Below are 107,566 nucleotides of genomic sequence, written 5' to 3'. Positions count from 1 at the left end.
AGCACTCCCCTCTGGATTGAAGCTGAAGCTCTGAACCTCATACGGAGGCTGGAAATATTGTGGATGTGCACAGATGATGGCAGACATTCGTCTTCCAAAACAAGGTGCTTAGCAGCAATGTCCTAACCTTGAATAGCAGCGACTGAGCAAGCGTCATGCATTCCAGACCCTGGGCTTTGTCCCCTTAGTTAATGGCGAGACCAGGCTGGTCTTGAACACACGAACCCCCGACTCAACCTGTGCCACCCCACCTGGCCAAATGCATCAAGTGACTGCGTTTACTCATGAGATTTATCCCGAGGGCCCTGCTCTGGAAATAGCCAGATGGTTAGACAGCAGAGACAGAGCCAAGGGTCTGCTTGTCTCCCATTTTTTATTCCAAGATTAATCCTTATTTTCCATGTGAGTGTGGCACCTGCGGGCGGCGAGTTCCTTTCTGATTCTCGCCGTCGTCCTCTGTCCTCCGTTGAGGTCACTTTACAAACCAGAAGGAGAAGTAGATGTGGTGGGGGTGCCCCGAGCTCAGCCTGGACAGAGACTGACACAAAGTCCATTTGCGGCCTGCATGTACTAACAGCCCGATTTCCACTCTAAATCTCCATCCGGCAGACAAAAGGCACAGCGCTGGCTGCCCCTGCCGGAGGCCCTAGACAAAGCCAGGGTGTCCGTCGCCCTGGCTGTGCTCAGCCTGTGGCCCTCTGGACCCCAGAGCAGGGAGGAAGACATTTGCCCAGCGTGTCCCCTGGCCCTCACGGGACTTTGCACAGCCCCTCCATCCTCCAAAGCCAAACCTCAGGCAGATGTGGGCTCACGTCATAACACGGACTGAGGCATGAGGGTCATCAGTTCAAGGTCAGCCTGACACAAAATGTCTGCGGAGAACATAAAGGTACAGTGGCCTGCTGGGATATACAGCCACCAAGAAGACAAAGACCCCGACAGTGCCATAGTGGGGACCACGCTGGTTCCAGGAAGGCCGGGCCTGGCACAGCACGGGGTGATGGTCTATGGGGGTGGCAGTCACTTTTGACATAATGGAAAGCTCAAGAACGGGAAGGAAAGCCTGTCTGTTTCTGTGGGGATGCTAAAACAAGGAAATGACATTGTACCCGGGCGGTGGTGGCGCACGCCTTTAATCCCAGCACTCGGGAGGCAGAGACAGGCGGATCTCTGTGAGTTCGAGGCCAGCCTGGTCTACAAAGGGAGTTCCAGGACTACAGAGAAACCCTGTCTCAAAAAATCAAAAAGAGATTCCAAGAAAGGTCCTCCTCTGCCTGACCCTGAGGACCAGCTGCATGGAGGCTCTCTTTAAACTTACCATTTTGTCTTCGGGGAAATTTCATATAATTAGCCCAAGTAGATGATAAAGGTATAGGAATGTTCTGGAAGGAGTGTTTGCTTTGCATCAGACCTGAGGACAGGAATGTGGGAGGCATAGGGGGCGTGGTCAGGGTGGAGCCCCACCTAGAATCCCCAGTGGCGGGCTGGGGGCATGGTCAGGGGATGCCTTGAGTCTGGTGTCAGCCTCTCTCACCCCTCCTCTCTGTGTGGGCCTGGAGACCTTGCGGCCATATTGACCACCACTTTATTCCGTGGCCAACAGCACAGGAATGATTAGTTTTCTGTAAGATTTGTTTCAAACAATTAGTCCCCACATATCAGCCCCTGCAGTGAGGGAGGCGGCAGATAAATCCTGTCCGGCCTCACTTAGTCTTTTAAAGGCAATTAACTCCTCATTATTAGCTTTTAATTAGGGTGATTATGTCCTCATCAATACACGTTATTACAGTTGTTAGCAGACAGCTGTTGAGGCAGACCACACATCAGATGTCCCCGCTGTCCCACGTGGGGTCTAGTTACCTCCTTCACCGAAAGCCACAGCAGCCTGGCCCCCCATTACGACTCTGCTGATGAACAGGCCCCGAGGGAATCCGCCTCCCCTCCCTGTGGTGCGGTGATGCGGGTTCTGGGTGCGAGGTCACGGGTGAAGCCAACTGTGGACGTTTCCTTTACAAAAGCTTCACTTCGCAGCTGTGGGGGTGCACGCCTGTCACCCCAGGACACGGCAGGCTGAGGCAGGAGGATCAGGAATTCCAGCCAGCAAGACTGTATCACAAAGGAGTGAGGGCCCTAAGCCCAGGTGGTCACACGGACAAACCCTGCTGATTTCAGGTCTCTTCACATCAGCCATCACAAGGAAAGAAATACGACATCCCAAAATACTCCCAGAACTTCGACATGGCTGTTGTCATCACTCAGTCAATGATCAGAAAGGTGTGGTTCCCGGCAGAGGTAGACTATCCCACAGTTAGACAAGAGGAACAGACCGGAAACACGCTGGGTGGAGTCCCAGCCCTTCAAAGGGACAAAGGCCTTGAATGACCAGCCTGAAGCGCCAGGAAAACCTGTTCTACTGATGTGTTCTTGTGGTCGGGGTATGGGCACATATCGGTTAGGACACCGCTGAAAAATTTAAGACAAGGAGAAGGTACTAAATGTGAGACAAGGGTAATTAGGGGCCATAAAAATGTCCAACTTTAACGGAAGAGTTCACAACCCTTACCCTGCAGGAAGAATGACTGCAGGAATCGGCAACCGAACGGTGGGCACAAATCATTTCCAAGACTGACTCGCGTGGAGACTCACCTCAACTTCTGACTCGCATGGAGACGTCACCTCAGCTTCAGACTCGCGTGGAGACGTCACCTCAGCTTCAGACTCACCTCAGCTTCAGACTCGCGTGGAGACGTCACCTCAGCTTCAGACTCGCGTGGAGACGTCACCTCAGCTTCTGACTCGCGTGGAGACGTCACCTCAGCTTCTGACTCGCGTGGAGACGTCACCTCAGCTTCAGACTCGCGTGGAGACGTCACCTTAGTTTCTGAGCTTCAGAGCAAGGGGTGTGAGTGAGGGTCATAGCCTCTTGATTTCTATACAGGATTCCATATCTGAGGGAGTGATTCGCTGCTGAAATCCCTACCCACAATCCCCCAGTGAGGGACTGGGGGCGTGGTCAGGGTAGAAGGATGGCTAATAGGATTAAACCCCTAATGACAAAGGATGTTGTCTAGGTTCCTGGGCCTGGCTTCCCTACTGCAAATATCGACCAGCATAGTAAGTTAGCCCTTTTCGGGGTGGTTGGAACAGCAGGCCAGGACGGGCACTCTGCAGGGCAGGATGCTGGGTTTCTGGCTGCTTGGGAAAAGGATTACTGATATCAGTCACTTGGGGCATTTCCTGTCAGACAGATATTTGCAAAGTCTGTGATCATCCACCCGCAGCTCCACAGCCCTGGGCACACAAGGCCCCGGGCACACGCGGCCCTCACAGCCTTCACCTTCACTGTGCGTGTTTCTTCAGAATGCCGTCCAGGTGCTGTGAGTGTGGGCTCTGAGCACAGCTATCACGGGGTCGAATCCCAGCTCTACCTTTCTCCTGTCTGCAACCTTAGGCAGCTTAACAGCCATGTCTCTGTCCACGAATCTTCTTAAAGTGCAATGGGCTTTTCAAGCTGAGGGTCCGAGCCCCAGGGAAGGGCGCAGCCTGAGCCCTCGCTGCTCCACCACGGACACCAGTTGCCTCGTCAGGACCTGTTCTGCCACTGTGACCAGACGCCATGGCTCAGGCAAACTGGCAGAGTTTACTGCGGATCATGGTTACAAGGGTGAATCCATGACCATCATGTGGGAATACGACAGTGGGCAGGCGTGGTTCTGGAGCAGCAGCTGAGACCTTACTTATCTACAACAGGAGGCAGAGAGAACGAGACAGAGAGAGACGGTGCCTAGCATGGGGCTTTGAACCCTCATCCAGCAAGGCCACGCCTCTGATTCCTTCCCGAACAGTTTCAAACATGGTAAGCTTTAAAAATATATGAACCGGGGCCTGGAGAGATGGCTCAGCAGTTAAGAGCACTGACTGTTTCTCCAGAGGACCTGGTTCCATTCCCAGCACCCACATGGCAGCTCATAACTGTCTGTAACTCCAAGATCTGACACCGCACACAGACACACACGCAGGGAAAACACCAGTGTACATAAAATAAAAATAAATTATTTATTTATTTACTTATTTGTTTATTTATTTTGGTTTTTCGAGACAGGGTTTCTCTGTGGTTTTGGAGCCTGTCCTGGAACTAGCTCTTGTAGACCAGGCTGGTCTCGAACTCACAGAGATCCGCCTGCCTCTGCCTCCCGAGTGCTGGGATTAAAGACGTGCGCCACCACCGCCCGGCTAAAAAATAAATTATTTAAATATATGAATATGGGCCAATAGGGGCCATTCTTCTAAACCATCCTTAGCTGTGGTTAAGGACAGGAGCAGTGGAGGGAGCGTCCTGGAGGGAGAGCCTGGAAAGAGTCTGGTCTAGCCTTTACTAGCCCCTGGGAAAGTGAAGGCATCTGGGTTAGAGGGACACAGGTACAGAGGCGCTAATAAGAGTGTTCAGAACACAGCAAGCGTGGGCGCCACTGAGCTGAGCTCCAAGTGGCTGCACAGACTTTGGACACTGCAGAGAACTATTCTTCCCACGGGATTCCTCCCCAGCCTCAGGAATAGAGGCCCAGGAGTCTGTGGACTCTGAAGCCGTCATTGCCCGTCCATACCCACGCTCGTGTCCGTGGACTCTGAAGCCGTCACTGCCCATTCATACCCACACACGCTGGTGTCCGTGGACTCTGAAGCCGTCACTGCCCATTCATACCCACACACGCTGGTGTCCGTGGACTCTGAAGCCGTCACTGCCCGTCCATACCCACACACGTGCATGTCCGTGGACACTGCATCTGCCACGCGCCTGTGTCCTGTTACCTCCTCGATACCGCCCAAGTGGTCTCCCACACGATGAACAGAGAGACTCCATTCCACACCCACAGGGACCCCTTCCAGCACCCCAGGTGGTGTCCTGACCTGGCTCAGTCCATATCCCACGTGTGCATTTCCAAAGACACTCATCTGTGATAAAACTTGATGTTTTCTGGAGCAAGATCCTACAGTCTTATCAATAAAAACCTGGAGTCAGATGTGGGGTAAAAGCTGCAGGGTCAGAGGAACGAGCAGCAGCCACCACACTGCTCACCTCTCTGAGATTCTTCCTCTGCCCTTCCTCAACACTCCACTTTCCTGTGTCCTGACAGCCAGACCTCCCTCTGTGCTTAGCTAGTGGCTAGCTCCACCCTCTGATCTCCAGGCAAGGTTTATTTGTCAGAACACAAACAAAATATCACACAAGATTTTTTCTTTATGGGACTGGAGAGGTGGCTCAGAGGTTAAGAGCACTGGCTGCCCTTCCCGAGGTCCTGAGTTCAAGTTCCAGCAACCACAGGGTGGCTCAAGCCATCTGTAATAAGATCTGGCCTGCAGGCATACATGGAGACAGAATGTTGTCTACATAATAATAAATAAATAACAATTAAACGAATGAATAAACAAATAAATTGAAAAAAATAGTTTTTTTTATAAGCTCGGTGCTATGAGAGGAGGCGTAAGGTAAGATACAGAGACTCAGATGCACAGAATTCTGGGACAGGGGTTCTTCTATTGCTGTGATGGGGCACCACGAGCAAAAGCAACTTGGGGAAGAAAGGGTTCCTTTGGCTTACGCTTCCACATGTAGGCCATCGCTGTGCGAAGTCAGGACTGGAACTCACACAGGGCAGGAACCTGGAGGCAGAAGCTGGTGCAGAGGCCGTGGAAGGTGCTGCTCACTGGCTTGCTCCCCATGGCTTGCTCAGCCTGCTTTCTTACAGAACTCAGGACCTCCAGCCTGGGGATGGCACCTCCACAGTGGGCTGGGCCCTCCCCATCAATCACCAATTAAGAAAACGCCCTCAGGGTTACCTACACCAGCTCTCAAGGAGGCCTTGTCTCAGTTGAGGCCCCCTCCTCTCAGGTGACGCTAGCTTGTGTCCACTCTCTGATGAGGACCCTGTGCCACCAGGCCCAGCAATAACAGCTTCTAAAGCCTGTTTTGAGGGCTCCTTACTCTCTCCAACACTCCCCTTTCTGAGGCAGGACTCCGCAAGCCTTCCCTTTCATTCCACGTCCCATCAGTAAACTTCCAACGTTTATTTATTTATTGTACATTGTGTTTCTCACTGCTGCTAAGCTACAACCATAACCAAATAGTTCTTTTAAGATTTCAGTTTTCAGCCAGGCGGTGGTGGCACACGCCTTTAATCCTAGCACTCTGGAGGCAGAGACAGAGGCAGGCGGATCTCTGTGAGTTCGAGGCCAGCTTGGTCTATAGAGAGAGTTCCAGGACAGTCACTAAAGCTACAGAGAAACCCTGTCTCGAATAAACAATAAATAAATATTTTAGTTTTCAAAATACTGCCGAGTGGCCAAGCCTCATAAGCAATGGCATGACTCCTGGACACCTTAGTTTTTGTTTTCTGTTTCTCAAAGGCTTTTATAAAGAGCAGGACTGAGATACAAGTGGATCTTGAGAGTTCGAGGCCAGCCTGGTCTAAAGTGAGTACCAGTACAGCCAAGGCTACACAGAGAGAAACCCCGTCTTGAAAAGTCAAATAAATAAATAAGATGTAAATAAATAGCGACTCGGTGGCTGGAGCGGCTCGTCCAGGCTGACAACTGCCGGCCCAGAATCGGAAGGCGGCTGACAACGGGGCCTCATGTCAGGCGGCTTCGGTCGGGGCTTGGGCCTCCATTCTGCCCACGGATTTCCTGCTGGAGCCGGATTGAAAAGCCACCCACGGAGGTTGCCTAGCACAAACCAGGCTTCAGGCCACCAGTCAGGTGTCTGGGCCGCAGAGAGTCAGTCACCATAAAATCTGCCAGCATTTTGCTCATTGGTTGTAAAATGGGGCCGTAAGGAAAAGTGAAACATTATCAGCTTTCAGATGGTTGGTTCCTGGCTTCTAAGTGGCAGGCGTTATAACACTCTGCTAACCCGTACAGTTTTGAAATAATCACCCTGGAAGCCTGAGACTGGCTGTGACTGGACAATTCACACAACCAACCCACAGGCGACCTCGTGAGCGCGTGGCCTCCCTCAGGGCTGCTGACAGCTGCCGCATCCAGACGCGCACACAGGAGACAGGAGAGCGAGTGACTGCTGCCCCTGAGGAGAAGACAGAGACCTCCTAGACCTCCCCAGCCACGGAGGCTTCATTTCCCAGAGCTGTGCCGTGTGACCTGGGAAGTAATTGGGATTTCCTGTCTTGTGCATAGGTGACCAGAGGCCCCAGCGAGGACTTCTGCTAATCATGACTCTCTGTCCACCCCTGTAGGAGCCACAGGGCAGCTTGTGAAGACCAGAGTGGAGACAGCTGGGGATGCCACTGCTGCATAAGTACAAAGCCCACCCGCTTTCCTCTCCAGGAAACAGAGTGGGAACCACAGGGGACATGCCCCGGGGCCTCAGGAGCCAGCCCACCTGGAAAGGCAGCCAGGCGTGGTGCTGAGCGTGGTGACTCCAGTTCTGGAGACGCAGGGTCCGCTGGGCTCGCAGGCAGGACAGCCTGGCAGAAGGGATCAGCTCTGGGCTCAGAGAAACTCAAGTCCAATGGTGACCCATGACCTCCACACACAGACACAGCACATACGCCAGCATTCAGAGGCTTCCAGGCCCTGAGACCAGCCTGGCGGCTGCTGTGACACCTCAGCCTCCTGCCTCAGGGCCTGCGACTCACAGGACACTGTTCACTGCTGGATGGAGGGCAGGGCACCACCACACCTTTTATCCCGTTCCAGCACTCGGGAGGCTGAGGCTGGTCTACAGAGCGAGTTCCAGGACAGCCAGGGCTACACAGAGAAACCCTGTTTCAAAAAAACAAAACAAAACAAAAATGGCAAAAAAAATTCTCTATGTGTGAGCTGTGTGCTGGACTTCTGTCTCCAGCACTGTTTATACACCGGGTGTGAGTCCCCAAAGGCCACAACCCGACAGTGGAGAGTCACTTCAGCCAGAGAGGCTTTCGACTACCCCAACAGCAGGAGGTTGCCTTCTACTAACCCCAACCATCACTGTACCCTCCCCATCTCCTAGAGTGACAGCTCCATCCTGACCACGCCCCCAGCTCCTCGCTGGGATAGTCTAGTTGGGCTCCACCCCTGACCACACCCCATCCAAGTATCTGTCTGGTTCTGTTCTTCCAGAACCTGGGAGAAAGTGTTTGCAGACAGTGCTGCAGGACTGAGGAGCTGGTTTATCTGATGGAATCTCAGACCTAAGACTGGAGAGAGAAACAAAGTTGCAAGAAGATGGGTCCTGCCTCATTCCAAGTCAAGGAGCCTTAATTGAGACAATGCCTCCATAAGACCTGGCTGTAGGCAAGTCTGTAGGGCATTTTCTTAATTAGTGATTGATGGGGAGGGCACAGTCCATTATGGGTGGGGCCATCCCTGGGGTGCTGGCCCTGGATTCTACAAAAGTAGGCTGAGTCAGGCAGTGGTGGTGCACACCTTTAATCCTAGCACTTGGGAGGCAGAGGCAGGCGGATCTCAGTGAGTTCCAGACCAGCCTGCGTTATAGAGTGAGTTTCAGGACTGCCAGAGGCACACAGAGAAACCCTGTCTCCGAAACCCTGTCTCAAATTATATATATATATATATATATATATATATATATATTTTTTTTTTTTTTGGTTTTTCGAGACAGGGTTTCTCTGTGGTTTTGGAGCCTGTCCTGGAACTAGCTCTTGTAGACCAGGCTGGTCTCGAACTCACAGAGATCCGCGTGCCTCTGCCTCCCAAGTGCTGGGATTAAAGGCGTGCGCCACCACCGCCCGGCTCAAATTATATATATATTAAAGAAAGTGAGCAAGCAGGCTGAGCAAGCCATCGGGAGTAAGTCAGGTGGCGGCAGCGGCAGCAGCACCTTCCACAGCCTCTGCATAAGCTCCTGACTCAAGGTTCCTGTCCTGAGTTTCTGGATGATGAACGGAAGTGTAAGCTGAATTAACCCTTTTCCTTGCCCAGTTGCTTTGGTGATGGCATTTGATCACAGCACTAGAAATCCTAAAACACTGAGGTCGGAGCTAGAGCATCAAGCCACAAGTCAAGGGATTCAGGATTCCTGCAGGCTGGGGCCACGGCGTGTTGGGCTGGGCACAGCCCTGTGGGTCCTAGTCCGCCTGCAGCCCCAGAAAACGATTAAGAGAAGCAACAGGACAACCCAAGCCGCGGAAGCTTGGATTCCATTTCTTGAGGCTGAGGCTGGATTGTGTGGGGACAGAATGGACATGAGGTCTCCGTTCTGCTCAGCCGTGCAGGCAGCAGCCATTCCGTGTGTTATCTAGCAAGGAAGGGCCAGAGGGCTACAGACCCCAGAGATCACGTTCATTCCCACTGCAAGTGCAGGGCCCTGAGTTAGGGGCCCCTTGCCCCCCCCCCCCCCCCGCTTTGGTGATGCCCCTGGGTTTGTGACTCAGCTCTTCAAACAGGTTCTCCATAGGCCTGGGTGGCCGGACGGCCAGCTTTGGGACAGGGTGGGATGGGGAGGTCTGAGGACAGAGAAGGGGACATGACTTTTCAGGTTGTCTAGGAAGCTGTGAGCTGTAACCACTACAGATGGGAGCCAGGGACGGAGCACTCATCTGTGGAACACACACAGGCAGGATGAGGATGGAGGCCGTGCAGTCTCTCCACTCTGACCTCCTGGAATTAGGTGCAGCTGCAGGAACCTGAGAGCCTATGAGTATGAGTGACAGGAACAGAGGGGATGGGGCGGGGACAAGCGGGGCCTGGTAGGCTTCTACTGAAGAAACCAGGAACTGACTTGGTGCTTCTGGGTCCCTCTGGCTGCCAGGGTAGGGGCTGCGTAGCAGGTGGCCCAGGTCCAAGCAAGGTTCAGCTTTACAGGTCAGGCAATCACTCAGCAATCTGAGGTTAGGGCCAATGGCTGCCAAATGCAAATAAGTATCACGGTGGCCCATGTGCAAATAAAACTTTATTGACAAAAAACAGGTCTAGGGCTAGATTTGGCCCAAGGCTGCAGGTCTCACATCTGAGCTCAGTAGGATCTGCCAGTCGGGGTCAGAGCTAGTTAGATGTCCCCTCTTGGCACAACACCCTACCCCCACAGGATCCTGGCCATGTCCCCATCAGGGCTGCCTTCCCTTTCCTCCAGAGCTTTTGCCTGTTCCAAGGTCTAGTCTATGTTTCAGAGGAATGGAAAACCAGGGTCATCTGCTCCACCTGGCTGCCTGCTGCTGAGATCCCTTGTGGGCTTCTCTGCGGCTCCCACGCTCCTCCTCCCTTGGGTCAAACCCAAGTCTCCCTTGCAACCTACCAGCAGGCCCTGCCCCCACTCCTCCCTCTGCTCCAGCAGGCCAGGATCTGCTAGGCCGCAGCACCATTGCTCCTCTGTGGCCCTTGCTAGCACAGGAAGCAGATGGAAGCTGCTGACAAATGAGGGAGTGGAGAGCCCTGATACCCGGATGGTGTCCCACCTCCCGGCAGCCCCTACATCCAGACCAGAACATGCTATGCCCATCGTCCTGTCAAGGAAACTTTTGTCCTGAGCCCATCTGGCCCTGGCCAGAAATGAGAACATAGCCACGGCCAGGCAGGAATAGGAAGCGCTTGAGGGCTTTTAATGGATCCTGAGCCAGAGGCTGGGGACTGAGGCAAAATTATGGCATCCTTCATCTGGGGTGGGGAGAAAAGTAAGGGAGGAGCGAGGTTTTGTTTCTGTTTTTGTTTTGCACACTGTAAAACCCAGGCCTCTCTGCAGAGCCCGTGAGACACAGCCTGAGGGCCCCTGAGGTCCAGCCCATTCCTCTAGGCCCAAGGCTGGGCCCTTTTAATTCTCTTTACAATATAAATAGAATTTCAAAATACATGTGGACACGGTGGTCACTGGGCACCCAGCAGGTCCCCAGGGCCTGTCTGTGCAGTCCTTTATCACTTACAGACGAGCTGTCCATGCTGGGCACTGCGCTAGGGTGGCAGTGGCCACTAGTGAAGAGCAGGCCCAAGTAGTGGGTGTCCCTGTCACTCAACCCATGCTGCAAGGGAAGGCGGCACCTGCTCCCTGCCTTCAGCCACACAGGGGCTGTCAGGGGGAGGCTCATGGGACCTCAGGCCACAGCTGTGGGACTCAGCCACCTTGCAGCCTGGCTCACCCATGGGGCAGCTGCCATGCCAGGCCTCGGAGGCAGACTCTGCATGGGGCGGGGGACAGGACAGGGAAGGGACGTCGCCTGCAGGGCCCGCCTCCCCAGCAGGAAGCAGAAGACAGTACCAGCAGCCACCACACAGGCCACCACACAGGCCAGCGTGCGCTGGCTGCCGTCCGAGTGCCTCTCCTGCTGCTGAAGAGAGAAAATGACCCCCACAAGCGGCGAGCAAGGGTGAATCTCCTCGGGTCTCGGTTCCGAGGAAAAGAGTAGGTCGCTGTCCATGTTTAAAGCCACGAATCTAGAAAACAGGTTGGGGCTGTGCCCCAGTGTCCTCGGCTGGCGTCTGTCACAGGAGGCTCTGAGATGCCCCGTAGCACCTTTAGGAGAAAAGCACAGCCAGGATGGGTCCCATGGAATCGCTGCAGTCCAGGGACACTGGCCCCTCTCCCTGAGTCCGGCCATGTTGGATCCTGCTGGTCCCGTTGCCCAGGTAGGTCCCGCAGTGGAAACGGGAGTGGGCAGCATCTAGAAGGGGGCCCCAGGTCGGCCCTGCGCTTGCAGCAGGCTCTCCACGAAGGCCAGGTATTCCGGGCTGTGCCCTGGGTCCTGGGTGGTGGTGGTTACCATAGCAGCCACCCGTGGGCGCTTGGCAGCCTTCACATCCTCTGCAGAGAAGCCGGGCTCCTGTGGAGTGCCGGTGCTCAGGGACTGCAGACGCCAGGGACACAGAGGGAGTTAGTCTCAGAGGGGCTGTGCTCGTGTAATGACAGAAGGCTGTGCTGCATTCTTTCATGTTGCATTTAATTCTGTGAATCTGTTTGTTTGCCTGCCTAAAACACCCAATTGGTCTACTAAAGAGCTGAAAGGCAGGAGAGAATAAATAGAAGAAATCTAGATGGAGAGAAGAGTGAGAAAGGAGATGGAGAGGAGGCCACCCGGCCAGCCACGGGAAAGAAGGAAAGGTAAAAGCCCAGAGGTAGGGGGCTGGAGAGATGGCTCAGCGGTTAAGAGCATTGCCTGCTCTTCCAAAGGTCCTGAGTTCAATTCCCAGCAACCACATGGTGGCTCACAACCATGCCCTCTTCTGGCCTTCAGGCATATATGGAGGCAGAATATTGTATACATAATAAATAAATAAATAAATATTAAAAAAAAAAAAAAAAGCCCAGAGGTAAAGCATAGTTAAAGAGAAAGGGGATAATTTAAGCTAGTAAAGCTGGCTAGAAACAAGTCAAGCTAAGGCCGGGCATTCATAAGTAAGAATAAGTCTCTGTATAAATTGGGAGCTGGGTGGCAAGTCTTCAAAGTGTAAAAAAACAAAAAACCTCAACTACAGAGAAGGATCAGGCTGTCGCCCTGGCAAAGCCCTCAGAACCGTGAACCGTACCTGTCACTGCACCCTGATTCACACCCAAAGGGTGGTCCCCCACCTGTCCCTGGCTGAGCAGAGTGGCAAGCCCTGCATGACTGTGGTCAATGCCAGAGCATCATTTATGGCCAAGGAGGAGGGGACAGCCTGTCTGGGACATGCATCTTCCATGCCCCAGAGGGAGGTGCCCAGGACACTTACCAGCCGGGACCGTACCCTCTTGGGCAGCTCCTCTTCCAGGGTGAAGATGTCCCCACGTTTCACCGTTAGCTGAGACCCGTCCTCAAACTCCACCTGCAGCAACAAGGGTGTCGGCATGAGGACGGCCACAGGATGCTGCCCTACCCACCAAGAGCCCAGAGGTGTCAGGGGCTCAGGCAGCCTGGGTCAGCCCAGGGCTGCCAAGGTCCCGAGGAGGCGCTGAGTGACAGATGACTGACCGGGTAGGATGCGCCTGGGCAGCAGCACTGGCCCTGGGCAGGAGGCTAAGGGGCTCACAGGGTCTTTGGGACCTGCTTCTCTCGACTCAGAATGGCAGCTGAGGCCCACCGCTCCAAATAGGCCCTGTCCTCCAGAAGTGATGCCCAGGGGCTGGGTCGGGCTGCTAGATGGGAGGCAGACGCCATGGGGGCTCTGACATCTGGCCACCTTCTCTGGGGACAGCAATGAGGAACACAAGCAATCAGGGGCCTAGGTCCCAGCCTGGCCTCCTGGCTAGGTAAAGTCATTTGGAGGAAACCAAGGCTCCTCTGGTGCCTTACAGGGGACACTAGAAGTGCCCTCGGGCAGGAATCCTGCCAAGGCAGCAGCTGGACAGTCCCGTGCACTGGGAGTCGGGTTCCCCCGCAGGAGGGGAGTTGTGGAAGGTGCCTACTGCTACCCGCCTGTGATACTCCAAAGAGGCAGGCTGTACCCCAGCCCCAACATTCTGAACAGCTGCAGCCCTCAGCCCAGGCTGCCCTGCGCCGGCTCACACAGCTTCTGGAAATATCCTGAAAGGAGTGTGACGGGCATGTGAATACACTTGTCCCTAGCTACTGGGCTTCAGGGTGGGGTAACCCGGCTGTCCTACCATTTTATGCCAGCACCTTGTTTATCCACACATGTGCTGTGTGTGTCCCCATGCTGCCTGGTCTCCAGGCAAAGGGATAGCTGTGCTGGACTGTCCCCTCCCCCTCCCCCACCCAGGTGGGGGCACAGCCATGCTGCAGTTCTGTTGTTTGGCTCTGTGCACCGTGCTGTTTTGAGACAAGGCGTTGTTGTGCAGCTGCAGGCTGGTAGCTCCACCTCAAGCTGTTTGGTGGGCGGCACCGCACTCCCGCCCCCACCCCGGTGCAGTGCAGTGAGTCCCGAGTCCCCAGCCCTGGCCTCTCTGTGAGCACTGATAAAGTGTAGGCGGGCAGAGGCTGGGTGTCTGTTAGAGGGCTGCTGTGGAGGCTACTCACCTGGTAGATGAGGCTGGTGGCCGCGGAGATGAACCTGGCTCTATACAGGTTGCCATCTGTCCACCGCAGCTCCACCAGCTCACCCTCCGGGGGCGGTCCTAGCCGCAAACAGTCTCTGCTCTGCAGGAAGAGTATGGTGAGCCACCGTAGCCCAGCATGCTCACCCTGTCCCTCCCCTCCATGCCCCGCCCCTCACCGTGATGCTTTCTGGGTACAGGTTGTCACTGTAGGAGCCATCATCAAAGTTGACCTCGTAGAAGGTCTGTGCGGTGGTGCCAATGACACGGCAGCGATAATATAGCCCGTTGCGGTTCTTGGTGATGACGACCTGGCCCAGGGACACAGCGCGCAGGAGCTGGCCCTGGGGACAGGGGCGATGGCGCATGTGGGTGGGATTTTGCTCAAGTGGACAAGGCCGGGTGGTCAGGGCTAGTACACATGGGCGGGGGTCCCCTGGTGCAGCACTCACCCCGAGGCCGCCTGCTCTGTGCTTGAGGCAGGTGATGGACACCACGTAGGGCCAGTCATCCGGCTCCATGAGGACACCAGCAGCATGTGCACAGGTCACATGGAAGGACGTGGAGCAGTGCTCATAGGAGCACTGGATGCAGGCACCAGACACCCTCTTCATGCGCTTGCGGCAGTACACACATTTCTGTATAGGATGGGGTGCAGGGTTACCAGCAAGGCCAGAGAGGTACCTTCCAGAACAGGCAGGGGCAATCATCTGAACCCAAACTGCCACTTCTCAGGCCTCCTCCCTGACCACGACCCCACCCTCCCTGTAGCACAGAGCTGGGGGATTGTGTCTCCTGGTGCAGTGCCATAGGGTTTAAATTGTCAGGACCATGGATGGAGAGGCCACGTGCACAGACAGGGTCTCGGGATTTGCAGTCAGCACGCTATCCACCTGAGCCATAAAGCTCTCACTAAAGGCCATCCACTGGGCCTGCTCAGGGGTCCTGTATCCTTGGGCTGGAACATGGTCCCTGAACTTGTGACTCTGTCACCAGTCACTGGAGAGCCCAGGCTCTGGCTGTGAGGCAGCCTAGTCCCTCCAGGGCTCCACAGTGGCCTTCCACTCAGTGTGTCCTGGCAGCAGGGGGAAAGACCCAGGCAAAACAAATACAGGCACTGTCCATGCCCCTACCTGAGGGCCTGGCTTCCAGCTTGACCACAGCCAGCTGCCCTCCCCTAGTGTGGTGCTAAGTGCCTGAGATGAGGCTATCCCAAGGTCTGATCTGAGCCATCTTCATTCCCTCACCTCCCGACTAGGCCATCTTCCAGATGTAGGCTGCCCTCTGCCCCATGCCTTGCACACAGGGTAGGCAGCCACTAGGCATAGATCTCAGGAAGCCATCTACATCCAGGCCTGCTCAGCCCATATGCAGGAGCTGGAGAGGGGGTGCAGGGGAGGAGTTGCAGAAAGACAGGCCCAGGGACGTGGATGCTCTCCAGATGCCATGGCAGTCTAAACTCAGAAAGGTCAGGAGTCTGTCTAGAGGCCACAGCACCCGGGCAAACTCGGACCTCCCCCATAATCCTGCTACAGAGGGAGTGTGTTTGTGTGTGTTAATTCATGAACCAGAAGAGGCCATGCTCACACGAGCCTCAGCATGTACCATGGAGTGCCTTCAATCCAGCAGACACTAGGGATCAAACTGGAAATGGGTCGAGGATGGGGCCAACAGTTCTCAAAGTGACTGCCCAGGGAACCCACTGGACTGGAGGGGGGTTACGTGCGATGCGCCAGGACACAGGGACTGTCCCTGCACTGTGTCCTGCATCCTGACCACGGAGAAGACGGAGAAGGGATGTGGAAAGGGGCTGCATGCCCAGGGCAGGGATGGAGGACACAGGAAAGGCGACTCATGTGCTGTGGCATGCATGCAGACAGGACTATCCTGCATCACATGCTCCAGGATGCAGAGCCCAACAGGTGGGTGAGCCTGGCCACACAGTCATAAAGAGGAAGAAGGCTGGAGAGATGGCTCAGGGGGAAAGCATTTGTCCAGCTCTGAGGACACGGGTTTGCATCATCAGAACACATGTAAAGCCAGATGTGGAATGTGTAAACCCAGTGTTGCTCTGGCGTGATGGGAGTCAGCTGGCTGGACAGGCAGCTGGACACGCACATGGAAGGCCCCGTCTCAAGCAGGATGGAGGGCAAGGACTGACACCTGGAGCTGTCCTCTGGCTCGACACATGCCTGCACATGTGTGCACACACACAGGACACACTACTGTGTCTGTAACACAGTGGAGGAAGATGAAGCTTGGACGTCACTCTATGGAAGCTAGGAGTCACAGCATAGGACAAGGCTCCTCTTCCCCAAGTCACAGAAGGCAAGCACCGTGGAGGGCAGGTTGGGCAGGGGGAAGGCTGGAGCTGCCAGGGCCTGCTGGGACAGCTCTCACGTAGTACCAGCACACTGCGCTCGGGCACTAATAGCAGCTGGAAGTATCTGTAGAGAGACCGGGGCTGCCTGGCTGATCCTGCGGGTGGGTTCTCACCTCTGTGCCCTGCGCAGGGCTATGGGTTTGGAGACATGAGCATCCTAGGCCAGGCTGGGGCTATCCTCCCAGGGTCTCTTAGTTCACCCCAGGACTAAAGCTGGCGGCCATAGCCTTGAGGACCTACCAGTTTCCATCGCTGCTCAGGGATGGCACTGACATCCACGGGGTTGCGTTCAATCACATTCAGGAACCGTACCTCGGGGACTGCAATGGCGCAGATCACGTGAATCCACCTGAGAGGTCAGGGCAGGGTCACAAGTGCACTGCTGGCGGTTCCAGGCTATCCCCAAGGGGCCAGCCAGGCCAGGTTGTGGAGGGGTGGGGAGGGGAGGTTTATGAGCATTCAGGACACTGCTCCCTTCATGTTGGATACCCTGTCTCTCTCTCTCCAACCTCCAGGGAAGCTGAGCAGGGAGGCAAGAGAGTGACAATCACACAGGGCAAGGCAGAGCACACACCTGTGCTCCGTGGTCGTCTGCAGTGCTCCTCCCCGGAGGTTGCACAAACAGCATTCCTGAGGGACAGATTAACATGGTAAGGTGCAGCCACCTCCATTCGAGGAACATCCTAGGGATAGCTAGAGTCAAGCCCCAGCCTCAGCATAGCTAAGATCAGGACCACTGGCCCATGGAGGCCTAGGCCCTCCCAGGCTTTAGGCGCCACCCAGTACAGGTAAGTTACCGCAGTCCAGGCATGGGCCGCACACCGGGAGCATGTCCAGCCCTCCTTGGCCAGCTCAGGCCGGACACCATAGCAACCTGGAAAACAGTGGAGTGCTGGGACCAGACAGAATCTGTCACCTGAACACGTGCAGCCCCCCTCACACCTGCAGCCCTCCACACCCGCAGCTCTCCCCACCCGTAGCCCTCCACACCCGCAGCTCTCTACACCTGCAGCCCTCCACACCCGCAGCTCTCCCCACCCGTAGCCCTCCACACCCGCAGCTCTCTACACCTGCAGCCCTCCACACCTGCAACTCTCCCCTCACACCTGCAGCCCTCCACACCTGCAACTCTCCCCTCACACCTGCAGCCCTCCACACCCGCAGCTCTCCCCACCTGCAGCTCTCTACACCTGCAGCCCTCCACACCTGCAACTCTCCCCGCACACCTGCAGCCCTCCACACCCGCAGCTCTCCCCACCTGCAGCTCTCCACACCTGCAGCTCTCCCCACCCGTAGCCCTCCACACCTGCAGCCCTCTACACCTGCAGCCCTCCACACCTGCAACTCTTCCCGCACATCTGCAGCCCTCCACACCTGCAGCTCTCCCCACCTGTAGCCCTCCACACTTACAGCCCTCCCCCCAAATCTACAGCTCTCTACACCTGCAGCCCCCCACACCTGCTGCCCCTCCCATACACTGTACAGTGTAGCCTCTTGAGCCAGAACCCTGGACAGTGCCCCTCAAACTCAAAATGCACTGTGTCCAAAAAGTACTCCATGCCCCCAGAGTCCCTCACACCAAGATGGCTGTGGAACACTCACTGGCGTGGACCTGCAGGCAGCAGTGGGCACAAGAAATGAGTGGGCTGGTACCATCCTCGCCGACGTAGGAGTTAGCAGGCAGCGGCTCCGTGTTCTCCCCACTCGAAGTGAAGCACATCTCAGGGATCAGTGGCCGTGTCCGCTGGCCACTTTTGGAGGGTGGCTGGACAGCACTGTCCCCTGGAGCAGCTGGGACCTCTCGCTCTGTCTGTACTGACTGCAGAGGCATGGACATCAGGAGGTGACAGAGGCCCCATACCCAGCGCAGGGCCAAGCAGGCAGCTCACCTGGCTGTAGGGGTAGAAGAGGGTACAGATGGTGCAGTAGGGCAGCTCACCTGGCTGTAGGGGTAGAAAAGGGTACAGATGGCGCAGTAGGGCTCGTTGAGGGCAGCTGCCGCATTGAACTTCCTCTCAGCTTGGAAGCTGGCTGCCTTGTTCTTCCACTGCAGCGAAAGCAGGGACTTCAAGGCCTCGGGGTCACTGACATCATCCTCTCCTGAGAATGGGAAGGCTTCTGTGACGGATGGAGGGACTTGGGTTGGAGGACAAGGCCCCAGCAGAGCATCACTCCACGGGTCCTCTATCTGAGCAGCCCTGGCTGGTACTCGGCAGTCTGCATTTCTTTTCTTTTTTTTTAAACTTATTTTATTTTTATTATTTTATGTTCATTGGTGTGAGGGTCAGATGCCCTGGAACTGGAGTTACAGACAGTTGTGAGCTGCCATGTGGGTGCTGGGAATTGAACTCAGGTCCTCTGGAAGAGCAGCCAGTGCTCTTATCCGCTGAGCCATCTCTCCAGCCCCTAGTCTGCATTTCTTGCAGGGAGAGGGGGCTGATTTCCCTCCATGGTCTCCCCAGGGCCTAACCTAAGTCCTGGACACCAAACATGCCACCCTCAGACACATCCTCTTTTTTTTTCTTTTTTTTGGTTTTTCGAGACAAGGTTTCTCTGTGGTTTTTGGAGCCTGTCCTGGAACTAGCTCTTGTAGACCAGGCTGGTCTCGAACTCACAGAGATCCGCCTGCCTCTGCCTCCCGAGTGCTGGGGTTAAAGGCGTGCGCCACCACCGCCCTGCCATCCTCTTGTGTGTAAAGCTGGGCACAGTGCTTGCCTACCTGCCCAGGAGCCTCAGCCACAGCCTGCTAAAACCCATCTACGTGGCAGCATGGCCATGACAGGCAGGAGGACGGAGGAGGGGACTATGCTAGATTCAGGCCCTGCCACCTGCTAAGAGACACAGGGCATGGAGCTGGGGGAGATTTGCCTGCCCAGAACTCCCAAGAGAGCCTTCTGGGAAGAGTTCAATAGGGAGCCAAGAGCCTGGGGCCTGGTTTCCACTGTTCCCCAGATTCTTGTCACTCCTGTAGGGAGGTCTTGAGGTCCTGGGTACTTACAGAACCATGCTGTTAGCACAGTAACCATGCTGTTAGCACAGTAACCATGCTGTTAGCACAGTAACCATGCTGTTAGCACAGTAAGGCCTTGGGTGGAGGAGCTGCCAGTGGCTCTCAGACTCTGCCAACAGTTTTAAGGAGGAACTGAAACCCACCAGGGCCCGCACACACTACTACTGCCCTGCTAGCCAGCAGAGACCCATGTACCCAAGGCCCAACTATCACTGGAGAGCACCCTCTGGGGTACCACCTGCACTCACCAGCACCCCCCCCCCCCATAGCCACACTCTAAGCGTTTGCACCGTGTCTGGGGACGCTCTAGATACCTAGTTCTGCAAGCACTGATGAAGCTCCTGTGCAGAATTGAGGGTGCAGCCCTGGGACAGAGGAGCTGCTGCCAGAGCCTAACATCATGGCCCCAAACCACGACCTACGCACCGTACCCTCTGCCATCACACCCTCTGCACAGGTGCTAGCACCACGCCTCAGCCACCTGTCTCAGACCCTGGCCCCTCAATCTTCCCACTGAGACCCTGAATGCTGCGACCCATTGCTGGGATGGGGAGTTGAACTATGGGCCCTGGTTGGAGAGGGCTGTGATCTAGGCCCTCCCTGGTCACATGACATTTGAGGCACTAGGTCCTGGCAAGTGACTGGTTGAAAGGTGGGGTCAAGTGGAGGTCCTGTAGGCCACAAAGAACTGGGATGGTTAGAGGTGTGTAAGTGTGAGCAGCTGGGTCCCTGCAGAGGTGAAGGGGCAGGAAATTCTGTGGTCTCTCACAGCATGGTGACGAGGGTGCCACATTGTAGGAGGACCTGACCCCAAGGGACTGGATGGGTGGGCACTGGCACCTGTGCAGAGGGGCTGGCTGGGCCCCATGCAGGTGGGAGGAAAGTGGCATGGTGGCGGGGTCTTGCTCACCTTCATCACTTGAAGCCTCCTGTTTAACCACAGACAATGGGGACCGTGTAGGTGGACGACCCAACGGGTGACGCCGGCTTTTTTTGATTTCTACCTTCAGCTTAGAGAAGGAGGACGGTGCCTGAAACACACAGCACCATGGAATGCGGGACCCTGTCACCCACAGCATGCACACATGCACTCACAACCACACCTGTCACCCACAGCACTGACTCCAGCTGCCACCCACAGCTTTGTGGGCAGAGCCACAAAAGCACCTGGTGACCATTAATCACCCACCTGTGCATCGCCAGCTTGGGCCTGGCTTTCGTCTTCGGGTCCCAGCTCCATGGGTGCCAACTGCGGGTGGGCAGTGCGCTCCCTGTCCCCATCAGTGGTGTTGGTGTGCGGAAGCACATACAGCATTGGGATGATGGGCCGCGGCCGCACCTCTGCCTCCTCACCTGGTGCCCCAGGAGGCACCACATTGAGGGGTGCTGGTGGAGGGCCCCCCTCTGCGGCCATGGGGCCCATGGCCGGCACCGGAGACTTGGGTGGGGGCTGTGATCTCAGGACCTCCTCAGTGGGTAATAGGGCTGGTGGGGCGGGCTGCAACAGGGGTGACAGGGGGTTGGGGGTCTTCTTCTTGCTCCGGGCCTTGGTTGGTCGGGGTTTGCCTCTGCCATCCTCTGGGGAAGAGAACACATCATTCAGAACCAAAGGAATCAGATGGAAGCAGGAGACCATGCTCTGTGGTGAGAGCACAGTTGGTTGCAGACTCAGGATCCCCAAAGCTTGGGTAAGTTCAACCTCCAAAAGTGACCAATACTGGGCCACTGCACTTAAAGAGATTCCTGAGCCGGTGCTGAACTGCAACCCGCCACCCCAGCACTCAAGGCACCCTTGTCTAAAGAAAAGACAAAGAAAGAAAGAAAGAAAGAAAGAAAGAAAGAAAGAAAGAAAGAAAGAAAGAAAGAAAGAAAGAAAGAGGGAGGAAAGGAGGGGAAGCCTGGGTTTTCAGGAAGTGTCTGTGAGCATAACTGTCCCAAGTGGTGGGCTCCTGCCAGCCCAGTGCAGGTGTGGGGAGGAGTAGGTGTGGTGCAGACAACACAAGGGCCCAGCAGCAGATGGGCCTGGGGACCCCCATCTGGCGGCCTCTGGGGTGAGTGTTGGAGACAGTTCCTGACAGGGACATGAAGAAGGGTGGCTAATGGGACTGGTCTTGGTGGGACTTCAGGTTGGTGCCATGATGGCTGTACAGCACATCACTTATCCAGGGACAAGTGACGAGGACAGAGTGATCAGGGGCTGGTCACTTGTACCAAGTTCTCCAGGGGACCCCACCTGACGTGTGCCTAGCTCCCAGGGTTAAGATGTCACTTAAGGGATCCACAGGATTGTGTCCTGCTGTGAGCGGCCTGGGTGCCACTCGTGTTTTAAGAGCCCTAGACTGAGTGGCTCGTGGGTAACAGCTATACCCCAGGCTTGGAAGCTGACACCTGTGCTGTCCAGGCAGGCTGCTGATGGGAGAGGATGCACACTGGAGCATCATACACACTTGTGTATCATGCCCTCACACCCTCCAAGGGCAAGGCTCACTAGCCTGTATGGCAGCGTGCACTCTCCTGGGTGTCTAGTGCGTTAGATAGCACCGCCAGCCCCTAAGACACTCAGTTCTCCAAGATGCAATGGGACATGGGTAGGAACAGGTGGGGTGTTGCCCAGCCCCCAGTCAACAGACCCCATTAACTTCCATACTGGAGTTGCTGTGGTCACCAGGGACCAGGATGAACCCCTACAGGATGTGTTCTTGGACCCAAGGAAGGATGCCAAGTGTGGCCCCAGGAGTCTGTTCCTATGACCACGGTAGCTGCTGTGGAGTGACCATGGTGAACCTGGCACCTTCACAGCCCTTGGTGCTGGACCACAGGGTCCTGCCCTAGTTTTCTTATGACCAACAATGGCTGTGGATCCTTGGCATCTCCAGGCTCTGTATGGCCATGGGATAGCCCGGAGCCCTTAGCAGGAGAAGGCCAACAAGGGCACCTCAAAGCCCACTGCCTCACCAGACTCACGACGGCCACACCAGTGGGAACACACCTGCCTTGGGGATCAAGAAGAGAAGGACTGTCACAGTCCGGTCCCTCTGGAGTGGTGCAGAGGTCTTCAGGGGTGGCTGGGAGCTATGGCCTGGTGTCCCAACATGCCTAGGTTTGTCAGCCTGGCTGGTTGAAAGTCACAGGCCACAGGAGGCCAAAGGGTATGGTAGGCCACACATCTACAGGTGTGGGCTCTGTTCTAGCTCCTGAGCCTGACACACCTGGACAGCCACAACCTTGCTGAGGAGCTGGGGATCCCAACCCCTCACCTGCCGATGCCCCTCAGACAGGCTATGATTTGGTACCCCACTCAGTGCCCAGCACCCTGTCCTGAAAGCAAGGCCATGTTGAACACCATCCACGCGTTCCACAGTAAAAAGTCGCCTATCACAGGACTCTCTTTCCACTTTATGAGGACTTAAGGTCAAGGAGAATCCTTAAATCAGAGGTGCGAAAGCTTTCAAAGACAGCCACACCCTGCCCTGGTGCCTGGGGCCATGTACCTCCCACAGCAGAATGGAATCCTTAGAAAGGATTAAGCCAAGGACTCTGAGGCCACCACAGGATCCTCAGAGGAAGCAGGATGAGAAGTAGAAACTGGGGAATGCCACATTGTTAGGTGGGTCAGGAGACCCTCCTCACATCACACTCAGGAAGGGGGAGCACCTGACACCAGATCCACAGGGAACAGATGTCAGTAACTGGTCACATGGCTCCGGGGCTCACATGCCAGTGTGGAGGTGGAAGCAGGGAGCTCAGGCTAGTCCTGCAGCTTCTCTGTGTAATTGTGGCTGCTGGCATCATTCCAGCCGTCACCTCCTGCTGATCCACATGCAACCATAGCAATCACACACAATCCAGAAGGGCCCTCACACCTGTAGCCTCCTGCAGTTTCCTGTTTCTACAATAGCTGGCTGTTGTCCTTACTCTCAGTGCGGAGGAGAGTGCAGGGCCTTATGCATGCCAGCGAGTACCTCACTACCTTGCTCCAGCTGTGCTCAGATGTCTAGCTGGAAGCCCCCCTGGATACGTGGCCATCAGTTTCTTCTTGTCAGCCTTAATTTGCTGTGTAACTACTTCTGGCTGGTTCTTATTGGCTGGTGTGAGCTGCTGCCCACCAGTGCCTCACTCATCCACAGTGCCTGCAGGGCCTAAGTCCACAGCCCATGGATCACTCTGTCTGTGGTCACAACACATTGTGGTCACCCTGCTTTCCCTCACTGGGCCTTTCTGGGCTGGAAGACCCTGTCATGGTGTGCTGTGGATGGGTCTCTGTAACTCTCTGCTGTGGGACAATGGTCTTGTACCCTTAAAGGTTTGTCAGTAGTACTGGGTTTGTTTTTTTTTTTTTTTTTTTTTTTTTGGTTTTTCGAGACAGGGTTTCTCTGTGGTTTTGGAGCCTGTCCTGGAACTAGCTCTTGTAGACCAGGCTGGTCTTGAACTCACAGAGATCCGCCTGCCTCTGCCTCCCAAGTGCTGGGATTAAAGGCGTGCGCCACCACCGCCCGGCTATGTACTGGTTTAATAAAATGCTGATTGGTCAGTTGCCAGGCAGGAAGCATAAGTAGGGTGACCAGGAAAGAATTCTGGGAAAAGGAAAGGCTCAGTCTACAGTTGTTACCCAGACACAGAGGAAGCAAAATGAGAATGCCTCACTGATAAAAGGTACCAAGCCATGTGGCTAACACATGTCAATAAGAAGCTCGAGCTAATTGGCCAACCAGTTTATGATTAATGTATACCTCTGTGTGTTTCTTTGGGACTGAAGGGCTGTGGGACCTGGTGGGACAGAAATCTCTGTCAATGACTCTCTGGAGCAGTCAGTAGGAATCTGCAACACTGTGTTGATGCATTCCAGTCCCTGCCTCACACTCCAAAAAGGCCACAGAGGGAAGCCCTTCCCTACGTTGGTGGAAGCCAGTGGTAGGGATGAGGCAGAGTATGCAGGGCAGGAGAGCTGGGACACTCAGTGCCAGATTGCACCTCAAGGTTCCCGTGTGCACAGGTGGCCAGCAGGAACAAAATGCCAAAGAAGGGCTGCAAGGACCCAAACCCAGGCTGCAGGAATAGGCATCCAGCACTGACCTTCCAGGCCCTCGGCCTCGGGGCCCTGTGAGGGAAACAGCTCCTCTTCCTCATCCTCGTCCTCAGGAGCGGCCTCCTCCCGAGAACAGCCCCCAGGCTCATCCAGACCAAGAGACTTGGAGTCTTCAGGCTTGGACTTCTTGGGCTGGCTCCGTCTCCGGTGCGACCTGGAGGAGGGCACTGGTCAGGCAGCAGGGGAAATGGAGACTGTGGTAGTCCAGGGTGGGCAGGAAGGAGGGCCAGGGAGGAGCAGGGCTGGGGTGAAGCAGGCGATGGCAGCACGGGATGGGCAGGACGCTGTGGGCTGGAGGGAGATCACTTACGCTGGCCCTGGCCTCCTGGTCGGCTCCCGCCTCCTCTCCTCCTCAGCCTTTCTCCAGGGTCTGCTCTCCTTCACACTAATTTGTCTAGAATGTAAATTTCAGGGTTTTCCTCTGGCTCGGGGCCTTCTCTACAGCCCTGCACACAGGGCTCTTAGGACCCATGCCCAGCCTGAGCACAGTAGCGTACCACTTTCATGTTGACAGCAAGGACGGCCCCTGGTGCCACAAACTGGCCTCGCTGAATGAAGAGCTACGGTGAGCATGTGGAGCAGGGGCAGAGGCAGGACCCCCCCCCCCCAACACCTGAAGCTGCTTAGACTCACAAGGGAGAATGATTTCCTGCAGATCTGTGCTCTGGGGTCCCCAGGCCAGAAGCCCTCACCCACCACAGCCTCAGTGGCCCAGAGCTAGCAATGTCCAGCTCTAGGTGGTGGCTTCTGTGACTCTACCATGGCCTGCCCTCCTTTCCCTCACTCCTGTGGCTGAAATACCCCCTGAACAGGGCAGGACCCCTCAATGAATGTGTGAGCCCCACAAAGATGACCAGCAGGCAAGCAGGTGGCATTCCAAGGAGGGACAGACAAGGTGTGCATGGGCAGTGGCTGCAGGACAGGCTGGGGACAGGCAGGAGCGGGGGGTGGGGGCAGGAAGCACTGACAGGGAGAGGAGAGAGGCTGGAGAAACGAGGCCTTGGATCCAGGGACACACACCCTTCTGCTCTGGGTGGGCAGCCCCAGCAATGGGTTGATTTGGAAACACCGAGTCAGGAAGGAAGCGTGGTGGCTCAGACTGTAACTGCTGTCCCCGGGGTCTAGGGCTGCTCCTGGTAGCACCCAGTTCAGATAGCACTCACGGCCTGCCACCAACTCACTGGGCCACAGCTTCAGGAGTGGCCCTGGTTCAATCACTGTCCTGACCCCACTGGAGGCTACCCTTGCACAGTTGACTGGGACACCCCAGGCTTCACACCACACTCTTTACAACTGAGCACAGCAGCCTGCTTAGTTCCCATAGCCACGGTACTCAAGGTTCCAGGAAATGGGACCTCAGTCCACCTGTGCCACACACAGGGACTCAGATGTGTGCTGCACCCCTCCAGAGCAGGGAGGGCACTGTATACCAAAGAATAGCCATGCTGTATTAGGAAAACAAGCTGGGACCCAGCCCTGTGCCAGCTGTCACATCCCTCACTGACGCCTCTCCCACCAGGCCGGATGGATACACACAGATGTAGCCACCCTTCAGCGGCAGCCACAGCGTGCCCTCACATCTTGTGACCCTGAGCTGGGGCACGGCCCTTCTTTTTGGCATCTCCAGGTTCTCTGGCCCCATCCTAAACTCCTAAGTGGCATGTCCCTGGCTCCACGGTGGTGACCTTGGCACCCGTCCCTGCTCCAGATAACCTCTCGTTGTGCTGCGGCTCTCAGGTTTGCCCTTGTGCTGGGCTGACGTGCACCGTGGAGCTGCAAGTCTGAAGCTGTCCAGCAGGCAGTCAGTCAGGCTGGGGGACCCTGGAAGGGTACCCTAGGCCACAGTGGCTTGCTCTGCAGCCTTTAGCCTGACACCAGGTTCTCTCTGGAAGTTCTGGGTGCTGCCTGTTAAACCCCAGTGAGGGACTCACGGGTGTGTTCTACATCACGGACGGTCATCATCCAGCCACAGGACCAGGATGCACACGGTCACTGCTGCACGTGTCTTTGCTTCTCTCAGAACTCCCTGGAGGCTGGGTACGGCTTTCAGCACCTTCTGTCTGCTGCTGTCTGCTGTTCCTGCATTTCCCTGCAGCACCCTGGGCCAGGTGTGCTGGCTCTTCCTGTCCCTGCTCTTCTCCCATATGCTATGGTAGCTTTGGAATCTTTCTGAAGCCTGTATCTATACCATCCTGGCCTCTGGCCTTGCTTTGAGCTGGCATTAAGGATGTACTGGAAGGTGGGAAAGGGGTTTGCTGAGGGTGATGGCAGGTGGAGGTCGGGCGGCTTCATGGAAGACCATTGTTAGGATCAGATCCACTAGATGGGTCCTGTACTGAAGATGCCAGTCCTGTGCCATGAGGCAAGTGGTGTGTCCCAGGGAGTAGGCCTGGCTATGGGAGCTCCTCCACACCAGGGCTCCCACTGGCCTATGCAGCCTGGGCCTGCTCGGAAGGCTCCTGCTGCCCTGTCGAGGTCTGAGCTGTGCAGCTGCTCCTGCAGTCCTGCCCTCTCCCCACCCTGCGGGATCAGAACATGGCTGGAAATCAATCTGTCAGATCTCAGAAGTCAAGTGTTGGCATGTGAACGGCACAAACTCTTCTGAGAGGAAAGCAGGTGCCCTTAGACTTGAGTGAAGGGTGATGAGGAAGCCTACAGCCTTCGCTGAGAGGCAGGGTACACACAGAGAGATGACAGTTGCAGACACATGGTGACCTGTGCCCACAAAGCAGCTAGGAGACCACTTGCTCTAGTTTCCCCCAATATGTTCTGTTCCTGCCACTAAAGCAGACCTATGAGTATTTAAAATATCCCCTGGGAAGCTGTGGTACATTCTGGGGTTCAGGAGACTTTCATGAAGCCCTGGGTGTGAGTGCCGTGGGTCACAGGCCAACTCTGGTGTTGAGGTCAGTAGGCTGGGGTGTCACACCGCCAGCACCAACACCTCCTGATCCCACATATCCACAGCAGGCCAGGTTGGCTGAGGACTGTGGCATTGTCTCCTGGTGGTCACCCACAAAAGGGGTAGAGTCCGCTCACCTGTTAAGCTGCTGCAGGAGACAGGAGACTGGGAATGGGGACAGGGTGGGCACAGGACAGCCTGAGCTTAGGCCTGTGCTGAGAAAGCCCCATGTAGACATGCAGGGATACAGAAGGGTATTTCTTGTAGTGAGGAACCTCTGACAGGTAGAGTTATAGCCAGGACACTGCCCTTAGTTCTTAGTTCCTGCCAACAACAGTAGCCCCAGGTCCTGGTGTCAGGGAGAGAGATGCTTTGACCCCACTCAGAACCCGACATGTCTCAGTTTCCCTAAGGAAGTCCATGCAGCCGAGGCATACCTGGGAGAAGCTGGGCACACGTTCATTGCAATCCCAGTCCCATGTGCGGTGGACCGTGAAAGCCCGGCAAATGGCCTCCCACCGAGGTCAGGGACTTCAGAAGAAACAAACAGCTCTGGCCTTGTGCATTTTAACAGCTTTAAAGGACATTGTGTCCTTGGGAGCGGGCTTCATCTGCTACTCAGCCACTGCCGCATTAGCCCGGCTTCCAGAGTGAGAAGATGGGATGCCCCTGATGGGAGGGAGCCTGTGAGATCCCATGTGCCACTTCCTCTGATCACATGGCCCCATCTTTGGGTGGCCCTGGTGTCGCTGTGGTTCTGGAATGTGGTGCCTAGTTACTGGTTGTCTGCTCAGCTGACCCATAAGTCCAGACACTGAGCATCAATCATATGAAACCACCCCAGAATCCTGCAGGCCCACTCAGGCCCCACCACAGGCTGTCACCTGACTGCTGGGTGCTGCAGAATGTTGGGGAGCACAGACTGCTCTCCAGAGGACAACACAGGCAGGAAGTGAGGGTAAGACTGCAGTGCACAGGCAGAGACATCCGAGAGGACGCAAGGGAAGGCTGCAGGCCACAGGTCACCGTCCAGACACAGGCCCATGACTTGTCTGGAGAGCAGTACCCCAGCCCAGGGCTAAGGTAGTAGTGACCTCGAGCTTTCCAGGAGTGGAAGGTAGCAGGTTGGTCAGAGCACAGCCAATGCAGTGTGCAGCTGCAGCTGGTTCCAGAGGATGCCATGGATTCTGTAGCATTTGGAAGCCACTGGGATCCTAACAGCCGTGTCTACAGGCCAAGGTAGCAGCTGTGTTCCTAGGTAAAGTCTTGTCAACAGTGGTGGTTCCATAAACTGGCCTGCCTGAGAACAGAGTTCTTGGGCCTCCCTGGCTCTTCACAGGTAGACAGCTGAGTTCCATGCAGCCCCTATCAGAAGCTCAAATCCCTGAAGGGCTGCCAGAGGCAAGGAGTAAGATGGATACCCTGGAGTGAGGGACTGGGCCCAGCTGGAGAGGCCTCCCTCTCAGACAAAGGAGTCATGTATTTTTAGCTAGCTCTTACATTTTAAATTAACCCATTTCTATTATTTGTATTTTGCCATGAGGCTTGGGGCCTTCCGGCAAAGTTTTGGCAGGCTCTGCTGGAGGCCTGTCTCCTGTGGTGGCTACATGGCTTCTGACTCCGCCTACTCTTTCTACATCTCTGTTTTGATTTCCTGCCTGGCTTTACTCTGTTAAGCCATTGGCCAAAAGCAGCTTTATTCATTAACCAATAAAAGCAACACATAAACAGAAGGACACCCACACCAGTCAAGCTCCTTCCCAACCCTACTACTGTACTTACTACCAATGCTATAAAGGCCATACAGTGCTCAAGGTTGTAGCAGCCCTGCCCAGGTTCCCAGTCACAGGTGACCACATTACTGTAAGAAGCAGGCCAGGAGAGTCCAGTCAACCTTAGGAGCATGGCGTCTGGTATGGGCTTTTGGGAGGGGACCTGCCGGCTCTCAGAGCTGCAAGGGTGCCAAGTTTATGTCACCAGGGGAAGCAGCAGTGAGCTGTTCATTTGGATGTCCAAATGAAGTAGAAACGAGAGAGAGAGAGAGAGAGAGAGAGAGAGAGAGAGAGAGAGAGGAAAAGGAGGAGGAGGAGCGAGAGGAGACACTCACCTGCGCAAGAGCTTGGCCTTCAGTGAAGCACGCGAGGCACTCCAGGAGCTCAGCTCAGGGCTGCTAAGGGCTGTGGGCCGAGTATGGTCCAGCACCGTGAGGTCACGGCCCTGCTTCCACTGCTCATAGCGTTCAGGCTGCAGGATGCGCACAAACACGTCCATGGAGATCTTGACCATGTCCTTGCGACATGTGCACTGTGGGGACACAGCAGGCACTGAATCTCTGGCAAGGCCCCTGGCTCCCACACAGCAGACAACTTGGTGAGGATGGGATTGCTAGCCCAGTGCCTTCCTGGCCCGACCACAGACAGGCCGGGCCGGAGAGATTACCCGTCAGTAAGTGGATGCCCAGTCTTGTCCACCAAGAAGTGAAGAGAAGAAAAGTAGACACAGACCATTTCCAGAGGGCAACATGGTCTTACAAATCAACCACCAGGACCAGACAGTCTGGGTGTCATCCAAAAGGGCCTAGAAGTCGCAAGGTGGGGCTTGTACAGAACCAAAGCAAGGACTGGCAAATCCAGACAGTCACTGTCTGGGCCTGTGCTCACTACCCAAGATGAACACTGCCGAGCCAGCCCACTCCCAGCTTAGTGGATACAAGCTGTGCAGAGCAGAGCACTGGCAGGGGGGCCGACACATTCCTGGCTTCTGAGGACACTGCGGACACGGCTTTGTGGCCCCATTCCACAGCAGCTGGGGAAACAGAGGTAAGGAGAGCACATCCCAGCATCCCTGTCCTGCTGAAGATGGCAAGAGTGGCCTAGGACACGAAGGAACATCCGGTGCCCCGCCTCTCTCTGTTGGGGGATCTGCCTCGGCTGAGAGAGAGGGAGGATTTATGGCTGAGCCACTCCCGGCAAACACAACTTACTAATGGGAATGTGCAGGACAGCGGCTGTGTGGGACTTGGCCGGTCAGTAGCGGCCACAGATGGTGCCCATGTTACACATTCCTGGGCCTGGCCTCCCCAAGCCCCCATCAACTGCAGATTAAGGGATCTGTGCCCAGTGGCTCAGCCATCACTTTGTCGTCAGTAATTAGCAAAAGCACCTGAGTTCTCCCACGGGGACCACAGACACTGCCGCAGCCAGCATCGGCTCCATGGCCAGCACCAGCAGCCAGGACAGAGCTGCCAGCACAGGCTGGCCTTGCGGGGAAGTGCCTTTCACAAACTCCATATGGGCTCTGTAGATCTGGGGAGTGTGGGCCCAGAAGCAATGTGTGGAGGCAAGGAGCTGGGTCTGGGAACCTAGTGAAGGTGGCAGGGTGGCCTGAGGCTCAGCCACAGGAAGGGCCCACTCCGAGGCCCAGGAGACATCCCCTGGGCTCTGCATCTGGTCCTAGTGGCTTAGCACGTCAGCACAGGAGATGGCAGAAGGCTGTCCACAGAAAAGTCACTCTGCAGAGGAACAAAGTCCATCTGTGCAGAGGGTCTGCTCAGGGCTGGGTATCACCTGGGGAGTGGCAGAGCAACGTCACCCTGAACCAGAAAGAAGGAAAGCAGTGGGGCCACCAACTCCAGTCCATTCCAGAGCAAGGTGGGGCCTAGGACTCCATCACCTCCTGGGGACAGAAGTGACCTAAAGGCTACCTACCAATGCACTTTAGGTTCCCTGTTTGGTGAACAGTTGTCACCTGGTCACCCTATTGCCACCTGGGATTCCGGGGTAGCCACAGATCTTTCTGGCAAGCCCAGCCTGTTGGGGCCCAAACTCAGCTCCTGCACTGCCCTACACTCCTGTGCCTTGGCAACAAGAGCTCCAACAGAGTCCTCAGTGACACCACACTCCACAGGAGCCCCTGCTCACTGAAGTCTGTTAAGAACCTTCCAGAGCCTGAGGCACAGGCACCTCACCTGGAGCAGCCCCTCACTTCCACCATCCCTGCAAACCCCTACCAACAGGGCAGTCTTGTAAGTGGCTAAGGAACTCATCCCAGCAGACACAGCATCAGGCCCATCTGTGGGCTTTGCAGCGCCTCACAGAGCCAGGGCTTACTTTCAGGGCCTTTGTCTTCCATGGCTCTGGATGTGCTGACTGGAGTCACACCCCAGCTGCTGGGCTCCACACCCAAGGGTGAGAAAGCAGCCAGATTACCTGCCACTTGCCTGGGCCAGTAGCTTTCTGCTCTGGTGACTGCCCTGAGGAAGGCTGGGCATGGTTAGGCCAGGGACATTCCCCAGCCACTGACCTGGATGTACTGCCTGCTGAGTCTGCCTCAGAGAGGGATTGGGGACTGGAGGAAAGGCTCCCCGTGTGCCCCTCTTGAGGCTGCCCTGAGTCCTGAGCATGGGTCCTGTCAGAGACCTGGAGAAAGGGCCTAAGCTGAGGTTCAGCTGAGACAGCTGTCATGCATGGCAAGCTGAGGAGTCATGATGGGGTACAGGTCACCATCGGTGTCCCCAGCCTTCTGTCCACCCTGTCATTGCCTGGGACGATCAACACATCAGAAAGGCCCACCCCTGGAGTCCAGGGGATGAGTGAATGGCAGGGCTGCTGCTCTCCATGGCCGTGCAGCATGGTTTGCAGCTAGGATGACTGAGTCCGCCACAAAGTTGAGAATACAGGGACTCTCGGTGCCTGCTAAGGATGTGGCCTGGGTGTTAGGAGTGCAGGGTGGAGTCCCGATTGGGTGACCAGAGACCTGCCTGGTTGCCTCACCTAAGTGCAGAGCCCTGAGCCTTGCCCCCCATGCTCCTGGGGCCCAGGATCAGCCCCGTGAGCAGACTGTATCTGTGAGCCAAGCATCTCCAGCAGCTGAGGACTGTGAAAGTGTCTCATCTATAGAGGGGCACACACACTTTTCCAGGCCTGTGGCGCCCCAGCTCCTTCAGAGCTGTCAGGCATGGAGGTTCTGCTGCACCCCCCAGAGGTTCCCACTGCCTCACTCAAAACTGGGCTGGGCATACAGTGGTGGGGCCACCTGGGCTCCCAGGATCCTCTGTTGGCTCTGAGCTCTGGTAGGAGGCTGTTCTGTTCTGAGAAGCTGGGTCACACTAGAACTCACTCGTGTACAACGGTGAGCTGGGGGAGGCAGCAGCTGGACAGGAGACGGTTAAAACGTGGCTCGAGAAAACCACCAACCCGAACAGCATGTTACTGCAGGGACCCTCCTGCTCCGCCAGTGTGACAGCGACAACTCTCAGTCACGGCAAGGAACCAGGGCGGAGCACGGAGCCTGTTTCTGGGTGACTAGCACCTGCTGGGGTTGTGGGCGTGGCATCCCTAAAAAGCACCAGTCCTAAGGGGGACAGAAAATTTGTCCCCAGCTGTAGATGGACGCTGCTTTCTCGTTCACCGGATCCCACATCACCCAGCTGATCACCATGGTCACTTGTGGCTGGACATGTTCTGGTCTGACTGTCTCTACCCTCCTGCCTAGGTGTGTACTGTATCCCTTTGACGCAGACAACACAACCTTATGGGATCCCTGCCCACAGGCATCCTATCCCTGCTGGGGTGTCCAACATGGCCTCCAAACTGAGAACAAACGCAAACTCCTCCCCAAACAAGAAACGAAGACAAGTAGTCCACTATCCCCACTTTCCGTGGGGCTCTGGATCCGTCTGAAGATGGGGGTCCCACAGTGTGAACAGGTGAACTCCTGGCCCGGAGTCTAGCAGCAAGGGTAGGGGCACACCAGAGGCTGCAGGTGGGGCATTGCCCACTCCCACTGACCTGATGGAGACTGAGCCTCTGGACCCACGGCTCAGACCTGGGTTGTCAATCCCTAAAGGTGGACTTTGCCAACCATAGAACAATGTCAGCCGGCTGTGTCTACATGCACCCTTTCTCAATGGCACCATGGTCTCCCAGGTCAAAAATATCTTTAAAAAATTAACATAGCCCAGGCTGACCTTTACTTGGGGCAATCTTCCTGCCTCAGCCTCCTGAGTGTTGAGATGACAGGCCCCAGCAGAGGAAGGCAGGCACGGGGACTGTGAGGGACATTACCGTAGAGTCTTACGCTTGATGCTCCAGCCCGCTAAGGGTTAAGCACAGAGCTCTGGCTGTGGACAGGACAATTAGGTGACAGCTCAGTACTGCCTGGTGGGGTCTGTGCCCCGAGCAGACATCAGAGGCATGAAGCCTCTCCTGTGGCACTGCACCCATGACAAGATGTACCTCACCCTCCTCTGGGCACAGGGGCCACTTGTCCTAGGTGACATGGGGCACAAGAGACGATGAGCAGGGAGTGGTGGCGCTGGCCTGTCCTCTCTGCACTGCTCTTTGGCTGGTCCTTTCAGTTCTGGCCTTCTGCAAACCTCAGTGCGGCCACAATAAGCCAAAAACCTGGCACTGCCATGCCAGGGGCCTCCCAAGGCTGCCCAGAACACCCTAATATCCCTTGACATGGGTACCCCTGGAGTCCCACTTTACTCATGGGGAAATTGAGGCACAATTTGGCAATGCCCAGGCCACACAATGTGGGGGTGTCCAGAGTCTGTGTCCAAGATCTACTCTGCACTCAACTTACTGGGGAACCACTGCCAGGGGTCAGGGGTCTATCAGCAGGACCCTCCGCAACCAGGGGCCCCAGTGACACTTGGGATCACTGTAGCCACCAGGGCTGAGGAAACCCCTGCCATGAGGTGCAAAGCTAGGGTACCCCACAGAGGATGACGGGGCCCACACTAGGCTGCCTTTCTAGACCCTTCCCCTCCCTGTACAGGACCCTTGGTGCTCCCAGGGGTCTCCTGGGCACATATGTGCTTAGAGACATGATGACTGTGACAGGGAACAAGAGGGAAACCCATTTCACAGATAAATTTATGGCCAGCCCTGTGCACACAGCTCTGCCATGGCACAAACCAGAGGTCAGTGAGACAGGGTGGCCGCAGCTAACCACGCAGCCTGGGAGACACATCACTGACAGCAGCGAGCATTGCTGGCGGTTCTCACCTGGTCAGTAAACTCAGTGCTCTCTACCCAGTGACCGCTGCTATCAGCTTACCACAAGGGCATGGTGACAGCACAGTGAATGGTCACTTCCAGACTCTGACCTCCAACTCTCATGTCTACCCCCTCGGGTGTGCCAAGCATTCCTGGGAGGACTGGCATCCAGCCACAGGAACTGCGAAGGGAAAGAAGCCTCTGAGTGTGTAGCCAGAGCCAGGCTCTCAACCGCATCCCTTGTTGCACTGCAGCTAAGCCTGGTGGAGTCCTGGCGAGTCCTGCCCACAGGAGTCTCTTCTGACGTGTGCAGGCCAGGGCTGGGCTTCTTCTCATGCAGTGTGTGGCCTGTGACCAGGAGAGGGTTGACACAGCAGCCAGCGAGGAACAAGGAGGAGCAACGCTGTATAGGTGGCACCCCTCCCTGGAGAGCGCCTTTGGTTCTCTGCTCCTGACCTAGCCGTGGGAAGGCTGCTTCGGTCTGCCAGGGTTGCTAATGTGAGCAGGCAGACTGTGCCATAGGCCCATACATGTCACCAGGCCTGGAGAACTCTGAGGGGGAGCGCTGACCTGGAGCACCCCCAGAGGCTCACCCCCCACATGTATGCATGCCATTGAACAGGCCAGAAACCTGGAGGGCATGCTGTGCATCAGTGGCTAAGTTGCTTGGCCTGTCTGTCCTTGTCCGTCAGCCCAGAGCAAGCATGCTAGACAGTGTGCTGGCTTCGTGGAGCCAGGAATGGTCCATCTCCATGAGAGCATAGAGGAATGCCTGGGACTTGGTGGGCACTCACTCCGGCCCCACCAGGCACTAGCAGCCCTGCCCCAAGCTCATTCAAGGCCCTTGCTGTACATGTGGGAGGCAAAGTGATCCAGGTGGGCTGCCGAACTTTCTGGAGTCTTAGCTTTGTTTCATTTTTGCTGAGACAGGGTCATGCTCTGTAGCTCAGGCTGGGACCAAGCTCATGGCAATCCTCCTGCCTTAGCTTCTTCGGTGCTGGGATTCCATGTGAGCACCAGGTACAGCTCTGAAGCTTCTCTGTAAGGATGGGTGCTGACAAGGCAGGAAAAGAGACCTAAAGGGTCTACACCTGACACAGGGCTGTGGGATTTTGATCGAGATAAGTCTCCCATGTTGCCCAGGCTGGCCTCAAACTCTATGTAACCAAAGGCATCCTTGAACTTCCTGGTCCTCTTGCCACTGCCCCGAGGGCGGGGTGGCAGGTGTGCACCACCATGCCTGCTTTCTGCTGAGGGCAGAACTAGGGCCTTGGGGCCGGGCAAGTCTCTGCCCCAGGACTCGCTGGCCATCTGGTTGACTTTTAACCTTCACCTTAAAACCAAACCAACAAAAATACCACAAAAACAAAACCTCTGCTGCCAACGTTGACACTGCACATAACACTGCACACAGAGGGGCTCTGTGGAGGTGCCCACCATAACCAGGGCCTCGCCCAAATGCCCTGTTGTCACCACAGAAGACCAACTGCCACCATCTTCCAGAGAGCCGGTTCCTACCAAGTTTAGATAAGGAGGCCTGCCCTGTCTCAGGCAGAAGCAGGAGTTAAGGCTCACGGCCCACGACCTGCGCTTGAAGTCGGACCACTGGGTCAGCTCTCCACCACTTAGGTAGGACCCACGAGAGAACTCATCTGATGGCAGTGTGATAGTCCCTGAGCACGTGTGTTACTTTTTCTGGGGAGACCTCGGCCATTTCTGTTTGTGAGACCACACTGCACCTGTTCCAAGACAGAAGTGGCCAGAGAAAATGTGCCTTGTGAGATGGTGGTCCTTCTGCAAAGGCTTCATGAGTTGCGGCAGCTGACTCAAGGGCTGTGTCCCAGATGACCTAGATCCCCCAATACCAGGCCTCCTCCCTGTCCTCAGGACAAAGTTGAGCTCACATGTGCATACTCTAGAAAACTCCTCACTGAGGTAGCTGCTCAGCCTGTGACAGTCTGCATGTCTCCACCTATTCCACACAGTAGTGGTAGTGCTCATGCATCTGGGAACGTCAGCTGGGGCTGTGACTGGATGACCCCTGGGCCACCAGAGCGTGGCTTCCAACTGCCATGGAAGCAGCCTGCACTGAGTGAACAGTCCACACATCTATAGGACTCTCAGCCACGCCTACCTCAGAACACACCATCACCCCTCCCTAGCCCTGGCACCCCCACTTCCACTTCTGGATTCCCCAGTCTAGACAGTCTCCGTCACGGAGTCCACACCACGTGGCTGTGTGACTGAGCATGACATTGCTGAGAACTTCACAGGCAGTGGTTCAGAGGGTTCCTTCCCCTCCTACACATGGTTTGTAGGGGTGTGCACGTTCTACCCAATCCTGCCCCCTTCCCATGGCACCCTGCCTTGGCACCCCTTTCTGGGCTAGGGCCCTCAGCGCCCGTCTCATGAAGCATTGGATATGCACAGTGCTAGGCAAGGCCGAAGCCTCACTAGCATGGCCAGCAAGCACCTTCTTGGGCGACTTGGGCTGCCCGGCTGCACAGAGGACCTGGCTTGGCACTACAGCGAGGGGTGAATGACTCCCATGCTGGTAACCCCTGTGCCTTAGTGTCTACCATGGACCACGTGTTGTTCTACACCCTACAGCCATTAAAAATGCCAAGTGGTATCTGCCCTGCCAGCGGGCAGGAGAGGAAGACAGCTTGCCTGCAGCTCCCCACTGCCGCTGAGATGTGGGAGGATGGGTGAGGTCCCAGGAGAATGGGAATAAGACAGAAAGGACACAGTCTGTGCACAGGCTGGGGGATGGGGAGGGAGGCTATGACCATCATGTGGGAACAGCTGAGCTGGAGGCAAAAGGCAGGAGGAGACAGGAGAGACAAGCACTTGCCTGCCCAGCTGCCCTGGGACTCAGATCCTTTCCTGCCTTGCATGGCTTGGCACCCCTCATAGCCTCCATGTCTACACTGGCTGGGGAGCAGTAAGTCCTGGTCTCCACTCCCCACCATGAGGCCAAGAGTCTACCCTCAGCTGGCTGTGTATCCCCCTTACCGGTGGGCACTGCCCCATGAGGGCTGCCCTGGTAGCCTGGTGCACCTGAGGGTGTTGTGCCAGACACCCTGCCCTGTCCCTAGCTGGTCTGTGGTGCTGTGGGCCACTTGTTCCCTAATTTCACGCTAAGCTGCCTGACAATGTGAGCATGGTGCCATTGCGGCCAGCACTCTCCAAATGCTGCTTGTTTGTGAACACATGGCTGAGCCTGGAATTGTTTTCACGATCTGGGCAGTTCCTGTTGTGATTGCATCTGAGACAGCCCTGCAAACTTAGGCCCGGCTGTCACCACTCAGTCTGCCACAGGTTCAAATGATCTCAGCTGCCGTCCCACCAGTCCTGGACATGCAAGGTGTCTAATTAATCAAAACCAGACATAGGTCCCAATCTTGGGTCATGCCACCTCCCCAAGACTTAAGTGTTTCATGAAGACTGAAGCCAGCCTCCAGTGGCCTTGGAGCAGGTAACCAGGTTCATGTCATGTCCTTAGCGAGCACCTGCTCTGGCCTCATGACCAGCCACAAAAGGAAACAACTGCCCATGTAGCAGAGTGAGGGGAGCAAGATCGGGAAGATGGGGAATGACCCAAAGGGCAAAGCAGCCGATGGCCTGATGTCCTATCCTCAGAACCCACAAAAAGTTGAAATTACTAATACATGTCAGTGAGATGAGAGACTGGTGGGGCACCCCCCAAGCCATGGTCAGGAGACCCTGCCTCACACAGGAAGACGAGGGGTAGTAGACTACACATGCACACACGTGCACATGAACATGCACAAGGAAAGTAGCAACACAGATAAAAAACTAAATGATGGCCCCATTCTCGGCACAGGGACAACCTGTGGTCCCACCACTAGGAAGAATGAGGCAGGACCAAGCCAGACCATGTCTGATTTCAAAAATGAAAACTAAGCCAGGCGGTGGTGGCGCACGCCTTTAATCCCAGCACTCGGGAGGCAGAGGCAGGCGGATCTCTGTGAGTTTGAGGCCAGCCGGGTCTATAAGAGCTAGTTCCAGGACAGGAACCAAAAAGCTACGGAGAAACTCTGTCTCGAAAAATCAAAAAAAAAAAAAAAGAAAGAAAGAAAGAAAGAAAACTAATAAATAACTTGGCTCAACAACAAAAGCCAGTTTGCCAGAGCAGCACTGCCCAGAGAAGTGGTCCCTGTGGGGCACTAAAAAATGAAAAACCGAGCCAGCAGTGGTGGCTGGCTTTAATTCCAGCACTCGAGAGGCAGAGGCAGAGGCAGATGGATCTCTGAATTTGAGGGCAGCCTGGTCTACAGAGTGAGTTCCAGGACAGTCAAGGCTACATAGAGAAACCCTGTCTCGAAAAATCAAAAGAAAAACTAAAAAAAAAAAAAAAAAAAAAAAAAAAAAAAAAAAAGATGGGCTTCCTTGAACATCAGCCTCTGTGCACACAGCAGCAGCAGGGGCGCACCCGCGTGAATATAGGCTGTCCCACCACCTACTGAACCTGAGGTGGCTGTCACACCTACCTGTGTGGCCACTTTGCCATAGTCAATCCAGCGTAGCGTGGCAAAGTTGGTGGACTCAGCGCAGTTGAAGCCGTGGTTGAAGCCCGCGTGGTAACCATAGGGGAAAGTGATCATGAACTCCCCGGCTTCCTGTGTGATCTACAGAGGAGAACGACAAACTCAGTGGGCAACGCTGGTTGAGGGTGGCCCTCAGTTGCTGGAGCCCTGTGATGAGCTCGTGGGTTCAGCAAGGGCATGGAGCTCAGGAACCTGTGGGACCTTGCCAGGCTTAAAAACACTGTGCGCTTAGGGCTGGCGAGATGACTCTGCGCTAAAAGGTATTTGCTGGCAGGTCTGACAACCTGGTTCAGTGCCCAGGCCTCACACTCACACTTGACTCCTATGGGCTATCCTCAGACCCTAGCATGCATCCTTTAGCACTCACAGCCACAAAATTTATAAACAGAGTTTTTTTAGAAAGAGCTGGATTGGGAGGCAGGTGGATCTCTGTGAGTTCAAGGCCAGCCTGGTCTACAGAGCAAGCTCCAGGACAGGCTCCAAAAGTACACAGAGAAACCCTGTCTCAACTGCCCCCCCTCCAACTGCACACCTTTAAAGCCAGCACACAGAGGCTCTCTTGAGTCCCAGGCTAGTCTAGTCTACACAGTGAGGCACTGTCTCAAACAAGCAACCACAGAGAAGAGCTGTGTGGTGGAACATATCAGTCATTCCAGTGCTTGGTGGCTGAGTCAAGAGAGTCACCAGTTTGAGACTAAGCTGAACTACATGAAAAGACCTGGTTCCAGCCCTGGCCACCAAAGGACACAGGGCAAGCAGAATGTTCCCCATTCTGCACTACGGCTACCATGGCTTGGCCATCCCACCCAGTCCAAGGGACGTCATCTACCACAGGGTAGTACTGGGCCCCTGACTGCTCTAGCCTCTGAGGCCAGGCCGGGGCACACACAAGCAGTATGCCCTGCATGCACAGGGCCCTACATGGCACCACTGATGCGTATGGATCTCCATGAGGTGAGTCCTGGGCCGCAGCCACGGTTCCACTAACACACTGGAGCACCTGCTGGCCTGTGGGCTCAGTCCCTGACTCAGGCTGCATCACAGAGCAGCAGTGACAGGGCGGAGAAACTGAGGACTGAGGTTCCAGGAGGAAGAAGAGGGTATCTCCCAGAGGCTGCCGGTCCTCACTGTCCACTGCACAGGCAGGAAGGTTTGAACAGTGCAGGTGTCTGGGATTCCGAGCTTGACATGTGGCAATGAAGGAGAAAGGTTCCAGAGGCCTTGCCCCTCAGCCTGGCTCATTCTGCAACTCTGGTCACCCTGGCTTTTCGTCTCAAGCACACAGGAGATTCACTGGCTCAGGGCTTCCCGCTGGATGGCATCACCCAGGGTGCCTGCCTCGGTGGCTCCCTGGCCGCACTGAGAAGGTGTCGGGGTGTCTTCTCCTTGAGCACTCCAAGTCACAGTGGTTACTACTCTAACTGCTCCCTGCCCTCACCCCGGGCAGCTGAGCTGTGTTCCACACAGGCCTGAGTCCACATCACTGGATTCCTCTCGGCAGCTCTGGGGAGCACGGAGTGGACACTATGGTGGCAGGCTTGTAGCACCGGCCACTTGTCCAAAGAATGCATCAAAACCAACATGGCCCAGAGCACAGCCTGCCCTGGAGAATGTGTCAATATTTTTCTTTTTAAATAATTAACTGCCAATCAAGGGAAGCCAGCTACATTATGTTTTTAAATTCCTGCCCAAGTGACAGTCGCTCATGGCACAATGAAGGTGGTGGAGTGTGACACAGGTGTGCCCCTGGGTCCCAGCAGCCGCAGCACCTCAAGGAAGCTTAGCCACTTCATGGTGAGCTCTAAGCAGGCAAGGGGAAGGAAGGTCTGGAGAGTGGTGGCGACGCTGGCTCACCGCTGGTGCTCTCCACTGTCCAGTACTCCCAGAGCACACGCTGGGAACTGTCACGTTCGGCCTCCTGGGCAGACACCAGTCATAAGAAAGTCTTGCTGGGGGTGGGGAGGAGACAGACTGGGCTCCCGTCACAGGCATCACAGGCATCGTGTCCCCCATGCTGCTGAGCCCCGGGGTCTGCCTCCCTTCGCTGCCGTCTGTAGAGCAGCAGAGTCACAGTAGTCAGGGCCGGCGCCAGTCAGGGAGAGAGCTGGAGACGCGGGGCAGATGAGGAAGTCGATGGCAGATTACAGAAATGCACACTCTTAATTATTAACGAGCTGGCTATTGATCAGTTTTCCCTTCTAAAAGTAAATACCATTACAGACTCACAAGTGCAGTGAGCAGCTGCTCGTCTACAGGGAAGGTGACAGGAATTCTGATGAGGAGACCGCATCTCGTGTAGGAGAGGACGCTCATCTCTAGCCTTTGCTCTGCCCTGGGTCCCATCCCTAGGCGGGGCAGCTGCCTTCTGATGCCAGACAAATGCCTTCACCCACAAGCCTTTTGGGCAGGGCAGGTCCCAGACACGCAGCCCAGCAGTGTGGGGAGCGTGGTTCTCAGTGTGAGCAGCCCCTGTGAGCCGGCTGCCTGGTGCTGGATACCATAAGTGCAATCCATGGTGCTGCCGAGACATCGCCCAGGGGAAGGATGAGGCATTTACTATGTACACGGGGGTCCCTGTGCATTAAGCACTAGCCTGGAGAACATTCCCCACAAGCTGGTTGAAGACACTTCTCATTTCCACAAGCAACAACGTTGTCACCTCACAGTGGAATCTCTGCTTCTTAGAGCCAGAGCTGGAAGCAGCCTCCAGGCTGCACCAGCAGGAAGAACACAGCGATGCTGCGGGTGCCTTGATTGAAATGTCAGGAGCAATTTCCAACATGCTGATGTCCTGTGTGAGTACGGAGCCGGGGGTCTCACAGAACCCGCTCCTGGGCTGACAAATTGCTCTTCAAAGAGAACTTTAGAAACAGCTGTCCTGAGGGCCCTCTCCCTCATCCCCAGAGCACACAGCTTGTGTCCTCTGTCAACGCATGCCCAGTTGGGCTGGCCTTCCCTGCTGGGATGTGCCCCCTGTCGCCTGAAGAAACCTGAGGTCCCAGGTATGCAAAATTGTCAAGCCAGGAATAGGAAGCCCACTGCTACCTGTCCCCCAGCAGCTGCCCCGGGCTGACGCACCCACCGCAGACCCCTCCTTCACAGCCTTTAACTTGGTGCACTGCATGGACTCAGCCTCCATGCTCAAGAAGGCTGACCACCCATTGCTAAGCAGGACACCTTTCCTGTGACTAGCCACCCCGTTGGCTGTCAGCAGTTAACACTAGATGTGGCTCAGACAGTCAGGGACCTGCATTTGGGCAAAGGGCTCTGTGGTTTGGAGACAGCGAAGACCCTGCCAAACCCACACTTGTCCTGTGCCCTCCCCCACTTCCCCTGCAGAAGATGAGAGGCCACCTGCCGAGACCAGTGGTTACCATTCCAGGACCTTTTCTGGGGCCTATACATACCCGGCTGAAGGGGATGCCATACTTCTTCAGGATGATGGGCGAGATGAGTGTCATCTTGTGCCTCAGGAAGGCATCGCAGCCCTGTGAGCTCCCAGGGAAGAAGCCTGGGGTGAAGGAGAGCAGTGTCAGAGTGGGTGCCAGTGAGGGGAACAGTGGTTGTTGGCCTCGTCCTGGGAAGTGGACTGAGCTGAGACCTCAGGTCTCAGACCAGTGTCTCAGTCCTGGGCTCAGTGGAGTGGGTTGCAGCCCAGAAGTATGGAAGACAGAAGCAGTTGCCACTCGTGTGACGCCCAACAGACACCTTTCCAGCAAGTTCTTAGGAGACTCTCCTGTTCACAGGACAACCTCTCAGGTGACCTGAGCATACAGCTTCTGGGGGCCAGTACCCCAGGATCATATAGGTGGGCATGGTGGCCTAGAGCATTCGGCACCCCCTGGAGAGTACTGGAAGCTCAGAGGAGCAAGGCTGACACTAAGGGTTAGCACTAAGAGACAACACAGGTATAGCACTCTGAGTGGCCTCCAGGTCCCAGTGTAGACCCTGGCCGTGGGTTCCTCAGGAAGAAATGCACAGTTCCCAATGGGAAGGGGATCATCCCTCCAGAAGCCCAGATGGGCAGCACAGGGAGCAACCAAGGCAGGACACAGCCAGCCCCTAGATGGGCTCCTCACCACACCGGCCTGTGTGTCATCAGATGCTTGCTCACCATCACTCCACCACAGCTAGGGCCACACAAGTCTGCTGTGGGCAAAGCGGAGGGCGATGGTAGAACTGGCCCAAAGCCTCAGTCTGAGGAACTTTCCAGAAGCCCACACAAACACAATGCCCCAGCCGCCAGGCCAGCATGGCCCGGTCAGTCTCTGCTTCAAGAGCACATGTTCATGTGTGTGTGCTCACAGACACGTGCATGGGTGCATGGTGAGCAGGGCTTGGAGGCCCTGGCTGCTGGCAGGAAACTGAGTTGGAAGAGCAGGCTCCAGAGGGGATGAGGGCCGAGTTCCCATCTTTCCATTTCTTGGTGCTAAAAGTGCCTTGGTTAAAATTATGACTGCCGCCACCGTCAGCTGCACGTCCCCTTTTAATGCACAGCTTAAGTGGCTCTCATTAGGTCCCTAATAAAGGCTTGCATCTGAAGTGATTAGCGCCCCCACATTAGTGCTCTCCCGCGGGTGCCTCTCCCTGTATGCCCACTTACAGCTCAGCTATTCATTTTCTGTGCTAACCGTGAGACCACTCCACCCAGCTCTGCCATGGGTGGCATCAGTGGCGCATGCCCAAAGATGGTCTCAGAGCTGCCAAGGCCAGAGCTGTGGGGGAGCTATATGTGGCCTCCTGCAGACATTGCTGTGTCACGCATCCAACCTCCCTGGTCTGTTCCCACCCTCCACCCTCCCCTGGGCAGACTGCTCAGTCCTTCCTCTAGTTCCAGGCAGATGCCCCACCCTGCTGGTTCTTTTGGAGGCAGGGTCTCTCTAAGTGGCCCAGGCTGGCCTTGAACTCACAGAGATCTACTTGTCTCTGCCTCTGCTGGGATTAAAGGTGTGCACCACCATGTCCTACAGGCCAGATGTTTGAAGCAACCACTCTTGAGCCTCAGGACTGAAATTCTGCAGCTGGCTCTCCCCTCCCTCAGCTTCTGCACACACCTTCTGGGAAAGCAAGGTGCCACCTTCATCCCCTACTGGCCCTGAGAATGGGGATGTGGCTATTGGGGAAGACAGAGGCACTGAGATCCTGACCATTCTTCATTCTGAGGTTGGCCTCGCTGTCTCCAGAGGAGACCACAGAGCAAGAACCACCTCACATGCAGAGAGGAGACACTGTCACTGTCAGTGGAGGCTGGGCAGCAACTGTGAGCTGGTTCCCAAGTCCTGAGCTGGTGGCTGAGAACATTCCCTTTGTGTCTTATAAGTAGTGTCAGCTCGCTCAGGACCCCCCAGGACCTGTGGCATCACTTCCAGGGTCAGGAGGGACTCTGCAGGTGGCTCTAGTGAAAGCCACCCTGGACCCAGCATTCCCATGGGTCCTCAGCAGGAGGGGTCGCTGTTGCACCAGATTAGGAAGAGGGTGGGCCTCTAGCACGGCGGGCTGCAGAACTCCCGGGATACTTGCTATGACTATGGTCTGAGGACTCTAAGCAAGGCTGTTTACAGCTACCAAGGTTGTGGTGCTTGGGCACAGCGGGGCTGGGAAGCAGTGGCCAGAGTGGCCTCAGGGACCACACTCAAGCCCACACTGTGAAGACTGCAGTGGGAGGTATCTAGAGCGCCATCCAGCTATGGGCTTCCAGCAGATGGCTCCTGAGGGCTGCACAGCTGAGTAGAATTTCCAGAAGAGCTGCCGTAGCCCTGACTGCCCACCAAGGCCATCAGAGAGGCTGAATGAGCAGTCCCTCTCAGTACTGACAGCCTGTGCCAGGGCTGCTCTGAGGATGACAAAGGACAGACAGATCTTTCAGGAAGTCAGGACTCACGCCTCTCAATGTGTGTGACCTGAGGTTCCCACACACAGACTTACACTTGACGAAGGAACGGGTGAGCTGGGCATGGTGGCAGAGGTCTTGTCACCTCAGCCCTTAGGAGGACACACACACATACACGTGCACACACACATGTCACTAGCAGGGCCAGTACCCAAAGCTTTGCCATCACCCCAAGGAGACGACTCAGAGGGGTGACTGCAGGGTGGTTGTGTGACCAGGAGACAGGCACAGTGAGATTCACCTGGATGGGCCACCTGCCCACTTCATCTTTGTCCTTGTCCCACCGGGGCTCAGATACCTACCTATGGCCAGGCGCTCCAGGCGCTTGCCGTGCTCCGGTGGAATGGCGTACCTATGAGAGAAGGGAGGCACATCAGAGCCCAGGACCTCTGGCCAGCGCAGTCCACACCCATGGACAGCAGACAGGGCTGTCAGCACCAAACCCCAAAGCAGGGAGTCAGAGTGGAAAACTTCAAGGCCAGGCACAGGCTGTATCTTGGACATGGTGGCTGTCACACTGTGGGCGCTTTTGTAGAAGGCTGGAGCATGGCTCAGCATCCTTCAGGCAGGGTTGGAAACAAGAGGACACAGGAGCCATGGTAAAGGAAGCCCAGAACAGCTGAGAACCGAGGAGTTTTCCAATGAAATAAAAAGGTGGTGGGAGACTCAGTCACCACGTCACTGCATCTACAAAGGACCCAATGAGAAATTTTCATGTGCCCCCAGGACTCTGTCTGAGGAAACCCAGGCACCCTCAGTTCTAGGGTAACTCCAGAATTTCCATGTCTGGACAAGCTGAGGTCTCACTTCTGTCCAGGTCTCTTATCACTCACGCAGCAATGCTAAGTTCCGCACAGCTCAAAGCACCGTGATTCTGGGAGCCGTTTGGGGTGAGGGGCAGGATTCTGGGAAGCCACAAGAGGCCTGGAAGGAAGCAATTCCCAGTCTGGCCGCAATGATGAATGCGGCATCCCCAGCACACAGCGCCTTCCACTTAATTAGTGCCTGTAATTAGGAGTTGTAGAGATAAGATTAATTGAATCTGGCGGCTGCTGGAAGTTTAATACATTGGAACACGCCTTACGTTATCGGGAAGTGCAGCCTGCGGGCCACTGGCCAGGGGTGCAGAAGGGTGGCCCTGGGGAGACAAGCTTGTGGACAGGTGGCAGGGAGCACCGGGCTGGGAACCTCTATGCTTTACTGCAGACAGATGAGGCCACAAAAACTGTGCCCAGCCTCCAGGCCACAGCCAACAAACACCGTGATTTCTAAGCTGAGGCCAGGGTGAGGGTCCAGCGCTGAGCCTGGAGGAGGCTGTAGAAGTCAGGGCGGCCAGGCCCATCATGAAGGACAGCTCCTGGTGGCCACAGTCAAGTGCAGAAGGAACTTTCCCATGGCTCCTGTGGCCTGCACTGTGCTGGGGCATCACTGACACTCAGGCTTGGTATTGCAAGGGGCAGTCTGGGCTGGGAACTGTGTACCACTCTGCCACCCAGCACCACATCATCTCGGAGCTGCAGCACAGGCAGGTACCCCCACCACAAAGTTCCACTCTCCACAGCACGCTCTAGCAGCTGTGCCCCAGACAGCACATCTGCACAGACATGGATATGCTGCAAATTGACCCAGGCTCTCTTGTTCAGTTCTGGTCACCTCACGTCCTCCTTTCCATGTGTGTCGATGCACACAAACACCCACACACACCCAGTGTTCCATGTGAACTCCCTTGTCCCCACTAACAGCTGAGAAGCCTGTCCCTGCCTAGACCAAGACATCCTCGGGTGCTTCAGCATAGCAGAGAAGCTTCCAGCAAGCTGAGCTCTGTGGACACTGGGCAGCCCTGGGATAGGTACTGGGTCCAGGAGGGCCCTTCAGTGGCTATAGAAAGCTTCAATTTGGATACTAAGCAGGTCACTCAAGGCCCTGGGATTCTGAGGTTTAGCATCCTAGGAGATGCACAGGCCAGAGACCTCATGTCAGGCAGGTTGCATCCTTCTGAATGGTCCCCATAGTCCCCTGGCACCCACCTCCAAGTTCTAAAGCCTTTGCTGTCCACAGAGTACTTCCAGGACACCTGCAGCAGAGACAGCCTTGTTCTGTGTCTCTAGCATGTTCCATGGACTTGGTCTCCCTGGCAACCATACCGGAGACCGCACTGGTCATCAGGACAGCAGTTCTGTGCCTGCACATGGGGGTGGGGGGACTGTGCTGAGGAACCCCCTGGGAGACAGACCCAGGTATGGAGCAGAGGAGCAGATCCTTCTGGGGGAGTGTGTGCTGGTCTGGTGTGACCACCCCCCCAGTTAGTGGCGACACTATGTGAAACAAGCCGAGTACGGGCAAAGTGAGCTTAGATCTAGAGGGAAGCGAAATCCGGGTCTCCAGGAAGGAGAGCTGATCTGACCCCTTACCTCCAAGGCAAGTCTTGCCTCCTCAAACCTTAAATTGAACCCACAAACCCGTGTTGGGGCATGAGCAGTGACTCAGCCCTATCTGCACCTACCATGCCTGACTCTGGGAATGACTGAGCCATGTGGTGAAAGTCGGCCTGGAGCAAACCAGGTGCACAGGCGCCCCAGGTGCTTCAACATGAGGCCAGGAGGTATGAACTCTGGGCCAAGCTCACAGCATTGAGTGGTGCTGAATGGGGTGTCCCAGGGCCATCTGGGGGACTCATGGCACATGGCCCTGAGGGTACAGTAAAGGTTCAAGTAAGTAGGGGGATCTCGGGGCTTCAGGGTGCCATGGGTCTCCAGCATGGGAGGAACTGAGCAGCTAAGCCTTGGTGCAATAAGATGAAGAGGCCTCAGCGGACACACCAGCCTCCCTTCCTGCCCTACTGCCTGCCTCCCGCCCACGAAGGAGGCCACTATTATTAGTGCAATTTCCGTGGTGGTGTTTATCCCCCGGAAGAGCTGATGGATGTGAATAATTACCAGACTATAAAAGCCAGCGTATGTGCTGCTCTCTATTGCTCTAAATCATCAAACAAATAAAGCAAGAAACAGCGTTTCTGAATATAATTTTCCCCTCTAATGGCTCAGAATTATTATCAAGAACAATGAAAATAAATAAGCAAAAGCCTCGCCAGTTAAAAACTAAACGGCTGTGTCAGGAAGGGGCAAAAAGGCCTGGTGGGGAGCAGGCTCGCACAGAGCCCCTCACCAGGGTGACAGTGAGCCACAGGTCCTGTGTCCCAGCTGCTCTAATATGCTCCAAGCCTCCCGGCCTTGGTGGCCTCTGCCTAGCTCCCACAGGCGGGGTACCTTGCCAGGCCTTTAGCCCCAACTGAGCACCAAGCTCCCAGACCATGCTGGGGATCATCCTGCTCAGTCACCACTGTTGGCTCTAGCAGGGAACAGGAGATCATCCTTCAGCTGAGCCAAGGATAAGGGTGGTGACTCCACAGTGTCTGTGCAGTGCTAGGCAGGAGCTCCAGACAACAGCAACCTGCACAGACCCAGGAAATGGGACAGGGCATTCTCATCTTGCTACAGAGACCACGATGTGACATGTGAAGGCTCCTGACATATGCATGCACACACGTATGCTTTTGCCATAGCCCAGGATGTTACTGCAGATTCAACTGCAGTGCCTCTCCGGGGCTCCAAGAGCTGACCTGTCAAGGCCACCCTCAGACCACAACTGAGGCCTGGACTGTGAACAACAGGGCAACTCCTGTTCTGGGGTCCACACAGTCCAGCAGGATGGCTTTCCCTCCACATGAGCCTGAAGCTGCCCAGGCCCCAGTGGGAGCAGGCCAACGTGGCCCTCTGCTTGAGACACAAAGGCCAAAGACAGTGGAGACAGATCTGATGATCACTGGATGACACATCAATCCTCACATGTTTAAACATCTTGGCTCTAAGGGTGAAGTCAGCGTGTCAGCTGCTGCAAACAAAACCTCAAATGGCTTGGACCCATCAGAGAAGCAGGCACCAGGTCATAGACCTCCCTTTGGAAAAGGCTGTGGTCCTGGCCACTGGAGACACAACACCATCTGCCCATAGGCTCAGGAGGCTGGATGTTATCAACCGACTTAGGGGCAGTGGCCATGATTTCTTAGTGGAAGAGAAAGGAAGGCAAACGAAAAACGATGTCAACAGGGACACATCAAGTGACAGGCCAGCGCCACAGTGGGGAATCGGACTGGAGAGCTGATCAAAATGCCAAGCCAGCCAGCCATGGTGAGCACTAGGGAGACACAGGCAGCAGATCTCTGTGAGTTCAAGGCCAGCCAGGGCTACATAATGAGAGAGAGAGAGAGAGAGAGAGAGAGAGAGAGAGAGAGAGAGAGAGAGAGAGAGAGAGAGAGAGAGGACAGCAAGAACAGGCAGGACTGTGTTCCCAAGTGCTCCTGCTATAGCAGAAACAAGGCAAGACTGAAGACGTGATCCGCAACCGTGGGAGCTAGGTGAGTGCTCCATCCCAGACAAGCTCACCAGCTCTACAATACCGCAAGAGTGGGAGACACCTCCTCTACCTGTGTTCACACTACTGGCAAAGGCAAGAAAGGGCGACCCCCACCCTAGCCACAGCCGGGGACATCTTGGTGTGAGCAGAGAAGTCACTGCAGCTGAGTCACAAGAGGAGGGACCCTACAGGTCAGAGTAAAACCTGGACAGGGGTTCAAGGTGCCCTTGATCTTGGGCACCCACTGCCCACTCTATGGAGAGGCCACAAAGTATCTGACCCACATGGAAAAGGCAAGTGGGGGTTGCATGAGGGAACAGAATTCTGTGTACGCCAATTTGACCACTGCTGCAAAAAGGGATTCAGTTCACCAGAGCTTCTAGCCAGGCGTTTGCCTGGCCTAGCTGGCACAGAGTGAGGCCTGCCGATTTCCACCGGGAAATCCCATCTCTTATGCCTGCGTGGGTGGGGCAGACACAGAGACTGCAGCGAAGATAGCAGCAGCCAGAACTGGAAAGGATGCTCCCAGGGTGGAGACTATTGAGCTGCTGGCTTTATCTCTAATGGATCATTTTCTGGGACAATAGGCGGTAGAATCTGGTGTCACACACCAGCAGTGTCAATGGCTTCTAGTAATGACATTTTTATTAAAACACACAGGGCATCAAGAGAGCTGGCTTGGAGAACACAGAGACCTGGGGATGGGATCAACCACCCACAGGGAAGCTGGTGGTGCGGAGAAAAGGCATCTTGGTGGCTGGGGGTGGGGTGGGTGAATATCTGTGGCTGTCACATCTCCCTGGGGGGCCTGGGGAGGAGGTATGGGTACGGCCCCGTCCGTGCCCACCCATCTCAGCTAAGGCAGATACTACATGCTCAGTAGAGGTGTGGGACTCCACCCTACCCTGAGGGTTTTTAGTTCATGACCAAGATCAACAGAGACAGCCACCAGTGGCCTTGTGTTGGATGGCACCTACCCTGCACTGCCAAAAGTCTAAGACAAGTTTACAGGAGACAGTCTGAGAGGCAGGTCATGCTGATAGTGTAGAGCTGGTAAGGGGCCTGGTGTTGCATGCACGGGTATTTGGACTTGTGGCTGTGGACATGCAGAAGCTTCCAATTTCCCTGTGTCATCGCCCTGGACAATGGCTTAAACAACCAGGAGCCCACATAGAGCAATGAGTCTGGACTCCACAGTCCATGCACAAAACTGCAGCAGTGGTCTCCCAGGCCAGTCACTTACCTAGACACTGAAAGGAAAGGGTTAAGGGCGGGCTCTCTGGGAACCAGTGGGGTGCTACAGAGGAGGGAAAGGGCATGGATGGAGACTCCTGGGACCAGGGGCCATACGCTGTGGCTGGTACAGTAGTTAGTATGGGACCCAGGCCTGTGGCCACTCAGGTCTCTCTGGGGGTGAGCCCACTGCAGACGCAAAGTGGGGACATCAAAAGCACTCTCTCCTATGGCCCCCTCTGCACACCCAGATGCAATGCCTGCTGGAGGGGCCTTGTGACACTCCACCTGCTCCATGCGGCTCCAGGTTTCTGGGAAAGGCTGAGCTCACATAGGGTTAATCTCCTCTAGGTCCCCACTCTCAAGTTCAGTGCAGGAAGCCACTGAGCAGGGTGGAAGGGGATGCTCTGTACCAGTGCCTGACTTCTGGGCAGAAACCAGGGAGGTGCTCTGACTCAGGCAGCGGTCACTGTGGAAACCGGACACTGGGGAAGGGGGGGCTCTTTCCGCTGCAGGCTCCTACTTCAGAGCCACCCTGGGAACAGGACAGGCCTGATGTCCAAGTGTCCCAATGACTAAGGACACACCTAGCCAGTTCCAGATAGACTAGGGACATTCCTATCACAGAGACCCCATGTCTCCTGCACCTGAGCAGTGTGCCATGCCATGGTGCCAACTCTAAAGATGCTGAGATGATACAGGGTCAGCTGCTGCTACTAGACCCAGCTACAGAAGCTGGGGATACAATATTAGCGCCACCAGCCACTGGTGTACAGGACATGACCACACTGGGAACATTTGTGGGTTCCAGAGCTCCCCACCACCACACGTACTAAGGAATGTTCCCAGAAGGGACTCTGCACTGTAGGGACTCCTCATTCCTAACCCAACCTCCTCTTCCGGAAGATTCCCAGTTTCCCACCTATACCTGGGGGCCTAGGGCCTAACAGACCCAGAGTAGGTGCCTGTCAGATCTAGAATGGTCCAACTGCCTCAGGCCAGTGAGTGTGTTGATATTCACCCCAGAAAACTCTGCAGGGCCAAGTGGGGGGCAGGCTGAAGCAGTGGCCAGTAATTGGCTATCTGCCTACTGCGGTCGACAGGAGCAAGCCCACTGGTGGGGAAAGCAACAGATGAGATGGTGGCAGGGTCCCATGCTCACCAGCAGACCATACAGCCTGAAAAGGTGAGCTCCCAGCAGGAAAACGTGCCAAGCACTGCTCCCCCTGGCAGAGTCAGCTCTCACTCTCAGTGGGGACAAGACTGGCCTGTTCGTACAAAGTCTGAAGCAGGCTCTTGCCAGGCCACGCAGCCCAGGGACAGGCGCACAGAGCACGGGCAGCTCGAGTCCTAGAAGCCAGGACAGCAGTGAGTACAGAGGGGCAAGGGAAGGACAAGGGCTGCTGCCGGGTGCACACGGAGAGCACACCTGCTCATAAGGGCACAGGCACACATCCAGGCCCCGAATAATCCATCCTCTGTCCCACAAGACGGGAAGGAGGGGCTCCATTGCACATCTGGAGCCTGCAAAAAATTAAGTAACTTGGGGCTGGAGATAATGGCCGAGCAGTTAAGAGTACTGGCTGTTCTTTCAAAGGACCCAGGCTTAATTCCCAGCACCCACATGGCAGCTCACTCCAGTTACAGGGGATCTGACGCCCTCACACTGACATTCATGGGGGCAAAACACTAATGTACATAAAACAAAGATAAATTAAGTCATTAAAAAAAAAACAAAAACCTGACCAATTTCTGGGTTGAGCCTGGCCTCCTCAGGCTGCAGAGAACAAGGGTGCTCCCCTGCAGCCTGAGGGCAGGGCCTGACATAGTAACCTGGAAAGCCTGAAGGGCCCAAACGCTCACTTCTGAGCAGTCAGCCCCAGGTGACTGCTCCAGCTGTGATTCCTCTCCAGGAAGAAGGAAAGAACCCCAGCACCCTGACAAGGAGAGGAATGTGATTGGCACAGCACTGGGCGCAGCTGCCAACCTGGCACAGGGCCACTCTGCTCCTTCCTCTCTTGACTTCTCTGATAATTAAAACATTTCATTTTACAGAGTCCATTTCACCTCAGAGTGCAGTGTGGGGGGTGTTAAAGATGGCCTATAGGGAAAGGACACCGGCAGATGACCTGAGCCACACGGTCAAGGACAATATTATCAGGGCCGGTCTAGGATGGAGGTGACCACAGAACACACGATGCTCCACATCACCAAGGCCTCCAGCATAAGAGAAGTCAAACAATAGGCTGGCTCAGAGGAGCTGAGGAATTTCACAACTCTGGGTGGAGTGCAGGAGCTAGGGGACTGTGCAGGACACTGAGGAATAGTCCTCACAGTCAGGACTCATAGCACACAGGCTCCATGGATGGCAGGGGTAACTCATGGGAACCTGCACTGCTGGCTTACCATCAACAGACCCACCTGCACCATAAAAGGAGGAGGAAGAGCAGGGCAGGGAGGAGGGGATCAGAGAGAGGGAGGAAGAAGAGCAGGGGCAGGGAGGAGGGGGCCAGAGAGAGGGAGGAAGAAGAGCAGGGGCAGAGAGAGGGAAGAAGGAGGAAGGAAGAGGAATCCCCAACCAAAAAAGTAGGCCATATACAACCAAAGAGACAAAGCTGCAGGTCATCTTCCCAGCTCACTAGTTGGCCTGAGAGCCCAGCTCAGCTCCAGCCCCCCAGATTTACTGGGGGAAGGCTCCATAAACTGCTGCAAGTTAATGGCCCTGTCTTGGGCAAAGAATACAGACGGTTTCTGCTCAGTGCTTCCGAAACAGAAAGGCTGGGGATAGAGTCAATGGGCTCTGAGAGAGCCCCAACACGCGCATGGCTGCTCTGATCCTCCGATCCCAGGGACACAGCTGCAGGGCTGGCAAGGCCTGGCTGTGGAAGGACAAAGTGGGATGGCTCATCGAGCTAATGGGCACAGGCTGTGACTCAGAGCTGTACCCTGTAGTGTGTACCAGATTCTCTGAATCGCCCACCATTATCAGAGCACCATGGTGGCTAATGACACAGGGCTCATCTTGCTGTACCAAGGGCCCCAATGCCCCAGTTTGAGCTCAGGAATGTTACCTGCCTCAAGAGCTAATCCTCTGGTTCCCAAGGTAACTGAGATGTACAGCACCGTCTACAAGTAGAAGGCCAGAGCAGCAGATGAGGACGACAGAGCAGCTCTGGCCAGGGTGAGGCCAAGGGCCCAAGAAGGAGGCCACAGGGGCGCCAGGCCAGGGATAACACAGCTGTCCTGTCCCTCTGAACTGGCTGGCATGCCAAGCTCTGTAGAGCAGAGCCTCGATGCCAGCTGGAGAGCAACCCTGGTTGGCTCTTGGTTACCTTGCCATTCAGGGTCTCCCGGCTTCTGGCAGCACACCCCCCTAGGGGAGGGTGGACAGCAAAAAGTCACATGTGGACTGACATTTTGCCTCACGTACCCGCAGTGTCTGAGACAGGACGGGTCAGGAGACATGAAACCAGCAGCGTCCTGGGCAGACTGGCTAAGATCACCACAAAATGTGAGCTGGCTGCCACAGCCATACTTGGTGCACCAGCAACACAGCCGCAGAGCCTGCTGCTGGGTTCCCACCTGTGACAGTTGTCACCTTCAGAGGAGGAGCCTTCTGCAGACAGCTATGCCTCTCATAAAACGCTGAGGACAGCCAAGGACAGGCACCACAGCTAGGGGCTCTGGAGAGGACAGAGTGGCAGAGCAGGGGCCAGTGGCTATGGTCCTAACACCATCACAGCCACCAGCTTCAGGTGGAAGCAGCAACCTTACATTCCCCAGTGAGTTAGTCAGAGAGACATGGTGGGGCACCCAGCTCTCCCAAGTGCTACAAGTGTGGTAGACAAGTGAGAGCATCCACCTCACAGGCACCACACAGTGGGGACAGGATGAGGGAGAGGCCACGGGATGCAAGCCAGATAGGAAACAACCATTGCAAGCTAAGTTGCCCCCTAATGGCTGGACTATTAGAAGAACCTGGTAGCCCAGAAGACCCCTGCAGAGGGTCATGCCTAGGGTGAGGTGCATGACCATCTGTGGTTCCTGAGGACTGGGGTGGCAAGGCACTCAGAAGCTAGTACCTCACAGGCTGGCACAGATTCAAGCCAGGATGGGTCCCTTGCAGGTCCAACTGTCACTTGGGTCCTTAGGTGGTGATGCACCTTCCTAGACTAGGGCCCAGGGTCTGACTAACCAGTGGCCATACATTAGGCAGGGAGGAGGGGGAGACTCCATCAGGGGACCTGTAAGTACAGGCTCCTCACTTCCCATGCAAGGCAATGTCCTTGGAGGCCACACGGCAGCCGTACCTGTGTGGCTACTCCACAGACACCCCAGGACAGAACAGCTTTCTGTGGAAAGCATGAGAACCCACCCCCACCTGTCCCAACAGCTTCTGGGCGACCAAGCAGAGCCCAGTGTTCTCTATCCTGCCTGCCCAGGGCAGCACACACTCCCACCTTCAAAATCCTTTGACCCTGATCATATCAGCCAAAGTAGCATCAGACCCAAAAAAGCTTCAGGAAATGCTGGGCCTGCAAATACCCTCACGAACCTCAAGCCATCATGGCGCCCACAGCAGGGGCTCTGATGGGGAGACGGGATGTAATTGCTTCCTGAGATCGAAGCACTCCACCCTACAGGGAAGCTCTTTAAACAGGAAGGTAAGCAACTCAAAACAGCTTCAGGATGTCCCTGAAACCCACCAGTTTCACCAGGCCCCCCCTCACCAGAGTGAGCAATAAAAGCTGTGTGTCGTCTCCTGGGGAAGCCGAGCTGCCTGGAGGAGGCTCAGAGCAGCTGAGGCGTCTGCAAAAGATGCTCTCCAGCCTGTTGTGGCCCTGCAGGCTGTGCAGTGTGCTCCAGGTGCCCAGCTCTGTGAGTTGTCACCCACAGGCCTGTCAGTGACCCCAGTAAAGCTCACGGTCCACCAAGTGGGACTTGGGTGGTGTACTCAGTCTGCTGTGGGCTCCCTACCTGGTGAGTGGCCCTGAGCCCTGCACCTCCTCGGGAAAAGTCTTTCTGGTCATACAACTGGAGGAGACAGAAGGACTCAGCAGTGGGGACTCCCCAGTTTTAAGCCATATCCAGGGAGCAGTACCCACATGTATTAACTTCAGTGATGTAACAAGGACTCAAGTGGCACTGACCCCCTTGAGGTACCTGCTGGAGCTGGGGACAGAGGCATATGTGAAATCCTACTTTCTGGGGCCCATAGCATGGTGGGGAGAACCCAAATCAAACTCACACATGATCTGTGTGTCCCCAAGGACACATGGGTACCATCCTTCCATGGTCAGTTGCCAATGCAAACAGATCTAGAGTGCCCAGGAAGAGCTAACCTCAGAGAAAACGCTCCCACCAGACGGGCCTATAGAGTAGTGTTCTGATTATGATCAAAATGGGAGGGCCCAGCTCATGGGGGGGCGCAGTGACCCTCGGCTGCTACTCCTGGGTTTTACAAGAGAGCAGGCTGAGCCAGGTGGTGGCGGCGCACAGCTTTAATCCCAGCATTCCGGAGGCAGAGCCAGGTGGGTCTCTATGAGTTTGAGGCCAGCCTGGTCTACAGAGTGAGTTCCAAGACAGGCTCCAAAGCTACACAGAGAAACCTTGTCTCAAAAACCAAAAAAAAAAAGCAGGCCGAGCAAGCCAGTAACCATGGCCTCTGCATCAGCTCCTGCCCTGACTTCCCGCCATGATGGAGCACCGCCGGAATGTATAAGCTGAGTCAGCTCTTCCAAGCTGCTTTGGGTCATGGTGTCTATCGCTGCAACAGAGAACTAAGGCCCCTCCCTGCCATGGAAGGGGTGACAGGGCCTCCCGTACCAAGACCAAGGCTGAGGCTTTGCCAGAGCTTTCTGTCCCCAAACAAGTGGCCATTGTGTTCACTACTAGCCCTGATGTCCACGCCCAGCCACAGCAGGACACAGGGAGCTGGGGTGGCTGGACCTGCACCCACTGCATCATGGGTGACTGTTGGGACAGGTGGGCCACCATGCCGCCCGAGGTACACTGCGTGGATGGACAGTCATCCGTGAGCAGCTGCTATCTTTCAGAGAGCCCCAGGCCTCACAAGCTGCAGGGCCATGTGGCCATGCACAGACCAGCACCACCCTCAGACAGCACGGTTCTCTGTCCTTGCCGAGGTGCTTCCCAATACCAGGGACATTCTAGTCTCATACAGGCCCACAGCTAGCCCACCAGCCTGCCTCTCTGGGGCTGGCTCCCACTTCACGGGTCACTCTGGTGGCTCCTGGCAGCTCTCGGGTCTCTCTGAAGCTAAGCAGTGGGTGCTGGCCAGGTCTCATTCTCAGACTCTAACGCCAGGGCCTGGCCTGGTTTTTCTCAGTTGAACTGTAGCTTCACCATGCAGCCCTGGCTGACCTGCAGCTATTATTCTTCACTCTTATTTTCCAAGGGAGAAAGTGGGGCTGTCTCCCCATCCCCAAGCACAGCAGCTGGGGTAGGGAAGCCAGGGAACAGCCGCATGTCAGAAAGGCGGGAGTGCCACCTAGTGGCCACAAGAAGCAGGACTCGGGCTCAGGTCCTCTGTCCTAGCATATCCCAGTTACACATTCACACCAAAACGAACCCACCACACATGCGCATACAGGCCACTGCTGTGCACATATGGAGATTTGCAGCAGAAGCAGCCATGGGCTGTTTGTATCTGCGGTGTCATGAGCCCTGCTGGACGATGCAGCCACAAGGAGCAGGCCACTGGCCCTTGTTACAGCCACGGCACTTCTCAGGGGATCCTAGTGGCCCAGGTGGTAGCTGCCACAGCTGGCTCCACACAGGTGGCAGCAGGGCACCATGGGAGAAGTCACCTAGCTGGACAGGTGTACACAGAGGATGGTGTCGCCAAAGGCCAGGAGTCACCCTGGGGGTTGAGGGTACAGCTAGGCTGTTCATGAGATGCCATTCAGCCCGACGCTGTCACACCAGGCTTCAGAACTCATAGAAATAAATGGTGGTGTGCATAACTCAGACACCCCAGCAGGAGCCCACAGGACCAGTGTACCCGGCAGTGTTAACTGACAGGACAGGATCCAGAGCATGAGACGAGCCTTCAGGAGGCAAGACTCATCCTACTGTGGGTGGCACCATTCCCTGGGCTAGGATCCTGGATCAAATATAAGGAGAAGGAGCTGTACTAGCATCCATCTGGTCCCCTTCCTGTCATGTGCCAACTGCCTCAGCACCTTCCCTGCAAGATGGAGGAACCAAGGCAAACCCTTCTCGCTAGCTGCCTTTGCCAGAGGATTTTTGTTGTAACAGGAAAAGCAGCTGAAAGCCTTGGCTGGCAGAGACTGGGATACTCCTTACGACCAGTTCTGAAGGGGGAGAAGGGTTGCGCCCCAGGCCAGGGAACACAGAGTCCCTGACACTGGGGCAGCAGAGTGCAGGACTCCCTACGGCCGCAGGGAAGCAAGAAGTAGCAGACACACACTTGAGGGATTTCTCAGTTCTGACACTGTGAGGGAACAGTGCTGGGACCCACAAGGTATGAGAATGTCAGAATATTTGGGGTTCACTTTCCATCTGGCCTTGAACTCAGATATCTGACTGCCTCTGCACTTCGGAGTGCTGGGATTAAGGTATGTGCCACCACCACCTGGTTGGGATTCACTTTCCTAAACAGCAAAGTTCAGCCCAGCTTGGCCATCAGCCAGGAAGCTGTAGGCCGATGGCTGGCTACAGGGTCCACATGGGAGGTGCCCTCCAGGGAAGAAGAGTTGCCCAGAGTCAAGCATGGACTCCACTGGAGCAGGGAGGACTATGTGCCTAGGGTTTGAGTGCAGAGACACCCCAAAAAGAGGGTACTCTTGATGTGGCCCTCCACAGGCTCAGCACACAGCCCTGTCCACAACCGAGCAACATAGGGAAGGCCTGTTGGGGCAACGTATTCCTATCACACCTGGGACATCAGGGGGTGCTGGACATTGGGAGGCAGAAGGACCTACTGTGTGATCACGAGGTGGAGCTAAGGGGCACCAGAGCCCGAGTGTTCAGGAGGCCGCAGTCTCACCTAGGGAGACCTGAGCCACCACCTTCCGCTCAGGGAGACTCTAAGAGCCATGCAATGGCCCCAGAGACAAAGCACCTGGTGGGAGCAACAGGGCTCCCTGCACCCTGAATTCTCAGCTGTGGGTGGGGAAGGCACCTCCACACACAAGCAGAGGACCAGGGTGATGGCTAGTTGTCAACATCACAGATGCTACAACCACCAGGGAGAGTCTTAGCAGGAATGTCTGGGTTATGTGTCCGAGAGACCTGAGCATTTCATAGGTGTGGGAAAATGAAGCTGAACAAGGTGGCAGCATTCCTGGATTGTGTGAGAGTAGGAAAAATGACCGAGCATGCAGCTCTGCTCCATGTGGGCGTGGCTCTACTTTCCTGAGTGACTGACTGTGGGCTGCAACAGGAGTCAACATGAACCCATTCCCCCAAGTGGCTTTCCACAGTGACAGAAATGGCAGCAGGACAGCCAGCTACTGGGACCTGCCTTCAGTGGGGACCACAGACATCCTCCGCCCTCATTATTGCCCTCCCTACTCAGCATCACCAGGCGTGGGGGAGGGCATTATTCCCGTCCACACTGTGCAACAAGGAAGCTGAGCCCAAGGGGAGATGGGAGCCTGGCCTGGGATAGGGCTCTGCCTGGCAGTCAAAGGAAGATGGAAAGAGAGAGAAAGAGAGAGAGATGGAAAAAGAGAGAGAAAGAGAGAGGGGGCACTGTTGGCAAGCTGGCACCTCACACAGCCTCCAGGTCCAGCAGGAATCAACCCCTGTGATTTGGCAGCAGGTGACATACCCATTGGCCTGTTTGCTGCCCAGAATGGCAGAATTGCAGTGGGTACCTGTTAACCGCCAAGGCCATGGTCTTGGGCCAGCACATCTCCCCCAAGACTGAAGGGTGAGCAGGAGGTGCACCACAGTAACCTGTCAGATTAGCCAGATCACCCCATGCCTCACACCCTGGCACTCACCAGGACTTGGGCTCGCCGAAGTGCAGGTAGTTGATGCTGTAGAGGTCCATGTCCTCTGTGTGCCAGGCAAAAGTGGTTTTCCACATGCCAAAGTACAGGTAGGGTGTGTTCACGCCCTCGATGATGGTGCCACACTCACGTTCCACCATATCCAAGATGGTCCTCAGGTTACCAATGTTCCACTGGGCCACATCCTGTGGACAGCAAGTGTGTGGTCAGCAGAGTCCTCCCAGGATACCTGTGCCCACCTGCACCCTGAATGTAGTCACCTGGGGTAGAACGGGGCTACTGAGATAAGTCAGGATCAGATCCCCAGGCTCCAGTTGGTCATCCCAAGAGGCCAAGGGGACCAGGGTCATGGGCCCTGCACTCTCACCTGCCACCCCAGCCTTCCTGGAACAGCATGTTGCAGGCAACAGTCTACAAACCATCAATGGACAACTATAGCTTGGCAGTGACCTCCACACCTCTAAGTAACACAGAAGGAGAAAGGCAGTCTCCACGAGAGTGATCCTTTCACAGGCATGTGAACCCATGTCCAAATGACAGCCCTTTCAGAACCTTCCACCAAACAAGATCAGACAGCTTCAAAGGATATAGGCAAACATGTATGAAGCCCCCACCCTGACCTGTGCTCTCATCAAATGCTAGCTGGAGCTAAGGTGGGGCAGGAGCCTCGTGTGCCTGTGCCTGAGACCTCTCCTCATCCCAGAGCCAGCAGGGTGCATCTCAGCATCTCAATATGTGCTGACAAGATGACCAGCGGTGACCACTCCCCTGCCAGGAGGCTGAAGGCACAAGTCTGGAGGGCAGAGGCTGCTGAGGTCACAGTAACATAATGGCAACAGGTCACCAAGCATATAATGGCCTTGTTGCCCTGCCTGCCACCCAGCACAGTGACCATGTGGGACATGTCATGGGCTGCAAGAAAGGGACCCAGGTATAGCCTCATGCGGAGAATTCACGCCATGGCTGGGTCAAAAGTCCTCTGCTCTGGGTCTCAGCTTCCCCATCTGTAACAGATTCTGTGCTACTTCAGGTGAGGCAGGCCAAAGCCACAAGCTTCCAGGGGGCCTGTGGTAGATGTGGCCCAGGGTTGGGCCTTGGCAGCTGAAGCCTGTGAGAAGTCGGCACACTGGCTGACAGGAGATGGGGTGTAGGGACATGCCTGTTCAGAATATCTTGCCAGGCTAGCACTGCCCCAGGAGCACAGACAACAAAATGAGGCCTGCTAGAGGACAGGGAGCCCAAACCCAAGAGAAGAGAGCGCACAGCACAGATCCGAGACCTGACTGCTTCCTGTAAAGTTGCTTGGCACCTGCAGTGGATAAACCAGATCAAGACACCAAGACACCCCACACTCCCCCACCAGAGTGCAGAGGCTTTCTCATGTGGGGTGCAATGCTGGGCAATGTGAACAGGGCACAGCACACTGATGTTTAGGAGGTGGAACAGGAGAGTAAGGAGTTCGAGGTCATCCCTAGCAAATTCAAATCCAACCTGGGCTCCATGAGACCCTGGCTCAAGAAGGAGGAAAAAGAAGCCACCTGCTGTGGGATGGTCTTTCTGTATGCTGTGAATATGTGTTGCTCTCCTTGGTTAATAAATAAAGCTACTTTGGCCTACAGAAAGGTAAGATGGAGCCAGGCGGGAAATTGAAGCAGAGATACAGGTGAAGAAGGGTGGAGTCGAGGAAACACCAGCCAGCTGCTAAGAAAGCAAGACTTGTAGAAAATGAGGTAACAAGCCACGAACCATGTGGCAAAGCATAGACAAGAAATAAGGATTAATTTAAATGTAAGAGCTAGCTAGTAATAAGCCTGAGCCATTGGCCAAACATATCATTATTCTATAGTTAATATAAGCCTCTGAATGGTTACTGAGGAACTGGTGGGTGGGAGAGAAACCTCCAGTTACAGTCACCTATAGAAGGGCTTGTGAGACAGCTTCCACCTCAGTCATGTCACAAGGCAGGGGCAGCTGCAGCAACAGTTGAGCACACACACTTGAAAGAAATAAGTCAGAAAGGACATGGACGAGCTCTAAGCACACATGGTTGCAGGACAGAAGTCATGGGAAAGGCTGTGCCATGACTGCAGTCCTGAGACACTGTGGATAAGGAACAAGAATGGAGGCAGGGAGTGCTTAGCATCACGGCTGGGGCAAGAAGGCGAGAGGACTGTAGGCTCTCAAGCAGGACTCCCTTCCTTTAATTATTGATTACTTGTGTATGAATGCAGGGCAGTGCCCTCAGGGCCAGATGCCCGAGCTGGAGTTAGAGTCACCCTGAGGTAGGTACTGGGAATCGAGCCTGAGTCCTCAGGACTAACAGAAGTATTCTAACCACGGGGCTGTCTCCCCAGCCCTCAAGCGAGTTTTCTGCTCCATTTTGCTATAGACTTAAAACTGATCTAAAAATGAAAATGTCTATTTTAAGAACTTTTGTTGCTGGGCGGTGGTGGCACACACCTGTAATCCCAGCACTCAGGAGGCAGAGGCAGGCAGCTCTCTGTAAATTCAAGGCCAACCTGATCTGCACAGTGAGTTCCAGGACAGCCAGAGCTGTTACACAGAGAAACCCTGTCTTGTTTACAGTTATTTTATTTTGTGTGGGACATGAGGAGTCAGGGGACAACCTCATTCTCTCTACCATGTATGCCCTGGGAATTAAACTCAGGTTGTCAGGCTTGGCAGCTGGGACTCTGCCCCATCTGACCATCTCCTCTCATCTCATCTGTTCTTTTTATTATTATTATTATTTTTTAATATTTATTTATTATGCATACAATATTCTGTCTGTGTATATGTCTGCAGGCAGAAGAGAGCACCAGACCTCATTACAGATGGTTGTGAGCCACCATGTGGTTGCCGGGAATTGAACTCAGGACCTTTGGAAGAGCAGGCAATGCTCTTAACCACTGAGCCATCTCTCCAGCCCTGTTCTTTTTATTATTATTATTATTATTAAGATTTATTTATTTATTATGTATACAGTGTTCTTTCTGTCTGCAGGCCAGAAGAGGGCACCAGATCTCATTACAGACTGAGGTGGCTGCTGGGAATTGAACTCAGAACCTCTGGAAGAACAGCCAGTGCTCTTAACCACTGAACCATCTCTCCCCTAGAATTTTCATTTTCTTTTCGTTTTTCGAGACAGGGTTTCCTTGTGTAGCTTTAACTGTCCTGGAACTCACTCTGTAGATCAGGCAGGCTGGCCTTGAATGTACAGAAATCTACCTGCCTCTACCTCCCGAGTGCTGGGATTAAAGGCGCTTGCCACCACCATCTGGGTGATTCTTTTGTTTTTAATAAACAAACATAACCAATACTGACCTAGAATTCCCCCGGCATCCAGACCATCCCCTGTGGTACAAGCATTTCTCCAGCAGCTGATCTGGGTCAGGGGGCTCTCCTCACCGGCCTGGGTCTGACCGCAGCTCATAGAGCAGCAGACCAAGGCCACTGAGGTCTCAGGAAAGACACAAGGCCAAACTCTGTCTGTGGAACCAGCAACAGGTTCTTAAAACTGCACCGAGAATAGAAACAAAAAGAGTTATGTAGACTCTACAGAGTCAAGCCACCGCCAGGAAAGAACACAACCAAGCCTGTGGTCCCAGGCACTCAGAAGGCTGAGGCCAGAGTGGACCTGTCTCCAAAAAGAAGACACAAAGGTGTGACTGTGACAATGTGAGCCAGCTCAGCATGAGCAAGGGCCCCATGGATGGTCCCAGTACTGAAAGAAGACTGGACAGACAGACAGCTCACAGAGCAGAGACAGACGGGGTGCAGACGGCCTGCTGGTGACAAACTCACACCCCATGTGCATGAAAAGTCTAAGTATAGACTTCTCCACAGAGGCACAGAGAGAACAGTGAGCCCCCGGACACTCGGCATCGTGGAAAAAGGAACCACAACGCAGTGGTGCCTCTCAAACCCAGAGTGACAAGTGCCAGGAAGCAGGAATCGAGAGGCAGACAGCTCAGCCAGCAGATGCACCCCAGATACGGACCTCAGAGAAACAAAGGCCTGACCACATGGACATGGACAGCACCCACAGCTGCCTCACCTCCTGGAGCCCAAGCAGGCCACAGTCCACACGTCTATCACCTGATGGACAGGGGCATGCTGTGTGGGCCCTCCACACACCAGTGCGCAGACCCCAGGGACACTGAGAGAGGACATAAGAGGCCACAATGTGGGACACTAAAAACAGAAATGTCCAGACACAAGTGGACAAGTGAGGGCCCTCCAGCGCTGTGGGTGCACTGCAGCCCACTGCACCCTGTGCTTTCAGCCGTTGCAGCTCAGGGCGTGCCAGCTGCACGAAGCCAGCCTGCCTTTAGGAACAGTCATAGCCGCTGAGAGGGCTCGCATGAAGGTGCTGCCACCAAGCCTGGTGACCTGAGTTCAGATCTATAACACCACAGACGCGGACACACATGTGCCTGCATGCACACACACACAAGAACAGACACACTCACACCACACACAACTCAAAAACAAAACAAACAAATAACCAACACTGAGGAGCAGCTCAGTGGGAGACCCTGCGCCCGGCCAACAGTACCTGCGCAGAAAGCTGGATGCCACAGTGTGCACCTATAATCCAGCTCTGGACAGACACAGGGGAGTCCCAACTTGCTAGACAGTCAGTCTAGTCTAGCAGGTGAGCTCCAGGTTCAGTGAGACCCTAAACCCACACAGAGGCTCTCACCAGCTGCACTCCAGTTCCAGGGGATCAAATACATACACAAGCGAAACACCCACACAAGTGTTAAAAATGAGTAAACTTTAAAAACCCAACAATAAAAAACAAGGTGGAGGAGATAACTCCAGCACTCATGAGGAAAGTTTATTTCCTTACAGTAGAAGCCAGCTTGGTCTACACAGTGAGACCCTCAAAAAAAAAAAAAACACAAAAAAGAAAAGGGCCGGGCGATGGTGGCGCACGCCTTTAATCCCAGCACTTGGGAGGCAGAGGCAGGCGGATCTCTGTGAGTTCGAGACCAGCCTGGTCTATAGAGCTAGTTCCAGGACAGGCTCCAAAACCACAGAGAAACCCTGTCTCGAAAAACAAAAAAAAAAAAAACAAATACACAGTGAGACCCTGTCACCTAAAACTGCAAGGTAGACAGGGCCAGGGTCTAAGGAAGACCTTTGAGATTATTCATGGGTCTCCTATGTGTGCACGCACATACACACAAATCATCAACCAACAAAACCTTCCAGAGGAATGCTGTGAAACACCAGCACCAACGTGCCTCTGCCCTGTGGTAGGAGCCACAGTTCCAAGGCATGGGCTCCCAGCTCCACACCTCAGCAGCTTCCACTGAGGTGGCTTAAACCTCAAGGACACAAGACAGAGGAGTCAGAAGAGACAGAGTCCAAGCAGTCCCCACCATCACTGAAATCAAATCAGGCTGTAGCCTCCTGTTCAGCACACCAGTCTGGGCCAAAAGCCAGCACAGTCCTGCCAAGTAGTGTCCAGGAACATGGAGGTGGGTGGGAGCCACTGGAATCAGAGTGGTCCACTCTCCTCCCTTCCCTACAGCCCACATGGTAGCCAGACCCATGGACACTTACGTCATCATATAGGGAGCCACTGATATCAGCCCCATAGATGGGCGAGACGAAGGTCAGGTTCTTCCAGTACTTTCGTTCCAGGTCGTCAAAGTCCTGATGGCGCGGGGTGCAGTACCTGGGGATAGCACAATAGCTCAGGTTGTGCTCTGGGCAATATGAGACCCTTTAGCCATCTCAGAACCAAGGCTGCCTGTGGCAGCAGGGGCACGGAGATTCAGGAACCAGGGGCAGCTGGAGCAGAGAACACGGGGACCATGTGTCTGCACATGCTATGACTGTAGGTCTTAGGAAGTGCAGAGCAGGAATCATGGGGACCTCCACTGGAGGGCCACCTTCAGGCCACACACTGGGATGAGGGAAGACAGGGATGGGGTGAGGGCCTAGAGCCCAAGTTGGGCCTCTAGGAAGTGGTGACGAGTGGGAAGATGGCTTGCGCCCACATACTTCTCACTGTTGGCCAGGCGGCGGTATTCGCCCACGGTCATGGCCTTCTTCTGGATGTTGTACTGTGTGAAAAGCCCCGACTGCCCCGTCACCACCTGCTGTATGGGTGCTGGGATGACCACATCATCGATGTCGTCATATGTCTGCCGTGGCTTCCACTCCTTGGGTGGGATGATCTGTGGGGCCAAAAAGGATACGGGTGATGCAGCTCCAAAGGATAGGGGATTCCAGGTCCCCAAAGATCTAAATGCTCCAGACCAGCGCTCACACAAGTACCACACAACCATGACAGTCATGGCAGCCAAGGTGGTAGTCGGGCCCCGCTGCAGCCGACACGGGGGTGGGAGGTGGAGGCCTGAGCCCAAGCCAGGGCTGAGTCGGGCATGACATGGGTGGTTCTAAACAGAGCCAATGCACTCCAGGGCTGGCTCAACAAGGGCCCCACTTTGAGACACTCTTATACGTGAACCTGTTCTTGGTCACTGCTGCCATGCACGGATGCCCCTGGTTGTGGAGATGGCAGGCAGGGTTGGGGCTCCTGAGGCCTGCTTCGACAGTGGGCACACAGCAGCACGCTGCAAGGGAGTGCCTGAGACAAGGTGAGAACCAGCACCTGTGGTCCCAAGTAGACAGGGAGCGGATGCTGGAGGCCAGGAACTCCACACCGACGGATATGGCCACAATGCCAGGGCCAAGTGGCTGCCCTTAGGAAACTGAGGCACAAGGGATCATCAACCCAGCCCCCAGCACTGAGATAGGGGAATGGAACTTGGAGACACAAGCTAGGGCAGAGGCCATACTTGGAGGAGCCAGATGAGGACAGGAAGGTGGCACTATCACTCCAAAGATGGGCAGAGTCAGAACTGTGCCAGCCCTTCTTGTGGGGAAGCGGAGGGCACAAGCCTGTGGCTCTCAGAGTTGCTGTGCCAAGCCTCACAGCCTCCCTCTCCACTCTGGCCACTGGCACAGGACTGGTGACCCCAAGCTGATGGGCTCAGAAGGTTGGAGTCACCTGCTGTCCCCAGGAACAAGCACAGAGGCAGTCACTCCCATTCCCATGCTGCATGCAGGGAGGGCTGCAGGCTCACATCTAGGGACGCCTGTGGCTGACACACACTGAGGGCACCCTGCTCTCAGTGGATGAGGACACTGTTTAGAATGCTGCAGCACCCAGGACATCCCCCAGAGAACCAGACAACTCCATGTTCACAGTGCCAGGATGGGGGTGGGCAGAGGGACGACAGGTGAAAGTGGGCACTGGGCAGCAGCCATTCTGACAAGCCTCAGATTCCTCCTGGTTCCCATGGGAAGGAGCCCGACCTCCAGGAGACCCCAAGCAGCACCCCCAGGGCTCTCACACCAAGCAGCCAGGAAGTCCTGACCTAAACACCCGACACACATACTCAGAGCACTCCCCACCTTGGGTAAGTCTGGCTCTCACTGGCTATAGCAAGTACCATCTCAGCTCCTGAGGCCCACAGATCCCACAGAGGTGGTGGGGACAGCTGTGTGGCCAGCAGAGCCCCCAGCACAGACATGTGTGCACATGCGCGCACACACTCACTCTTACGGACAGACATACACCACTCATATACACTCATACTCATTCTCTCTCTCTCTCTCTCTCTCTCTTAGTTTTTCAAGACAGGATTTCTCTGTGTGTGTAACCTTGGCTGTCCTGGAACTCAGTTTGTAGACCAGGCTGACCTCAAACTCACAGAGATTCACCTGTCTCTGCCTCCCGAGTGTTGGGACGAAAGACATGTGCCACCAGTGCCTGGCTACACGCACACTGACACTGAGGAACCCATGGCTTCAGCTCGTATGTGGCACCAGTGGTTCCTGGAGTCCATCTGCCCTCAGAAGGCAGGAGGTGTGTATGCTGTGCTGTGCTGCACATATATGCCCAGGGCTCAGATGGACTTGGTCTCCCCAAGTTTCTCTCCTATGGGGTAACACAGATCCCCAAGGTCACAGGGAACCTCAGCCACAACCGAGTTTGATGGCTCCATTCAGACAGGCAGGTAAAACAGTGGAATGCAAAGATGAGCAGAGTGACAAGGTACAAGGACAAGGTGAAGGCAGAGGAGGCCAAAAACTCCAACCCAGGGAGCGCAGGCAGTCCTCCACAGCCATAGATGAGCACGTGCACGTGCACACACACACAAACTCCAACCCAGGGAGCGCAGCAGTCCTCCACAGCCATAGATGAGCACGCATGCACGCACACACAAACTCCAACCCAGGGAGCACGGCAGTCCTCCACAGCCATAGATGAGCACGCATGCACGCACACACAAACTCCAACCCAGGGAGCACGGCAGTCCTCCACAGCCGTAGAAGAGCACGTGCACGTGCACCCTCTCTCAGTGCTAGAAATGCCAGAAGGGAAGCTGCACTTGTACAAGGCTATGGTGGGAGGTGGCAGAGCAAAGACGCCACGGTCTCATTTGCAGGGACCTTAGCAGAAGCAAAGAGGACAGTCTAAGATGGCCATGCACAAGAGCCTCTCTGGTGGAAAGGGTATTGCAGGCAGGCCATGGTCACTCAATCTGTGATCACGGAGGAAAAGGAAAGGGTAGAAACCTGCAGCTCAACCAGAACTGTCTCAAGAGTCGAGGTGGCAGGCTCCGCTGAGACTGGGAACAGGAGTGTCTGCTGAGAAATGGTGTCCTCCACCCACAGGAAGCCCAGGCCGACCCTAGGGCTGTAAAGTGCCTGGAGGCACATCTGCAGGTGGCACATGCACAGGCGTGGACACACATGCGTGGCTGGAGAGACCATCACTGGGTAAGGACATTTGCTCTGCAAACACGGGGACCTGAGTTCAAATCCCTAGGACTCATGTAAAGGATTGCGCACCTGTGCCCTCAGCACAGGGAGAGAGGTGGGGACAGCTCCCTGACGGCCAGCCTAGTCAGACTGGTGAGTTTCCAATTCAGTGGGGCTCTGTCCTCAGGCAGAAGCAGAATAATGAAAAAGGAAGACACCCAGTACTCTGCTCTGGCCTGCACATGCACATACCACATGGGTGCACACGTGTAGATATACACACGGGCGTGCACGTGCAGGCACAGAGAGGCAGGGCAGGAAGAAGGCATTAGCCCATTCTACTTGCCTGTTCGAGCACTAGAGGGAACAGTGTGAGTGTGTCACTGAGTGCTTCAAGGCACAGCAAGGATGAGAGCCACCAGGTCATCACTGAGAAACTGAACTTCGGGAGGGGACAGTACTTGGCAGCTCTAGGCTGGGGTGGCATGCCTGCCTCGGAAGGCACTGCTTCCCTGAGAAAGGTTATTTATCTTGTGTGTGCACGCATGTGGAGGTCAAGGGACCACTCACAGAAGTCAGTTTTCCTCCTTGTGTGTGAATCCTGGGGGACTAAGCTCAGGCCTCAGGTTTGGTGGCACAGTTGCCTATACAACCCCTTAGTCTGCCTGGGAATTGAGATCTACTGCCCCCGACACCTGTGCGATCTCTGGACCGACTCTGGCACTCCGAAGTGCTAGCTGGACTCCAGAGAACCATGGTGGCCATGTGGGGACCCACCAGCAACTGCTCCAGGTGTCACCTGGGCAAAGCCAGGTGTGAGGTGCTGGCCTGTCCTCCTAGCACCTGGGAGGGTCAGTGAGCCCCGGGCGGTCTTAGACGGAGTCCTGAGGCAGGCCTGCCATTTACCTTGCACATGAGCGGCCCAGGTGGACCCCAGTGCTAAGAAAAGCAGAAATGAAGTGAGAAGCAGAGAACTGGCTCAGCGTTCAGAGCCCAGCGCCCCATTCAGGAGGCTCCCGACTGCTGTGGGTCCAGGCCCCCTTCTGGCGCCAACATGCACCACACACATGTGTGCACCCTCCCCCCACACACACACAGTTTTTTTTTTTTTTCAATACAGGATTTCTCTGTGTTGCCCTGGCTGTCCTGGAACTTGCTCTGTAGACCAGGCTGGCCTTGAACTCACAGAGATCCATCCACCTGCCTCTGCCTTCTACACACTGGGATTAAAGTCATGTGCCACCACTGCCCAGCCATTTTTTTAAAAAAGAAAAAAAAAAGATGCCAGGGTGACCCCAACACCTTTCTGTAGGTGTCAAGCATACTCTGCTATGCAAGGCCTTGTGCCAACACACACACACACACGCCATACACACACACACCACATACACCACACACATACATCATACACACCCCCCACATACACCACACATACCACACACACATACACCACACACATACACACACACCACACACATGCACACCACACACACACACACACCACACACACACACATACCACACACACACACGCACACACCACACACACACCACACACATACACCACACACACACCACACACATACACCACACACACACCACACACACCACACACATACACACACCCCCCACACATACACCACACACACATCCCACACCTCACACACCCACACCCACACACATACACCCCCCCCACACACACACACACATACACACATACCACACACACACACCCCACACACACACCACATACACTACACACACACTACACACACACCACACACACATATACCACACACATACACATACCCCCCACACATACACCACACACACATCCCACACCTCACACACCCACACCCATACACCCCCACACACACACACACCCACACATACACACATACCACACACACACACACCCCACACACACACCACATACACTACACACACACTACACACACACTACACACACATATACCACACACATACACACACACCCCACACACACACACACCCCACACCCCCCCACACCACACACATACACCACACACACACACCACACACACATACACCACATACACACACCCCACACACATACACACCCTACACACCCCACACACCCCACACACATACCACACACACACCACACACACATACACCACACACACACCCCCACGCACCCCACACCTCACACACACCACACACACTACACACACATACACCCCACACACACACCCCACACACACATATACCACACATACACACACACCACACACATATACCACACACACAACCCCCACACACATACACACACCACACACACATACCACACACACACATACACACACACCACACACACATAACACACACACACCACACACATACACCATACACACACACCACACACACACCACACATACACACACACACACACGTACACACCTTTCTACCGCTCTGGATTACTGCCACTTAATCAGGAATTCAAGGTGTCTGCGGGCACCACTGTTTCTAGGCATCAGGTCCCCTCCCACCCTCGGCCTGGCATAGCACCCAGTCAGAGCTGCTCCCTGGGGCTAGGGACACAAGTGCCCTGATTTGGCCCAGGCCCCCTCACAGAACCCGGTGCCTCTGTAAGTCTGAGGAGGAAGCTGGAGCAGCACAACAAAGCAGCCCGGGAGTGGCATGACCCACCTTGGCCAGGCCTGCGCGGTGGGCACCTTGCGACTCGATGTAGGCCACGTATCTGTTGAAGTCCCTGAACTCGTCCATGGTGGGGCGGAAGGTCATGATTTTGCAGCTGGGGTTCTGGGCACTGTGGTCCTCAGACCCCATGGCTGCTCCACTGCAGAACCACACCTGTGAGAGGAGAAGAGCGGTCAGCACAGCCCTGCCATCACCAATGCCACCAACACCACCACGATGCTCCCCTCGAGACAACAAAAACACCCCCTGCAGGAGGGCAACAGCAGGCAGCTGGTGCGCCAGCAAGCTACAAGACTCCATATTCACCCCATCCCGAGGGCCAAAGTGGCACCGGCTGACTAAATGCACAGGCACCTCCCTCCAGAGCTGACAGGTACCAAATGCACCCTCTAATCAGAGGCCACCAGAACCCAGCACTGTTGTCAGCAGGGACCTTCTTCCCGTGTGGACCTTGTGGCTTTGTGGTCACCGCAACCACCCAGGAGCCCTGTGAACACATGAGAGCACCCTGGGATAGTTGAGAGTGTCTCACTCGTGCACAGTGCCTAAGTGTTTGCAGCCTGGAACCCATCAAGCTATTCAAGAAGGCTTGGGCCAGGAGGGCAAACCAACCCATCTGAGTCAGCTCAAGCCATGGCCAGCACTGACCTGCCCATGTGCCAGCACAGAAGGGATGTCAGATGCTGGGGCATCCATGCTAGAGGGAGGCAGCACAGCTGGTCTTCTCTGTTAGTGACCTCACTGGGAGACCACATCCAGACTCTCACGTACTTCCCAGGATGGCCACAAGGTGGCAGCACATGCCCGGGAATAGAGTGCACAGAATTAAGGGGTTGGTGACCAAGCACCCAAAAGCAACTGCCCTGATGGGCTCTGGAGAGTACTGAAGCTGCATCACCTGGGTGTCCTGGGACTCTATTGTCTATGTCTACTCCACACAGCCCTCAGAGACACAGTGCCATGAGACAGGACATGGTTTACCGAGAGGGGCCTTTGGACCCTGTCCTCCAGGGCACTAGGGACGAGCCTTATCCACAGACTAGAAGCTATCCTGGAGATCTAATGCACCCCAGGTCTCAGAGCCACCACTGTCCCCACCAGCCCTACACCAGATGCTGAGCCCAGGATCCACATGTCCACCTGACAGCCCTCCCACATGCAGAGGTGAGAGGCGGGGAGATGGTGTAGAAGGGACACCACGTCCTCGGGAACCTCGCAGCCTAGGAGTCAGCAGTCTCGTGTTCAAGAGAGCAGGCGGGAGGAGCATGGAGCGCGCAGTCCACCTCAGCGGCCCAGCAAGCCGTGTTTAATGGTGGGGCACAGTGTGCCTTCTGGAGGACATGAGGACACCACGGTTCCTCCCCCATGGCTCCCGGCCCACAGGGTGGCCCAGGGTCTGACTCCCCACACTCAGCGCACCCACCCACCACCCCCTCTCGCACGTGTCTCCTTCTCAGGGAGCACGTCCACCTTAGCTGGGGCAGCACCCAGCCATCCTCCCTCCTGCCTGTCTCTTGCTCAAGGCCTCTATGGCCAGCAAAGCCCAGGTTGTCATCGTCACCAGGGCCCTGTATGGGCAACTGGGATGGATGTGGGACCTGAGGGTTGTGGGAACAGCGCAGAGCATCCTGGTCCGTGCAGCACATAGAATGAAGGTGGGAGGCAGGGCGGGGTCACAGCAGACAGTGCTGTGCAAACGTGTGTGCAGGAGTCAGTGGTCTCCTTCCACCATGTGTGACCTGGGGACTGAACTCAGGCTACGAGGCTTAGCAGCAGGTACATTTCCCTGCCAAGGACTTGAGATCTTGAAGGTCCCAGTTGCAGAGAATCAGCAGGGCTACAGTTGATCCCTCAGGCTATAGTGAAAGCACAGCCGAGGTGTGGACCAGGACTAGGGGTACGGGATGTCACTCCTAGAGGAAGCCAGTCCTGCAGCTGGGACAGCACACAAAGAAAAGGACTTAAGATGGGAGCAGGGACAAAACCAGGGATCAGCCAGAGCTGGACAGTGTCATCACAAGGGAGGCAGGGAGCCGGGGGTTCAAATGCCACCAGAAGCTGGACCAACTGGCAAGTGGAGTGCCCCAGGGTCCACAGAAGAGCCAGCCACTGCTGAACAGCTCACTTGCTACCACAGACACACCACGGACTAGGGCATCATCGAAGTATCCCCATACGGGGCAGTGGCCACGCCTATAGTTACAAGCTACAAAAGCTAGTGGTGGTGCACACAGAGATGGGGATCCCAAAACCCGGAACACAATGTGTTCATCACTCATGATGGGTCCAGCATAATCAGTGCTCCAGGTGCCACTTGTCCTGGGAAGTCTGGGCTAGGCAGAGCTAGTAGCCTGGTAGCCTAGGCAGAGGTAGTAACCTAGTAACCTAGTAGCCTAGAGCAGGGAGCTGTGGTTAGTGAGCTTGGAACCTACTAGCCTCAGAGTGTGTCTGGGATGGGGTGGGGGATGGTGATGGATGGACACCCAGCCACTACATACATGCCTGTTGCCAAACAGCAAGTGCTCTGGCTCCACCTAGTGGCAACAGCTCCTTACTGCCCACAAAGTGCCCTCTCCACCTCCTACCAGTTAAACCAGAGCTCAGAGGAAGTGGTCCACAGAGAGCCACCCTACCCTACAGGAGTTGCTCCCCACTATCCAGGGACATGTGTCGAGCGAGACCAGAGCTTCAGGCCAGGCCATGTCCTGTCACCTGTCACCTGCGCCCACCGGCCCCACTTTACTGGAGCCCAGGACAGAGTCCCTCAGGCAGGACTAAGGAGATATGGACTGGGCTCCAAGGACCCTGAGAGTGTGATGACAGCCCCTGGGCTGAGCCCCTGGGCGCACAGCAACAGGCCGGTACCATGAGGCCAGGACAGCACAGACTCCGTGACCTGGTCATCATCCTTCGTAAGCACAGAGGAGCACAGGAGGCGGGCGTGTTCCTCCCAGTGGCACTGAAGGCGCCAGTCCCCCAGGTGTTGGGGGTGGGGTACCTTTCCAACCCCTCTTGCTCTTGAAGGTCCCTACTGCTGGAGGTCTAGCCACTTGGTGACACCCCAAACTCTCTGGTGAGTCCCAGAGGCTCCACACCCTAAGTTCAGCCCCCAGCAGGGAGATTGCCATGACTCCCTGAGCTGGTTCAGGAGTGTGGCTAGACTCATGTAGGGGTGCCCCCAGCTCCAGAAGTCACACAACAGGAGAAAGTGCGTTTCCTGATAGGTCCCAGCTGCTCAGGGCTCAGGCAAGGTGAGAACTGTCTGCCCCACTTCTCTCACTCCCCCAGCTGTGCCACTCTTGAGCACAAGGAGCCCAATGCTGGGACAGAAGGACCTTTCTGGCAGTCCTGCCCCCTTTATCTGAGTGAACAACGGGGACGGGGTGGGAACAAGAGGGTCATTCTTACCAAAGTACCACAGCGCAAAGCCACTGCCCCCACAAACCAGAGTCCAACATAAGTCTACGGAGTGACGTCATGCTCCACACAGCCGCCAGCACAGACGACAGGGAAAGAGTGGCCCAGCCATACACTGGACAGCACACAGTCCTGAACAAGACTGAGACTCAAACACACAGTGTGGAGGGGCCTCAAGATCAGCTCAGTGCGAGACCCAGAAACCAAAACCACTCACGGTGACTAGTTTTACACCCACTTGATACAAGCTTGAGTCACTGGAGAGCAGGGAGCCTCAATTAAAAATGTCTCCATCAGCTCTAGCTGTAGACAAGTGATTGATAGGGAAGACCCAGCCCACTGTGGGAGGTTCGTCCCTAGACAGCTAGTCCTGGGTTCTATAAGAAAGCAGGCTGAGCAAGCCATGAGGAGCAAGCCAGTGAGCACGGCCTCTGCCCCAGCTCCTGCCTCCAGGTTCCTGCCCTGACTTCCTGATGATGGACTGTTACCGGGAAGTGTGAGCCAAAGAAACCCTTCCCTTGCCAACTCACTGTGGTCACGGTGCTTCATCACAGCTAAGATATCACTCAGTGTGGGACTCTGTGACAGGGAATTTCCGAAACGGGCCTATCCACAAGGGAAGAGGATTTTTGGGTGCTTGAGGCTGGGGAGAGGGCATGGATGTTCTGGAGCTTGACAGCAGTGATGGCACCACCACTCTGAATAGACTGCAAACCACTCTTGTCGGTGGGCCCAAGAGGATGCTCCTCACAGGAGCCCACAGGACCTGCCAAGCCCTGTCTGTCCCAAGCACCATCACTAGGCAAGGCCTAACTGTGGAGCCCTTAGTACTAAAAGAAGCCTGAGTCACTGCTGGACAGGTGCACGGACTCCAACCACAGCCGCTCCCTTAGCATGGCCCAATCTCAGGCGGCCCACCTGGGGCCTGGCTGCTGCACTTACCTGGGGGTTCCAGGAGGTTCCAGGGGGCTGAGGTGGACAAATGACTTGGGCTCAAGGAAGCCGTCAGGGTTGATTTTTGTCAGGCACCTCCAGGGACAGCAGTGTCCTGCAAGGGACAGATAAAAGCTGCTGACTGAACTGCATGGGCTGTCCCTGCCAGTCCTGTCCTTCATACCACACGCAGAGTTGATTCTAAGTGGCTTCAGACCAAATTTTAAAATCAAATATCAAATTTCTATAATACAAATATTTATAGCCTTGAAGCAGGTGGAGTTTAGACAAGGAGTAAGAGAAAATGCACACTGGGCTCTGAACTCGAAGGTTGTCGTGATGAAGAGACAATCTGGGAAACACCTAAGAGCCACAGGTCTAAGATCAGCATGCAGAACGTACAGCATCTTCACCACTCAACAAGACAAGGGGCCAGTATCCAGATTATATAAAGGGCTCACCATTTGTGCTGACTAGTTTCCTGTCAACCTGGCGTAAGCTAGAGTCCTCAAATGAAGGAGCCTCAACTGATAAAATGCCTCCATGAAATTCAGCTGTGAAGCATTTTCTTGGTGTGGGAGGTCCTTCTGTCTATGTATTGCTTTTATTGGTTAATGAATAAAGAAGCTGGCTTGGCCTGATAGGGTAGAGCAGAGCGAGGTGGGAAAGACTAAACTGAGAAGTCATGGAGCTGCTGCTGGAGACAGATATGCTGGAACCTTGCCGGCAGGCCACGAATCTTGTGGTAAAATATAAAATACTGGAAATGGGTTAATTCTAGATGTAAGAGCTAGCTAGCAGTAAGCTTGAGTGATTGGCTAAGCAGTGATTTAAATAATACAGTTTCTGTGTGATAATTTCGGGAGTCTGGGTGGCTGGGAAATGAACAAGCAGTCTCCTGAAACATTTTCTCATTTAGTGATCAGTAGGGGGGGGCAGTCCATTGTGGGTGTCTGATTCCCAGCACCCCCACAGTGGCTCACAACCATCTGGAACTCCTGTTCCTAGGAATCTGACACTCCAGGGCCCCAGGTACACACATATACATAGACATACAGGCAGACAAAATACCCGTACATAGGTAATACATAGTGGTAATACAATTATAAACACAATAAAATAAAAATTAAAGGGGCTGGAGAGATGGCTCAGTGGTTAAGAGCATTGCCTGCTCTTCCAAAGGTTCTGAGTTCAATTCCCAGCAACCACATGGTGGCTCACAACCATCCGTAATGGTCTGGTGCCCTCTTCTGGCCTGCAAGCATACACACAGACAGAACACTGTATACATAATAAATAAACAAATAAATAAATAAATAAATAAATAAATAAATAAAATATAAAAAATAAAATAAAAAATAAAAATTAAAAAATAAGGCCAATAAAGCCACTGGTTCGGGGAGGGAACAGCTCTGGTCTGTCACTCGGCCTAACTGTGCCTAGAGCAGTGAGACTGCCCTAGTGCTCTCTAGTGTCCTAGAAAGAAATCCCCCCAGCAGGTCTGCAGCTGTGACTACCACAGCACAGAGGCCCTGACTCCACCCATTAGGGTGCTCACATCTGCCCAGCCCAAGCCAATCACCAGAGAGACCAAGGGTCAAACAGAAAGTTGCCGCCTCAGTAGACAGCAGCCAATCATGACAAGAGTCCTGGAGCCCACACCTCCCTGATTCTAAACTCCTTCCTAAAGTTCCCAAGATGGCAACCCAGGCAGGATGGACTGCCACAGGAGGTTCCCTGAGTGGCTGGAGCCAGGCTCTGCACCCCCAGGGAGCTTTGGGTGCATCAGGAGAGGTTGTCTGTCCTCAGTATCCTTGGGATGCCACTAAAGTCAGGCCACAGCCCTGGGCTCTCCATGGAGCCCCTGCTAAAGTGATCACACAGAAGCCAGCAAAAGGGTGACACTAGGAACTCCTCTGCAGACTTCCTTCCTGGTACCCACTCACCATCAGGACAGGTCAACACAGAGATAACCAGGGACAGGCCACAGAGGCTCGCTGAAGCCTCCAGTGTGATGTGACAAAGAACTCAGGCACCCAGCACCTGCTCCAAGGCAGCAGGAGTGGGAGGGCAGGAGGCATGGCAGGAGACGCGGAGGCTGGTCCAGGGCATGGCAAGGATATTATCCAATAGGGGGACAAGGCAGGGCTGGCCCACAGTGCCAGGAAGACAGGAGAAAGCTGCACTCTGCACCCTTAGCCACACCATTCCAACCTGTCATCACTGGAGACAGATGTCAGATGTGCCTGGAGACCCAGGGCACAGGCAGGGCCTAGAAGGTGGGCAGTGAGGACTCCCAGAGTTCCAAGGCTCAGACCTTAAAGCCAAGAGAGGATGGATGTGAGGCCAGAGCCTCAGACAACAGGAACAGTTGGGTCACTGGCTTCTGCCAAAGGTAAAGCCCTGGCACATGGCGATGCCAAGGGGCTTCTCCACCTTCCGCAGGAGAACTCTAGAACACAAATCCAAGGCCCTGAGTCCCCAACAGCACACCCACTACCTTCCAGAAGGACACAAGCCATCTGTCTGCCCCTCACCCCACCCACCTTGAATTCTGATGTTTCTGCTGTGGTCTATAATAAGCATCTGGGCACAGTGAGAAATGCACAAGCCACTGAAGAGTCACACAGGCAACCAGGCAGATTATGAGGACAGATGTCTCAGCGGAGTGAATGAAGGTGAGCTGCTGTGAATGCACATGTTGTCACATGGGTGTGACGGGCAGAGGACACCTGCAGATGTTGGTCCCTGCCATCACACAGCCAGGCTCGGCAGCAAGCACTTTACCCACTGAGCCCTCTTGCCGACCCAGAATTGCCTTTTCTCTTTAAATCAATCACACTGGGCCCCAGAAATTGTTATAGCAACAGAAGACAAACTGTAAGTGGACTGGGCATAGCTCGGATGATGCATGTCTGTCATCCCAGTTCTCAAGGGCTGAGGCAGGGGATTTATGAGTTTGAGGCCAGCCTGGGCTACATAACCAGACCCTGTCTCAAAAAGCAGCAAAAATGAAATTTAAAAAATTTTTAAACTATTAGGCATGATGCACACCTTTAATCTCAGCACTCAGATGCAGAAGGATAGCTGTGAGTTCAAGCTCGGTCTGAGCCAGGGCTATACCCTGAGACCTTGTCTTTAAAAAGAAAAAGAAAAACAGAAAGCAGGAACAAAAGAAAGAAAGAGAAAATTAGAGTAATAAAAGTTGGAGGACTGGAGAGGGTCAGCGCTAACTAAACACCGCTCTTCCAGATGTGCCTTTGGCCCAGCACCCATGTCAATCACCTGGAGCTCCAGTTCCGGGGAACCCGACACACCCTCCGCTTTCCTCAGCACTGTACACACACACACACTTTAATTAGATATTAAAATTTAAAAATTACAAAGTAAATAAATCAATAAAAGGTGAGTGTGAGACAGTTCAGAAAGTAAAGGCGCTTGCTGCCAAGTCTGGCACCCTGACTGGTGGGAGAGGAGACCAACTCCTGCAAGCTGTCCCCTGAGCTCTCCACACACACTGGGGAGGGCCACCCTTGGGCACACACACAGGGTAAGTAAAGAAATAAAGAAATGCCAATTTTTAAGAACTAAATGAAAGTTGAAGGAAAGGTCAAAACTCCCCTAGAAAATGAGTGAACAGCAAAAACCAACAGGAAGACGGCTTTACTCTGACAAGGTGCTGGCCAGCCAAGGGGTCCCTGTAGTCCAGACTACAGGAGCTGTGGATAAGAGCAGCTCACCCTGCTGGCGAGGCGGGGAACTGCACATGGACGTGGAGGGGGAGGACAGGACCCCAGGAGGCCCTTGCAGCAGGCACGTGGGGAGCTGCACCCGCTGTGCTGTGGCAGGGTAGCGCTGCAGACACTGGGGACACAGGCTAGGCAGAGGACACAGCTGTCTGCTCAGGCCCAGATGCTGACAGCAGGGGCGGGAAGTTCAGGAGCCTGAGCCTCTGATCAATGGAGAGAGAGCTGTAGGGCTTTGGGCAGGGCAGTGACACCTGTACCATGCGCCTTCCCAACAGACCCAACACTGGACCTTGTTCACCTTCCACACTCCAAGGGCATCAGCAAGCAGAAACCATGAAGGCAGGAGGAGGCCCAAGAAATGACTTTATTTCAAGGGAATAAATGACAGGGGACATGACTACAGAACTTGCACAAAAGCCAGAACTGTGAGCCCCAAGACAAACAAAACACAACTCCTTCGGGGGTTCTCAGTGCACAGTCGAACCTATTGTCAGCAGAGAAAGTTTGTCAAAGGAGCTGACAACTGAGGGACTCACCATGGGAAGTGCAGGCCCTGGTGTGAATTCAGCACTGCTGCCAGGAAGAGGGCAGGAGGAGAAATGGGCAAGTAGATAGATGGGTGGACGGATGGGTGGATGGATGGGCGGTGGATGGATGGATGGATGGATGGATGGATGGATGGATGGATGGATGGATGGATGGATGGGCGGATGGATGAGCGGATGGATGGGCGGATGGATGGGCGGATGGATGGGCGGGTGGATGGGCGGGTGGATGGGCGGGTGGGTGGGCAAATGGATGGGTGAGTGGGTAGATGGGTGAGAAGGTGAGGGGTAGAAAGGTGGGTGGGTAGATAAAAACGTGGATGGAAGGACAGAAAAGTGAATAGATAAAATGTCCATTTAGGGCCAGGCGGGGCGTGAGCACACCTTTAATCACAGTACTTGGGAGGTAGAGGCAGGCGGATCTCTGTGAGGCCAGCCTGGTCTACAGAGCAAGTTCCAGGACAGAGAAACCTGTCTTAGAAAAAAAAAAATGTTCACCTAGATTAGCTACACAACAGACATGTCCCTCAGTTTGGAACTAGGTACAAGCCTGTACTTGTGGTGTTCATGGTGCCCTTGCAATGCTGATGAGGCGCGAGAAGCAAGCACAGCCCTCAGACAGACAGCACAAGGGAGCTGCTGGGAGGACTACTCAGGAATCCACCACAGGGTAGCAGGTGAGCTGTGCTAAGAGCAACATGGCTCGGGAGCCCAGCACACTGGGGTTGTGGAGGAGAGGACGTCACCAGGGACCCAGGGAGAAGAACCTGTGCCGACCCTCCAAAGGGAAGGCAGGGGACAGGTAGGCACAGAACAGCGGCACGAGAAGCCTTCTCTCTGCACAGCTTTCCAGGGTGGCGCCAGTGAGGCCTCACAGCTCTACTCTTGCTCAACAAGGGTCCTAAAGGACAGAGTGAACCCAGAGGGCCACACCAGGGCCTTCTGCGGCCACACTACAAGGACACAGTGGCATCTCTCCTGCCATGCCCGGGGCCTGACCTCATGAAACCCACACAGGCTCAACGCTGTTCCCAATGAAAAGGAATAAGACGATGAGGGCCACTTGGCCCGGCCGGGTTCTCTTTCTACTGACAGGCTACTACAAAGTCAAAGCGGGGTCTGACAGATCCAACAGCTTGGCCAGGAGTCCCAGGCTGGAGGGAGCATGCACTCAGTATCGGAGATACAGACGGCTCAGGCAAAGGGCAAAGTGCCCAATGTGGAGACTTCAAGAAAGACACCCAGGAGCCCTTCCTGAATCCCTTGCTAGTGCTAACTCAGTGTGACCCACATGTGCTCTGGACCCCAGAGCTGTGGAAAGGCATAATCGGGTCTTACTTGCTGGTGGTAACCCAGTCTGGCGAGTTAGCTTCCAGCTCATGAAGTTGTATCCCAGAGACTAAGGCAGAGAACACGTGCAGGAGCACACAGCCACACACTGACCCCGCCATGAACACGCATAAGCGAACATATACTTGCAGTCACACACACTCACTCAGGCAAATAATCAGTGTAACTAAATAACACCAATCAGGCCAGGGTGACTTGCCTAGGACAAACATAGGAATGGCCAGGCAGTTGGGTGGACTTTTAATGCCAGCACTAGGGAAACAGAGGCAGGGGAATCTCTGTGAGTCTGAGACTAGCCTGGGTTACAGAGTGAGTTCCAGCACGAGGGGTTGGAGTGAGAACTGTGGTTGAAATGTAAAATGAAATAAAAATAAGTAAACAAATTAAAAAAAAAAAAAAAAAAAAAAACAGCAGGCACTCACCCCAAGCCCCAGGACCCCTGCGGTGGACTCACTCCACAGGCACAGATACACGTATACATACAATATAAACACACTAAAAGTTACACAGAAAAACAAATTAAAACTAAGTCAAGGGGGGCTGGAGAGATGGCTCAGTGGTTAAGAGCACTGGCTGTTCTTCCAAAGGTCCTGAGTTCAGTTCCCAGCAACGACATGGTGGCTCACAACCATCTGTAATGTATACATAATAAATAAATAAATCTTTAAAAAAAAAAAACTAAGTCAATGCTGGAGTATGGACAGGGGTATGGACATGGCTGTCCATGCAGGAAGCCAGGGCCTGTAACACTGCCAGCTCAGAGGAGGGGATCAGACTGGTGAGAGTCACCTGTCTGTCCCTTGCCAGCACCCCAGCACCCAGTGCTGCAAGTGAGAGACCTTCCACAAGCAGCACAGCCTCCTGCACACACCTCTGACTTCTGGGTGCATCCTTGACTACTAAGTACCAGCTTTGGCCAGTGTTTGTCTACTAACCCATGAGCAAGCCTTGCATCAGACACCATAACCAGTGTCTGGGGGACCAAAGATGAAGCTGGATGTCCCTGTCATTCCTGGGCTCACTGAGCCCAATGGTCTAGGTCAGGTCCCTTCACCTGCCACTGCCTCGTCCAGTTGAGGGACAAAGCAGGGCAGCTAGGTCGGCCAGAGGCATCTGGTCCACACACACACGAAAGATGCATGGACACCCACACATGCACATGGACATGTGCACATACATGGACGCACACAGACATGGACATGCACAAACACACAGATGCTGCCTGCCCAGCACCACAGCCATCCGAAGCAGGCACCATCACTATACTGTCCCAGCTGGTGAAGGAGACATAGGGCAGGACATGGCTTGCCCAAGGCCACCCAGAAGTAGGGGTGTGGGGGACACAGGAGACAACAATGGCATGGGTAGAAACACTGAGAACAAAGGTCGCAGCCCTCAGAGGAGCAGGAGGAAGCACTGCCAGTCCTGTCAATCACTGACAAGGTCTGGAGTTGGAGGAGGACGCAGACCTTCCCAACAGCTCAAGAAAATAAAGGGGACACAGCGAAGGTCAGACACCCTGGAGTCGGAGACATCACTGACTGTCATGACTTGGACCAAGAAATGCTGACGGCCCAGGGGTCCCCCCCTCCCCTCAACACTGTCCTGAGGCAGTGAGGGCACTGCCGAAGCTTCTGCCATCACGGGCCATGGCCTTGACACTGCCCAGCCCGTGAGCCTTGGACACAGCAGCTCCTTCACTCTGGGAGTACCGCCCCAGGGCTTTATATGTGGGTCCGTCTGTCCACATCACCTGCAGGACACCAGTGCAGGGCAGTGTCCAGGAGGCTCCATTCAGTGCCCCCTGGTGACTGTCCCATTCACCTCCAACCCCGTCCCGTGCTAATATCCCAGCACCTGGCCTCACATATGAGGACTCATCTCAGGAAACAAACTCTGCAGCTCATTTCAAAACAAAACAAAACAAAGTTAAATATTATAAATTTTTACCTTTCTTTTTGAGACAGTGTTTCTCTGCGTAACTGCCTGGTTGTCCTGGAACTCACCTTGTAAACCAGGCTGGCTTCGAACTCAAGGCATGTGCCACCACCACCTGGCTACTATTTATTTTTATTATTTATTTTGGGGGAAGTCATGCATGTTGAAGTCAGAGGACAACTGGCAGGGACTGGTTCTCTCCGTCCACACTGTGGATCCTGGGAACTGAACCTGGTTGGTCAGGCTTCACAGCAAACCCCTTCACCTGCTGAGCCATGTCACTGGGGCCCCACAGTTGGTTTTCATACCACACTTTGTGGGGTGTGCGGGCACAAGCCTAGAGCCTAGTCACCCGAAAGACCCCCTCATGCCTCTGGGCAGCTGGTGAGAGCTGGGTGACTGCAGCCACCCTCAGGCCGCGGCACAGCAGATGAAGACAGGAGTGCTCAGCGTGTCAGGCAGTGTGAGGCCTCCTACTCCCTCCCCCATGCTGGAGGGATGGCTCAGTGGTTAGAACACCGGATGCCCGGATGTCCTGACAAAGGACCAGGTTCAGTTCTCAGAACTCCCAAGGCAGCTCACAACTGTCTCTACCGCCAACTTGGGTTCTGACGCCCTCTTCTGGCCTCAGCAGGCACTGCACAGACAAAACACCCATACACATGAAATAAGTAAGTAAAAATATTTTACAAAGCAACACGGAGTAAGATACCCTTGGTTCACTACTGCCATGCCTGCTGGAGGCTTACACTGAGGCCAGGCTCACCTGCTCTGTTTTCACCTTCTACTGTGGCTCAGAAATGGAAGGGCTTGCAAGGGGGCTCAGCAGGTAAAGGCGCTTGCTACAAAGCCTGACCCCCAGACCTCCACACGTGTGCTCTGGCAAACACCCCACCCCACACAATAAATACTATTTTAAAAAACCATTTAAATCCAAAACCAACCATTTCCTAAAGCAACTTGGGCTGGGGCAGTTACTCTGAAGGTGACACCCTACATGTCACGTGCGAGGGGCCAGAGCTTGCTAGGTCCACAGCAGGATCACGTTAGTAAAAGAAGACTCAGAAATGCCAGATCTGGTCACAACAGGGTCACTGTCATGCAGCTGGCAGACCTCCCAGTACTGTGTCTAACTGCTTAGCCATCCTTCCAGCATGGGGGAGGGAGCAGGAGGCCTCACACTCCCTGTGATGCTGAGCACTCCAGAGGGAAACCCACAGACTATATCCATGGGGCCTTGGTACTGGGGAGCCCTAGAGACCAAGAGACACCCCACAGTCTAGCACACACCTCATCCCGGTCTGCTTCTCAGCGTCTCCAAGGCCATGACCCCAGCATTCCTTCCTCCTTTCTCTGCCCATCATCAACCAAGATAGACAGGCATGGCCCCAAGGACACACCTCTAAGAAACCATGACCATCTCCCAGGCCAGCTGCCCCTGGCCTGCTCGCCCACAGTGCCAGGACAAGCTGCGCACATCAGGTTCCGTTCAGAGGCTGCACCTACCCCAGGCACACTCAGTCCAACTACACGGCGGCAGCATAACAGCATGCCACCCCAGCTGCCGCCACTCTAGGCGACCATGTCAACCAGCTGCAGACAACCCATCTGGTGGAGAGCCACAGGGACAGGCGGACGCAGAGGAGCTGAACCCGAAGGGTTCCCTGTGCTGAGTTAGGCCACTGGTGACTCTGGCTTGGGATCTTGGGGCTCCTAGCTGCAGCATGAAAGCACTGCAAGGGATCCCTTTAGGTCCCCAAGGTACCAGTGACCCCTAAAGAGGGGGTCCTAAATTCCTGGGGCGCTCTCCCACAGTAGCCATGGTCCCTGCCCCTCTGCCCACATCGTCTCTGAGGTGGTGGCACACAGGGACCCCTTATGGCTGACCCTCTCTAATTGAAGAGACTGTAAGAAAAAAAATCTCATGGAGGGGACACAGGAGTTTGGGGGAGCTCCCCAGTCCTGGCTGTCCCCCTTCTCTCACCATGCCCAGGAGTCCATGGCACATCCCCCATCCAAGGAGGCTTCTGCTAGCCCTGTAGTCAGAGGGACTCCAGGGACCAACCACCCCACAGCCTCTCCTCTCTCAAGGAATCACCTGGTTCCACACCCCATCCCCCAGGACAGGGCCAGTCTTGGCTGTGAGGGACCCAGTGCCAGGAGCTACCCTGGAAAAGCACTGCGGCTGGAATCTGCCCTGGGGTTCCACCTGTAGCATGTCCAGACACACAGCTGTCACGCAGGTGAGCCCAGAGGTTAAGGCTTCAGTCCGCTGTGCTTCCTTCTGTACTTGAAAGCCACCAGAACAGTGACCGCAGCCTGCTTTACAAACCAACTCTTTGTCTGCTATGCAGGGATGACCAGCCTAGCACTCAGTAGCAGTAAGAGGGACAGCCTGCGCTAGGATGGCCAGGATAAAGCACTTGCTGTGCAAGGACATGAGTTTGAATTTCCAGAAATCTTAACAAAGCCAGGCGTGAATGAGCAGGACTGCAATCACAATACTGCGGAGGGAGAGGCAGGAAGCTCTCTAGGGACCAGTGAGATACTTCAGTGGTCAAAGTGTTTGCTGTACAAGTGTGGAGAGCTGAGTTCAAATTCCCAGAAAACCTAGTGAAGGACATGTGAGCTTCGAGGCAGAGACAAGAGCTGGAGGGCTGGCTGCCCTGGTGTGTGCACTGGGAGGCAAGAGGTTGCATCCTGAGACAGTGAAAGCAGGGATCCACGCCTAAGTCCTGACACATGTGCACACAGAGAGATTAAAAAAAAAAAAAAGGCCACAGGGTCCACGGGTCACGGATGGCTTAACACAGACTTGTCCCCAAAGCTGTGTGGGGCTGACACTACTGGGGAGGAGAAGGAAGGGAGCAGACAGACACAGCGAAGGTGAACTCTGGAAACACGAATAAAGCAGGGTTATAGCAGGCACCAGAGTGGCCCTCACCCAGAACTGCAATGGAATCCACTTCTCCTGCTAGATGGCAGCAGAAGCCACCTCTAGGGGCAATGGAGTTCTTCCCACAGTCACTGGCACTGGCTCAGAGAGAGGCTGGGGGCTTATGACATGTCACCCAGAGGAGGGGGATTCCACAAGGCCCAAGGCAGGACCCATAGGAACTGTCACCCAAAGTGAGGAAAGGCAACAAGCCCTTGCTGTCATCTACCTGTTGCTGGATGAACCCAGGACCTAGTATGTGCCAGCCGAGCATGCACCACCCAGCCGCATTCCCACCCCAGGCGTATGAAGCTCACCATTTTACCTGGGCTGGCTGCCCTGGAACTCTGTTCCCCACCTCCCTGTGCTGGGGCTCACTGGGCAGTGGCTGGCTCTTATGTGAGCTGACATTTGATCTGGAGCCTATGCTTCCGCAGCAGCAGCCCCCACCCTTTCCCAGCCATGAATTTGTGGCTGTGTTTGGAGACAGGGTCTCCATGTATCCCAGGCTAGCCTGGAACTCTCCATCCTCCTGAGTGCTGAGATGCGCACCAGTTGGAAGCCGGTGCTGAGCACATGCTAGGCATGCATTCCACTCACCGGGTCCAGGCCCGGCCCACAGTTTCACTGTTTAGTAGACTTAACTTTTCTGAGGTGGCTTTAGGTAGTGATGCCTGATGCTTTCCTGTCCCACTGAGAAGGGCACAGCAGGTATGACAATGACAGAGCCCAATACATTATCTAGCCAAGACCACACCCAGTGGGGGTGAATGGAAAACCAACTCATCTTCTTTTTAAAAATCAATTCATAGGGGGCTGGAGAAATGGTTCAGCAAGGAAGTACACTCTCCCAGAGGACCTGGGTTCAATTCCCAGCACCCACATGGCAGCTCACAACTGTCTGTAACTCCTGTTCCCGGGAACCTGACACCTTCAGACCAATAAACATAAGATAAATTTAAATAAATTATTTTAAAAAATAAAAATCAATTTATTATTTCAAAGTTGTTTTTGTGGTATTAAGGTAGAGTCAGGACCTCACTCCTTACCACTGTGACCTGCCTGGACACTACTTAGGCTTAGCAAGTCACTGGATCCCTGTCACCCTCTCTGAAGCAGCCAGTGTAAGAACACCCCACGAATTCAGGGACATCATTGTGGAGGAGAAGGCCAAGATTAGAGAAATGAGTCAACAGAAGTCAATTAGCAACAAGTTGATCAAAGCAACAGAATGGGGTACAGCAAAGGGAGGGGTGTCAGTGCCGATTCAACAGAGCCAAGGAAGCCAGAGTGGGACCTGCACAGGATGGGCGTGGGGTGCCAAGGCCGGTCACAGGCAAATCCCGTCCGTGCAATCACAGGCCTGGATTGGAGACAGAGCCAGTGGGAGAAGGGCACAAACAGAATAATCACTAAGCAATGAAGGTGGATGGGGGGGGGTATATGGGACAGAGAGGCAGGTGAATCTACAGGGCTGAAGGCCAGGTACCAGGTCTCATGTGGAGGAACTTGGGTGAGGAGCGGCTGCTCACCCCAGGGGTGATCTGGCCACAGTGGACTGAGCCCGTGAGGACAATGGGGCAATGCAAAAAGTTTTCAAGCTCCTGGCTCCTTGCCCTTGACCCTCAAGGCCACCTGAGGAGAGGAGCGTGCTGGGCACCCACTCTACAGATGGAGGAGCCAGGATGCTGGAGAGAGCAGGAAAGGACCTCCCTGCCTGCAGGAGGGACCTCAACCTCTGGGACTCCACCATGGCCTGAACTGCAAGGATGAGGGATGAAGCCCAGCACTCCACCCCCAGGCCCTGCAGTGACAGGTCTCTCCAGAGGCTGGCCATCTGCTACAGTCTGCTCCCTGCCCCTGCGCCCAGGAGGCTGTGAGGACAGGAGCTCTGACCTTGGTTCTGGAGCAAGGGACAAGCCCAAGGCCACCAGGCCCTGAAGCCTCCACCCCACCTCCAGATCCCTAAACAACCATCCGAAAGTGTCTCACAGCTCACACCTCTACCCCTCACTCCGCATGGCCTCACTGTCTGTGAGTGCTGGGTTGGCCCTAAGCAGCCTCCTCCCAGCACTCCCAATGAGCCCCAGGACCCTGGAGTGAGACTTTGCACAACCTGCCAACTGACGGGCCAGGTGACTCCCCACAGGTGTCAGGTGGCACAGGGACAGATGGCTACCCTGTGCTGGGGCTCCCAGCACAACATAGGAAGAGGCAGGCAGAACAAGGGGGCCAGAGCCCAGCAGAGGGGGGGGGGGGGGGCAAGGACCGGAAGTCTAGGTCAGGGCTGGGTGGGCTGGGAGAACAGAGGGCCCCTGGGATGGGAAAGAGACAAGCTATGGGTTGGGGACAGATAGCCACAGGATAGTGACTGAGTCTCTAGAGAGTCCTCTATGTAGTCAGCAGCCATCACCCTGGGAGGAAAGAACTAGAAAACCACTTGTACTCAGACCTGTACATTCCCAGGTCTGCACGCACAAACTCACACGGGAACACCGAGCACCTGGCACAGGGACACTTCTCCCCAAACACCAAACACCCTATGGCAATCTGGGCAACCCAATCTCTTGCCTCAGGCTTTGTGCCCTCCCAGGGGATACATGGAAACTCACCCAGTGTCTTCCAAAAGGACCCCCTAAGTTTCAATATACGGGGCACCCACAAGGTTTGGAGAAAAAGAGAAGGGAAGACGAAAGCTGGCCTGTTAGTGCAGGATGGGAAAGATAACGCTGGCCCTGGCTGGGGACACGCCCTCCTGGTGGCTCTGAAGGCAGCAATTACTGGAGAATTAAAGAGAGTGATTATCCTTTCCTGGTAGGGGGAAAGCCTCTGAAGACCCACGTAATGATCCCATTTTGAGGCAAGAGTTGTTTGGGGACAGAGCAGGCTCCAGCCCGGGGACTGTCAGATACACAACTATGGGACACAGAGACATCCCGGGGCCCCGAACCTTCTGCAACCAAGATCCTCAGAGCCTAAGTAGGTGCAGATACCAGGCTGCAGGCTGAGCAAACCCCACTTGCACACAAGGAAAGATACACTTTCTTTTTGCTTTTTGAAACATGTTACAGGATTCACCCTCTGGCTAGCTGAAAAAAAATTAGCAACTCGGGCAAGACACTTCCCCAGGTGTTACTGAATTATTAAAGCAATGCCATCCTTTCCCCTCCCCCAGTCAGACAGATGGGACAAGAGGAAGCCCAGGAGCGGCAATGCTCTAACCGCACCGCTTACACCATCAAATCTGCAAACCAGGACCCAGGCAGACCAGAATCCCTCATACTCGTACCTGGCTCACCGTAGCCCCCGCCCCCCAGCAGACCTCCACCCTGCCAAGAAGCCCCCAGCTTTCCTACAACAGTAGAAAAGTCATCCCCAGCTGTCCCCGACTCTGCTGGCTTCCTGGGAAGGAGAAAAGGGGCTGTCTGCCGGGGGACGCCCTGGACGGGTATGCACGCGAGCAACTGCACAATTCATGGTTTACAGAGAGAAGAGGACTTGAAGGCAGAGGGACCCGGGAACGGATGCGAGGTGAGAAGGCTGCCATTGAAACAGTGGATACGTGCGCTATTTATTTTAACTTTAAAAAATGCAGATTACATAGTGATTTAGGGATTCTGGGACAAGAGGGGGTCAAGTTTGGAAGGCATGATGGATGGGGTGTTTGAAGGGGACAGCATCTGTGTCCCCTAAAGGGAATAAAAATCCAAACAGGGAGGAGCAAGGGCTTGGAGTGAGCTTTATATTTTCAAGGATTTAGGGGTGCTGAAGGGATGGCTGGACCAGGCCACCCACGCTGTCATCTTTTGTGCCCTGGAAAGGGGACGCGGCGCCCCGCCCCCGCCCCGCCTTTGTCCGGCCCCATCGTCCCCCCTCCCCCCCCAAAAAAACACACCCTCCTTTCCCAGGCACACAGTCGTTTTGTCGATCAACAAACAGCAGCTTCGCCCGAGCGGACAAAAGCCCGGCGCACCCCACCGCCTCGCGGAGTCGAGTAGGCCGCAGCCGAAGCCTCGGCCTAAAGTATGAGCGGTGTCCGCGAGGCGCGGCGCGGGGGCAGGCATGGCGGCTGCGCGGCCCCCCGGAGGGGCCTGGAAGCTGCAGAGCACCGCCGCCGATCGCACACTCACCTGGCGCGGCGCGCGCGACCCCGAGTGTGGACAGCGGGCTGAGCGGCGCGTGCTCGGCCTCCTTGCGTCGCCCCCGCCGGGCCTTGCTCCCGCGGTCGGGCCGCTCGGCTCCTGCCTTCGCCGGGTTCGTTCGCTGGTTCGATCGTTCGCTTGCTCGCGGCCGAGCCCTCAGTAAGCGCCTCGGGCGGGGAGACGAAGCTCCACGGGGCGGGGCGACGGCTCCTCCTCAGCCGCCATTGGGTATCCAGCCCACGCCCGCACGCTGATTGGTGGCGGCTGACAGCTCCGCCCCTCCCCTAATCAACACCGTGCGGCCCCGCCCTCCGCGACCTGGGGCGGGCGCAGGCACTCGACCTCTTCCCGTCATTGGTCCAACCGCGAGGACGCTCCGGCACCCACTCACGTGCCCGGTGACCGGCTCAGCTCTCAATGGGTGCTGAGCACGCCCGTCTAAAGGGACTCAGCCAATCCGACAACGGCCGGGACTAGTATAGCCCGGAGCGCAGTCAGATTGACAAGCGCGTTCTCAGGGACCCCGCTGAGAGAAGCGCGGATTGGCGTTCGGCACCGGCCTCTGGGCGCCTATTGGTTAGAACTGAATGTCAATCACTGTCTTGCTGCTTCAGACCCCGCCCTGTTATCAGGCGGTTGTTGAGTACGTGATATCCTGCACAACATCGGTCGTGGTTCCGAGACGCCGAGAGACAGAGGTTCGAGACCCGCTGGATCAAGACCCGGAGCCGGGATTTGAGCACAGCTTTGCAAGGGGCCGAACTAGGGTACAGGGGGTCCGCCATTCCCCTTAACGTGCGTGAGTTCTGCTGGGGCGTGTCTCTGGGGAAGTCACCTAACTGGGCCTCAGTACCCTCCATGAAGTGATAGCGGAACCCACAGAAAACTTTGCAATAATTCAATGAAAGGAGTGGTGCTTCTTCTCTATTTAGCAGTCTTCCTCGGTCCTGCTCTCTCCAACTCAGTATGTTCCAAACTGGGGACCTGTGCACCAGATCCCAGCTACAGCTATGCCTCTATGGAGGGTTTCTTAAGGTATCCCCCATCAGTATGTATCTATAGTTTTACATTTCTATTATTTTGTGTATATGTGCCCTGTTAGGGGGTCCCTTGGGAGCCAACTCTCCTGCCATCTGGGTACCAGGATCAAACTCAGCTTTGTCAGACTTGGTTGCAAGTCCCTTTACCCACTAAGCCTGCTTGCTGGTCCACCATCATTTCTTTCGTTCTTGATCAAACAAGGGTGAAGGTGTGCCCGTTTTATGGGGCAGGACTAGAAATCCTTTGACTTTAACACCTATACCTGAAAGTACCCTCCTTGGAGCAAGTCATTTGCTTTCCCCTTTCCCCACCCCCGTCTCCCAGTAGGTCACTAACTCCAAGGTTATGCAGAAATTATTCCCAACCGGGTGGCTCTTGAACTATTTTTCCACGCTCCTCACTGTACGACAACCACAAGAGAAACAGCCATTGTCATGCCGTCACCACCACCCTGCCCTCACGCCAGGTCAACACGTCTCTTCAGCTAAGAGATGGTGACACACTCCTCTAATCCTGGCACTGGGAGGCAGAGGCAGGTGGATCCTAAGTCTTCAGAGCAAGTTCCAGGACAGCCATGGCTACACAATGAAAACCCAACAAAGACCCTGTCTCAAACAGACAGGTGAAACAGCTCAGTAAGCTTGCCAACTAGCCAGACGACCTGTCTGATCCCAGTTCCCCAAACGGTGAGGGGAGTGTCCTTTGTTCTGGTTTCCATAGATGGCACACATCTGCCTGCACAGGCACACACACAAACCAACTCAGCACAAAGAAGAGAATCCTGTGTGCTCACCACCACATTTCAAGGGCACATGACCTTTGTGGAGGACTACCATTAGTAATGGTTTGCTTTTAATGAGGAGTGGAGTTTTATTAGATTTGCTCTGCCCTCAGGATTCATACAACGTGGTATGGGCACTTGTCTGAGCTAGGGAGGCTGGCTCAGCAGTTAACATGGCGGCCTGCTCTTGCAGCAGAGCCCAGAGAATTCGGACATCAGCCCCTATGTCAAATGGCTTGCGACCAGCTCCAGCATCTGTAGCCTCCAGAGGCACCCATTCCTACGTTCAAATAATTAAAATTTTCTAAAATCTTTTACATGGCGGCCCATGCCCCTCAGTTGTAGTGCTGGGGAAGTAGAGGGAGGTAGGCCTGAGTTCCAGGTCAGTCTCGAGGTCTCACACTAAGGATGGTACAACTGTGGTTTCCGAGACAGGATTCCTCTATGCAGCCCTGGCTGTCCTGGAACTAGCGCTGTCAATCACGCTGGTCTCAAACTCACAGACCTGCCTGCACCACCATGACCGAGTATCACTTTGTAGCTCAGGCTAATCCTGCAGTCACAATCTTCATGTCTCAGTCACACAAACACAGGCTAAGAGGCATACCACAACACACCCAGCTCTGCCCCACGTTCCTTAAAAATAACGTCATGTTGGTGAGGGCTGTGTGTGTGGATCAAGGTACTTTTGACCAAGCCTGACAACCCAAGTTCCATCCTCAAGTCCCATATGGTGAATGACTTCAACTTTTTAAAATTTTTTTAGACTTATATGTATGGTGTTTTGCCTGTACGTTGTGTGGAGTTACCTGCAGAGGCCAGAAGAGGGCAGCACATGCTTGGGAACTGGCATTACAAAGCAGGTTGTTGCATCACCACGTGGGTGCTGGGAATCAAACCCAAGTCCTCTGCAAGAGCAGCCATGCTCTGACCTCTCCAACCCCACATGTAATTTTTCTAAAAAAGCAGACATCCTTGGCTTGAGACCAGCAGCTGAGGCTCCCCCCTCAACCATTCTGAGTAACTACTGTGCCCCTCCCCACCGTGCTCACCCACCCATGCATGACTCCACAGGAGCCCAGACCCTTCTGCAGCTTACAGTGCCTGTGCCAAATGCAGGCACACCAGCCCCACCAGCAGCCCGCAAAGCCCTCCCACACTCCAGCCCCCAGGGCCAAAGCCTCTGCTCTCACAAGTTAGCACTGCCTTTTCCCTGTACATCTTCAACATCCAGTTTTCTATAAACCTGTGGGGTCGTCTGTGCGACGGAAGAACCTTCCAGAACAGGTGCCAGCAAACTGTTCTCTGCTTTCAGGACTATGGAGTTTCTGTCTGACTGCAGCAAGAGCAACAACAGGGATGAGTGAACAGCTGTCCATAAAACTTTATCTGCACAACCAAGCTGTGCCCTGGACACGAGTGCCCTTATGCCCATTGTCTCATCAGCCTCTCTTCTCCTTTTCATGACAGCACCACAAAGCAGTTCAAAAACAAGCAAACACAAATATTCAAATCTGCAGAAAAAAATTTAATTGAGATCTAAAATCTGAACAAAAAAATTGAACTTCAGAAAACATTCACATGGACACATGGAATTCCGTTTTCTTCCCTAACATGTTAACAATCTAACAAAACAAACAAAACAAAACAAAACAAAAAAAACCATGAAACACAAAAAGTGACCCTTAAAACAGCGCTGTCCGGTCTGCTTGCAGTTACGTTACGTGTTCAGTTCCCATGCTCTACTGAGGTACGGCCTGCACACTTTGGCAAAGTTACCAGTTACAAAAGAAAACAAAAACCAACCACGCAATCACAGTCTTCTTCAGTACAGGCTGTAACTAAAGAAATTCATCAAGGAAACCATTCATCCCCTTAGAAAAATAAAGAAACCCTCATAATTTTCAGTTGCTGAGTTAAAAACAAGATGAGAACTGGTGGCTACACCTCAAGCCTCCACGAAACCCAGCGGCCAGGCTTCCAAGATGGGCTTCGGACAGTTCAGTGCTGACAGCAGTGGAAGGGGCGGTGAGCCGAGGGTGCATGGTCAGCTTCGCCTCAGCCAGTGCACTGACCTGAGGTCACAGCCAAGTCCCGCTGAGGGAGTGTCAGCTAGGCCCCAGAGGCACCCGTGAGGATGGCAACGCCAGGGCTGAGGCTGGCCCAGGGTCCCCTTCAGGTCTTCTGTGAAGGCCTAAGGCATGGCTGCCAGGGAGATATACCTGGTCTTTTCAAAAATGGTTGCAGAGTTGTTCTAGGCAGCTGCTCTCAAGGTGAGAACTGACAACATGGCACTGAGGTTGGTGCAGGCTCAACTGTTTCCAAATCCATCTCCAAAAAAGAAAAAGGCAGGGTTCTTTTTCTCTTCTCTTGGAGACTTACAGACGTTGTACATATATATATATATATATATATATGTGTATGTGTACATATACATATATATATATATACTTAAAAAAAAAGGAGAGAAAAGAAAAAAAAGAAATGAAAGACAGACGTCCAAGTGGTAGCCAGAATACAGTATTCCTGGTTAACTGGCGATCAAGGCAGACGGGTCACCAGGGGCAGATGTGGAAGGACAACACCTTCAAGCTAAGCCCACTAAGAACTCGAAGCAGGATTGAGGGCCCCCCGCCTGGTTCGCGGCATCACCGGCCGCTGCCGTAGCCAGGGAAGAGCTGGTTGAGAATGGTCTGCAAAGGCTGATTCACCCGGGTTGGGGAGCTATGGTCCAGGTCGCAGCGACAGGCTGGGCAGCTATACACCTCGGCCCGGAAGGACCTGTCCAGGCAGTCCTGCATGAGACATAGGCAGGGTGAAGGGGGCAACTGGGAGCAGCCACGCAGGCACTGGGGGCTCCCTTCTGACCCTCGTGCCCACTCAGGACTCTGAGCTCCTTCCTGGTAGTCCCTGGCACTGTCCTAGAGGGGTTAGTGTATAGGAGCCTGGGTCTCTATAAAGGATAAGGCTGAGGGAACAGCCACGACACCCCGGCACCTGCCTCCTCACCTTGCAGACATTGTGCAGACACACGGTGGTGACAGGCCGGAACACCAGCTCCTGACAGCAGATGCACTGGAAAGCCTCATTCACCTTGCTCAGAAAGACCTGGTACTGCAGAGCGGGCATGGGAGGGCACACTTCCATCACCTCATCCCAACACAAGACAGAAACCCCAGCCCCATTTGCGCCTCATCAACACTGAGGATACTGTGATACAAGGCAGAAGGCCTCAGATAGTACAGGGTGGTGGCCCTGTGCAGCCGACCCAGCCCAGACCTGAACTTTCCACCCTGAAGGCACAAACAAGGCCTGCACTGACTGTCTCAGTGTGGGACATGGGAAGTTCCAGAGGCAGCTGCACACCCACGAAATGGGCTATGTGAGGCCATACTGGAGTGCTGCCGCAGGCTAGGACATGGACTCTGACCCTGCGTGCCCACAGGATGGGGCCCCGTGGCTCACCGGCCCATCCTGAAGTGAACTCAGCACGTCATCCCACAGCTTGGCATTGCTCTTGTCCTCCTTGATGAGGTTGGCCTGTTCGACAGGGAGCGTGAAGGGCTCCAGTTTGCTCTTCTTGGGTACACGTGTGTTAGTGGCCTGGCCTGGGGGGGACGGGGACACAGAACAAGATCTGTGAGAAGTTAATGAACACTTCAGACATGTGGGATAGACGGGAAGTTGAGATGGACAGGCACCCACCTGTGGGCTTCCGCTTGCATGAGCCTGTCTTAGAGGGTGATTCCTTCTCCAAGGCCTTGGCTCGGCACTTCTTACTCTTCTCTTTGCTAGCCAAGGCCTCCAAGTAGCCTTCGGGGTACTGAAGGGAGAGAGGTTGTAGGCAAAAGTCAGGAACCAGCCCATCCTTCAGGGCCACCGTGTCATCACCTAGCAAGCTCTTGGGTACCTGAGGGCATTACTGGACAAGCATGAGGGCCAGGGGTGGTGGGGCTGGGATCTTTCCCACATAGCCCCCCTATAAGCCAGCCGGGACTATGTGGGGAAGATCCCTACCTAAAACAAGAGCCAGGAGTGACAGCACACTCCTGTCACCCTGCACTAGAGGTCAAGAGAGGGTCAGGAGGTCAAAAGTCATCCTGGGCTATATAGCAACTTCAAGGCTAGCCTGGGCTACGTGAAGCCAGGTGTGGTGGCACCCCATCTGTGATCCAGCACCCAGGAAACTGAGGCAGGACTGTTGAGTTACAGGCTAGCCATAAGAGAGTGAGATCTTCAAAAACCACAGAAAAACTAACCTTACCAGCCCTACCACTGACCCTGTCCCAGCCCTTCAGCCCACTTCCTCGAGCATTTGTGTGCGTGAAAACATGCACACGCTTCTGCACATCCTGCTGTACCATCAGTGCAGCCCCCAACACCTGGGGACAGATGCCATCATGTCCCATGGGTCACTAAGATTCCTTAAATAGTCCTCAACAGGATACAAGCATGACTAGAGCCCCAGGGCAAACACCCCCACCACGTAGATATGAAATGATCTGGCTGCAAAGAGGTGAGGCGGCTGCAGGGGATTTGCATCCTTACCTGCCCGCCCCCACTGCCTGTTTTCTATCAGTTCTGGTAGCTTCTTTCTGCTGATGCTGGAGGGGTCACGGGTCAGAGGTTGGAGGGGCAGAAGCAACGTTAGCTACAGGTGTGGCTGGTTGGATGTGTCACCTGTTTGCCCTCAGCCACTCATAACCTCAACGTTTCTACATTTATTTTTCAGTGTATAGTGTACTGCCTCCGAGTGTCTGCGCCAGGTGTGTGCAGTGCCTGCAGAGGCGGACAGGCTCCAGGACTGGAGTTACACATGCTGGAAGTGTGTACAGAGGACTGGAGGTGTGTGTGTGTGTGTACACAGTACCTGTGGAGGCGGGACTGTTGTTACACATGCTGAGTCAACATGTGGGTGCTAGGTATCAAACTGGGGTCCTCTGCAAGAGCAGCCAGTGATATTAACTGAGCCATCTCTCTTCGTCCCCATATGAGTTTGAGGCAGGATCTAACGTAGGCCAGGCTGGCCTTGAACCCCTGATCCTGATTATGTTTGGCTGGAACAGAACGTAGTCTTTGTATAGAAGAATGCTCTACCCACAGAGTGGCAGAACTAGCCCTGGTTTTATTCAGAGGGTCTTGCTATGCAGCCCAGGCTGGTCCCAGCCTTCTGAGGACCTACTGGTAGTTGGTTTGGAGAAGAGAGGGACCCTGGGAAGTCTGGGGCCTGGAAGCAGAATGGAAGTAGAACAGGTGTCCCCACTGCTAATGCCCATCATGACAGGCAACGAGCTCCACAGAAAACAAGCCTCAGAGAGGGAGATCTGGAGCCCCTGACCTCCAGGCCACACACCTGCATAGTGAGCCCCAGCTGCCGCATGCGGTCCTTGCCCTCCCGGGTCCAGGGCCCAGGCTCCGTGTCATCCCGTCGCAGGAGGTAGCGCCACACAAGGAAGCCAGACTTACCCTTCTCTGGCCAGTACTTAACCACCTGTGGGAAGAGCAGCATGGCTGGTGTAGTGTGGCGCAGGAAGCTCGGGGACACCGGCAGGACACAGGCAGGTGCTCACGACCCACCTTGTAGATGCCATCATAGCGGTTGCCCTCTGCAGGCGCGTACTTGCTGTGTTTCCCACCCTTCATGTTGCGGACGACACGCACTGGCTTCCCCTGGCGCCAGTCCTTGGCCTCTGCCCCATTCTCACTGATTTTGGAGTTGCAATTTAGCGCCAGAGCCCTTTGGGGAACACGACACAAGGGAAGTCACACCCTGACACCCAGATACACAGACCTCGTCACCATAGGACACCAGGACAAGATCACTGGCATTGGCCAGACACTGCTGTCTGATCTAACCGTCCCCACAAGACACGCAGGTTTCCCAGAGGCTGGAGAGCGTGTTCTTGCAGAGCTCCCAGTGTGATTCCCAGCACCTACATGATGGTCACAACTATCGCTGACTCCAGACCCACGGGATCCAGCGCCCTCTCCTGGCCTACGTGGGCACTGCACCCAAGCAGCACACAGGCTTGCAGGCAACACACTCATACACATGAAATAATTCTTTAAATACCCCCCAGAAGTCCCTGTGTTGAGGGCAGAGCTACAGGAAGTGTAACTTTAAGGCACAGGGCCTGGCAGCACCACGGGTGCTAGAGAATAGGGCTGTAGGACTCCAGTGTCCTCTCCATTCTCCTGCCCTGCCCAAGTGCCACACATGGCTGCCTTCTGTTGCCCCCCTAGTGGGAGCCTCAAGACAAAGGCTCAACCAAGCACAGCACAACCCAGATGCATAGACCACCCAGGAAACCTTGCCCCTAAGTTAATAGTCTCAGGACTTGTTACAGTAACAAAAGCTGTCCTGTCTATAAACTAGGGAGAGGGGATTGTTTGTTTGGTTTTTTGTTTTTTTAAGACAGGGTTTCTCTATGTAACAGCCCTGGCTGTCCTGGAACTAGCTCTTGTAGACCAGGCTGGCCTCAAACTCAAAGATCCACCTGTCTCTGCCTCTGCTGAGATTAAAGGGGTTTATTACTTCAACAGAAACCTTCCTTATAGGCTCACATTGTCAGGATTTGTTACAGTAACAAAACCTTTGCCTCTAAACCACTGAGCTGGACGTCCTGATACAACAACCCTGTGCTGAGCTGAGCTACACCCTGGCTGTGCAGCAGAGCAGAATGCAGGACCCTGCCCGGGATGCCACCTCCATAATGAGACGGCAGTGATACCCCTGGCTAGGATTGTGGCCATGACAGAGGTCCATCATGAGGCAAACCTGTGCCCCATCACCTGCTGCCATGAGAGGCACGCGGGCCCCCACCCTCCACAGGATGCCAAGCTTCCGCACACCTGTTGGTGTTGGTAAGCTTCTGGTCAGAGGACTGTCCTGCCGTACGCTTGTTGCCTGAGAGGTCCCGGCCACCGCTCCCTGTGTATGTGAAGGAATTGCCGTTGTCCTGCAATGGGGAAGAAGGGCTGTGTGAGCCCTCGGCATAGAGGGTAAGGCCTGCCCGAATCAATGAGGACAAGAGGGGTGGACCCAGAGGAGATAGAGTGTGGCAGGGGTGAAAAGTGAGGGCCAGTGGCACACAGCAGGCTCAGAAGACACAAGGCACCGTACCCCCGTAACAGAAAGAGACCAAGTTTTGTCTTTGAAATGCCACTAAGACCTGTTCCCACACAAAGGGTCCTTAAGGCAATGAGGAGTGACATGAGCCAGACAAAGGGACAGATGCCACAGGGCCCCATGTCCTGGAACCTTGGGAGGACAGCATGTGCTGGAGAAAGGCCGAGACACTGGTGGTCAAGTGTCTCGGGACAGAGGCTCCGTGAGAGGAAGATGCAAAGTTCTAGAGGCAGATGGCAGAGAAGTACCTGACACCATCGCCATGCTGCTGGGCTCGGGGTGCTTCCTAGGCCAAGAAGGGTCAGGCCGCCCAGCGGGTGCGGAATGTTCGCCGCACTCTGTAATTTCCCACCTTCCCTTCTAATTAAGCAGTCCTCACACCCCACAAAATAACCTGGAACAAGAAGCCAGCCCAGCTCCTGTTGCCCTCACCGCACTAAGGCATCCTCTGAATTGATTTTTCTTTCCTTATAAAATTGAAAGACTTATTTTTGTGCTTATAGGCAACAGCTCATGCCATCTTCTCAGCAGAAATGAGCCACACATGTTACCACTCTTGCTGTCTGGGGCCACTGTTAGGTCGACAAGAGTGACCACAACAAGCTGACAGCACGACCTGGCAACTCTGGCCAGCACTGAGGGCAGGCCCCAGTGGGAGACTGGACAGAATGACAGAGAGGGTGCAACTCCTGAGGGATCAGTCATGGTGGATGGTGTGGAAGAGCCAGAGTGGGAGGCCATGGGGTATGGGGATGGGGATGAAGGAGGCGCAGTCTCACCACATCATCCTCGTAGCCTCCAGCCAGCACCAATGAGTAAGCACCGTCATTACTCCGCCCATGGATGCCCGCCACGTGCGGCCGATGCACACCAGACTCACTGACCTGTGAACACAGCCAAAAGACCCACTCCATCTCGTGGAACTGTGACCCTGTCCAGACCCCAGGATGACAGTACCTGACAAGAACACACTGGCCCAATGGCTGAGTCCAGCTACCATAAAAGAACTGACTGTGATAGGGATAAAGGATAGTGCTGCAACCCGGCACCCTCCTCCAAGCAGGCAGCCTCCTGAACCCCACTCAGCAGCATTTCCTGCCCCTAGCCACATCTGAGACACAAACTCCAAAGATAAATGTCTGGAACCCCGTGACATCAGCAGTTACCTGGACTCTGAAGCGCCACATGGTGCCCACAGGGACGCCAGGGATGGGCCCGAAGTGGTTGGCGGGCACGATGGTACATTCTCTGGTGCGGCCCACACAGGCCATGCCCTTGCCCCAGTCCCGACGGGAGGATGACGTGGCTGATGCCATCTTCGCCTTCTTCTTGCTTTGCTTCAGCTTCTCGCCTGCTTGCACCACCTCGCTGGAGTCGGTCCGGCAGCTGGGGCAGTACCTGGGACAACAAGAATGTCACCTGTATATGGCCCGATACCCAAGGGCAAAAGACAGATGGAGTCCTTCCCCCTGGGGACACAGCCCACTGGCTGTTCAGAGATAAGGTTCCTAGAGCTGAATCAAATCGGAAACTTGGATTCCCAGGCAGCAGTGAGCATGCTCCAGCATCTGCAGCTACAGGCAGCTGGAGGCACAGAGTTAAGCTCCAGGCTGGACCATCCCTACAGAATCACTGCCAATGCTCTATAGGACATAGGTTTCCTCAACCTTCTGCTAAAAGCCCTGCCTGAGAAAGCCAGTAAAACAATCAGTGGGTAGAGGCTTGCCGCCAAGCCTCAGGACTTGCATTTAATCCCCCAGGGCCTACACAGTAGAGAGAACTGACTCCCAAGAGTTGTTTCCTAATCGCCACACATACAAAAATAAAACTAACGAAGTTATTTCAAGAACCCCCCCCAGAGGGGGCTGGAGAGATGGCTCAGTGGTTAAGAGCACTGCCTGCTCCTCCAAAGGTTCTGAGTTCAATTCCCAGCAACCACATGGTGGCTCACAACCATCTGTAATGAGGTCTGGTGCCCTCTTCTGGAGTGCAGACATACACACAGGCAGAATATTGTATACATAATAAATAAATAAATATTAAAAAAAAAAAAAAAGAACCCCCCCCCAGAGAGCACACCTTTCCCAGGGAGGCAGAAGCAGGTGGATCTCTGTGAGTTCCAGGTCAGCCTGGTCTACAGAACGAGTTCCAGGACAGCCAAGGCTACTCAGTGAGACCTTGTCTCAAGAAAATCAAATCAAAACAAGAACAACGAAAAGCAAATCATAATGCTGAGTAAGGGAGCTGCACGAGTCACCTGATAGCGCTCACCTCCCCAGGGTGTCCTGACCGCCACAGGCTCAGGCAGCCACACCACTGCCAGGAACTCAAGTCCTCAAATGCAGTCAGAGTGAGGTACACGAGCTAGTCCCTCGACGCTAGGCACTAGCACAGCGCTCTCTCCTAAGCCTGCAGCCAAGCTGGCAGGCAGAAGGCCCCAGGACCCTCCTGTCACTGTTCCCCCAGCACCGAGCTCTCACACCTAACAGCCACACCCAGCATTTGATTCAAGCTCTGGGATTTACATTCAGGAAAGTGGAACCACACAATAGGTTGAGAGCCACTTCCTGGCCTGTCCAGGGGACCCCAGAAGTCTGCCACTCACCACTCAGGCTCAGGGGGGACGCAAGTAAGCGGTGGCTGCAGGCAGTACAGGTGGAAGGCCATGTCACACTCATCACACAACACCTGCTTCTCAGGAGCCTCACGCCCGCCGCACACGTGGCAGGCACACTTGCGGCACAGTTTGTTCTCGTCGTCCTTGCAATACTGGCAGGACGGGCCACTCTTCCCTGTTTTCCGGAGGGGAGGAGGGGCTGCAGCAGGCCACCATGCCACCTGGCCTGCCACCCCCCACCCAGGCGTGCTCAGGGCCCGACCAGTACTCACGCTGCGAGGGGTTCCCAATCAAGGGGCTCCTCTCATTAGGGAGCTCAATCTTAAAGACTTCATCCACGAACATCAGCCGGCAGTTGTTGAGCTGAGAATCGTTTCTGCAGAACATCCCCAAACATTAGAGCACTGTGGGGCTGAGCCTGTCTGAAGACAGGCTTTCAGATCTACTCCCCATTGGTTTCTGTAGTGTGGGCACTCCTATGCCACACACAGGTCAGAGCACCCTCACTGTCCATCCTCCACGTTTGCCTACACATGTCACATGTCGGGCTAGCTGGCCCAGGACATCCAGGAATTCCCATGTCCCTACCGCACTGCTGGCTAGCAATACAGACAGGCTTTATGTGGCTTCTGGAGATGTTTACATAGCACTGAGTCAAGAGTCTGAAGAGAATGAGATCTGGTGCCCTAAATGAGGAAAACGCCCTTGGCCCCTTGGAGGTTCCCAGGCACACTCAAGAGCTCCAGGCCTCCTAGAACCACTCAGGCCCACACCCTCCTGTATGTATGGGACACCTCCTGTATGGGACAACATAAACATACATAAAGAAGCCTCTGGAAAGCCAAGTCTGAGGGCTGCAGAGCTGTGTCTAGGGATGGCCAGTGTGAGGATAAGGGAGGACAGCAGGGTCCCTGTCCAGGCAGGCCACTCACAAGAGCATGACGTTGCCATACAGCTCCCGCGCCGTCCTGGTCTGCCGCTTCCTACAGATCTCGACGTCATACCAGAAGCCGCGCTTCCTGGGGTAGTCCACATTGTAGTTGGCCATTACCACCTGGCCCACCTCCAGGTCCTCCCACGGGATCACAGTGCGGGCACGGGCACGGACATCCTTGGCTTTGACGACCTCCACTCCACTCTCTGGGTAGCTGCAAGCAAAGGCCCAAACTCAGATACCCGAAGCCACCACATGCTGTCCCTAAACATGCCCAGAAGTGGGAGCATGGGGAGCCATATTCTGGGTGACCCTGGCCATCTATGCTGGTGGGCCAGGTATGCGGAAGATGTAGACAAATACGACTCACAAAATGACCTGATCCCCAGCCCAGCAACCAGGGAGACGGCAATTTGTAAAGAAGGCTCTTTTCAGTGAGGTAGGCCTGATGGAGGAGGAACAGCTCCTCAGAAGAGAAGTGAGGTGGCCATGCGCCCAGGACCGCCAAGTCAAGGCAGCTTGGGAAGGTTGACCTGGGGACCAGACTGGGAAGCTATGGGTAGGGAAAGCAAGTGTTTCTCCACACACACGTATAGAGCGTAAACATGGATGTGTGTGGAGGCATATAGACTAAGAAGTGACTATTCCACACAGAGCGCTCTCCGGGCAGCCGTGAGCGACATTCACTTTCAGGTCCATCACAGAACTCAGCTCAGCAAGCATCTTCCACAGAGGATTTCCACACTAAATGGCTGTTTCAATAAAGTCAATAAATATTTGACTAAATGGCTTGTCAACAACAAGCTGGGCCCACAAATGATCCCAGAGCTAGAACATGAAAATCTCGACAAGACCTCAGTTTATACACTGGGATCTCACTATCCACTGTCTTAGGAACCATCCAAGGCCATGAACAGAAATGACAGCACCTCTCCTCTAGTGAAGGGCTGACACCAGAAACCCAGCATGACCGAAGGAAGCCGAGTCCAGCAAAGAGCAAGTGCATCCTCCACCTACGGGATGCTGGCCTTACAAAGAAGTTCTGCGGCCTCCCCAAGCCAGGAGGGGCCCCCAGACCCAAGCAAAAATATGTATACGGCATAGCTGTCTGCCTGAGGTCTCTCGGCACCACCCACGTCATCAGGTGGAACCTGGAACTGAGATGCCCTGTTAGCCCAGGGACTGAGACCAAAGACCTTCCTGAGAAGGCTGGGACCAAGGACACTCAGGAGATCCTCATGTCCTCACAGACTGAACAAAAACTGATCAAGGCAGGGCAGCTCACGGCTGGGATCCTAGGGTTAGAGGCCCTTCATCTAGTCTTGAATGGAAACAGGGTGCCAAGGATGAGCCTTCCGTGGCTTCCCCACCCTCATCCCCTGGCAGCAGTCACTCAAGGAATGCAAGACAGGGGCTCTGGACAGCGCTGGAGACAGGACCAAGCTGGCGATGGCACTCACTCATCATATTTGATATGGTACATGATGTCATCCTCGGCAGTCATGCTGGCACTGGAGCTGCAGGGCTCCTCCTGGGACGGGGCTCTCTTCTGCACCTGGACCACCTGGGCCTCAAACCATGCACCCAAGGTGTTGTCACGCACATCCACGTACTCATCAACCTACAGGAAGCAAGGAGGCTCAGGGACCTGGCAGTAGGGCAGGACCAGGGTCGAGGATTTGGGTAGTGGGGTGAGAATCACAGGGCCACACACCAGGCAAGTGTGTCTGCGTCCAGTTATGCCTAAAGGTCTCACTCTCTATTCCAGGTTAGCCCCACAAGCACAAGGGTGCTGCCTCAGCCCCCAGAGCACAGGGATGGCAAGTGTGGGTCGCCACATTCCATCTGGGAGTAAGCCTCAGCGCTGTGGACAGCGGATGGTACTAGACAATTCTGAACAGAACTCAGTCAACAACGCCCTCTGCTGCCAGAAACTTCTGCTCTGATGGCTCCAACTATCTCAGAGGTTTGATGACAGACAGCAAACAAACAGGGAACACGAGCGGTCCTCGGGCTCCAGGTGCTGAGCCACATCCCAAGCCTCCACACTCCAGACCAGGATCTCCCATGTAACTCCGGGTCCTGGATAAGAAGCTGCGCCTACACAGGTCAAACCCAACAGGTGGAGTAAGAGCGATGTGCTCAGAGAGCAGAAGATGGCCCTCATGGGGCACTGCTCAGCCTCGAATACAGGCTGGGATTTCTACGGAGGCTCAACCTCCAGTTTGTCAAATGCATTTCAATCTTGATGCAACTCACTGGAGTTCAAAATATCAGCTCCTATGCCAGCTGCAGAGGTGAGACCTACAGTACTGCCTACAGTGGGTCAAAGAGTCCCAAGAGACCTACCTGTGTGGCTGTCAGTGCAGTAAGGGGCAGGGAGGCTGAGGCACTGCTAGGGTTGGCAGTGTACAAATCTGGGTTGAGGGCAAATGCAGAAAGCCACTGTCACACGTCCACACAGCCACCTCACCTTGTACAGCCCCAGTTCTGTGTCCTCCCACACAGTCTTGTCATCCCCTTCAGCAGCCCCTTCGCCATGCGTGGACGACTTGTCGGACTCGCTCTGACCCACACCATAGCCAGAGTCAGAGTCTGAGAGCTCCGAATCCCGTTCCTTCGAACTGGAAGGCAGTGCCAGACTCTGGCGCACCAGCAGCTGGATTGTGTCATTGAGGCGCACGTCATAATCAAAGAGTGTGTGTCCGTCCTCCATCTGTGGGGAAACCCAAAACAGATTGTCTTCTCTGAAGGCCTGGCACAGGGCGGGTAGATGGGAATACATAGCCAGCTGAAGCCCTGTCCCAGGACGAGGCAGGCACACACAGAGGACCGGCAGTACCCAGACAGCCACGGGCATAGGCAGCACAGCCCCTCCACGCTGTGGATGTCTACGGGTCCTCCTTCCAGGGAAACCTGCTGAACTAATGCTGAGCGGGGTCTCACGTAGCCCAAGCTCATCTCAAACTCCTGGTCCTCCTTCTGGCACCTCCCAAAGGCTGGGAAGGCAGGCAGAAGGGCCATTAAGCCAGTTACGTTTTGCTGGGTGGTATTGCCGGAGAGAGCGCTCCTGGCATTGAGGTAGGTACACTGACCAGCACATTGTAGGGACCAAAAAGCTCACAAGGACAGACTGTGAAGCCCATGTCCCATTGTGTCCAGGGGCAACCAGACGGGACCCACAGCACAGTCCCCAGAATCCTTTCTAAGGCTTTCCACCAATCTCCCCCAGCTGCTCAGAGTCATTCATGGCTCGGCAGTATTCCCTACCATGTCATCTCTCACCATGGACTCCTTCCCCACTGTGGGCCAGAGGCACCTCCCCTGTGACAGTCACATCCACTGGGAGGGGCTCCCTTAGGGATGGAGTCACCTAGTGCCTTAAAAATGGAAGGGAAGGTTAGCGCGATGGTGGTGGCGCACGCCTTTAATCCCAGCACTGGGAGGCAGAAGCAGGTGGATCTCTGTGAGTTTGAGGCCAGCCTGGTCTATAGAACGGAGTTCCAGGACAGGCTCCAAAGCTACATAGAGAAACCCCCTCTCAGAAAAAGTAAAAAAAGAATGGGGGTTTAGTCCCTTCCAGGGACCCTATTGTCATGCAAAGAGCTCTTGGGGTTGCTTTGAATTGGAGTCCCCAGATCCCTGGGGACTAACAGGGAGGGCAGGCCCAGTGACCTACTATAACTGAAAATAGGCTGGGACAGGACTGTGGGAACAGGAATGAGACACCTAGAGAACAAACTCTGTGTCTAAGATGGAGGCACCATACAAAATGCCTTCTCTTTAGAACTCTGCGCATGCAGCAACAGAGCTCCCGGGAGCAAGGAGGACACCATGGGAAGAAGTAGGACTCCACGGGAACAGGACTCCACGGGAACACGGGAGACTCCGCGGGAACAGGGACGACTCCACGGGAACAGGGGGGACTCCACGGGAACAGGGACGACTCCACGGGAACAGGGGATTCCGCAGAAATAGGGGGGACTCCAAGGGAATGGAGGGGCTCCGTGGAACAGGTGAGACCCCCTCGGGGAAAGGGACGACTCCAAAGGAACGGGGGAGGGGGGATTCCGGGGAACAGGTGGAACGCGCGGGAAAGAGACTCAGCGGGAACAGGTGGGACTCGCGGGAAAGGAACTCTGCGGGAAAGGAATTCTGCGGGAAAAGAACTCCGTGGGAAAGGAACTCCGCATGCTGGAGGGGACTCTGAAATAGACAGCTTGGGTGGTCAGCAGTCCATGACTGCTCTGAACACATGCTTACATTGAGGCCAGCACCCACAAGTCACCATGTCACCCAATACAGGGACTTCTGCACCACAGGCCACACTTGGGGATCCTGAGAAAAGGGGCCCAGTCTAAAAAGTCCTTCCACAGATGGACAAGCACTGCCGCATGCCATCCACAGAATGCAACACGTGCCATCCACAGAATGCAACGCTGCTCAGGCATCAACAGGACCACAGCTCAGGAAGCAACTGAGGCCACCTGACATCCATGTGCACGCAATGCATTTATGCCGCACACAGACACATGCACATGCCCAAAGCAAATACAAAGCAAACCCAGGGGCTGGTGTCAGCGCTGGAACAGCCAGGAGGCAGGGTGAGGAGGGTGGGTAACCAGACCTTACAACCCCCAGGCCTGTTATCTAGGAACCCACCAGGCTGCCCCGCCATGGTCACAGCCCCCACTCAACAAGCAGGACAGGATATGGCTGGGCCTGGCTGGGCAGACTCACCCAGCAACTCCTAACTCACAAGGCCGGTTGGGCAGCTTCTGGCTGCTGTTTCAGGAACTATCAGGCTAGTAGAAGCCTGCACTGGCACGTGACCAGGGCAAGGGGTGGGAGTAGTGCCCCTAACCCATATCCCACTTGAGTGAGGTCACCCTTGAGGTCACCGGTGACAGGACACTCTAAGAGCCTAAAGTCAAGGTCCAGCTCCTACCACTCAATGACCTCAACAGTAACTGAGTCCAGCACTGGGTCACACACACCTCCTGCTAGTTTCTAAGACTGAAAATGAAACCCGGTAGGGGCTGAGTGTGCACCAGTGTGCATAAGGCCCTGGGCCTCCATCCCCAGCACTACACAAACCAGGTGCTCACATGTGCTGTCATCCCATTCCACGAGCAAACAAGTACTTCAGGTTTATCC

General features: G+C 54.9%; 2 protein-coding genes across 11 annotated transcripts in view; both read right to left on the bottom strand.

The window, feature by feature from the left end:
- Positions 1–9,892: 9,892 nt before the first annotated feature.
- Positions 9,893–90,059, bottom strand: Kdm4b (lysine demethylase 4B). Of its 8 annotated transcripts, none has more exons than XM_057771278.1 (24): positions 89,896–90,059; positions 75,258–75,363; positions 70,887–71,051; positions 65,428–65,603; positions 64,984–65,098; positions 59,401–59,594; positions 45,064–45,113; positions 42,279–42,382; positions 38,815–38,952; positions 29,404–29,600; positions 24,705–24,788; positions 24,382–24,548; positions 20,498–20,886; positions 20,219–20,339; positions 18,238–18,416; positions 17,901–18,117; positions 17,096–17,172; positions 16,873–16,928; positions 16,539–16,647; positions 14,368–14,553; positions 14,095–14,259; positions 13,899–14,018; positions 12,655–12,747; positions 9,893–11,792 (listed from the first exon to the last, which is right to left on the bottom strand). In XM_057771278.1, exons 3-24 carry the CDS (start codon positions 71,025–71,027, stop codon positions 11,610–11,612), a joined length of 3,261 nt encoding a protein of 1,086 aa, XP_057627261.1. In that variant the 5' UTR covers positions 71,028–71,051; positions 75,258–75,363; positions 89,896–90,059; the 3' UTR covers positions 9,893–11,609. The 8 variants fall into 8 exon arrangements, with proteins under 8 accessions (XP_057627261.1, XP_057627262.1, XP_057627256.1 ...); XM_057771279.1 differs by having other exon boundaries at positions 18,238–18,398; XM_057771273.1 differs by having other exon boundaries at positions 14,095–14,553.
- A 4,173-nt stretch (positions 90,060–94,232) lies between these two features.
- Positions 94,233–107,566, bottom strand: part of Uhrf1 (ubiquitin like with PHD and ring finger domains 1) — a 17,665-nt gene continuing 4,331 nt past the window's right edge. For 2 of the 3 annotated variants that reach the window (XM_057771935.1, XM_057771936.1), the window contains exons 3-16: positions 104,883–105,125; positions 103,870–104,030; positions 102,408–102,623; positions 101,748–101,851; positions 101,464–101,674; positions 100,025–100,256; positions 99,638–99,742; positions 98,582–98,688; positions 97,307–97,466; positions 97,083–97,220; positions 95,435–95,552; positions 95,195–95,337; positions 94,739–94,843; positions 94,233–94,524 (exon numbers count right to left, since the gene is read on the bottom strand). In XM_057771935.1, coding sequence (XP_057627918.1) covers positions 94,378–94,524; positions 94,739–94,843; positions 95,195–95,337; positions 95,435–95,552; positions 97,083–97,220; positions 97,307–97,466; positions 98,582–98,688; positions 99,638–99,742; positions 100,025–100,256; positions 101,464–101,674; positions 101,748–101,851; positions 102,408–102,623; positions 103,870–104,030; positions 104,883–105,125 — 2,190 coding nt within the window. In that variant the 3' untranslated portion in view covers positions 94,233–94,377. The remainder of the gene's footprint in view (positions 94,525–94,738; positions 94,844–95,194; positions 95,338–95,434; positions 95,553–97,082; positions 97,221–97,306; positions 97,467–98,581; positions 98,689–99,637; positions 99,743–100,024; positions 100,257–101,463; positions 101,675–101,747; positions 101,852–102,407; positions 102,624–103,869; positions 104,031–104,882; positions 105,126–107,566) is intronic. The other variant, XM_057771937.1, reaches the window with a different exon arrangement.

Source organism: Chionomys nivalis, chromosome 6 (assembly GCF_950005125.1).
Source record: "Chionomys nivalis chromosome 6, mChiNiv1.1, whole genome shotgun sequence".
NCBI classification, from domain to species: domain Eukaryota; kingdom Metazoa; phylum Chordata; class Mammalia; order Rodentia; family Cricetidae; genus Chionomys; species Chionomys nivalis.
This window is presented reverse-complemented; position numbering and strand designations above follow the sequence as displayed.

Excerpts from the sequence above, each read along its gene's own strand:
- Kdm4b (XM_057771273.1), bottom strand. The coding sequence starts at position 71,027 with ATGGGGTCTGAGGACCACAGTGCCCAGAACCCCAGCTGCAAAATCATG. Across the intron at positions 18,118-18,237 it reads TTTTCTACCCCTACAGCCAG|TCAGTACAGACAGAGCGAGA; the intron begins GTGAGCTGCCCT and ends ATGCCTCTGCAG. Across the intron at positions 12,748-13,898 it reads CCACCAGCCTCATCTACCAG|GTGGAGTTTGAGGACGGGTC; the intron begins GTGAGTAGCCTC and ends TTGTTGCTGCAG.